At 37.7% G+C, this 144179-nt stretch overlaps 3 protein-coding genes and 1 pseudogene across 7 annotated transcripts; all 4 read left to right on the top strand.

Moving 5' to 3' along the window:
• Window positions 1–5430: 5430 nt before the first annotated feature.
• SLC17A2 (solute carrier family 17 member 2) lies at window positions 5431–23766 on the top strand. Of its 2 annotated transcripts, XM_025383565.1 has the most exons (12): window positions 5431–5882; window positions 10258–10368; window positions 12242–12453; window positions 15060–15293; window positions 15379–15466; window positions 17989–18075; window positions 19471–19589; window positions 19712–19873; window positions 20691–20823; window positions 20913–21060; window positions 21868–21958; window positions 23074–23766. In XM_025383565.1, the coding sequence occupies exons 2-12, from the start codon at window positions 10341–10343 to the stop codon at window positions 23206–23208; spliced, it is 1437 nt and encodes a 478-aa protein (XP_025239350.1). In that variant the 5' UTR covers window positions 5431–5882; window positions 10258–10340; the 3' UTR covers window positions 23209–23766. The 2 variants fall into 2 exon arrangements, with proteins under 2 accessions (XP_025239350.1, XP_025239351.1); XM_025383566.1 differs by lacking the exon at window positions 20913–21060.
• Window positions 23767–39536: 15770 nt separating this feature from the next.
• On the top strand, window positions 39537–41694 carry LOC112622534 (annotated as a pseudogene).
• A 7663-nt stretch (window positions 41695–49357) lies between these two features.
• SLC17A3 (solute carrier family 17 member 3) lies at window positions 49358–86991 on the top strand. 3 transcript variants are annotated; one of them, XM_025383165.1, is made up of 13 exons: window positions 49358–49433; window positions 53267–53390; window positions 59286–59497; window positions 59701–59934; window positions 60019–60106; window positions 65408–65494; window positions 69401–69519; window positions 69657–69818; window positions 70101–70230; window positions 70321–70468; window positions 70808–70898; window positions 74891–75027; window positions 86689–86991. In XM_025383165.1, exons 2-12 carry the CDS (start codon window positions 53300–53302, stop codon window positions 75023–75025), a joined length of 1497 nt encoding a protein of 498 aa, XP_025238950.1. In that variant the 5' UTR covers window positions 49358–49433; window positions 53267–53299; the 3' UTR covers window positions 75026–75027; window positions 86689–86991. The 3 variants fall into 3 exon arrangements, with proteins under 3 accessions (XP_025238950.1, XP_025238949.1, XP_025238951.1); XM_025383164.1 differs by lacking the exon at window positions 86689–86991 and adding an exon at window positions 75109–75303; XM_025383166.1 differs by lacking the exons at window positions 59701–59934; window positions 86689–86991 and adding an exon at window positions 75109–75303.
• A 1014-nt stretch (window positions 86992–88005) lies between these two features.
• On the top strand, window positions 88006–142607 carry SLC17A1 (solute carrier family 17 member 1). Of its 2 annotated transcripts, XM_025383177.1 has the most exons (13): window positions 88006–88070; window positions 89460–89543; window positions 93419–93591; window positions 99554–99787; window positions 99871–99958; window positions 100311–100397; window positions 106219–106337; window positions 106440–106601; window positions 107665–107797; window positions 107890–108037; window positions 112164–112254; window positions 118981–119117; window positions 142286–142607. In XM_025383177.1, the coding sequence occupies exons 2-12, from the start codon at window positions 89510–89512 to the stop codon at window positions 119113–119115; spliced, it is 1404 nt and encodes a 467-aa protein (XP_025238962.1). In that variant the 5' UTR covers window positions 88006–88070; window positions 89460–89509; the 3' UTR covers window positions 119116–119117; window positions 142286–142607. The 2 variants fall into 2 exon arrangements, with proteins under 2 accessions (XP_025238962.1, XP_025238961.1); XM_025383176.1 differs by lacking the exons at window positions 118981–119117; window positions 142286–142607 and having other exon boundaries at window positions 112164–112825.
• Window positions 142608–144179: the final 1572 nt, after the last annotated feature.

Below are 144179 nucleotides of genomic sequence, written 5' to 3'. Positions count from 1 at the left end.
TGTGCATTTCCATTTCTGCGTCCACACGCATTTGTTTTGAGGAAATATAGGAACCATGAGATAAAGTTCAAGCTCCTGGACATTGCATAAAAGGCCCTCATGACCTGCTCCTGTTGATTTCTTCCCCAGATTTCCCACTATTTCGTAAGTTGAGATTTTTGGTTTGGATTCTTTGTGTTTTCCTAAAATCAAAATAGGTTTTTGCCTTTTATGATTATACAGTAAATAAATGCTATTTGTGTGAAAGTTTAAAGCAATACAGGAAAAAAAAAAAAAACCTAAGGAAGAAAGTCAGATTCATCTAAAAATCCTTGTGGCCAGAAGTAACTACCTTAGTTATTATTTTCTCTATCTCTCTCTCTCAATGTATATTTGGTGTGGGTATAGGGGTGTGTGTAGTGTGTATGTCTATATATCTGTTTCTATTCCTGTATGTGGATGTGCACAACGCATCCTGCTTTGTACACTAGAGTACTAGCATTTTTCTAATGTAATTCAATATTGTTGAAAACAATTAAAATGGCTTGTATATATATATACACACACACACATACACATACATGCATGTATATATATATGCACATACAGACAAAAATGTATGTATATTCACACATGTGTACACACTCACACATACATATAGTTTTACATCCATAGTCTATAAATGTTGCTTTTTTGTGGTCACATTTTTGCTAAGTCTTACACTTTTTTTTTTTTTTTTTTTTTGAGACGGAGTTTTGCTCTCATTGCCCAGGCTTAGTGCAGTAGTGCGATCTCACTTCACTGCAACCTCCACCTCCCAGGTTCAAGCAGTTCTCCTGCCTCAGCCTCCCGAGTAGCTGGTACTACAGGCGTGCGCCACCAGGCCTGGCTAATTTTTGTAGTTTTTTAGAGAGACGAGGTTTCACCATGTTGGCCAGTGTCTCAAACTCCTGACCTCAAGTGATCTACCTGCCTCAGATTCCCAAAGTGCTGGGATTACAGATGTGAGCCACTGTGCCCGGCCAAGTCTTACACAGTTGTTTTTTTTTTTTTTTTTTTACCACTAAGCTGTTTACCCAAACCTGATAACCCAAGTCAACAGCTAGTATGGCTCATATAGTCTTATGTAAACAAAGATACAAATATATAGAATTTTCTTGATTAATATTCAGAAAAAAATGGAGTCCCTTTATATGTACTTAGTATCTGCTTTACTCATTTAAAAATGTATTATGTTATATAAAAGTATCCAGGTCAAATGTTATAGATGTGATTCATTCTTTTAACTGTGTTATTTTTCTGCAATGACTATGTATCACAATGTACCCAGTCTTCCACTGATGAAAATTTGGGCTATTTCCAGTTTGTCTTCCATTTTTCCTTCTTCCACTTGTATTTTTACTCAATGTGTTTATTAATTTAAGAAGAATCAATAGTTTTTATGGTATTACTTCTCCCATTCAAGAATATAGCATATGATATAGCATAGTAGAGTACTTAGTTCAGTTTAGCCAGATCTTGTTTTCTGCCCTTTAATAAAATTTTATCATTTTCTGCCTTTGAGTCACATTTTCCTTGTTCTTATAATTCCTAAAAAATGTATAGTTTTCATTCTTAAGGAACATAAAAAAAAAACTTCTTTGTATTTCTATTCCTGTCTAGTTAATTCTACTATTGGGAAAAGTAACTGTTAAAAAAAAATTCTCATCTTTCCAGTCAGTTCACCACATTTCCTTTATACCTTTGTACTTTAATCCCCAGTCATGTTGAACACTTCTTATTCCTCACACCAAGCCTCAATGGGTTTGCTCTTTCTGGAAGGTGCTTCCCCTATATTACTGACTTATTCGTACCACGCATGAAGACTGGCGCAGCCCTGTTCCACCTGGGAAGCCTTTCCCTGATACTCCTAGCTGGCAGGCGTCTTCATTTGTTCTTTTCTAGTTACCTGTGCAAGTTCGTATTGTTCATGTTTATCACCCTTCATCCTAGTTGTCTGTCTCTGAGTGTGGTCTCACTCAGTGAACTCTGAACTCCTGTGAAGTCATGTCATGGGTCAGATCTTAATAAACTAATATTCTCAGAAGCTAATGCCATGTCTAGAATACAGCAAATTTGTCAAAAAAAAAAAAAAATAGTACAGTGGCTGGGCGCAGTGGCTCAAGCCTGTAATCCTAGCACTCTGGGAGTGGAGGCAGGAGGATCACATGAGGTCAGAAATTCAAGACCAACCTGGCCAAAATGGTGAAACCCCATCTCTACTAAAAATACAAAAATTAGCCGGGCGTGGTGGTGCACACCTGTAATGCCAGCTACTCAGGAGACTGAAGTGAGAGGATCACTTGAACCCAGAAGGCAGAGATTGCAGTGAGCTGAGATTGTCCCACCCCACTCCAGCCTAGGTGACAGTGAGACTCTACCTCGAAATAATAATAATAATAATAGTATGGAATTCAACTGCTCTGATTGGGAATAGCTGTTTTTAAAAAAATCATTACTATTTTTTAAGTTCCTGGGTACATGTACAGGCTGTGCAGGTTTGTTACACAGGTAAACGTGTGCCATGGTGATTGGCTGTACCTATCAATCCATCACCTAGGTATTAAGTACAGCATGTATTAGCCCTTTTACCTAATGCTCTTCCCCACCCCCACCCCATCCTCCCCCAACAGGCCCCAGTGAGTGTTGTTCCCCGCCCTGTGTCCATGTGTTCTCATTGTTCAGCTCCCATTCCTAAGTGAGAACATGTGGTGTTTGGTTTTCGGTTCCTGCCTTAGCTGTTAATGTCAGGCCAGAGAGACTTAAATTTTTAAGGATCTCTGGACTTTTCTTCTCTGGACATTACTCTTGATGTTTATAAATGTTACAGATATAACTTCTTTAATTTCATTAAATGTATATACCTTATTGAGTTGATTTAACTGAGTTGACTTTGTTATATGAAAATCATGATTGGGAGTGAGGGATTTAAACCAGCTACCAAGATCTTGATTGTTGGTGGTGACCCAATGCAAGAATTCATTCATTCAGTAAACTAATGTTTATTAAGCGTATACTGTCTTAGTCTGTTCAGACTGCTATAACAAAATATCATAAACTGGGTGACTTATAAACAACAAAAAATTTATTTCTTACAGTTCTGGAGGTGGGAAGTCTAAGATTAGGCTCTGGCAAATTTAGTGTCTGGTGAGGACCTGCTTACTGGTTTACCGGTAGCCATCTTTTTGCTGAATCCTAACATGGCAGAAGGGTTGAATAAACTTCCTTGGGTTTCTTTTATAAGGACACTAATCCTAGTTATGAGGTTTCTGCCCTCATGGCATAACTACTGCCCAAAGGCCCCTCCTTCTAATATTATCACTTTGTGGGTTAGGATTTCAACATGAGTTTTGAGAGGATACATACATTTGGATCATAGCACATACCATAGGACAGACACTGTGCCAAGAATTGCGAATATAGTGATTCTCAAAATGGACAAGATCCCTTCAGAGAGCTTGCAAAATTCAACTATAAAATTATGCTTTTTAAACAAATTATGCAGTTTGAAGAATCTACTCTGAATCTTACTTGTGGCATTGAACACTTTCAGCCACTCTTTCCTGATTATATTAAATATTTACTCCTGTTTGGGGGATCCAGTCTCAGTTACTTTTTCTACCGGAACTGGTACCGGCTCATGCTCTGCCTTGATGCAAATTAAGAAAATATCATACCTTTTGGATAAATTAAGCCAAGAAAGTTCTCATTTCTTTTCTTTCTTTTCTTCTTTGTTCTTTTTTTTTTTTTTTTTTTTTTTTGACAGGGTCTTGCTCTGTTGCCTAGGCTGGAGTGCAGTGGCGCAATCTCAGCTCACTGCAACCTTGACCTCCAGGGCTCAAGCAATCCTCCTGCCTCAGCCTCCTGAGTAGCTAGGACTATAGGTGCATGCCACAACATCAAGCTAATTTTTGCATTTTTTGTGGAGACAGGCTCTGCCTATGTTGCTCAGGCTGGTCTTGAACTCCTGGGCTTATGCGATTCTCCTGCCTCAACCTCCGAAAGTACTGGGATTACAGGCATGAGCCACTGCCCCTGACCATTATGACTATTTTCACTGGCTTATCAGGCAAACGATAACTATAATAAATCAATCACCAGAATTTTTAATTAAAGAAAGGAAAGAATTGTTTCGACTCTTCCTGCTACCCCTCTGTCCCTCAAAAGGGTATGCTGAATGTTGTCCTCCAAAGACATCCATGTCCTAATCCCTGGAACCTGTAAATATGTTACCTTATATGACCAAAGGGACTTTACATGTTTAATAAGTTAAGAATTTTGAGATGGGCAGATTTTCCTGAATTTTGCAGATGGGACCTAGTGTAATCACAAGAATCACAAGGGTCCTTATAAGAGAGAGGCAGAAGAGTCAGAATAAGAGAAAAATACTTGAAGATGTTACACTGCTGGCTTTAAGGTGGAGGAAGGGCCAAGAGCCAAAAAATGCAGTGCTCACTACAAGCTGAAGAGAAAAAGAAATGGATTTTCCCCTAAAGCCTCTGGAGGGGGTATAACCTTGCCAATACCTTGAGTTTGGCTCACCGAAACCCATTTTGGACTTCTGACCTTTAGAACTGTAAATAAATAAATAATTGTGTGTTGTTTCAAGCCACCACAGTTGCGGTAATTTACTACAACAGCAATAAAATAGAATTAGATACAGAGATCTGAGGAGTTGAGTAGGATAAGCCTACTCCAGAAGGTTATGTGGGGAGTATGCTGAGACTCACTAGGATGGGGGAACTCAAGGAAGTTTGAAGTTGATAAAGCCAGAGAGGGAAGGCTCTCACCTCGTTTTATAAGGGTTGCGTCACACTAGGAAAATCCAATAGCAACCACAGTCTCAAAATTAATAATTACAAATACGACTCAATTCCAAGAGTCAGGAGCCAAGCAGGAACTGGATTAGGAAAGACATGCATGATATGAAACAGGAAGGAGGGCTACAATGCAGCTTCCTGGGAAGTTGCCAGGGTAGTCACGGTTCACATTCATTAGGCTGTGGGCACCAAATGCGTATGGAAAATCTAATTGACTTAACTGAACTCCTAAAGAGGAATGAACACCTCATTTATTGAAGAACTACTACCAATTAGCATATGTATTTCATTTGTTCAATAATCCCATGAGTAGAGTATCACAATCCTTGCTTTACTAAAGCGGAAGCCAATTCAAAGAGGTTCAGTGACTTGTCCAAACTCAGGGAAAACACTAGGAAGTGAATATGGGTCTGACTCCATCTCTGATTTCAGGAGCCCTGCCCTTTCTTCCATACCATGCCCCCTTGCTTTCAGAAAAAAAGGCTTGTTGACTGAATGGTTGTATGCACAGTTCAAAGCAGAAACACGCAATGACATCTTTTGAGATACTCTAACAGTGAGAACTTGAAAATGAAGTTAAAAATTAAGCGGCAAAGCCAAACCGAGGCTTTCTGAGAAAGTGGGGCCAAACCTGGTGCTGTCTGACTGCCAGGTGGCTCATTATTTATCCCTGTAAAACCCTGCAAAAGTATTTGAAAGGGAAGAAGGGACAGAAAACTCCCTCCTTTTCCAAGTTAGCCTTATAGTCTAGGGCTTAAAATACTGGTTTAATGGTGAAGGTAAGTGCTTTTCTTCTTTATGGGTAGAAGGATAATTACTAACTTACCAAAGGTCCATTAAGGGGAGGGAACAGTTTTAGGAGAAGTCAGAGAAAAGACATTAACAGCAACATAAGGATCTCCATCTGGTAATATTGCCTAATTCCAAAATGAAGAGACTTTCTGAAAAAGATAACTGATTCAATCAAGACCCTAGGGCAAGGCTTGAGAAGCCACTGGTTTACCAATGGACACTGTGGACAATGGTCATTTCTCCAAGGACGCTGTGAGTATTAACTGTGATGCTGTGATTAGTTGGACTGGGTTTGGCTGTGGATGAAATACTGATCATAACTGACAAGATTTGTGTTTGGGACTGTGGCTAACGAGTCTTTTCAGACTTCTATATGAATTTGAAATAGTCCCTCAGGAAAAAGAGAACATGGCCGGGTGCGGTGGCTCAAGCCTGTAATCCCAACACTTTGGGAGGTTGAGGCGGGCAGATCACTTGGGGTCAGCAGTTTGAGACCAGCCTGGCCAACACGGTGAAACCGTGTCTCCACTGAAAATACAAAAATAAGCTGGGCGTAATGGCGCATGCACCAGCTATTCAGGAGGCTGAGGCAGGAGAATTGCTTGAACCTGGGAGGTAGAGGTTGCAGTAGTTGAGATCATGCCACTGCACTTCAGCCTGGGTGACAGAGTAAGACTCTGTCTCTCAAAAAGGTAATAATAATAAAAGGAAAGAGAACATACCAAAGATGAATAAGACTGAAGGCAAGAAAATTGTATGCTTGGAGAGATCACCTAGCTTGTTACCTTCATTGTACAGCTAAGAAAAGGCACCCAGGGACATTGTGGTCAGCACCAATTTCTCAGAAAGACGGGCAGTTGATGAGAGGGCGCTCAGTTTTTCTAACACTGAAGCAATTGCTTCTTCCTATGTTTTCTGGTGAACCCCTCCCCACTCATCTTGTGGATTCCAGGCTAGAAGAATCCACTTTTGAAAAGTAGCATTTAAAACCAATTTAACAACCAATCGAAGGCACTTTTATAGAAATATATTTCATTTGCTGTAGGCCTGTACTTAGGGATCTGAGAGGGCCAGACTACCAATATTGTAACTGTTTATTATTATTGCTGTTGCTAGTATCTAGAATAGTATACAACGTTTAACACTTTGCAATTTACGAGGCATGTCTCATAGCTTTGTTTTCACTCCAAACTGCCCAGTGAAGTAACATTATCCCAATTCTTCCCATAAAACAGTGAAAGTCCTGAGAGTTTATGAAACTTTACCTGGTTTACTCAATCTGGGAATGGCAGAGCAGAATTCAGTCCTTGAATATCCTCCCAACTGCAGGTTCATGCTCTTTGATCTAGGTGTAACATTTATTCTGAGTAAACTAGGACTCTGGGCTAACAGAGATGATGCAAGACAGGCTGAATATTAGGAGAATCTAAGAGCCATCTAACAACCATTATAATAAAATCATGAGTTCTAGACTTAAAAAAAGGGGAAAACCTGTTTTTTCACTTATGCGTATACCATAATATGTACATTATTGATTTTTTTCTCAAATTCAATCTATACTGTGTCAAGTAATTTTTTTAATATAACATTTTCCTTTAACTTAATTTCAATTCATTTTTCTGTGTCTACTTACAACTTTGGCACTAGAAATCACAATTATTTTTTTAGAGGTATAGCTCCTTAAAGGGTAGGGTTCTGACACTGTTACATGTTCTCAATTGTTTGCAAATAGGCTAATAATTATTCCACTGTCTCTAACTACATATCAACCATGCCAGTGTTCAGGCTCCATAATTTTATTAGGTTCTGTGCTTATTCTGGAAAAATATTTCCCATTACTATGAAATACCTCAGTTTAGAATGGTTTGGCATGTTAGCCTGATTTCTGCATTTGTCTCATGCAAAGGAAAATAGGAAATGAAGAACTGAAATTACCTATTGATACAAAATCAAAGTAGCATTTGAAACCATAAAACTTAAGTAGGTCTTTTCATCCTTTCTCATTAGACAGCAGCAGAGAATGGGAAGAAAATCTGAAGTGATGGGTTTGTGATACAATTCCAGTAACATAAAGAGCAAGGAGAAGTAGTTTTGTTGTGTTTATGTTTAATATTCAAAGCTCAACTTAAACGGATTTTTCATCATCAAATTTCCTTCTAGAATAAATGATTGGAACTTGATTTAAAATGTACAAATTCTCCTGTATAATACCTCAAAATGGAGCTATCCCATTGAGTTTTAAGCTTGTGCTTAAAATATTATGAAAATAAAGGGGAAGTTGTATTAATAGGTAGAACAAACAGCAGTCTGGGCATTAGGGGATCTGGTGCTGGCTCTGTGCAACATGTGGTTTCAGGCAACTTTTTAAATTTTCTGTACACAAATTTTCTTATCAATAAAATGAACAGTTGGGCCAGAGGATCTCTGAGTCTCTTTCAGCTTTCAGTGTTTATAAGATTGGAGAAGTTGGTGGGAAAGCTTTAAGTGGAGTGTAAGTAATTGCAGCGGCATGTACATTTAAAGAGTTGCCTTCAGCCAAGCCATGGGATCTTGCATAAAAAGTGAAATCAAATAGAAAACGGTCCAAACTCTGGGTTTGACCACAGGTGACTTCAGCTAGGATCTGAGTGTAGAGCAATGAGCTGAACTCCTGATGTCCAGATGTTAGCAAGACTTGGAGGCTTTCTAAAGCAAAGCAACAACCAGTATCTATCCTGGTGCTGACCTGATCTTACTAGCAATTGGGTCTCCATTTGAGTCCATTGTACAAAACAATAACAACAACAACAAAAACCCAAACACTCAAAATTCAAAATTTAGATGGAGAGACATTATTCTCAGAATTCTAGAGATACTTGGAAAGCAGAAAACTATACTTGCCATGCTGATGAAGTCCAATTATTGTTCTTTTAAACACATTTAGCTACTTCTGAATATAAAATGAGTATCTACTAATTATTTACAAAATCACTTGGTAAATATAGAAAATCACAAAGAATGAAGTGACCATCCTGTTTTGTAACCCAGAAATAGTCATCACCGGCACTTGTGTGAATCAGTTTCTATTCCTGTATGTGGACATGCATAGCGCACCCTGCTTTGTACACTAGAGTACTAGCATTTTTCTAATGTAATTCAATATTGTTGAAAACATTTTAAAATAGCTTCCATCACAATAATCTATCTAATTGACTTGCCAGACTCTCATTATTAGGTTAATTTATCTCTAACATTATGCGGTCATGAGTAATACTACAAAGGATATTTTTGGACAAAATTTTTCATCTATGCCTTTCCTTATAATCCTTCAGCCTAAGGTCACAGATTATGAATATCTTTAAAGGTATGGACAAGTCTTTTAAGTTTTGTGTGCAAAAGCAGTGCAAAGCCTTGAATGATAAAATATAAGTTTGATACATGTGTTTTTTGTTTGTTTGTTTTGAGACAGAGTCCTGCTCTGTCCCTCAGGCTGTAGTGCAGTGGCACGATCTTGGCTCACTGCAACCTTTGCCTCTTGGGTTCAAGAAATTATGCTGCCTCAGCCTCCTTAGTAGCTGGGACTGCAGGCATGTGCCACCACACCCAGCTAATTTTAGTATTTTTAGTAGAGATAGGGTTTCACCATGTTGACCAGGCTGGTCTTGAACATCTCACCTCAAGTGATCCACCCACCTCAGTCTCCCAAAGTACTGGGATTACAGGTGTGAGCCACTGCACCCAGCCGATACATGTGTTTTTAAAGTCATAGAAGCTTCAGATGTCTTCAAGGATTTAAAAAAATTTAAAAAGTAAAGTCATAGAAGCTTCAATTTAGGAATGAATGGAAAATTGACGATATTTTTAGGATATGGATTTTTCCTAAAATAAACAAAATGTATGTATCCCCAAAGATAGTTTGATTAGTGTTCAAATATGAAATTAAACATGTCCATATTTAGAGCCGTGAATTCTCTTTGCCTGTCACAATAGCTGGATTTATTCACAATTATAGTAAGAAGTCCCTGTTCATTATAATTTTCTAGGTGACATGAAGACTGTCAGTCCAATCAAGTGTCCACATTGTGTGGAGCAAATATGAGAATAAACATTTTAAACCTTTAATTGTAATACATATTAGTGTTATGTAATGCCATCCTTCATGTTCGAAGGCGCATGGAACATTGTTCTGGTGGTACAGAGGGGAGAGAAACACCATCAGAATGAAAGAAAAGACCATTCTGGAACCTTACTCCTTCGCTCTTGAGCTTAGTTTAATTGTCCTGTCTTATGGTCTGCTACAAGCAATACTACTCCTCACCTTTGCATGCTTCTGTGTGGTTTAATAAAGTACATGCAATTTTTCATTTAATTCTTCCAGCTGCACTCAGAAAGGAGCCTTATCTTCATTGAACAGATGAGGAAATGAATGATTAGAGAATTTAAATGACTAACTCTAGGTCACACAGCTGGAACTTATAGCCAGATTTCCTTTTAACAATCCTGTAACCAAAAGCATACCAGTGGTGCCCTATAAAATGTAAGTTATGGAGCTGTGTTGGGTCAAAACTTTTACTGATGCTAAGAGGAGGCAACATTAACAAGGGGAAATTATTTGTGTATTATGTTTTGGATTATGTTCTCTCCATAGATAAAAGACTGTTGTAGTAAAAGAGATTCAGGGCACAGGGAAACTCCACCACAAAGCGTGGTACCATTTCCCACAGAAGCTAAATGGACGGGAAGCCTGCCACCAGGAAAGGTAAAGCCACTGCTCTTGTTTGCAGGCTATGTTAATAAGCTGAAGCTTATTCCAACCCATTTACACATCCCTGCATCACACTGCCCCTTGATAAAGATACTCCCAGTGTAACATTGGAGCCAGCTCCAGCCCCAATCCTATTGCTTTTTCCTTAGACCCACGAACTCATCTGTCAGAAATTAAGCCAAATAAGCAATACATCCTGGGATCTAGGGAGTGGAATAAGTTTTGGGAAAGTCTTTTTTTTTTCTTTTTTGACAGAGTCTTGCTCTGCCTCCCAGGCTGGAGTGCAGTGGTGCGATCTCAGCTCACTGCAACCTCTGCCTCTCGGGTTCAAGTGATTCTCATGCCTCAGCCTCCTGAGTAGCTTGGACTACAGGCATGCACCACCATGCCCAGCTGAGTTTTTGTTTTTTAGTACAGACGGGGTTTCACCGTGTTAGCCAGGATGGTCTCGATCTCCTGACCTCGTGATCCACCCGCCTCGGCCTCCCAAAGTGCTGGGATTACAGGCATGAGCCACCACGCCTGGCCCAGGAAACTCATTTTAAACCAACCTACGTATGAATTCCTACTATAATATTCTCGCCAAACGGCTAGCTCTTTCTCCTGAGCTTGGAAACCTCCAGTAAAATGGAAATAATTATTTCCCAGACCACCACTCTTATCTGTGAGCTTTTTTGGCCATTAAAAATTATTTCTTCCATTATATTCTTATCTGTGTCTTCATAGGTTTTCTCTTCGTTTCGCGTTAGTGTTTTCCTTCAAATAAGCAGGAAAAATCCAATCTATCATGCACATGGGAACCCTTTCAATATTTTTCAATATTGCTCTGTGGTTGTTCCACTTTATGGGGATGCTTTTAAAGAAAAAATTTGTCCTTTCAATACATTGAATATCTTCCAGCACCACATCACCTACAAGCTTTGTAAAAATAGTTCTACACATTAATTTCTTTTTTTTTTTTTTTTTTTTTTTTTTTTTTGAGACTGAGTCTTGTTCTGTCACCCAGGCTGGAGTGCAGTGACATGATCTTGGCTCATTGCGACCTCTGCCTCCTGGGTTCAAGTGATTATCCTTACTCAGCCTCTTGAGTAGCTGGGATTACAGGCATGCACCACCATGCCCGGGTAATTTTTGTATTTTTAGTAGAGATGGGGTTTTACCATGTTGGCCAGGCTGGTCTCGAACTCCTGACCTCAAGTGATCCTCCTGTCTTAGCCTCCCAAAATGCTGGGACTACAGCACCCCATGCAATTTTTATTTTTTTAAGTTGAGCATATGTGAAGGCAGGGCCTAGTGACACATAGCAAAAACATTTCCAAGTAGACATTACACTAGGGAATTAGTCGAAGTGTTCTTTTAAAGTACTATCTCTCAAATGTATTAAAAGAGAATCCTTGGATGTGCAATACCTTAATTCAAAGGCTGCTCATTATGTATAAACTCTCAAGCTTTGTGATAAACAAATGTGCATAACAGATGGGACTATTGACTTACAGCCCAGAGAATTTTACTGATGCTGAGACGGTTATGTGACTGGCTCTGCCACTGTCATCCCCATTCACTTCGTTTTGGAGCAATATGACATAAATGCCTTACATTTGGGTTTTCTCTATTTATCATCTGCTTCGTACCCCCTTGAAAGATAGCCATATTTGCTTTACTTGGTTATCAGATCCCATATTCAATGTCTTGAAGCCAACCAAATCATTTGACAAAGTGGGTTTGTAGTGCTGGCTATTTTGGTGAAAATAAGACAATGAGATTTCATGACATCATCCAAAGTTCTATCAGATCTAGCTGTGGGAGAAAGGAAAAGAAGGGGGTCTCGGTCAGGATGCTCATTGCATACATGTGTGTTGTTCTCTAGGTCCAGATTTCTGTTCATTACGCTATGGGCTGGCTCTTATCATGCACTTCTCAAACTTCACCATGATAACTCAGCGTGTGAGTCTGAGCATTGCAATCATTGCCATGGTGAACACCACTCAGCAGCATGCTCTATCTAATGCCTCCACTGAGGGGCCTGTTGCAGACGCCCTCAATAACTCCAGCATATCCATCAAGGAATCTGATACAAAGGTAAGTATGACAGAAAATAGGGCTCTTTGTTGAGAGGAAAAAACTTTGAAAGGAAGGCATAGATCTTGATTCTGTGGAGTATAGAAGTATACATTTCCAATGACAAACTAAAACTGACTGGAACTATTTTTCTTTGAGACATTGATTACTTCTATAATAAAAATAAGATTTCATTGAGGTTATTATGATTATAAGGTGGGTGAACTGTAGGATTAAATGTGAAAAATTTAAAAATGGAACAGTTTATGTGATGTCTTCAATGAAAAACTAGGTATTACCTGGGCACATTCTTTTTTTTTTTTTTTTTTTTTTTTTTTTTGAGAGGGAGTCTTGCTCTGTTACCCAGGCTGGAGTGCAGTGGCCGGATCTCAGCTCACTGCAAGCTCCTCCTCTCAGGTTCACGCCATTCTCCTGCCTCAGCCTCCCCAGTAGCTGGGACTACAGGCACCCGCCACTTCGCCCGGCTAGTTTTTTGTATTTTTTAGTAGAGACGGGGTTTCACTGTGTTAGCCAGGATGGTCTCGATCTCCTGACCTCATGATCCGCCCGTCTCGGCCTCCCAAAGTGCTGGGATTACAGGCTTGAGCCACCGCACCCGGCCCTGGGCACATTCTTATAGGTTACTCAATCCTATCCAGTTCTCTGCCTGCTTTACTGTTTCTAAGCAATTTTATAACCCTGTAAATTCTATATAACAAATAGAAATGCAAATAATTCTTGTCCATAGCTTTGCAAATAAATTTTGCCAAGAGAAAAATCAGTTAAAACTTTTCTCCACTCACCTCCTAGTGGAAATCAGCCAATTTTGCTGTTTGTTTGTTTATTTATTTTTTGAGATAGAGTCTTTCTCTGTCATTCAGGCTGGAGTGCAGTGGCATGATTTCAGCTCACTGCAGCCTCCGCCTCCTGGGTTCAAGTGATTTTCCTGTCTCAGCCTCCTGTGTAACTGGGACTAAGGGGGCGTGCCACGACTGCTGGCTAATTTTTGTATTTTTAGTAGAGACAGGGTTTCACTAGGCTGATCTCGAACTCCTGACCTCAGGTGATCCACCCGCCATGGCCTCCCAAAGTGTTGGGACTACAGATGTGAGCCACTGCACCGGGCTCTGCTGTATATTTAAAGTATATTTCAGCATTGCTTCCTGCTTGTGTTATGCGTGATTCTTTGAGTTTTCCTTTGAACCAGTTATAACATCTTATTTACTCCCTCCATTAATCAATGAGTTAAATAAAATCTTTGCTGTATGCTTATTTTACATTTATATGGAAACCATGAATTTACCCAATTAAAAAAATTATCCTTTAAATTATCTTGTACTGTACATTTCCAATGTCATCACTATAATTCATGATTAATGATTTTATTACATTGGACCCAGCTTATTTACAATGAGTACATAAATTTATTGTCTCCAGTCTTTCCTCCATTATCCCATCTACATATCCACACTGAGTAGATTCACTATTCAGGTATCTTGGATACCTTCAAGTTGTCAAACATACAGTGTTCACTGGACATGCTGTGTTCCTCCGGAATTTGGACCTACTTCTCAGCACACTCACATCTGCTATCAATGACCCATGGAAAGTTTTTGCTCTGAGCAAGCCAGAGTCCCTGTTAGTTTCTCCCAAATGCTACAAGTTCACTTTTGCAAATTTTTCCAATGAGATAAAATTTTCCTTTTTGACTTTCTATAAATCATAGTCATTTTTCAAGGGATAGTTCAAATATTGCTTCCTTTCTGGGACCTTCCTGAATTATTCTTTTTCCTCTCAAAGTTGCTGTTTTATTTATATTCATCCTCAAATCTTGATTCTCACATGATTCATATACCTTGTATTATTTATTGTTTTTTTGAGTGGGTAAAATATTTTATATCATATTTTATATCCTTTGGCTCTCTATAGCATGATGCCAGATATTTAGGGGCCTTATTGCATTTATTTTTTATTTTATTTTAAAATCTATTTTATTTATTTATTTATTTTATTTATTTTAAAATCTATTTATTTTTAGGTAAATATTCAGGTAATATAACTTATATAATTATTCAGGCATTTTAGGTAGTTATTTTAAAATAATTCAAATTATTTATTGAGTTGTATCAGAAGAATGTGATCTTATTCATTTGTAATATGTGTTTTAGAAACTCAGTTCAGCCAGGGCAGACCATAATTCCCAAACTTGATTTTTCTTTTTAATTAGGTACTGATTTTGGTTAAGAGTTCAGTAAAGCTTTGTGTGTGTGTTTTAAAAATTCTTTGATATAAGAGTCAACATGTTACTCAACTTTTACTAGAAGCAAAATAGAGGAAGCACTTTCACAGATGAAATATCTCTCATTGTTTTCTTCCATTTACTTCTTCCTATTATTCATCTATATAATCATTTCCTTTACCTCTTTTCTTCATTTTTTCTGTTTTTCTCTCCTTCTAAGAAAGCAAATTAGGGGTATAATTGGTTGTTTGGGAAGGTAGGAAGAATATAGAGAAAAACAAAAATAGATATTTTATAGTAGGGTCTCACCAACCTCAAGCAACTCTGACTGTAAAGTAGATTTTCATAATAGGACTTCTTGACAAAGAGTTTTCCTATTTTCCCCCAGGCCTCTGTGTATCAGTGGAGCCCAGAAACTCAGGGTATCATCTTTAGCTCCATCAACTATGGGATAATACTGACTCTGATCCCAAGTGGATATTTAGCAGGGATATTTGGAGCAAAAAAAATGCTTGGTGCTGGTTTGCTGATCTCTTCCCTTCTCACCCTCTTTACACCATTGGCTGCTGACTTCGGAGTGATTTTGGTCATTGTGGTTCGGACAGTCCAGGGCATGGCCCAGGTATCCAGATACTTTCTCATTCTGGGTGGGATCCAGATTCCTGAATTCTACAAAATATCAAAGGTCTTAATGATTTTCATTTCAGGGAATGGCATGGACAGGTCAGTTTACTATTTGGGCAAAGTGGGCTCCTCCACTTGAACGAAGCAAGCTCACCACCATTGCAGGATCAGGTAAGTGTGCACACATGGATCATAGCTTTGTCATCTGTTCCATCCTACTGTGTTGTATCATCTATGAATCAAATAGTTTAGGGAAGAGGGAGAAAAACTACTATGGAAAAATTCAACAATACAAGACAGTTGCATCACAAATAAGAAAGATACATCTGTACAGTAAACACATTGAGGCTTAGAAGTAGAAGAAACCACTGTGAGCTAGGATTCAGCTCAGAAAAGCCTTAGTAGTCAGAAAAGCCTTGTAGGAAAATGTTTAAACCTTTAAGAATTGCATAAATGGAAAAAAGATCAAGTAAACTATATATACACCGTCTTAGTAATGATTTTGCAGTGAGAATTAAGGCTACCACAGCTCCAAGTGGTAAGGAGAGAAATGAGGCTAGAAGAGTTTGGAGTTTCTGTATTATTCTAAGCTCTTGACTATTCTATTGTGAGCTAATTAATTCTCACAACAACCCTCTCATGTAAGTACCATTTTAAATTCTTATTTTACAGAGAAGGGAGTTAAGGAAGGTGGAGATTAAGAAAATTGCCCAAATACAAATAGCCAGCAGGCGGTAGGTCTGAGATTTAAGGCCACGCAAATTTTAGCCCCAGAGCAGACACCCTTAATCACTATGCTAGACTGCCTTTCCGTGGTATGTGATCCTGCTAAGGCCTCTACAACTTTATCAGTGCTGTTCTTCCCAGCCCGTCATGCTGAGAGTATATACTCGAAGAGCAGAACTAAGATTCCATCAAGCTTCTCACTCCTAGGTCCACTACACAGCTGCATCCTGCAGACTTTTACCTCAAGTAACCCTCCTGCTTTCTTGCTTCCTTCCATCATAGTTGTCCCCACCTCCTCTATTTGCAAATACTATCTGCTGATCTCTCTCTCTTCTAGACTGGTTTCTTTCAACCTTCCTTCCACCAAAACCAAGTTATCTTGCTAAAGTAAAGATGAGGGCCGGGCGCGGTGGCTCAAGCCTGTAATCCCTGCACTTTGGGAGGCCGAGACGGGCGGATCAGGAGGTCAGGAGATCGAGACCATCCTGGCTAACACGGTGAAACCCCGTCTCTACTAAAAAATACAAAAAACTAGCTGGGAGCGGTGGCGGGCGCCTGTAGTCCCAGCTACTTGGGAGGCTGAGGCAGGAGAATGGCGTAAACCCGGGAGGCGGAGCTTGCAGTGAGCTGAGATCTGGCCACTGCACTCCAGCCTGGGCGACAGAGCTAGACTCTGTCTCAAAAAAAAAGAAAAAAAGAAAAAAAATTAAAAAAAAAAGTAAAGATGGGGCATTTTTCCTCACCTGCTTGATAATTTTCAATGTGTTCCTTCATGTTTACAGACTAAAGACTGACCTCTTTATTGCATGGATACAAAAGTTCTCAGCCATCTGGCCCCAACCTTATTCCACTCAACTCCCCTGTGCAAGCATGGCTCTAGTGGCACCGGACATTGGCTGCTCCCCACATAGATCTGCACTGCACTTCCCTCTGGCTCTGCTCCCATTAGTTTATATGCCTGGAAAGTTCTTTGCCCCTGCTCCTTGTGCCAAAATTCTATCTATCCTATTGTGTAGCTTATGTAAAAACTTCCTAAATCTTATAATTATTGTCAATTATTATTATTACTTCCACGCACATTGTAGTTTTATTATCACACTTATATTTTACATCTTTTTTTTTTCAAATTACAGGTTGGAACCCATTAGTGAGTCATAAAATCCATTCAGTGGGTTAAAATCATTATTTTAAAAAATGAATAGAATAGAATAGAATAGAATAGAATAGAATAGAATAGAATAGAATAGAAATTGNGAATAGAATAGAATAGAATAGAATAGAATAGAATAGAATAGAATAGAAATTGTTGGAGTGCATTGGACATGGTAAAGTTAAATATTGATTCATGAAACCATTGAGGCATATGTGTGTGGTTGTGTGTACAAGTGTTTATGTATATTGGTGTGTGTGTTATGTTACCCTGTAAAATGCATTTCTTACTATGGGTCTCTGTGAATTATGTTTCTTGTTTTTTTTTTTTTTTTTTAATGTAGACTCCAAAGCCTACATGGCATTTCACTAGTGACAATCAATTTTATTCACATTTTTCTCTCCAATTGGACCAGAAGCTCTTTGAGGGCAGGGGCTGTGTCTTACTGAATTTTGTAAGTCTTTCATTTCCTGCCCCCAGCCTCATATTAGATCATACAAGAATGCAACTGTAATCACAAGAAAATACTAATGGGCTATGATAGCAGAGAGTTGCTGTGACAAACTAAGGGATTTAGATTTGGTCACATTGGTGTTGAGGAGTCATTGAGGAATCAGAGGGTTTGTTACTATTATTTATTAATTTTAATTATATCATATATATTACTTTATTGGGGAAAATCTGTGAGCAGAAATAATTACTCTCATTGCCCAATAATTCTAAGTCTGCCATCTCACTGTTGGGACAATGTTTAGAGAGGCCATGAAGTCTCAGCCTTTGCTATTTTCATAAGTGTTTTTCTCCCTCTTCCCCTTAGGATCAGCATTTGGATCCTTCATCATCCTCTGTGTGGGGGGACTAATCTCACAGGCCTTGGGCTGGCCTTTTATCTTCTACATCTTTGGTGAGTCACTTTCTCTTAAATCCTAATGCCTCCATTTCCTGAGCATCCGTTTTGGCACCTACATCACCCACATTCTTCCTATATGAAAGAAAATGTCCTTTATCAAATGGAAGATGATAACAAATGTCAACGGTTGGTATCATTTTTAATCTAGTCACACAACTTGATTAACACCTTCCTGGTGGTTCTGGGAAGCCACATGCACAGGATAGAGGAGTTGACTATTCACATGGCACTGACTTGTGATGCAGTCTTGTGCTTCCATATTAAGCATCTTCTGCAGAATCTCTACCACCACATCTAAAGTGCCTGTTACATGCAGTTAAGATGTCAGAGATAGTGAAGTACATCTTCAATGTGTCTTCATATTTTATTATAATTATTATTTTTGCCCAAGATGCCGTTCACCTATTCTCTACCAAGTTCATCTTGCAAAGCTCGATTCAACTGTGCCCTTCCCCATGGGCCCTTCCAGGGCTTACTCTATTAGATTCTGGCATTCTCTCATTTATGATATTTCCTCTCTAGGTTATGTTGGTGTGTAATTATTTATTTCTCCTTTTCTTTCCACTAAACTGTGAAATGCTTGAGGCAAGGAATCCATTCTACAATGTTTTCATCACTTGGGTATCATCATAGTGCCTGATTTTTAGCTTTAAAATAAAAGAATCAATGAATCCAGTAAATAGATGGAATTTAAAGAAAACTAGTCCTCAGAATCTTTTAACATAGAATGTTCTTCAAATAACAAATTCCAGTAATAAGACAATTTTCTACACTTGATTTTGTTGTTATAGCCAAATGGTATCATTAAATATAGTCCTGGCCTGAATGGCTTTCTCATTAATGGTGTTAATTATTTTGGTTTGTGCATGTTAACCAGGTATTGTACAGAAATATTTCTTTTGGGAATCCATAATGGATGTATGGCTTGAATACAAATAACACTGTCTCTTGTAAGTGCATTGGAAATTTTTTCCTGCCACATGATTTCATGGAAGGTTGTTTCGAGTATGTGTGACTGCAATCCTGACTATTCAGATCTTCCACAAGACAATTTATGTGTGCATTAAGAAGTTGCTGCTCAAAATACATAACACTATAATCATTGGAGGCTTTAAAGTAGTTAATCAGCTATACAATGCCATGCTCATGTTATCTCCAGAGGGCTCTGACATTGACAAAAGGTGGCTTTCTATTTGAGACATAGTATCTTAAAAGCTTTAACAGGTTTGTAGAAGGATTGAAAGAAAGAATGGGAATATTTAGGTCCTTATGGTAGAATAAGCATTAATTGATTAGTGTGTAGAAGGGAGAGGCATGCCACTTCAGAGGAAACTCCCTTCCCGTAGTAAACAAATCTACCTAAAAACTAATTTTATACCTTCTTCCCAGGTAGCACTGGCTGTGTCTGCTGTCTCCTATGGTTCACAGTGATTTATGATGACCCCATGCATCACCCATGCATAAGTGTTAGGGAAAAGGAGCACATCGTGTCCTCACTGGCTCAACAGGTACAGTGCACACCTTGTACCTGTGGCCCATGCAGTGGTCTCTAGGGCAGGGTGTGGATCTCCTCCGAGAGGCACCATCTTGGCTGTTCTAATACTCATGCTGATTAGATATTTCTTTTTAGCCCAGTTTTCCTAGACGTGCTGTCCCCATAAAGGCGATGGTCACATGCCTACCACTTTGGGCCATTTTCCTGGGTTTTTTCAGCCATTTCTGGTTGTGCACCATCATCCTAACATACCTACCAACGTACATCAGTACTCTGCTCCATGTTAACATCAGAGATGTGAGTTTACTTCCTATACTTCTATGAAAATGATAATGGTAATAAGGAGAAACAGTTCTGTGTTACCTGTTACATTCTGGCTTTACATATAACCATTAATTTAACCTTCACAATGACCTTGAGATAGGTGTTGTTATAATTCCCTTTTCACAGATGTGGAAACAGGACACTTAGAGGTGAGATAACTTGCCTCAGGTTGCACAATACTAAGTGGTAGAGCTGCTGCAGCATCTGTATTCTTAACCACTATGCTATACTAACACACCAACTGATTCCAAAGTTTCTTTTAGAAATTAATATTGTTGGGCTGGGCACAGTGGCTCATGCCTGTAATCCCAGCACCTTGGGAGGTTGAGGCAGACGGATTATGAGGTCAGGAGTTCAAGACCAGCCTGACCAATATGGTGAAACCCCATCTCTACTAAAAATACAAAAATTAGCCAGGCATGGTGGCAGGCGCCTGTAATCACAGCTATTCAGGAGGCTGAGACAGGAGAATCGCTTGAACCTGGTAGGTGGAGGTTGCAGTGAGCCAAGATCGTGCCATTGCACTTCAGCCTGGGCAACAAAGTGAGACTCCATCTCAAAAATAAAAAACAACCAAGAAATCAATATTGCTTTTCTCTGGAGCCCAGAGTGATGCAGCTTCTGGCCCTCTTATCTGAGACAGTGTTCATCTAGTGTAAAAAATGACGCTAATTTTCCCCCAAACAACCCACAATATCATGGGAGTAAGTTAATGGCTGGTCTGTGTAACTGATAAATTTTGGTGCTAACATATCTCTGTAACTACTCTGTATAAATTTCCTTCCTTCAGAGTGGAGTTCTGTCCTCTCTGCCTTTTATTGCTGCTGCAAGCTGTACAATTCTAGGAGGTCAGCTGGCAGATTTCCTTTTGTCCAGGAATCTTCTCAGATTGATCACTGTGCGAAAGCTCTTCTCATCTCTTGGTAAGGATAAGCGTGTGGGCTCATTTAACCAATTCCTTTTCTGCACATGGTCTCAGAGGGTTCCCTGACAGCATGTCCTCATTGCCCAGGGCTCCTCCTTCCATCAATATGTGCTGTGGCCCTGCCCTTTGTGGCATCCAGTTACGTGATAACCATTATTTTGCTGATACTTATTCCTGGGACCAGTAACCTATGTGACTCAGGGTTTATCATCAACACCTTAGATATCGCGCCCAGGTAAGAGCTCTACCTGTTTTTTCCCCTCCTCCAGACCCCTCCAGAGGTGTTAGACCTTAGTAGTCACCGTGAAACTCTTTAATGTTACTGACATGCACTAATGGCAGAGAGACAAATAACTACAAATGTTTGTCTATGGCCATTTTTAGAACAACAAATGTGGCATTTTTAGAACAACAATTTCCAGCCTTGGCCAGTAATCATTTTGATAAAAAGCTTCCCAAGGTTCCCTAACAGAGATTGAACTGTGTATGCTGGGAAAAGGCCCACACATGTGGTTTAGAAAAGTTTCCATGGTGTTGTTCATATTAGCTACCACATATATATACAGTCATAGTAAGCCAGCTCCTGTGCCAAGACTTGCCATGTATTAACACATCTAATCCTCACAGTTACATTAGGTAGGTCCTATTGTTATCCCCATTTTATAAGGGAGAAGGCTGAGGCACAAGGAGGTTAAATGGTGTGACTATGGTCACATAGAGGCAGAGCCAGGATTTGGACCCAGGGAGTTTGGCTTTGGAGTCTGTGTCCTGCCCGTTGCACAAACTGGCTTCTACACTGAGCTGCCAGGGTAAAGAAACTCGGTTCCCAAAGAGACTGCATTGCTCCCTGGTTATTGACTCAGTAGGTTGGTAATTTCAGGTTTGGCAAATAGACATTGCCCTGAATGTCTTTAGGTGAATGAAAAACTGCATTAAGCAAAATGACTTTGCCATAAGAGCTGAACTGTGTTAAAGTTGAGTTGCTGCAGAAGCTGTAGGTGGCTTTCTATATAAAATCATTTATAAAATCATCTTCCCACAGATATGCAAGTTTCCTCATGGGAATCTCAAGAGGATTTGGGCTCATCGCAGGAATCATCTCTTCCACTGCCACTGGATTCCTCATCAGTCAGGTTGGGCCAGTTTATTGAACATCTTCAAGTGGCAGGTATTGTTTTAGGTGTTGTAGATACACACAGTGCTCACAAGGTCTGGATGGCAACACAATTACTCTATTTACATGAGCCTCTAAATCAGACTCTGATAGGTCAGATTTCCCAGGGAAAGAAAAATATAAGCTTATTTTCTCAAGATGAATAGACATGAGATTGATTAAAATGAGCTGTTCTGGTGCAGAAGACAGCATGTATGGCTTCCTAGAGGTACATGAGCATGAAACAATTCTTAGTTATGAATAGAATGAATGACACATGTCAAGGAATAGCAAGAGATGAAAACAGAGGGGCATAAGAAGATCATGAAGAATATGTTCAGACTAATTCCAATTTTTAAAAAATCACAAAAGGGAAACAAAGTATCCCAAGGCCTGTTTAAAGACAATTTAATGGCTGAAAAGAGATTGGCTGTGAGACATTGCAAGGAGGATTTCTCAGTATTTGGAAATGCAGGCTCATGAGGAAGACAAAAAGACAGACCCAGTCAGGGATGGAAGGACTGACGAGAACCAACTTACAAAGAGAAGTTTTATTTTTACTGTATTTCTATGTGATCAAGTTGCCAGGTTAATATTTGACTAAACTGCTAGGAATCCACTGTGACTATAATGCTGGAAATTACTTAGTAGGGCTTTCTGAGGAGGGTCACACAGAAGACCAAATAGAACTCGTGTTGAATTGGGATGGGTTGTAGTGATAGATGTCAACAGCCGAAACCAAACCAAACCAAACCAAACCAAAATAAAAAAACAGAGAAGACACAAACACGATGCCATGGTGCCATTTTAGGCATAATTTTAAATCAGTAATATTATACATTGAAATCCAAATTGTCAGAAAAACATTAGTGTATTTTATTTTTATTTAAAGAAATAACCATCTCAGCTCAGGACCCGATGTGCATTTTGGCCATTTTGTCTCCAATAGTTTCATAAACTTTCTTAAGTAGCTACTGCACATTGTTCATTATATTCCTCATGATCAACATTGCAATACACAACTTGGAGGGCTTCTAGAACTGGTGTAGAAGGAGCTTGTGAGATTGATCATTTTTCTGTGTTTTTTACCTCTAGGATTTTGAGTCTGGTTGGAGGAATGTCTTTTTCCTGTCTGCTGCAGTCAACATGTTTGGCCTGGTCTTTTACGTCACATTTGGGCAAGCAGAACTTCAAGACTGGGCCAAAGAGAGGACCCTCACCCGCCTCTGAGGACATAAAGTTACAAACTTAAATGCAGTACTGAGCATGAACTTTTTAAACATTTTTTACTTATCTTCATATTCTTGACCATAGACTCAGCAGTTCTTAACTCTCGCTGTGTGTTAGTCTTCCCTGGGGAGCCTTTATAAGATACTGATGCCTGGGACTCACTCCAGAGATTCTGAATGAATTGGTCTGGGGTGGAACCCGGATACCACTAATTTTTAGATACTCCTTAGAGGTTTCTAGCATGTACCTGGGGTTGACAACAGCTGGACAAACTTGAAAATCCATGTGGCCTTTGAATTTTCCTCATTGGAAAGTACTAAATAAATAAAAATTCATGTGAAAATGATCACTGATAAATATCTTCATAGTGGGGCAGGTTATTGGATACAGAGAAGAGCTGCTCGGAATTGTAACCATATGTTACAGATCTCAGCACCCATCAGAACTGTAAAGCTATAATCCCCAGAATTAAAGTTTTTATTATTTTTTATACATTGTAAAACATGGACGTTTATTTATGCGGTTAAATTCTATTAAAATTTACATGCTAAAATAAAATAGACCATTTTCAAATTATTTAGATTCAGATATTTCCATCAGATTAAGCAGATATTTATCCTAGCCCAATTGCAAGAGATTAATGATGAGAAAACGATCAAGAAAAGATTAAATAAATGAGGTTAACTTATAAATCAAGGACAGAGAGGATAGAATTGGAAAGCTTGTATTGTGAGAAGAATGGATGTAAAGGAAGGCAATGTAGATACTTCCAGAAGGGATAGCAATATAGTTTAGACCATATGATGAAAATTGGAGGGAGATGACAGAGACACTTTCAAGTGAAATGACAATTTATATGGGGGAGAAAAATATTGAAGATATAACAAGATGAGAAAAGGCATAGAAATGTATCACATACAAGAGAAGTTCTTTTTGAGGGTAGAAAAAGATAATTTAACCTTCTTCATATTTTTCTTACTTTCCCAAGATACTCAGGCAGCATCAACTCTAACAGGAGATAATTTGGCTCCTAACACTTAAAACATATCCTTTAGGTTGTCTCCTCACACAGAGCTGAATCTGGTTTTGCCACATGTCTAGAGAGGAGGTTCTCACCATATTTTAAATCCTATTTAAAAACTGCTAGGACAAGAACCTTGGGCTAATTCAGCAGATGAAGAGAATCTCCTAATGCAAATCAACGTGTATTTTTGAGCAGATTTTTCAGAAAAACAGTGTCAGGCCCTGAGAATGATACTAAGATGAGAACATTGACTTTTGCCTTCATGGTATTGACAATATAAAGAGAAAGGGGGGTTTTCAGAAAGCTAAAAGAAGAAGTAGAAGCAAAAAGAGAGACAGAGTATAATAGGTAGTCAAATTATGTACAGAAAAAAGAGAAAAAAAGACCAAAGAAGGGTGGGGGGCAGACAACCCAACTAAAAAATGGGCCAATGACTTGAACAGGGACTTCGTAAAAGAGAAAATGCAAGTGGCTCCTTAATATATAAAAAGATGTTCAACTTCATTAGTCATTACAGAAATGAAAATCAAAACTACAATGAAATACCACTATAAAATTAACATAATGGATAAAATGAAAGATGATAGAAGACAAAATGTTGCCAAGCGTGTGGAGCAACTGGAACTTTCATATGCTACGAATGTGAACTTTGGAAAGCTGCTCAGAAATATCTCCTAAAGTTAAATGTACAATTCCAGTGACTCAGACGTTTTACTTAGAAATGCACATATACATCCATAAAACATGCACAACAATGTTCATAGGAGCACTATCTGTAATAGCCCAAACAGGAAGTTGTCTGTTAAGAGAAGAATGAGTAAATAAACCACGGTCTATTTATATAGCAATAAGAATTAACAGACCCTAATACATAAGAGACGAATGGGTCTCATAAACACGATATTGATTGAAGGAAGACAAAAGGTACATTCTTTTAAAGGTTTATAAAATAGTTTTTAAAAACAGCTACAACCAAACTGTCCAGTTAAAAATCAGTGAGTGATTTCCCTTGGGCAAGGATGGGGGTCGTGGCTGGATGGATGGTACTTAAGAAGTGCTCCTGGAGTACTAGAAATATTTTATTTCTTGACTTGGAGGTGTGTTTACTTGGTGAATATTGTACATTTACGATTTGTGCACTTTTATATATGTAGAAAATAAAACAGAAAGCAAATTCGAAGTATCATCCTTTTGAGAGCTTCTGCTCTGACTTCGTTTTGACCTGTGGAGCAGTTGGGAAGGGGTCTTGGTCCTCTGCTTTTTTTTTTTTTTTTGAGACGGAGTCTTGCTCTGTTGTCCATGCTGGAGTGCAGTGGCTCAATCTTGGCTCACTGCAAGCTTCGCCTCCCAGGTTCACGCCATTCTCCTGCCTCAGTCTCCCAAGTAGCTGCAACTACAGGCTCACGCCGCCACCCCCGGCTAATTTTTTGTATTTTTTAGTAGAGACGGGATTTCACCGTGTTAGCCAGGATGGTCTCGATCTCCTGACCTACTGATCCGCCTGCCTTGGCCTCCCAAAGTGCTGGGATTACAGGTGTGAGCCACCGCGTCCGGCCCCTGGTCCTCTGCTTTCATGTTCTTCTTGGTCCTCTTCCACCTCCTCTTTTCTTGGAACTTCCAGTATCAGAGCAGGAAGGAAGGCAATGGGATAATTGATGCTGTCAGCTTTTGGATCAAACTGCAAGTTCTCAAACAGCAAAATTAATGAGCTCAGGCTTCGAAGAAACCATGACCCTGAAAGCATCAGTTGCTTCCAATTGCATCCGTTGCCACGGGTGGTAAGAACAATGATGACTCATCATGCCTAGGTATTCCCAGCAGGTTCTCTGACTGATTCCTGACAGATGACTTTGGTGTGTCAGACTTTCAGCGTATTCTTTCCTCATGTGATGGTTTGAGGAAGAGTTACCATTCACATTCCTAATGGCTTCAGAATAGATGCAATTGTGGACTAGTAGGAAACATTTCTAACTCATCTCCCCTCCCCATCCCTAAAGGATTGTTTCTACCATTAATAGTCATGAAAATTAATTCACTTTTCTCAAATAACTTATTGTCATCTATCTAATGATGAGATGACCTGCTTTTTCTCCTTCACTGTTAAATATTGTGAATTATATTAATGTATTTCTTAATGTTGAGCTTTCCTTTGAATATTCTTTTGATGTACAACAGAATTTGATTCATTAATAGTTTATTTAGGACTTTGGCTGATGTACTGATGATATATGAGATTGGCTCTGTACGCACACATGTATTTTGTGTATCTTTTTTGTGTCTGGATATGCACCTTATGCTGATTTCAAAAATAAGAAAGGAGAACTTTCCTTTTTCCTCATTACTCTGAAAAAGATTGACTAGAATGGAATTTTTATAATTGCTATTGTTATTTGAAAGCTTGAAAGCATTGGTTTGTAAAAATTATGCAGGCTGAAAGCCATTTTGAGGAGACTTCTTTGATAACTTTCTCAATTTCCTTCAGTTATTGGTCTTTTAAGGGGTTCTGTGTTTTTCTTTGATCAATTTTGACCATTTATGTTATCTTGGAGGATCATCTATTTTACACACTATTTACAGTATATTTGCAAAATTTTCAACTGTTTTATCAGACTAACTTTTTAATAATATATTCATTTTATCTATATCTGAGGTTTTAGCTTCTTTGTACTTCTGACCCAATTGCATGTGTGCTTTCTTTCTCCTTCATTAGACTACTTAGTCATTTACTAATTTTAAGAATAGCTTGTCTTTTATTTATTTATTTATTTATTTATTTATTTATTTATTTATTTTTGAGACAGAGTCTTGCTCTGTCACCCAGGCTGGAGTGCAGTGGCTTGATCTCGGCTCACTGCAACCTCCGCCTCCCGGATTGAAGTGATTCTCCTGCCTCAGACTCCCGAGTAGCTGGGATTACAGTCATGTACCACCTTGCCTGGCTAAGTTTTGTATTTTTAGTAGAGACGGGGTTTCGCCATGTTGACCAGGCTGGTCTCAAACTCCTGACCTCAGATGATCCACCTGCCTTCGCCCGATCTCAGCTCACTGCAAGCTCCGCCTCCCTGGTTTATGCCATTCTCCTGCCTCAGCCTCCTGAGTAGCTAGGACTACAGGCGCCCGCCACCACGCCCGGCTAGTTTTTTGTATTTTTTAAGTAGAGACGGGGTTTCACCGTGTTAGCCAGGATGGTCTCGATCTCCTGACCTCATGATCCGCCCATCTCGGCCTCACAAAGTGCTGGGATTACAAGCTTGAGCCACCTCTCCTGGCCGTCTTTTTATTTTATAATCTATTAGCTTTATCTTTTATCAAGCTTGTGTCCTATTTCCCTTTGCTTTACTTCATATAAATTTTGTTTTGGATACTTACTTTATTTATTTTTCATTCATTTGTATTTAATTATGAAACAGGTTAAGGCTTAGAGGAAAATTTCTCCTCTAAGTCCACTTTTGTGGGCAGATTACATTTTGCTGTGTTGTGCTCCCAAATTCATTGTTCTTTTAATGCTTTATTTCTCAAGTTAATAACCTATATAGTAAAAAAAGCAGCTGTTGACTCTCAGCTCTCAGCTTTTTTTTTTTTTTTTTGTAGATACAGGGATCTTGCTGTGTTGTTCAGGTTAGTCTGAAACTCCTGGCTTCAAGGGATCCTCCTGCCTTGGCCTCTCAAAATGCTGGGATGACAGACATGAGCCACCATGCCCAGCCATGTCTCCCTCCTTACATATAATAAGAAAACAGATACACTGAGGCAACCTGTCACCTCACTCTTGGTTTCATTACCGTTCTCTGGAAATTTTGCTCTGACGTTTTGCAGTTAATGTATTAATTTTGCATTGAGTAGTTTCCATACAAGAGTTATAGCGTTTGCATTCTATTGGGTATTGTACTTGCCACTGTTATTTGAACATAATTTGAGGACTGAAACCAAGGTGAGGCAAGTGAAGTGCCCAGGGAGCAATATTTAAGGAGGCATCCTTTTTCAGGCTCATGAAGAATAGAATTAGCACATGAGAGTGAGTGCCTCCTTAATTTTGAGTACTGGACACTTCTTGCTCACTTAGCATAGCCCTGGACAATGAAGTGGTTTTTTTTTTGTTTTTTCATGTCCATCCTTTATCCTTCCTCATCTCAAAACATTTCAATGGAGTATTTTTTGGAGCAGTACTTGGATGAGACTCTGAGTCCCAGAATAGCAAAGAATTTCTTTCTTAGTACTCTACATGATCACTGTGGCGCCTTAATACATTGTAATATTAACTTAGCTGGCAACAGAAATTTTGTTTTGCAATTTGTCTTATTCAGAACAGTATTGACTTCCTGCTAGTCTCTTCTGATGTCCAATATGAGGAAGTCTAGTTGGTCAGCTAATTTTTGTAGGAGAGCCATGTTTAGGCTGGGTGCTATAGGATTCTCTTTACCCTGGAATTTCTTCACCAAGGTGTCCCAAGGTGTTAATCATTTTCCCTTGCTTTTTGGCTGGTGGTCTTAGAGTTTCCTTCGATTTTGTTTTTATTTAGTGATTGTTCTCAATTTGTTGTGTTTTCTTTACTAAGACTCTCTCATCTATTTATCTGTATGGTAAAACTTTGTTGCCCATCTTTCTAGTTTCTGCTGACTTTCATTTTTGGATCTTTTGCTTTTCTTTCTCCATGGACTTTTTGGTGGTAGAGGCAGGCAAACACTTTCCAAAGTCTTTCTCAATTTCCATCAATTTCAAGTTATTTCTTAAAATTGCCTGATAATGTGCCTATGTCCACAATATCCCTCCTTCCACTTTAGAAAAGAAAGGCATCCACACTTTATTTTGGTGCAATGCCTGAAGTGTAAACACTTTCTGGTTGTCAACAAAGGGGTACTTCCAAATATTGGTTTGGGGATAACCTGCTAATGATTAACACATTTGCCTTGGCTCTTAGTTTGCCTGCTCCCTCTTCTTTTGTCTGCTGTGTGTCTTTTTTTTTTTTTTTTTTAAATCACTGAGAATATTCAGAGTATTGTATGTTTTATTAAAGAGAGGACTGGCCAGAGTGGGAATGTTCTGAATTCAGAATAACTGAAGCAGTACAGGATAGGAACTGGTTCTTTCAAATGAAGCTGGCATATTTTCCCAGAGCACCAAGTTTCAATATATATTTTAAAAACTTGATATGAACTATACAATAAAGTGGTTAAAACTTTTATTAAAATAAACTTATGCCATGAAATACTTACTCTAATTATAGTCAGTCTTCATCTTATTTCATCTTATAACATGTTTAATGTTTCCTTTTATTTACAAAACAATTTATTTTTTGATGAAAAGTTTCAGAAATCAAGTTAATAATATTCAAAGGAATGCCTAAAGTTTTCAAAACTGTTTTACATATTGTACAATCAAAATAATCTGAAGACCATTTCTCTATCCAAATTGTTTATCTTTAAGCAGTATCCCTTCTAATATTTACTATTTAAAATCCTTAAAAATTTGCCTTAGCACAGGAGAATTGCTTGAACCCAGGAGATGGAGGTTGCAGTGAGCCGACACAGTGCCACTGCCCTCCAGCCTTGGCGACAGAGTGAGACTCTGTCTCAAAAAAAAAAAAAAACCCAAAAACCAAAAAACGAAAACAAATAAAAATTTTGCTTTAGCATTATTTGTTCATTAAATACTTGCTTTAATACTACTAGTTTCCCTTTCCTCTCAGCCCATTGTCATATTTTGATTTTTATCACTTGCTTTGTAGAATATATGAGGTTTCTTTTTTTTTTTTTTTTTTTTTTGAGACGGAGTCTCCCTCTGTTGCCCAGGCTAGAGTGCAATGGCGCGATCTCGGCTCAGTGCAACCTCTGCCTCCCGGGTTCAAGCAATTCTCGTGACTCAGCCTTCCAAGTAGCTGGGATTACAGGCACCCGCTAACACACCCGGCTGATTTTGTATTTCTGATAGAGGCGGGGTTTCACCATACTGGCCAGGCTGGTCTTGAACTCCTGACCTCAAGTGATCCGCCCTCCTTGGCCTCCCAAAGTGCGGTCATTACAGGCGTGAGCCACCTGCCCAGCCAGAATATGTGTTTATTTTGAGTCCTTTAACAAAGTCATAAGAATTTTGGGAATTCACCGTTACTTTATTGAGAAAATCTCTTTGAAAAGATGCCAATAATTTATAGCCAATTATATTGATTTCTCTTTTTCATATTGAGAATTGTTTTTTAAAAAGTTTGTATGTGTGAAGATTTTTGCACTGTAGTTAAAGAAACCACCTGTGTGTTGGTTAAACCATGAGTACATTTATTCAAAGAAATTGAGGTGGGGTTACTCGGAGGATCAAAGGAAAATCTGAAGAAACAGGCAGCCTCAAAAGGTCTTAGCTGTAGCAACTTGCTCCATTGTTTAAATAAATAGGTTTGAACTTGTATTTTCCCTCTATTCAATATTTAAGGTCTCAGAAGATAATAGAATTGGTGAAATTTAAGTAAAGTGCTCACTCTTTTGCTTTAACAGACCCTAGAGAGCTGGTAGGCAGAGCCTCAACAGACCCTTTTAGCTTCCAAAGGGAGTTCAGAACACCGTGATTCACAACCACAATACATCACATATATTGAGAAAAGATAGTTCCACCAAATAAAGTTGAAATGCTGACAAGAAGAGGCAAGAAATCTTGGAAATAGGTTTATAAAAAATTTATTGTTTCCTTTTTTATTATTATGGAAAAGGGTCAGTTCTACTTAAGCCAGACTTTGCCAAAATAAAGCGATAATCGTTTCTTTTGGGGACTCCTCTTTGTAGCTCCAAGTGCCACTAACAATTCTTAGGACCTGAGCTATAAGCCGGGTGATTTCACTTAATACGATCAATGACTTCATTTAAATGGCTCTAATGTGCAGAGGAAACGGAGCCCATCAGCATTCCCTGCAGGGGACTGCCATGGCTTTTGTCAACTTGAACAGCTAGCTTTCAAATGTTTTGAAACCACTTTCAGGGTGGTCATGTAGTTGCTTTTTGGAAATCAGAAGATGTTCCTGCCTCTTTTAATATGTGACTCCTCAGATTCAGAAAGCGCTCGCTAGTCTTAAGAGTGAATTACCCTCAGTGATCCCCCACTACGAACCCATATCTAACCCTATCCCCTGGAGGAACTATCAGAGAAATTGGTACCATGGACATAAGAGGAAGGCATAGTGAAGCAGAGAGGCCCGCATTATGAAAATCAGTGGACAGCAACATTATTTACAACTTTGTAATCACCCAGAAGCTTGAAAATCGAAGCCAATCTGGCACCATGAGCTCTAATTTTTGTTGGAGTTCTTGGAACTGACTCTGAGGGATGACTGTTTAGCCATTTTGGAGTGTGGCGTACTTGGCTGCTGGCATACAGAGGTTGGATGTAAAAGGGCCTTTGCCCTCTCTTAGGAACATAGAAAGGAACTAAACTGTGTCAAATAGGTTCCAAATGGTGGCCTAGAATACTATTTACAACTAAGGTACAATGAAATTGAGGAAGTCTTTTCCTCTTTTGCAGATACCATCATTATTCACATATTTCTTCAAAGTTAATTATTTGCATTGGGTAATTTTTAACAGAAATGTTATAATTGCTTCTCAAATTTAGTCTTTTTTTTTTTTTTTTTTTTGAGACGGAGTCTGGCTCTGTCGCCCATGCTGGAGTGCAGTGGCCGGATATCAGCTCACTGCAAGCTCTGCCTCCCAGGCTTACGCCATTCTCCTGCCTCAGCCTCCCGAGTAGCTGGGACTACAGGCACCCGCCATGTCGCCTGGCTAGTTTTTTGTATTTTTTTTTTTTTTTTTTTTTAGTAGAGACGGGGTTTCAACGTGTTAGCCAGGATGGTCTCAATCTTCTGACCTCGTGATCCGCCCATCTCGGCCTCCTAAAGTGTTGGGATTACAGGCTTGAACCACCGTGCCCGGCCTAGTCTTTAGTCTTAAGGTTGATGCTCTCCATGTCCTTCGAAAAACAGATATGTTGCTTTTATTATATCCTGGCCTTCAGATGGGATTATTCTGTTTGGTTGTTTGTTAATATATACTTTGAGCCACTTCTTTGTGGCTCTGGGTGAGATGCTCTAGGTACAATGACAAGTGATACCTGTGTTGTCCCTGTCACAAAAGTGGATAGCCTAAGTTGAGACTTTTACCTCCACTCCAAATATATATATCACACAACTGCCATATGCCAGGCACCACACTAGGTGCTAGGGATACAGCAGTAAACACACAAATGCAACCCCTGCCCATGTGAAAGAGAATAAGACAATAAATAAGTAAAGTGCATGTTGTATGGAGGTGGTGAATGCCAAAAGGAAAAATTAAGCAGGCAAGAGGGCTCATTGAAAAGATGACATTTGGGTAAAGGCTCATGTATATATGTTCTGTTGGTTTTATTTCTCTGGAGAGCCCTGACTAATACACAATGACTTTGAGAAGTTACTGCTTTTAATTTATCATACTATTCAGACTGCTGAGAGTCTTCTTAGTGTGTATTCAGTATGTTAAGATAACTTGTGGATGAATAATAAATAGGAGAAAATTTATCCAAACTTAAGCCTTGCTTTGGTTAAAAGGGCTCCTCTTACAAGGTAGAATGTTATTATTTGGCATTTAAACCCAAATGAAGGCTCATAAGACTAATTAATTAAAAGTTTTTAAATCACAACTGGGCACAAAATAAAGGGAACTGCCATGCTCGCCAAGTGTGCATGCATGGTGTGCATGGGAAACAGCACGAGGCTAATCCCACTCATCTTGCAGGTTGCTCCATTTTTCTCCTAAAATCAATAAGACAAAAGCTGGTCAGATTATCAAGAGCCCTAGTTAAACACAACAGTAGCATTTGGAAGGGGTTGCTCTCAGCAGGCAGTGCCTGACCACACCAGGAGATGAACAGGCTCTGTATCTGAAGCCGTCATGCCTAGTTATGGTCCCCCACTGTTCATGATGCCTGGAAGGGAGGCCCCCTGTACCCTAGAAAGCTGAGTGGGTTCTACTGTCTGCTTTACTGCTTAAAAATGCTCTTCTTTGGATCTGGACTTTACCTCTATCTGATTTTTTTTTTTTTTTTTTTTTCCTATTATATGATTTGGCACTGAGTCTGTCACTGCTGCTAACTCAGCAGTTCGAGGGTCATTGCCCCATTGCCTCACGGAAAGAATTTCATAGCTTCTGGTATCCTCTCTCCTTCATTATACTTTGATTTCAGCATTGTTATTTTTCCTCTTGGGTGTTGCAGCTCTCTCTCTCCTTCCCATATCTTGTTGGTTTTCTACTAACTCCTCCTTCTCCTCCTTTTTTTTGGATGGAGTCTCACTCTGTCACCCAGGCTGGAGTGCAGTGGCGCAATCTCAGCTCACTGCAACCCTTGCCTCCCAGGTTCAAGCTATTCTCCTGCCTCAGCCTCCCAAGTAGCTGGGACTACAGGTGCTCACCACCATTCCCTGCTAATTTTTGTATTTTTAGTATTGCTGTAATCAATCCACATGTCCAGAAGCACCTAGAAACTCTAATAGGTATCAAACCCTAGGACTCTTTCCCCTAGTCACAATATGTAATCCCTGATTTCCAAATGCAGTCTTTTCATATACATTTTCCACTGTACGTACTGTCTGACCTGGAAAACTCTTATACAAACACACTCTCCCCTAGGAAGCCTTTATAAATGTTCCCAGGAAGAGTCAGTCACCCAATAGTGTCCTTGTCACATCTTAAGTTCTACACCTTTATTTGTTCTATGTGAATGTAATCTCCCAGAGGGTGTAATCATCTTTTTTTTTTTTTTTTTTTTGAGATGGAGTCTTGCTCTGTTGCCCAGTCTAGAGTGCAGCGGCACGATCTCGGCTCACAGCAACCTCTGCCTCCTGGGTTCAAGCGATTCTCCTGCCTCAGTCTCCTGAGTAGCTGGGATTACAGACGTGTGTCACCACACCCAGCTAATTTTTGTATTTTTAGCAGAGACACAGTTTCACCATGTTGGTCAGGTTGGCCTCAAACTCCCAAACTCAGGTGATCCACCCGCCTCAGCCACCCAAAGTGCTGGGATTATAGGCGTGAGCCACCATGCCCAGACCCATCTTTTTCTTTTAGTTTAGTTCTTAACAAATAGTCTGACACAAAGTGGATATAACAATATTTTGAATGATGAATAACTAAGTGAATATTTCCAGATTCCCTGGTGCTCTCAAAATGTTATGTTACAAAAGAAAAGCAAGTCTAAAATACCTACCTCAAATTTTATCTTTACTATGATTTCAAACCAAATAAAAAACAAGTGGGGTAAAAACTGACATGGGAAATAATTGAAGAATTTTGGTGTGTTAGTATGATAATATTAGGTAATTTTTTTCTGTTTCAAGGGCTGCTATGAATCTATTTGAGGGCAGTAAGATGGATTCTTTCCCTTCAAGTCTTTTTTATTATTATTTTATAATTTTTCCAGAATTGGTCATGACTGCTACTTCCAAGGTCATCCTACACAATAGAAATAGAAGTAATTGACTATTATATTTCCTATCCTGAATTACATTCAGCTACATTGTCAAGTCAAAACCAACTCTTATTACACAATATCCATCGTGTATCAGCCTACTTTAAAAAACGTCATGCCAACAACTCAAGAGAATTAAACATATTTTTTTCTAGTTACATGTACCCATCTAATGTCCTTTATTTGACATTAAAATTAAAATTTCCTCAATGAATTTCTTTTCCCCCTTCTCACTCTGCATAAAGCCAAGATGCACAAAAGGCCATAGCTGCAGTGGCAGGTAAACTAGAAAACACATGTTTATTGGGACTGGGAGACAAGATGGGTTTTCTCTGTTAGCCCATGTTGAGAGTGCATAAATACCAGTTTGTACTTGTTTTGTTTTAGGATTCAAATGTACAATATGTACATGACCTGGAAAGCCATGAAACGAACATAAAAATAGTTAGTTTGGTGATACTCAGCAGAATCAAACAGAAATCATCTCAAAGGTGTTAATCGCTAAATTCCTAGCCATTATAGTTCCCTCAAACAAACTTCCACTTACTATGTTCTCACCATCAGAAATTATAAAGCATATGTGGAAACAATCTACCATGAGTTAAGGAAATTCAAATAGCCATCCTCAAATTTTCAGATAAATGAACATAAGAAGAAATAATGGAAATGATGACTATAATAGCAAAAAGAGTGAATAACAATTGACCAAACAGTTATGTATAAGAAATGTACAGAAATCAGATATTACCGTCATTGAAGAAAAGCAAAACCTTAACATGTGAGTTAAGTAGTAAATTAGAATAGCTGAATTCGTGAACTGGAAACACTGGTTTAGACAGCTCAAAAGTAAGGCAGTGATAAAATGATGACATCAGGGATCGAAGCTCACTCTACTTTTTGAGTCCACCAATGATTCGTACACAGATATTTTCTTCCCTTCTCTTGAGGATTATATTTCCCTTCTTCATTAATATCAAAATTGTTCACGTGGTTTAACTTGACTACTGTAATTTGAGCCAACATGATGTGTCATTTCCAGTCAAAAACTTTTTCAATGCTCTCTCTTTTCTGTCATGAGACTTATTACATTCTAGATGGAAGCTGTCCTATCAACCCAGTGCTATTGTGAAGATGATGTGGAACAGAGCAACAGCTGTCCATTGCATATGTAGAATGAAGGAGGTTCTTTTAAACTATTGAGATTTGGGGGATTATTTGCTACTGCAACATAACCTATCCTGTTCTGACTGATTTAAAAAAAAAAATAGTACTAGAAGTCAAATGCTACCATAAGAGAAACAAACAAATGAACAAACAAAAGTCCAAATGCGTGTAGTGTTGGCTTCAGGACTTACCAGGAGGCAAAGGAAAACACATTTTAGAGGTTAGAAGCATAACTTTGAAATACACTCAACTTTTGCCTAAAGCAACTTGGCAAGCTGATAATATATCTAATGAGCTTTTCGCTTTGGGTGAAGAGGTTGAGATATTGAATGTTAGTAGTGTGCCTTTGTTACTATTGGTTGCATTTGACAATGTTCTCCAAAAATATATGAGGCCCCAAAATAATTGGCCCGTTTCAGAATATCTAGAGTTTTAGGTTTGAAAGAAAAAAACTTCATCTCAGTTGAGAAATTACTTAAGAAACTAAAACCTTGTTAAAAGTCATTCTCATAAGAAGAACTAAAGTCAAAACAATGAGGGAACCATGTTCAACCATGTTCATGTTTGTTGTTCAAACCTCTGAATTAAGATAGTGTCTAGTAAATACTTTTGGTTCAACAAAATGGCTAAGAAAAATGAGACAAAGAACATGGATTTCTCATGGGAATCTGATAGGCTTGAAGTGCCCAAAATTAAATTGAGAGAAAGATTTGAAGAGAGTAGAGCACATCTTCAAATTAATTGGGAGGGGAGGGGTGGCAAGTAAAGTTAGCATGCAAAGTTGGCTGTAAGCAAGGCAATGAAAAGAGCCTTGAGAATTGTACAAATCAGCCTGGACTAAAGGAGACCGTAACTTCAGGACTCAAAAATATATTGGTATACCCTGGTATACGAATTTTTACATTTTATTTATTTTGCATTTTTTTGGCAGAAGATGGACTGTGAAAGATGCTCAGTTCCTAAGGAGGGGCATATCCAATGTCCGCTTCAAATGTGGCCAAAAGGAATAATGGAAAAGAAATATTTCCCAGAAGGTGGAGCCAAAGGCCATGGAAAACAACAAGCTGTTCTGAGGGTGTAGAATTACGGACTAAGCAAGGAATTAATCAGTACACCTCCAGTGTAGAAAAACTTTGCAATATCTGCCCTGAATGATGTCATAACTTCCTCCAACAAGTGAGTATTGTCTGTTTCCTACTTTTGTAGCTATCCTATTCCTGTTCCACTGTTGTACATGCGGTTGTGCGGTAGAGTAGAGGTGGGGCAGACTTGTCATTGTATTGGTTTCAGAACAAAAGGACCCCAGTCCAGACTTATGCAGAGATTATCATGAGATCCTGCACTTCAATGCTGATGCTGTGACTGGATAGGACTTTTGGGTTTTCTTTCTTGGAGTGGGAGAGGGGCACCCATTGAATATATTTTGTGTGTGGAAAGGAGCATGAACTGAATATTTGTGATCAGAAGTTTGGATTGTGATGAATTGTATTTTTAATTACAAATATCTCTGCTCTTCCTTTTGGGATGGTGATACTTTCCTATGCAACTGGCATCAGGCATATCTATATGACTTACTTTGGCCAATAAAATGTGAACATAATAAATAATTGTTAATAATAAATTATTAACACAACCAATAAATTATTAAAAAATAATAGTTAACACATTAACTAGAACTAACTAGAACTCTAATTTTAAAAATCAAGGTAGTTCTGAAACTCTCTTTGTGAAACACTGTTAGTCCATTAAACATCCTTCCTTTATAAATTACCCAGTCTCAAGTATGTGTTTATTAGCAGCATGAGAACAGACTAATACAGGGGCCTTCACTAAATCACGTGGTGAACTGAGATCATTTTTGGCCACATAGTAGGTTTTTTGAAACACAAACATACAAACATGTGCTATCCCTCATTAGGAAAAATCAGAAACAAAATAGACCTACTTTTTAATATTTAAGGTAGAAAGGAGAAAAGTTTTACTAAGTCAATTATATAGGATCCTGAACAATTCACAAAGAGGTAATACAAAGAGATATCCATCAGAAATATGAATACATTAAGAGGTAGCTATTAACAGAAAATGTTGATGGCTGTGAACAGAGCCTTTGTCTTATGCTTTTTGAATCCTCAACAGCAGCTTATTTGGATAGAGTTGGTAATGGCCTTGATGTCCTCAGATATAGCATGCCAAGTCAATTCCCTGGGTAGGAGCAGGTGCACAGATCATTAGCTCTCTCTGGAGGCGATAGTGCTGTAGCTGTTACAATGAGCCTAGAGGGAGTCTTGTCCTACTGTGTGATTGACGATATCCTTGATAAAATAGTTCTCAATACATGTTGCTTTGGACGAAACGCCCATGTTGGAGCACACTTGTTTCAAGATCTTGTTAAAGTAGATGGAGTAGTTCTCTGTAGGGCATCTCTCATGCTAATCTTCTGAGTTTTGGTAAAAGTTTCTTAGAGTTGCTTTTGGAGATAGCAAACAAATGTTCTTAAAGTCATTTATGGTGATAGCAAACTACTTAAAGGAAGAGCCAGGCATAGTAGATTCAGCCTCCCACTGCTTAGAGATAAAAAGACTGTCAGATGGTACCAAGTAGGAACTATTTATAGTTGCCATATTCAAAGAAAGCGTAGGGACAACCCAGTCTCTGATTGGACGAAAAATAAATAATGCATATAAATAAGTTGATCAAATTCCACTCTGATTTTATAGCGTTCATATTTGGCATGAACCACTCAGAAAGCAACACCAGACAGCCTAGTCCCCAAGTGTGGCCTGTACCAAGAGTACTTTGAAAAGATTCTTCCTACAGCACCTAAATTTTGTAGGTTTCAGCTTCAACTACTTGAGAGAAACTAACCTCCTTAACCTAAGTCTATAAGAAATGACACTGGTCAAGTTTGGGTCATAAATCCAGCCACCTACAATCAACTGCTGTCAGAAGCTGCCTTTTTGAGTCAACCCTCACTTGAGCAGGAATTATCTGACCTGGAAAAGAAGAGTGATCCTGGAAAACATAGCACTTAGATTGAGGGACCAATGTCTCCAGGACTGATTCAAAATCTTAGTAAATTGGAAAAATTATTTTAAAAATTATGGAGAAGGAGTTGGACTAGCAAATTAGGAAACAGATTAAACCAAGATACCATAAAAGGTTGAGAACATTATGAAGATAATACTTAAACTTCAGAGCACGAAATGATATTTAAAGACTTCAATGAAAAAGCAAAGCAACAGAGGCTGTCACTTCATAAGTGGTACATTAGAGCATATGCACAAAGTACTCTATAATCTTGAAAACAAACCGCTAAAGAAAACAAACCACATAAGAAAACATGTTAAAGCTGAGAGAAATTTAAAATGTCTCCCCCACCCCCTGCTGTGTTAATGTACTAGTGGATTGGGTGATTCACAATCCATGAATTATTAACACAACCAAAAAATTATTAGCAAGAATACATTAACTAGAACTCTAATTTTAAAAACCAAGGTAGTTCAGAAACTGTCTTTGGTATATGATGTTGAAGTCTGATAAAAGGAACTCACTGGCAGCTAGTGTACTTGGTGTTAGCCAAAAGTGTGCTTGGCCAGCTCCCCAGGCAGCAAGAAGCATTTGGCCTTTTGAACTGCCTGGAGGTAATGGTCAATCATCTGTTACAATGGGTCAGGTGGGAGGCCTTACCAGTGATCCACTCAAGGATGCCATTGCAAAAGGAATTTATGATTCACATGGCCTTGGATCAGATGTCAGTGTATCTGTTTCAACATCTTACAAGATTACTAGATTATTCACTTGGATTCTCCCTGCAACTGAACTTCTATTTCTCTCGTCTTTCTTGATCTTAACCCTGGTATCTTGTTGGAAAATATTCTGATGCGATGGAGCTTCCAAGTTTGCTATAAGGAGGCAGGTCATCTATGGAACAGAAAATCTCACAGGCCAAATAAAGATGATAGATATGCATGGTTGGTTAAACAAATTTAAAATCTGCTGCAAGAAGCAAGGGAAAAAGATAGTGTAATTTTACATACTTAGAATAGGGAGCAAGCAAGATGGGAGGACCATAGTGCTGACGCTGGGAGTACAGAATGTGCAAACATCCTGTCTTTCTCTGCCACATTAACTTTCCCAGCTAATGGTGTGATTACAAGGACTACCACTGAGATTCCAACAAGGGAGCCCACAGACAGAAAGTACCATAGGAGAGGATAATGACACATACTTGCTCTGTGAGAAAGACATGCTAAACAGCTATGAGTTTTATTTATTTCTTTTTTTAAATTGACAGATAAATCTTATATATATTTATAGTGTACAACATGATGTTTTGATATATGTACACACTGTAGAAGAGCTAAATCAAGATAATTATCCATTACCTCACATATGTATCTTTTTGTGGTGAGAACATTTAAAATCTACTCTCATAGCAATTTTCAAGTATACAATCGTTGTATTAATTACAGTCACCATGTTTTACAATAGATCTCCTGAACCAAACTTATTCCTCCTGTCTAACTAAAATTTTATATGCTTTGACCAACATTTCCCCAACCCGTAACGTTTGGTAATCTCTGTTCTCCTCTCTGCTTCTATAAGTTTGATACACTTAAATTCCATATACAAGTGAGATTATGCAGTGTTTGTATTGTTGTGCCTGCTTTTTTTTGCTTACCCTAATGTTCCTTAGGTTCACCCATGTTTTCACCAATAGCATGACTTCCTTGTTGTTAAAGGCTGAATAGTAGTGTCTTTCTTGAACAGAGAACACATGGTGGCAGAAGGGGTGTCCTCAGTAGGTGGCTGAATCAAGGCCTTGAAAATACTGGGTGCTCGTATAACCTTCGGTGTACCCTGGATATTTAGTGTTAGCTGTTAGCTGTATATTTAGTATAGCGTAAGTATCTTGTGCTCAGGTGTCTTGTTTATTTTAGGCCTCATGAATATAGGTATCTCTTTGTCCTCCCATTTCTTAACCTATGTATGACATACTTATTAATTTCCATGAATACATAACAAATGACTTTCATACATTCACGTCCAATTCATTTACTTGCCCTCTATAGAAGAAATAAATATTCTCAAATTATACAAAAAAATACATATTATACATGGCTTTCTTGGAGCCCTTTCTAGAGATTGTAGAACACTTCAAAACTTTAGGCATATCAAAATCTGTTTCTAGCTTCCTGGAAAAGAGAAAAAGTGTCTACAGGTGATAAGGAAAATCCTGCAGATACTTGCATTCAAAGAAAGTCTGGAAAAAGTCTGATTGCATACAAAATAGTGGAAAAAGGCATGTAAAAGTATCTGCAGTTCTGCTTTGCTTAAATGAGGCACCTTCCAGAGAAGTTAGCCATTAAGGGGTGTGTGTGTGTGTGTGTGTGTGTAAGGGATATAGTCCTTTTGGTTTGGCATTAGAGGGCACTACTTCGCAGGGGACACGTGGTTGTGGGAAGCAGGGCGGCGAGGCTCGCGCTGAAGTCCCAGATTTGGTCTTCCCTGGCCGAGGCTCCAGCGCCGTCTGCTCCGGAAGGGAAACTATGCCGAGCGGGTCGAGGCCAGAGCGCCGGTGTACCTGGCGGCCGTGCTGGAGTAGCTGACCGCCAAGATCCTGGAGCTGGCTGGCAACCCGGCCCGCGATAACAAGAATACCCGCATCATCCTGCGCCACTTGCATCTGGCCATTCGCAACGACGAGGAGCTTAACAAGCTGCTGGGCAGTCACCATCTCACAGGGACGTGTCCTGCCCAACATCCAGGGCGTGCTGCTGCCCCAGAAGACCAAGAGCCACCACAAGGCCAAGGGCAAGTAACGTCTCCAGATAATAAAGCCCAGCAAAGTAGATGACCTACTTTTCGAGGGGAAAGAAAAAGTAAAACCAAAAGGCAGGCACCAGGTTCAAGTAAAAGTATAGGCCGATAATGCCCAAGAGTATTTCAATGAAGTCTCTCCATTCTTTCATTCATTACCTTCATACTCTTGATACTCTCCACTTTGTTTTCTTTACCAACATTATGTCACACTGGTTTCCTGAAAGCTGAGTTTAGCACTGGATTTCCATGCAAGCTGTATTAGGTTGGTGCAAAAGTAATCGCATTAAAAGTAATGGCAAAAACCGCGATTACTTTTGCACCAACCTAATAATTTTGTGAAAGACATTTTTATGTGATATCCAGAAAAGCACTTATAAAGCAGTTTTGTTCATGTGGGCTGTTTTATTTGCCATCAAGTTATAATGAATTTGTCAACTGATGATTAATTTCTTCAAGCCTAAGGGACGTGCTTTAGTGCTTTTTATTTGGCATGTTCAGATTGTATTTGGCCTTTAGATATTTTAATATAGGGAGGTATGTATGTGCCAGTTGGTTTAAGGTTTCACTCTGTGGGCTGTCAACTTCCCCAAGAGGTCTCATTCCAGGGAGGTCAGCCAGGCTGATGTAAAAGAGGGTTACAGGCCAAAGGACGCTCCTGCAATGCCCTCTATCAGCCACATTTTTGCCAAAGCTGGACTCTGCAGAGTCCAGATCTGGAGAGTTCAGTAAGGTCTGTAACCTGTAGTTTTATGGAGGGTACCCTAGGCTTCATTTCTAGATAAGCCTGTGTCCAAAGCATTGGTTTAGATTGATTTCCTTTTGCCTGATACTAACTCTAAGGGTAACAAAATCCTGTCTCTGGAATGGTGTTGCATCCGCTAGGAATGAGCATTTGGCACAATGTGGTGGTTGGATGTTTTCATAAATATCTGTACATATGGCAGATTTTAGTCTAAAATTTACTTTTATTAAACCTAGCTATAGATCACCTTAAGCTTCTTTGATGGCTACCATCGTCTAACAACTAGAAGCTTACGTCAGTTCCCAGACTGGACTGTGGAATACAGTTTGACCTAGAGTAAAGAAAGAAGCATGCACACAAAACACAACCTTTGACTTTGGAGTCCAGAGGAGAAATAGATGTATCTGCCCAATACACCCACAGGGTAATGAAAAGCGAAGCAATTACGTGGTTGAACAATTATTTTCTAGACCGTCCTTTTTGAAAGGCCAAGCAAAAGCATTTATGTCTCAGAAGCAGAGGCGTTATTAATAGAAATAAAATACATAAAACGTGCAGTAAAGAGAGAATTTTAACCCTTTTGGAGTATGACAGACCTATAGTAAAAAATATACATTTTTAAAATGTGCTGCAATACTAATTTATAGGCTTAATATGTAAACATATGTGTTGCAGAATCAAAAGTTTCACAAAAAATCCTGACTCTTACTAAGTGGGATGCACTCTGATCTGTTCCATTCTATTTTAGCCTCATCCATTTTGTTTAAAAAACCATGCTGGCTAAATTGATAAGAGGTGCTAAATTGATAAGAGTAATGACTGTAGGCTGAAAAACATTGGGATGATGGGAGTGATCAATCAGACAACTTGGCACTGCACCCACAAGGCTGCAGCAATTGGTTAAAATGGTAATAAAGTACTCTGGGCCGGGCCAGTAAGAGCCTTTCCTAGGTTTTGAACACAGTTGCTTTCTCTTCTCTTTTATGGATGGGATGAATGAGACTCCAAAACTGCCAACAGACCTGTCTGTTGCCTCTTGGAGAAGATTTAAGAGAAGGGAGAAAGTGCAAAAGAACAACTGAAATAAGAGTTCGAAAGGTCTTCATTTATTTTGGGGCAGTGGTCCCTGGAACTGTGCTTGTTCCAGCTGCTCATTCTTATCTTCTGTGACCTACCTCAGTCTCCATCTTTTCTTTTTCTCTTTCTTTCTCTTCCAAAGCCATTTCAGTTGGACTTCTATCACTTGTAAGCACAGGTGTCTGACAAATAGAAGCCAAAACTGAGTACAATAAAATCTAAACCTTGCAATTCAAAGGCCAATAAATAGGTTTGGCCCTTAATCCTGTCTTGTAACAACATTGACATGATCTTGCTCCTCATTCTGATTTAGCACCAAGAGAAAAATAAGAATCTGAGTGGGAGAGGGAGGAATCAAAAGGAACTGAGCCAAATTAAGAGCTTTTGGTATAAATGTTGGAAGCTGAGAAAAGCCATGTCAAGCCGCAGCAAACTCCCCTTCATAAAGGTGGCAGAGGGAAAAAATAAAATAAAAAAGAAGAGAATAAGAGAGAAATTACCTTTTTCATTTTTCTCCAAGTTAATATTTGCAATCTAGCTACACTTTTAAGTGACTGACGTGGTTACTAGGAGCTAAGAAACAAAAATGTTTCAGATGAGAACATGGACCCCCTAGATTCAAAATGCCAGCACCTCACACACCTATCCTGGCAGCACAACCAACATTCACCCTCATCTGCTAAGACAATTTCTCAGAATCATAAAGTTCATTAACCTGCACTTCAGTAGTAAATAACATTTAAGTTTTGGAAATGTATTCTTCTATTCAGCAATTCAACACCATCACTTGTAACAAAAACCAATAGCCAAGTACAACTCAACAACCTCAAGACAGAGCACCAAAGTTAACAGAAAAGCTAGAACCCCTCTCCAAACTAGAGGAATGTTAGGTTAGTATAAATATTTAACATAAATAAATGAATAATATCAGAAATATATGCTGACATACTTTAAAAATTAGATGTGTGAAAAAGATTTTCTTAGAAATGACAAATATCCTTAGAATTAGGGAAGAAGGAAAGAAATAAGAAAGGAAGGGAAGAAGGAAGGAAAGAATAAGAAAAAAATGAAGTAGGGAAGAAGGAAGGAAAGGAGAGAAGAAGGGAAGGAAGGTAGGTAGGTGATCTCAGGAATTTGGAAGAAAATTGATACAGCTCAAATTCACAGTAATGCCAAGATACAAAAGGAAGAATAATGAGAGGGAAATTTTATAGGAAACTGATGTTGAAAGTTGGTTTCAATATTTGCCTAACAGACGGAATAGTCTGGAGGGTAAGAAAATGGACACAACAGCCAGACTTTCTGGGTGGTTGGATTCCTGACTCCATAGCTTATTAGCAAGTTACTTAACCTCTCTGTAAACTGGCATAATAATAGTACCTACCATAAAAGTTTGCTGTGAGAAGTGAAAGTGTTATTATATATAAAATGCTCAGAATAGTGCTCGGCACATATTTAGTGTTAAATAGGCCTTGTTACAAAGAGTCTCTGAAAAGGGGGTGAGGGGCAGAGTAGAAGAATGATTACAAAGAAAGGGATAACCACAATCTTTATTTGAGGATATATTTAGTAAATTAAATTATATGGAAATTTATGTTGGAATATTGGTTGGAATGGCATATGGATTAGTCTGGAGAGACGAGATTTTTACATTTTTGAATGTTCCTGTTCATAAAAATCTTATGTCTCTTTATTTAGTTCGACTTTAATACCTTACAAGAAAACTTTACAATTTTCTACATAACGATCTTCCACATTTTTTGTTAGATTTATTCCTAGGTTTTATATCCTTTTGTGGCTGTTACATTCTTTTATTGCCATTGTGAATTGTCTCTCTCTTTATAATATCATTTTTTTTTGTTTTGGGCTGGTAATTAAAATGCAATTGGTCTTTGAATATTACTTTTCATTCCGTCAAATTTGCTAAACTCACATTAATTACAGTAATTTATGTACAGATTTGTTTTTTTATGTAGACAATCATATCATCTGCTAATAATTATAGTTTTACTTCTTTTCTAATTGCTTCACATTTCTTTCTCATGTTATTGTGCTAGTTAGGCCTTCCAATGAATAGATGTAGCAAACACCTCTTTTATGTATCTGATTGTAACGAAGATTCACCTTTGGAATGTTTGTTGTAGGTTTTACGGATGCTGTTTATACATCATCTGTTTATTTTATTTAAATAAAATATAGGGAATTTTATTTTATTCATTGTTTGTGGGTAATGCTATCCCTTTACATTTCTTTTTGGAATGCATATAGTAACTCAATATTTTTTGACTGATGGCTGACTGCCTCTAACTTTTTAATTAAATTATATTTGATTATTTTGAATGAATTTGATTTTTAATTGCTTTATTTCAATCTTGAATATTAATCATGACATTTCAGAGGTGGTAATAGAAATAATAATGATAATGATAATTATGACAGACGATGACCTTCATTTATTGATTTTCTGTTATATGCAAAGTATGGTGGATGGTTTCATTTTGTTGCATGATTTATTCCTAATTTTTTTCAATGATCTCCAAGTGAGACTCAGCAAAGTAAAATACCTTTAGTCTAAGTCCCAAGTAGTAAGTGAAGTTATCTTGATATGAATTCAGCATGGTATAATTGTAATAACTTGTGCTGGTTACAGAATGCAACACTTTCTCACTTGATAATTATGACATCCTTTACGCACTACAGATATCAATTTTGTTTACTATTCTATCTGAAAGCATATAACACCTCAGCCCATAAGCACTCCTGATTTTATTTTGTGTATTCTCCTAAAGATTATATTTGTCACAATTGTTCTTTCTTCTTTTCCATAGCCATTGTCCTCAATATATGATTTTGCAGTTTTAGCTGGGCATTCCTGGTAAAATAGTTGCTGAAAGAAACAGCATTGAAAGTGGAAAGTAGACTAGACAGCAGACACGTCTAAGGAAAAAAGTAAGATGTGTTTTCAGTATGGAGATCTAGGACATAAGTGAATGCATTGTGTAGATAACAAAAAATGCACCATTTTGCTCAGCTGATAGAAGACAAAATAATAGAGATGGTTTTAGAAGACAAATAGAACACAAAATAATAGAGAACACCCATAAGTGTTCCAGATGGACTGCCAAGTCCATGACCAGATGATGTCAGACTGATAACTAGAGTAACCAGATTGACTCCATTTGTCATAGAGATGGTAAGGCAAAACAGAAGCCTAACTTGAACTTGGAGAAAAAAAGATTTGCCAGAACCATGAAGATGTAAGGTTCTGAGCAGATATAACATCACATATGGGTTCATTGTTTAGACCAGAGTGTGTGTGAAAAACCAGCCAAGCTCCAGAGAATGACCACTGCCATTTAGTCAAGTCTTCTGTTTTGAGACTTAGGCTCATTCAGTGTGTTTGCTTGACAGCTACCCCTGATTCATCAGAATCTCTGCTGGACATTGTGAGCTTTGAGGGAGGGTCTGACTCTGAAAGATGCTTCCTCTCCCTGGGCCCATTCTGGGCTTCCTCTACGAAGACTAGAGACATGTTTCCTATGATCACAACAGGATCATGCACTGGAGTCCTCTGAAATGTAAACCAGAATCAGAGCCTGCATCCTGCTGAGTTGTCATGTGACTGATTATTAACAACAGTGTTCACAGTCTTATGAAACAAGTCTGAGGATAACTTGTTTCTTTTTTTTTTTTTTTGGTGGTTGTTTTGTTTTAGAGAGAGTCTTGCTGTGTCATCTAGGCTGGAGTGCAGTGGCATGATCATAGCTCACTGTAACCTTGAACTCCTAGGCTCAAGGAGTCCTCCTCATCAGCCTCCTAAGTAGTTAGGACTACAAATGTGTGCCACCATCTCCAGCCAATTTTCTAAAAAAATTTTGTAGAGAAGAGGTCTCACTTCATTGCCCAGGCTTGTCTAAGCTCCTGGCCTCAAGTAATCCTCTGGCCTTGACCACCCAAAGCACTGGGATTATAGGCATGAAGCACCACGCCTGGCTAAAGATAACTATTAAAGGAGAAATGTGTACTCTGTCTTCTCTGATGATCCCCATGGCTAAAACAAAGCAATTTAAAAATAAATCTTATTCGAAAGGAAAGTGTAAATTTCTTTTTTTAAAAAAGATGGATATTACAACCTAAGTCAAGGAAACATCTCAATTCACATTCAAATGTTTAATTATAGAGGTGAAGAAAAGCTGAATTGTTATTCTTTCTACACAGAGACAAGTTGGGTCTATTTCTTCCAAGTCAAACCAGCTAGCATGTAAACAACTCTGGAGCACTTTAAATAAAGTTAAACATTAAATTGCAAAACCAAGTAACATTTTCTGACTTGGATAATTCAAGGTCAGAAACATTTCCTGTGATATGTGAATCCCAAAGTTGATCATTATTTATCCCAGGGTCCAGAGTCCTTCAGAAATGACTCAGGGAAAAATCTTTTACCTAGAAAGGTGAAATTGACACTACTCCACATGATAATGGGCTTAAATTTTCCATACTTAAATTCTTAAAGTGCAGATAGAAGAAATCTGGTTTTTTTTCTTTTATCTTATAACGAATATAATAAAACTTACCTGAAAGCATTGTGAGGATGACATGTAATAAATGTGCAGTAAATGGTAGCTCTGACTCCCCCTCCCCAGGACCCGGGTTCCTCCTTCTGAATTCTTGATCCGTGATATATCCTACCAGGATCCCACATCTCAGCCAGGGTGTTGAGAGGTAGTTTACGCACTCTCCTCTCACAATACAGTTCAAATAGATATAAAGAGTCAAACTCAGAATCTAAAGGAGATCTCCTCAGGGCCATAAAGTAAGAAGGGATTTAAAGTCAAAGTGAAGAGTATGAGCTAAGGCCAGGAAAGTCATTAAAACACAGAACAATGTTTAAATTTCCATGGCTGATTCTAATGCTCATATAAAGAAAGGAGTCTGGATTATGAACCCAGGGCATTCAGAGAGCTGGAAATAAACTACAGAAAGCTAGGATTCTGAAGACTTTGCCTCATCTATGAGACAAGGACAAGCGGACTATACACACGTTTGGAAAGCAGTGACAGTGCTTTTGACTTCCTGGGTGTTAGCGCAAGAGTTAACCACAAGAAATTGAGAGAGTTTGGCTTTCACTGTGCACATGTAGGTATGCCAAATTTATGTCACTTATTTTCCAAAGTGGTTATAGAATGGCCATAAATGCTACATGATAGCATGTGTGCAAATTTAGAAATAATACAAAGCATTATTGATTACAGTTTGTGAATACTCATACAAATAGCAAGAATAAACAGAAATGGAGAAATCATATTATATTTATGTCAGGCTTGTTTTGTTTGGTTTGGTTTGCTGAGAAGAGGACAAGGACCCAGGGAAAGAGAAAGCAACAGAATGAATGAACTTCAAGTTCATCCATAATATTACAATTCACATATTTCAAAGAAGAAAAAAATTAACAAAATTTCAAATAAGGGAGAAAAACAAAAATAGCAAAGGAAAAACCACAAAAAATACTGAACTCTTTAATTATAATTTTATCTCTTTTAACCTTTTCAAAAAAGACTAAAGACATTGAAGACACCACAAAGCAAAGCAAAATAACTATATGCAAGTGTCTGAACCAGAGGACACCTATGAGGTCCCGAGGAGACACTCTCAACGGGAAGGTGGAGAAGCTTACATCAGCCAAAAAGCAGGAAGAACTGCAGAGGAGGTTGGGCTGGATTTCTGAATGCTTCTTCAAAGCCTATTTGGCAAGAAACCCTTCTGAGTCAACTTTGTAGTTTGATGACTTTTATTAATGATTAGCAACTTAAGCCCTAGGGTGGCAAAGAATCCTCATCTCTCTACTCCAAAAAGTCCAAGGGAGCAAGCTTGGAGGAAATGCTGGGTTCAACTTGAAGCCCTTCCACAGACATTAAGTCGGTAAGTCACTTCTCTTGGTGTTGAGACGAAGACCTCCAAAACTCTTTTCTGTATAACAACTGACAATTTTTATATACTCCCCAACCCCAAGTTTCCTCATATGATAAAAATTAAATTGAAAAATGTAAAAATCCTTATTCACAAGACTGACAAAAGTGAGGGAGAAGAGGCAGGAAGTTGAAGCTTTGTATCTGATCATCCATATGCTTTGAAACTAGCTAGTGGAGACAGTAGCAGCTATGGAAGATAATTCCAAGAAACAGGCACTCTTGTGAGGTGTTTAAAAGCAAAATGTTGCAGGTCAGACTGGCTTGTGAACAAATATCATCTCTTTCATTTACCAACTGGGTGACCTGGAGGAAGAGGGTCAGTAATATATCCATCTGGGGTTGATGTAGACTTGGCTGGTGCAGTAGTTTATAAGAGTGACTATAATAATTATTTCTATTATACCAATGGCTAGGGTGGCTTTGGTCCAAGAAAGCATCTGGAGAAATGCTGCATCAAGATCCAGTGAGTTGGTGTGAAATTTAACCAAGCTAAAACAGCTAGGGATAGAAGAGGAAATGGAGAGATGAGGCAATGGGACAGTCATCAGGGTCGGCAGAAGATGGTAGGTGAGCTGAAGGCAGTGGGAAGGAGGGAATCGGGGAGTCCTCAAGGCCAGAATGGAGAAGGTACAACTTTTTGTGGCAGCTGCAACTTCACAGATGTGTGGGAGGATGCTATTAGAACATTCCCTGCCTTTAAACTAATCATCTCTACTGAAAGCTGATCTTTAGTGTGGTTCTCTATGAACACTGCTTTGGACCAGAAACTTCTCAGAGTGCAATATATAGTTTCTGACCCAGATAAGCAGCACAGTTTTTTAGTGGAAAATAAAGAGAACTGTTAAAACAAAAGGGATTTACTTGGAGTAAAGCCAAGGTGTAGAAAGGCTACGAGACTGATTGGAAGGGCATATTTAAGAGATCATGAGACTGCATTTTCTATGTTGTGCTACTTGAGCCTGTTCTTGGCTCACTAGTTCGTGCCTTGGAATTTCCCTATAGATTACTTCTCTTTCCTCTAGTTACAGCCCCAGGTTGTGGGAAGGGTCAGCAGGGCTTGAATCCAGCGTTTTAAGTCAGTGAAATGTTTTGAGGTTACCATGACAGTAGGTGTCTGTCATGGGGAGGTGGGTAGACCAGACCTGCTGGCAAGAGAAGATGTAACATCCTGGTTCGCTTGGAGATAGGGTGTACAAGCTGTGTGCAGGTGGTAGACTGTCATGTGAAGCCTTAGATAGCTTTAAAAAGTATTAATATTTTCAAAAGTCAGTAGACAAATGGGAATATCAGTATGGAATCAGGGGACCTTGACCTTTCTGTGGAGACTGGAGATCATACTGATGAATAGAGGCAGTGACAATGCAGATGCAGGGCTGGGTATGAAGGATGTCATCTTAGCAAGAGTAGCTATACTTTGCAGAGGAGGTCACATCATTGAAAAGGAAATCAGTGGGAAGTGAAGTCTGACTCATGTTTCAGGGTTTTCATGCCTGAAAAGCATTCATTGCTATATGTATATATACATATAGTAATGTATATATACTATATGTATATAGTAATGAATGTAGTATACATACTACATATCTATTTCTATATGTTTATGTAAGTTTGTGTCTTTGTGTCTTTGTGGATGTAGATATGTAGTGTGTATATGTACAAACAAGCCCCCCCCCCACCACATACACTTAGATGAACATTGTTTGATAAATTTCTTAAGTCCAGGAAGTTCATAAACAATAAATTAAGCCCAAATTTGTAGCTTAGACTTTTTTTTTTTTTTTTTTTTTTGGTGTTAAAGCTCCTATTACGGCCAATTCCAAGCTACCATCATGACATTACTGAATTCAGAATTGGAGAGAGTTGCACAAAAATTCAGAGTTGCACAAAACAATGAAGTTTGACCCATCTTTGTCATTTGGTAAAATATCTCCCAGACAATCTTTGAATATAGAATCAGGGCAATTTCCCTAGAAACAGAAGACCTGTTTTTAAAATGTCCTGGCCACACCATGGAATTAGAATGCCCAATGGCAATATCTGAAGAGACATTAATACTACACTTATCATATGATCCAGGTATTCCACTTCTAAGTGTTTATCTAAGAGAAACGAAAGCACATGTCTATACAAAGACCTGTACATGAATTTTCGCTGCAGCTTTATTTGTAATGGCAAAAAACTGCAAACAACGCAATTTTTAATCAAAAGGTAAATGAATGGATGAACAAATTGTGATACAGCTATGGAGTTGAATATTACTCAGTAATTAGAAGGATTGAACTGTTTTATATGTACGACAACATGGATAAATTTTAAAATAATTATACTGATTGAAATAAACCAGGAGAAAAGTGAGTACATATTTTATAATTCCTGATATGGTTTGGCTGTGTCCCCACCCAGATCTCACCTTGAATTGTGGTTCCCATAAAAGTCAAGTGTCAAAGGTGGGGCCAGGTGGGGCCAGGAATCATGGGGGCAGTTTCCCCTATACTGTTCTCATGGTAGTGAAGAAGTCTCATGAGATCTGAAGATTTTATAAATGGGAGTTCCCCTGCACAAGCTCTCTTGCTTGCTGCCATGTACGATGTAGCTTTGCTGCTTCTTTGCCTTTTGCCATGAGTATGAGACCTCCCCAGCCATGTGAAACTGTGAGTCCTTTAAACCTCTTTTTCTTTATAAATTACCCGGTCTTGGGAATATCCTTATGTCCCTCCTCTCTTGGTGAAAACATACCTCTGAATAATAAAACTTCTACTATAAAGAGATACTAAGAAGTTATTCCTTAGTTTGCAACAATGATATCAGGCCAGTTCTGGTTATGTAGTAGTGCTTAGATATTTAGGAAGATTTAATTTATTAAGCTGACAAGTTTGGTTTATTAGTGGTAGAAGCAGTTACATATTTTGAGATGTTTTCTTTAAGAGAGTCAAATTTAATAATATGAGCAGTAAACATAGCACAAATATTACAATTCTACATATAGTAACACATAAAAATCTCCTTGGGCATTGAAGATCCTAGTATTGTAATACAGTAATGGTTCTTTTTAGTTGTCTTATATGCGAAAAGGTCACAATCTCCATGTTAGTTATTTCTAGAAATCTGTAGACACATCATCAACCTATGGACAATAATAATATGAGATTTGAATGTTATCTTCTCATTATGCAAATTTGGTCCCCAATTATGAGTGACACACATCGATACAGTGAGTCAAATGAGGAAGCAGTATGGGTGTTGTCAAGGGCAGTAGAAGCCAGGTTCTCAGGTGCAGGTAGAAGATTCCAGAGGAGCATAGCTCTGAGGTGACCCACTGCTGTGGTAGCTCCACTGATGATGACAATGAACTACAGCTTTTACTTACTGGGTGTCTGGCAATGTTCTAGGTATATGCAATCTGTTTCAGCTAACAGCAATTTTTTGATGAAGATGTTATTGTTATTAACAACAGATGAGGAAACTGAAACACACAAATGTGCTCCTAGTGGCACTTGGCACAGTAAATCATGAACCTGAATTTGAACTTGGGAATACTTAACTTCAAAGTCATTGCTCATAAGCTGGCACACCGAGAGCACTCTAGATCCTAATAAATAAACAATTCTAAACCTTAGATGCAGTATGCCTGTTGTGTTGAGTCAAGAGGGGATAATGAACCTCCCTGTCCCCAACCAGTTGGAATGGGCCAGCTTTTGTTTCCTTGGTGCCCCTGTTTAAATATTTCAAAGGGGAGTCTCTTTCTCTCAACTGATGCATGTGAATTACATGTCTCCCTGATAGGGGAAAACCATTCACCTGGAGAGCAGAAACACAATGGCCACCAAGACAGAGTTGAGTCCCACAGCAAGGGAGAGTAAGAATGCACAAGATATGCAAGTGGATGAGGTACTGATCCCCAGGAAAGGTAAATTCGACCTCAAATGCTTGGTTTTAGGATTTTACAGTGAATTCTTTTTGTCAATGTATTACTATAAAAATGAATTTGTGATTTTTACGTTCTTTAATTCTTTTTACAAATCCAGTGAAATTAACATATTTTGCAAATATGAAAGAAATAAATATTACTATAAAGAAGCATTTTATTTTTGACAGTTACCTTTCAATCTTTATCTATCCAATCTTTACATTCTTGATAATTGCTACTGAATTGTCTACACATAGGATTGTGTGTCCTGCTTGTGATTGCGTGTAATATTTTAAATGTAACTGTATTGCTTAATTTAAAAAAGAAAAACCAATTATAGATACTTCAAAAAACAAGAAATAAAAAGGTTTTCATCAGCTTAATTCAACAACTATAATTTAATTTTATTGCCTTTATTTTGTATGCATATATTGCATAGTTCTACACTTCATGTATTGTGTTGTATATTTTTTAACTTGACAGCATATACTTTTCCATATTGATTTATTAGATTCATAAAGTGTGAATCTCTTCGTGAATCTTATAAAGCAATATGGATTCTTAAAGGATACATATTATATTCCAACATAGCCAATAGATGAAGTATTATTTAGCTGAAAAACCTTCTTGTGACTGGATATTTAATTTGTGGAATTTTCTTTTGTTACTCGGCTATTATATCTACATATGAACTACATATGTTACTTAGGTTATTAGATGTATATGAACTATGTATGTAAGTTATTATAGATATGATGATAAATGAACATTATTTAACACAACACTAGTCCACATTGGAATTATTTCTTCAGGGTTTATTCCCAAGAAATGAAAATTGTGAGGCAAAGAGTTTACATATTTCATTTCCTTTGTTCACTACAGAGACCTTAGTTTTTAATCCAAACAAAAATAAAATCACAGGGAGGATTTTTAGCAGAAGAGGAGGTGATTTTATTTATGGTATGATGAGGATACTCCAACTGCTGTATTGAGAATAGATTAGAAGCAAGGAACCAAGCTGAAGGTTACTGCAAAAATTCAGGCAGGAGATATTGATAGCTAGAACCACATGAAATTAGCTTTTAGCCAAAAAATAACAGTGGCCCTTGTGAGAAGTTGTTGGATTCTATACACATTTTGAATATGAAGACAATACTACATTCCAGATCAAGGACTGCAAAGTGTTTGAAAGAATAAGATTTCTATCAACGGAGCTGGGAAAGACTCTGGGTAGAAGTTTTGAGGTGGTAGGGCTCAAGAGTTTAGTTTCAGACCTATTCAGTTTGATCTGTTAATCAGTTGATCAATTGAGTTTTAGTGGAACAAAAATAATGATGTATCAATGGTGCCTTCAGTCTGACAAAATGCAGTATTATTGTATCATATCTATACTTTATTTTAATTTAAAACATGCTATTGCACCAATAGTATTTTCCACTTATGTAACCAATTATCTTAGCAGTACTAACTACATGATCTAGTTTTCTCCCATTAATTGCCACAACACTCTTTACACATTGTATGATTCTTTTGGATGTTTTTCTGTTGTTCCTTATATTTTTCTGAGTATTCTTATTCTTCAGTACAATAATGTCTTATCATTTTATTCTCATGATAAATTTTGTAATGCAAATATCTTTCAATACTTACCCCCAAAAATTCTTGTATAGTCATTCAACTAGGCTTTATTATTTTTTTGCCAACTGTACTCATTTTCTATTTCTGCATGCATATTACCATAAACATAGTAACCTGAAACAGCACACATTTATTATCTTACAGCTTCTGTGGCTCAGAGCTCCAGGCGTGGCTTGGCTTAAGTGGTTCTTCTTCTCTGGGTCTCACAAGGCTACAATTGAATGGTTAAGTTGCATTCTCATCTACAGAATAGACTAGGGAAGAACCCACTTCCAGGCTTATTCAGGTTGTTGGAAAAATTCATTTGCTTATAACTATATGACTGAAGGCTCTGGCTGTTTGCTGAATTTTTACTGAAGGCCATTCACAGGTCTTAGAGGATGTTCATGGTTCCTTATCATGTGAGGTTCTCCAACTTTCTGCTTATTTCATCAAGCCCACATGAAGAGTGTTTATCTTTAGTCTGCTAAGATGGAGTCTTATACAACATAATGTAATCATGGGAGTGACATCCCATCACCTTTGCCATATTCTCTTGGATACAAGCAAGTGAAAGTTCCTGGCCCCATACAAGGAAAGGGAATTATATAAAGGTGAGAATACCATGAGGTGGTAATCACTGGGGCCACCTTAAGGTCTGTCTGTCACATCAAATTAAGAAACAAGCTTCCTGGATTTTGAGTACAGTAGTACTGAATTCATTAATAAAACCTCTCACGTTCAAAAACCTATGATTTCATGGTGTCAGGGCCCTCTTCCAGTAGTTTAACAGAATATCCTCAGGTGCTTCTTAATTTACACTTTCTCACATTCATACAGACCCACACATTCTCATATAGCTAGGGGTGATCACAAAAAATTTAACAGACAGCACACCACTGGCACCAATCTATTAGAGTAGGCACAACTGATATAGTTCATTTGGAATCGACACAGGACAAAATAACTTTTAAGGATACAAATAGTGGCCTGCAGGAAACACTTAACATCTGGCAAGCACCAGACTAAACCTGTTAATACACCCTCTAGTTAATCTTTCAGCATTCTCATGAGGCAAATGTTCAACCTCCTCATTTGTAAGCCATTAGTCTCTTGGTTTGCTGATACCCTTTTTGGTAGCCTTTGGCACCTAGGATCCCAAAGGAACTTGGGAAAATCAGAGGCCACAAAAACTCACAAATTATTAGTTGATTTGATTGATAGAGGAAGTCATCACCAGCACTGAATCAGATTAAAAAAAAAAAAAAAAAAAAAAAACCCTTACAAAGATGTTATATTTGAGTTCATTCACTACAAAGACTTGTACTCCATCAATAGAAGATAGCATAGCCATAAGGGGAATCCTCCTTTGTTAATCTCACGGCACCTCTTTATCCCACATCACAGAGCCACATAAACCCTACAGCTGGGTGCACGTGGATTGTATTAATCACAGAGGTATTCTCATGGAGTCATCTTGGACAAAACAGAAGCCACCATACATATGTGCTACAGTGGTTAAGAGCATAGACACCTGAGCTACATTGTGAGCTGGTCTCTCTGTGCCTGTGTTTCTTCATCTGTACAACAGTAGCAATAGCTGCCTCATAGTGTTATTGTGAGGATTTGACATCATGTTACACGACCTATCAGGAATATCTGAAGTACCTACTGACTCCCTCTTCCCTGAAACTCTTGTCCCCTTGGCTTCCAGGACACCACACTCTTCTGGTTTTCTTCTTATCCCACCACCCATTCTTTTTCACTTTCCTTTGTTTGCTCCTCCCACATCTATCCAACCTCCAAATACTGGAGAGCCCCAGAGTTAGTCTTTGGTTTTCTTCTCTATTTATTTCCATTTCCCAAGTTTTATGGCTTTAAGTATCTTCTGTAGGTTATTAACTCCCAATGTTATGCCTCAACTGCTACTTCTCTTCTAAACTTAAGAACTGTATATCCAACATGCTCAACACCTTCTCTTTGGTGCCTAAGAGGCATCTCTGTTTTAACATGTCCAGTAATAAGCTCTTGACCACCCCACCTTACAAACCTGCTTCTTCCAAAGACCTTTCTTCCTAGGAAAGTAGAACTTCATTCTTCTTGTTGTTTAGAACAACAAGCTCTCCAATTCCCCTTCTCCTTGCCTTCCACCCACCTATAAAACTGAAACTCTCATTTGGTGTTTTTTCCATGCTGGGATTTATCTGGGGTCTGACCACATCTTAGCTACTGCCATGACCCTAATCCAAGATAGCTTCACTTCTCTTCTGAATTATTGCAATAGCTTCCTAACTGCACTTCCTTTCTATCATTTTGTTCTCATTTCTGCAGCCAAAGAGATCCTTTCAAAATGTAAGTCACATCATGTTCCACTTCTGCTGAAAACCCTCCAGTGGCCCCCATCCCACTCAAAGTAAAAGCCAAAGTACCTGCAATGGCCCACATATCTTGAACAATTCAGGCCCCATTATCTAGCTTTCCTAATATCTCTTCTTGTACTCCTGGCTCACTCCATTCTGTCATAGTCCCCTCTTTTTGATTCTTTGAACATACCAGGCACTCTCCAACCAGCCCCAGGGCTGTTCCCTCTACTTGGTATGTTCTTTCCCCAGATGTCTGCATGACCACCTCTCTGGTATGTCATTGGGACTTCCCTCCTTTCTTGCTTTATTTTCTTTATAGCAATTATCACCCTCTAACACATTATTTGATTTACTGTTTGTGTTTCATATTTTGTGCTTCTCTCTGGAATGTGAGGTCCCCAAACACAGGGCTATTTGTGTGCTACGTTTGCTGCTACACTTCTAGGGCCCAGTATTGGTGGTGATTGATAAGTGTTTTGTTCAATGATTGACTGAAGATGTCAAATCTGGACTGGAGGACATGGTCTAGAACAGTGATCAGTCCAGCTCCCTGCTATTTCTGTTGCATTGAATAGATTTATCCATGCAGGCATAGGGTGAACTGGACAATCCCAGGCTTGCACTGCTAAAGTAGTTGCATGGCAGGAGAGTAGACAGCTTCCAGGCAGGCTGGAGAAGATACAGAGCTACACATGCTCAATTTATTTACCCAGTCTCATTGATCGAAGTCCCTTTTCTTCCCACGCAGAAAAAAGTGAAAGGGTTGGAGAGAGTTTCAAAGAGCTACTCTGCCTGAATTCCTAGTGTAAAAAAATCTGAGCCCAGATAAATACGACTTCTTGGCTCATGCATTTTATTTGCCCTTCAAATTAGACTGTTTGCTGTATTCTGCCAGGATACCTTCTACTCACTTAATATAATGCTGCAAGACTTTTTAAGAAGTTGAGTAGAGACCTAACCTTTGAAACTTTTATACCATTCAATCTCATCTAACTGATTTTTTTCCCCAGATTTTAACTTCTGAAGAGTTCTTTAATTTCAACTACAAATGCTGATTTCCCTATGTTTTACATTTTTTGGACAATTTAGCCAGGATATGGAAAAGGGAGAATGAGATTTCTACATTTAAGTTGCCATCTTTCCTAGCTGTACACATACAGATTATCTGAATGCTGTACTCCTTTCTTTTTCCACTATTTTTCACTTTATTTTTTCATAGTTTGTGGGCATCAATTTCTCTAATGAGAGAATCTTCCTAGGAGTTTAATCTCAAAAATTAAATGAAAATATATCTTCAATGTTTTAAGATGTGAATGGAATACATCTATACCAATGGACAACTCTCTTCAAAGTGTAACTTACATTTCATTTACATACATAAAATTTATTCGTATTATACATAACATATAGTGCATAATGTATAACAATACATGTCATATATAAATTATATGCTTTATATTTATATATAATTATACATACAAATTATATGTAATATATTATAAATTATATGCAGCAATTTAAATATGTGCATATATTCATATGTATATATTTTCTTTTCATATATATGTGTCACATACACACACACACACACACACACATATGTATAAGCATTTACTTGTGAGTAAGTTCATCAACCGTAGAACACAATGACCTAGGAATGGGAGAGACAAAATTTTAGGATGAACAGAATCCCTGAGATCAAGTTAGGCTCTACAAAGCTGTGGTATAAAACGTCCTTTAGCTCAACTCAGTGATCTCCTCCTTTTGTATCTTCCTTTCCTAAAGCCAACAGAAGTGTCATTTAAGTAATGATTTAAATCTTTAGGTGATCAGGTACTTTTTAAATCGTATCTTTTGAAAAACTAATGTTAGCTCAATTTTAAAAAGCACTAATATGATGTCATAATATTTCCAGTTCCAAGTTTATGTTCTGCTCGTTATGGAATAGCCCTTGTCTTACATTTCTGCAACTTTACAACAATAGCACAAAATGTCATCATGAACATCACCATGGTAGCCATGGTCAACAGCACAAGCCCTCAATCCCAGTTCAATGGCTCCTCTGAGGGACTGCCTGTTGACTCATTTGGTGACCTAAATAAAGCCCCAAAGAGTCTTTCTGCAAAGGTAAGCAACACAAGATATAAATTTGTGCTTTTCTTTTTGCTGTTTGTTTGCTTGGATAATTATTTTTCTAGAGTATGTATGTTTAAAAACTTTAATGGAGAAAATAGTGATTTGAAAGCAAGTAAAAGGTCTAAAGAAGCTTTTTAGGGTATGTGAGAATCTTTTTGTGTAAGGTTTACTACAGCATTCTCTGTTTCTCTAAGGCTCCTGTGTATGACTGGTCTCCTCAAATCCAAGGCATCATCTTTGGTGCTGTTGGTTATGGTGGCATACTGACAATGGCTCCCAGTGGATACCTGGCTGGAAGAGTAGGAACAAAGCGAGTGGTTGGCATTTCTTTGTTTGCAACTTCATTTCTCACTCTATGCATCCCTCTGGCTGCTGACTTTGGAATAGTCTTCCTCATTGTAACTCGAATAGTCCAGGGCCTAAGCCAGGTACCCAATATTTTATAAATCTGAGATGGATATTAATTTTGACATGGCACCACACGTTAAGAACTCTAATCATTTTAATTTCAGTGCTCAGTAATTGGGGGTCAGTTTGCAATTTGGGAAAAGTGGGGCCCTCCACATGAACGAAGCAGACTCTGCAGCATTGCTTTATCAGGTAAGGTCATGTACTCCAAATGGAAACACTACAATCCAACATTCTACCACTGGGTTCCTTGACAGCTTTTCATTGCATGGTTCCTCATCATCTGCTCAATGTCAATGAAGTATTTTTAAATTAAAAAGACTGGTCCTTTGTCTATGACATGATTTTCAGTTATTTTCCCTAAGATGTCATTTGTGGCATGACTTTGCCTACATTATGACTTGGAGCATTTAAAAAATATTTTTATGTGGTCAAATTGATCATTTTTATGGCATCTGGATTTTGAATCATAGATGGAAAGGTTATAAAAAAAACTCCATGTTTTTTTTTTCTTCAGCTTGTATGGCTTTATCTTTATATATTAATTCCTGACATTTGGGAGTTTATACTATTATTTATTGGAAGGTAAAGATTTAAGTTAATCTTCTTTGGAGTTGCTCTCAATTGTCCTGATAACTTCTTTCTGATAATTATCTGCCTGGACACTGTGCTCTGAATGAATATTCTGGAGGAAGAAGTCTAAGTTATATGGGGGAAGTGTGGAAAATGGACAGTGTATGGTTAAGAAACAGGAGATTGCTAAAGTGGCTGCTAGGTGAGAAAAAAAGGGTAACTCTCCTGGTAATTTATGAGTACCAAGAAGACAGGGACCCTTCAAGTCCACAAAAAAAGCTATACACACACCCTGACTGACAACACACTCTAAAACCCTCACAATTCTGGAGGATTAGTCTCTGCCATTTGCAACTTGGACTAAGAAAATTCACTTTGTTTATCACACTGAGGGATTATCTCAGAATACAGCACAAGAAAATCAAGAGGTGGAAAGCATGAAAGAAAAGTTAAAAGACTTGGACTGAAGACAGTGATCTTATAGAAAGTAGCAACTCCCTTTCCTCTCACTTCTGAGTATATAGAGACCGAACAACCAGAACAGGTCAAATGACAGTACCTAGAAGAATCTCAGTAGCCTACAAAGGGTGCAGGTTCCAGAAGTTTTCTCATCTTTGGTGTTGAAGGACTGTTTCAGAGGCTCCAGGCAGGTGATCCTTTCCGGCCTCCCAACCTGGTTAGAGAGCATAGAGCCCATGGTTGTCTGAAGGCACCCAACAGAAAGCCACTGGAGAATCCCATCAGCAGGTGGAGTGAGCTGAACCTGCCTGCTTTCCTCAGTAGATCTTATAGAAACTGCCATTTCTGATTATCCCGGGGCTCCTCTGCAGGCTATACTGGTGGATGGAATTACTCAGCTCATAAGGTTGGCGTAGGACTACTGCAGAAGGCACCTGCCTTTAGTGGAAGGGCTCAAGTATTGCCAGCCTCTAGGACATGGTGTACTGTATCTTCTAAGGGAGCCTAAAAAGGTGCACCTATTATAGATAGGAAACTTTGCAGCCACTTAAGGAGTTTAGTAACTTAAGGGACTGAGCAGACCAAACAGAACTGATAGTTCATATCTAAGGCAGGTTTTAATAGGTGATAAGAAAAATTAACCCAAACACCTTTAAATCTAAAAATAATGCAATATCATACAGCAGTGAAAATGAAGAAACTGTAGCTGCATGAAACAACATAGATTAATCTCAGAAACACAAATGTTGTATGAATAAAGCACGTCTATCATGGAGGAAAATGCCTTGATACCTTGGTAGCCTAAGGTACACTACCAGACAAACTATCCCAGAGGTCATAGAACAGATAGGCTCACAGACCACATTAGGTGCTGTAATTGCAGTGTTACGTCAATTTAAAACACAGGGTAAAAAGTAAGGGGGAGGAGTGGAAATGGGATATGTTAACCCATGTAAGATAGAGTACAAGCAGGTAGAAGCATGACCTGAATCAAGTGTGCAGAATGTTCAAGTGTTCAAATATTCTTTCTCTGTCTTTCTGCTGTACCAGCCTTACCACTGATGGTGTGGTTCTGAGAACCAGAGTTGAGGTTCAAACAGGGGTGTCTAGAGGAAAGGCATCAGGGCCAATGACATGCATTTGCTGTATGGGAAAAACACAAGAATGAGTGCTGCTGGTCACAGGTCCATTCCCTAAAGAACTAAGTGCCATGGCTTTGTGTTTCTTGAGCACGTGGAGACAGCATGGGTATCTCCAGTGGGTGCTGAATTAGGCCCGGACAAATATTGAGTCAGCAATGCTGTGCTGTTAAACAGACTTTTTAGGGGGGAAAGTAAGCTCATTTATAGTATTTATCAGTTTCTGTGCTCTAAACACTCCCACCATAGCTGATTTCAAGATTCAGTCAAGTCACTGAATGAAGAGTTGGGAAGAGATGGCTACATTTGAATTTCACAAGCTTCAGTGCTTCCCTGATTGAGTGCCTCTAAACCTCCATGAATGTTCAGAGACTCATATTTAAAATCATTGCTTGACTAATATTATTTGTCTCTTAGTCTTCATATCCCTTTATATCTATGTTCAAAGATAAACATGGTATTCTTGTACCATGCATACTCTTAGGAGTCCAAGCCTGGGGTAGATTGGAGGAGACGGGGTCCAGAGGATAAGAAGGGACCTGGCTTTGGATGGATGCAATGCAGGAACCTGTTCCCCATTATAGTCAAAGCAAAGGCAGAGAGTTCAAGGAAAAGATACAAATTTGGTAGACTTAGTGGTAGAAAAAGGTGCTGTTTTCCATCTCCATGTATCTGTGGCCTGGGGTCAGGCAGTCTCATTTCCAACACCAACTTCCCATTATTAACAATGTGACCTTTGGCAAGTTATTTAAGTTTTCTCTCTATTTACTCAATTATAAATCTGACTACTAGTGCTTAAATGAGGCAACACAAGTAAATAAGAGACTTTTTTTCTTTTTCTTTTTTTTTTACGTTATGAGGTAGGAAAAGATCTTCTAAACTAAAGAGTAAATGTAGCGGTCATTATAGAGGAGAATCAGAGATCTGGCTTCATAAAAACTTACAGCTGAATTACAAAACACAACATTAAAAAGGTTAAAGATGGGAGGATAATTGCAGCCAGCATACAGACAAAGGATCATTCACAATACATAAAGATTCTGTAAATTAAGGGAAAATTAAACAAGCAAAAGAAACAAAGATAAGAAGATTATGAACAGACAGTTCACAGAAGAAATAAAAAATGATAGCTAAAGATAGAAAAAAATGTGCAACTTTACTATGAAAAAGGAAATTAAAATGGGGTACTCTTTATTATTTATTCTTTTTTTTTGAAGTAAGGTCTCCCTTTGCCACCCAGGCTAGAGTGCAGTGGCATGATCTCAGCTCACTGCAGCCTTGAACTCCTAGGCTCTAGTGATTCTCCTGCATCAGATTCCTGAAGAGCTAAAACTACAGTCAGACACCACCATGCTTGGATAATTTTTTACTTTTTGTTTTTTGTAGAGACAGGATATTACTTATTGCCCAGGCTGGACTTGAACTCCTGGCCTCAACTGATCTTCCCACCTCAGCCTCCCAAAGTGCTGGGATTACAGGCATCAGCCACCACTCCCAGCTCTCTTTTTCATTAATATTGGAAAAATAATTTTTTTTTTTTTTCTGAGACGGAGTCTCACTCTGTCGCCCAGGCTGGAGTGCAGTGGCGCGATCTCGGCTCACTGCAACCTCCGCCTCCTGGGTTCAAGCGATTCCCCTGCCTCAGCCTCCCGAGTACCTGGGATTACAGGCATCCCCCACAACACCCAGCTAAGTTTTTGTATTTTTAGTAGAGGCAGGATTTCACCATGTTGGCCAGGCTGGTCTTGAACTCCTGACCTCGTGATTCGCCTGCCTCGGCCTCCCAAAGTGCTGGGATTACAAGCGTGAGCCACTGCACCTGGCCAGAAAGGCAATTTTTAAAAACTTTGATATACCTAATGTAAATGACGAGTTAATGGATGCAGCACACCAACATGGCACATGTATACATATGTAACAAACCTGCACTTTGTGCACATATACCCTAGAACTTAAAGTATAATAAATAAAAAATAAAATGTAAAAATGAAAAAAAAAAAAAAAACCTTGAGGGGCTGGGCATGATGGCTCATGCCTATAATCCAGTGCTTTGGGAGGCCAAGATGGAAGGATTACTTGAGGTCAGGAGTTTGAGGCCAGCCTGAGTAACATAGCAAGATTCCCATCTCTATAAAGAATTTTTTTAAGTTAGCCAAGTGTGGTGACATGCACCTGTCTTTCCATTACTTGGAGGTTGAGGTGGAAGGATTGCTTGAGCGTGGGAGTTTGAGATTACAGTAATCTGTGATTGCACCATGTAATAAATCTCCAGCCTGAGTGACAGAGCAAGACCCTGTCTCAAACAACAAAAAAAACAAGAAACAACAACAAGGAAAAACCTTTGAGGATATTAAATGCTGTCAAAGAGACGAGAAAAAAAAAAAAAAAAAAAACAAGATTTTTGGCAATTTAATTTGGTACACCCTTCTAGTAAGGTATTTTGTCAGTATTTACCAAAATTTAAAATGCACATAGCCTTTGATCTAGACTTTGACCTAGCAAGTCCACTTCTGATATTCTATTGCACAGAAATAAATTATGCCTGTGTTCAGAGTAACTACGTAGAATCTACAATGACATAAAAATGCTTACAAGACTAATTGTTGAATAAAAAGTGAAGTCCCAAAACAATAGAAACATTATGATCCTGTTTTTTTAAAAATGATAATACCTATACACATATATAGTATTTGACAGCTTAATATTAATGTTCATCTGGAAAATAAAAAATACAATCACCTGGAAATGTTTGAAAAAGTGATAAAAAGGGAACATGCCCTACCATATTAGAACATTCTGAAAAGCTATACAAGTTAAAAGAGTTACTAGCACATTTATAGAAAAATCTATCTTTCTGCCTACATATTACATAAATGCATTTATCAGGAGGATGACTATGTGTAGATATATATTATTTATGTGTACAGAAAAGGTATGCAATTACGTATTATATAATACATTGTTACTAATGGTTAATTTTAGAGAGAAGAATGAGTGGCTGGGAAGGCAGATGAGAGTAACTTTGGCTCCTTATAGTAGTTTACTTTTACAATAAGCATATATAACTTGTGTAATTACAAGAACTTGAAAGGAAGTATGACAGTCATCTGCTATGTTATAGGGAACTGCCAGAAAAATGTGCTCTAAGGAGAACATATGAAATTATATGTTCTTAAATCATAAATTTGAAGTTTGTGCATTCTAATATGCTCGTCTCCTTATGGTTTAGTGCTACTGCTCTATAATATGTTATCTATCAATCTGTATGTGTTTGCCAGGAAGAAGTCTAGAGTCCCACAGCTTACTTTCTGTCTCTTTGCAGGAATGTTACTGGGATGCTTTTCTGCCATCCTCATAGGTGGCTTCATTAGTGAAACCCTTGGGTGGCCTTTTGTCTTCTATATCTTTGGTAAGCTACTATCTCCCAGTTCTCAGACTTTCATATGGAGAAAGATTCTCCTCAGTAAGTATATTTGTGTATAGTTTTCCAAACCAAATGAGTCAAGACAGATAAATCCTAGAAAACAAAATATCTTAATCTAAGGGAATAATTAGCCAATGCCATAAAAAAATTGGAAGTTCTCCTGCCTATTATAAAGTGCTATTAACCTACCATATTGTATTATTATCACACGGTAATCAGGCATACTCTGCTGCCATTGCAGGCAGTAGAGGATAGGCTTGCAGTTCAGTGGTAAGACACGGAAGGAAGAAATCCAGAGAGTTAGGTGCTGCTGTCGGTTTTGTCTCAGATTAAGCATAGGAGCAAAGCATCCTGAGTGAGGCTCAAGTTTCTTAGAGAGGAGAAAACATGAAACACCAAGAGGATGAATTTTGCCAACCTCAGCATTTGTCCCAAAGCCTTCCATTTAGTTATTAGAAATCAAGAAAGAACTGCTCCCTCCATAACTTCCACTTCAGTAGCTTTTACATTCTACTTTCAAAGCTTTCATTAGTTTGCATTTATTTGTTTATACATTTATCTCCCCTTCTGGGCAGTGAGCTCTTTGAGGGCAGGGATAGAGTCCTGTTGGTTCTTGGGACTGTACAGAGGGAACAAAGATGTTAGTTACCATGGAAACATTAATTATGAGAAAACTGGGGGGATATATTAATATCAGACAAGAATGGCTTCAGAACAAGGAATATTACCAATTCACAAGAAGACATAACAATCTGAAATGTATATACACCTAATGACAGAGCTTCACAATACATGAAGCAAAAACTGATCAAAGAGTAAGGAGAAATTGACAAATCCACAATTAAAGATGGAGGCCTCAATATTCTTCTCTCAATAATCAATAGAATAAGAACACAGATTAAGTACATTTTATTCAACAACAGTAGAGTACTTACTCTTTTCAAGTGTGCTTCAAACATTCACCAGGATAGACAATTTATGGCCTACAAAAATGAGATTGAACAAATTTAAATGAGTTAAAATGATAGAAAATATTTTCTTTGAACATAATAGAATTAAACTAGAAATAGTAACAGAAAGCCTCTGGAAATACCCCAAATATTTAAAAAGTTAGCAACATACTTCCAATGAGTTAAAGAAAAAGACACAAGGGAAAGTTTTTAATTGAATTGAATGAAAATGAAAAATCAATATATCAAATTTTGTAGGATGTAATTAAAACAACGCTTAGAGAGAAACTTTTAACATTAAATGTTTATATTAGAAAAGATGGTTCTCAAATTAATGATCTAAGCTTATGTCTTAAAATAACTAGAAAAAGAAGATTTAAGTAAACCTAAATCAAACTGAAGGAAGAAAATAACAAAAGTACATGTAGAAATTAATGGATTTAAACCAAAAAAGAGGTTGTGTTCAATCTAAAACTGGTTATTTGAAAAGACCAATAGCATTGACTAATCTTTAGCCAGATGGAGAGAGAGAGAGAACGAGAGAGAAACAGAGAGAGAGAGAGAAACAAAAGAAAAATAACCAATATCAAGAATGAAAAAGAGGACTTTAATGTAGGCAGGGGAAAATCATTGGTGAAGACTGAAGACGGTGCCTGCACTCACAGAGAATCAGAGATAGTACCCATTTTCATAAGACAGACTGAAAAAATCATAATTCATGGGTCATTGGATGGAATACTCATAAATGTTATTCCTCAGTAGTGAGAAATTATTAGCCTTAGAGGGAGTACTGCTGTGGATCTCTTTAACAAATGGTGATGGCAAGACCTAAAAGGGGCAAACTATTTCCACATAACTTAATCATATCCCAAAACAAAGCTTAAACAGATTTATAGGAATACAAAACTATCTGGCACCCAGCAGGATATAATTCATAATGTCTGGCCCCAACCATAGATTACCAGACGTGAAGAAAAGGAGAAAAATACAACTTATAAGGAAGAGAATAATGAACTGATCAAAACTAACCCAGAGCTGACAGAGATTTTAGAATTAGTAAACAAGGGCATTGAAATAGTTACTATAGCTATATTATAGCATAAGTCTGTATGTTCAGAAAGTTAAGTGGAGGCATAGTAAATATAAAGAAGACCCAAGAAAACTTATAGAGATGAAAAGTACAATATCTGAGATGAAAAATGCACTGAATGGAGTTAATGGCAGATTAGATATAATAAAATGAAAGATTAATGAACTTAAAAACAGCAATATAAATCATTCAAAATGCATGACACAGAGAAAATTATAATATTAAAATGAGAACATTAGTAAGTTGTGGAGTGCCCAAAATAGAGGAGTAGGATGGGAGAACAACAACAACATTTCTCAAAAATATTTGAAGAAACAATGACCAAAAATTTTCCAAATTGGATGAAAACTATAAATTCACAGATCCAAAAAGGTCAATGAACCTCAAGCACAAGAAACATGAAGAAAACTACATCAAGCTACATTCTAATCAAATGACTCAAAACCAGAAATAAAGAGAAAATCTTAGAGTAGCAAAAGCTAAAAGATATGTTATAGAGAGAGGAGCAAAGATAATGCTGAATGCAGCATTCCTTCCTGTTAGAAGCAGTGTAAGAGAGAAGGCAGTGGAACAACATCTTTAAAGTAGTGCAAGAAAAAAAACCAAAAAGAAAAAGAAAAGAAAAAAATCTGTCAACCTAGAATTCTAGACCCAATGAAAAAAACTGTTTCAAAAACAAATGCAAAATAGAGATATTTTCAGATGTAGAAAAACTGAAATAATTAGAAATGTCAATTAAAGAGAACAGTACCATTTTCAATGGCATAAAATATATTCAACATAGGGATAAAACCTGCCAAAAGAGATGTGAGGGCTGTGTACTGAAAACTACATTTTTATGGAAATGCAAAGATTCTAGAATAGCCAAACACCTTTGAAAATAAACTACAAAGTTGTAGGACTAACATTACCTGATGTCAAGACATATTATAAAGTTATAGTCTTTAAGACAGTGTGGTACTAGCATAAAGACTGGCAAATAGATCAGTGGAACAAAATAGAATCATAGACTCATGATTCTATTTACTTCATATAAAGTAAACTGAACTGATCTCTGAGAAAAGTTCAATATATAAAGGATAGTCTCTTTAACAGAAAGTGCTCAAAAATTGGATATCCACATGCCAAAAAAATGAACTTCCATCCATACCTTGGATCATATATAAAAACTAAACCAAAATGAATCCCAGACCTAAATATAAAACCTGAAATTATCCTTCTAGAAGAAAACATAGGAGATAATCTTTCTTATTTAAGCAATGATTTCCTAAATATGACACCAAAAGCATGATTCATAAAATTAATTGATAAATTGGATTTCATCAAAGTTAAAAATGTATCCTCATCAAAAGGCATTGTTAGGATAATAAAAAGACAAGCTGATCCCAGGAGAAAATAATTGCAAAACACATGTATAATAAGGACTTTTATTCAGAATGAGTAAATAATTCTCAAAACTCAATAATAAAAAAACCAAAAACAAATTGGGCAAAAACCCTTCACCAAAAAAAGATAGAGAGAGGGAAAATAGGCACATGAAAAGATGCTCAACTCATCCTCAGTTATTTAAGAAATACAAATAAAAACCATGAGGTATCTCTACATACCTATCAGAATGGCTAATATTAAAAATATTGAGATATCAAGTATAGTGCCACTTCTAGGCTCTGTAATTTCCACACACACAAATAAACAGGAAATGTAAAATGGGCGAATTGTTTAAGAAATGGAAAAGGGATATAATGAACATGAACTTTTCCTGGAACTTATGTCAGAAAATATCCCAACTAAAAGAAATTCACCCAAAAAGCAGAAAACAGCCCATTTACCAAATGTACCCTGTGCCTACAGGAGGTGTTGGCTGTGTCTGCTGCCTTCTCTGGTTTATTGTGATTTATGATGACCCCACTTCCTATCCATGGATAAGCACCTCAGAAAAAGAATACATCACATCCTCCTTGAAACAACAGGTACATATAAAGACACCAACACTTTCCTGAGACCTTGTATCTGAATTTTCTTGAGACCTTAAATCTGTATTTTTAAGGGTGACTAAGTGTGTGAGCATCTCTTGGATTTGCCATTCTGACAGTAAATTTGTTTTCAGGTCAGGTCTTCTCAGCAGCCTCTTCCCATCAAAGCTGTGCTCAGATCTCTACCCATTTGGTCCATATGTTTAGGCTGTTTCAGCCATCAATGGTTAGTTAGCACAATGATTGTATACATACCAACTTACATCAGCTCTGTGTACCATATTAACATCAGAGACGTGAGTATGTTTCCTTCCCTTCCTTTCTCCTGCTTGCATGGCTGACCAATTACTCTGCCCTCGCTAATCATTCCACTTAGAGAAATGTATTTCTTATTACCAAAAATAATCTAATATTTAATATTCATGCCAGTAGCTTTTCTGCGGTATGATTTAAGAGGTTACTGATTTTCCTAAGAAAGTATGATTTCAGAGCATCAGTATTATTAGTAGTAATTTATCAACAAAAGTTGTGGTCTCACTGCCTTTATTATGGTAATTTACTCAATCTTTTCTCTTTAGAATGGACTTCTATCTGCCCTTCCTTTTATTGTTGCCTGGGTGATAGGCATAGTGGGAGGCTATCTAGCAGATTTCCTTCTAACCAAAAATTTTAGACTCATCACTGTGAGGAAAATTGCCACAATTTTAGGTAAGAACAGAGCCTGAAGGTCAGATAATTCGCATAGCATACAGCAGCCAAAGAGTGCATCTCACTGTTTGTTTGTTCTTCATTCCCTAGGAAATCTTCCCGCTTCAGCACTCATTGTGTCTCTGCCCTACCTCAATTCCAGCTATATCACAGCAACTGCCTTGCTGACACTCTCATGTGCATTAAGCACATTGTGTCAGTCAGGGATTTACATCAATGTCTTAGATATTGCTCCAAGGTAGGACTCTGTTCCCCACTATCAGTTTCACATTTTCTTTAAAAGATTTAGCTTTCAGCTTTCTGGGATCCCCAAATTTAGGAAATGAATAAACCACAGGGAAGGACCACAGATAGACCTGTGGCCTTTTTTTTCAGGGATTTTGAGGGAGGGGTATTGATTTGTCTTCATCCCTCTCCTTGAATATACATAGTGCAAGTCCTTTTTGATATAATTGTCTAATTATAACTAAATATAATTGTAAAATATAATTGAGTTATAGATTCATTCATGGATCAGGGCTGAAGGATACTGTCAAACATCTCTGGATCTAGACTGGAACATTCCTGTCACCCACAGGCATTCCAGTTTTCTCATGGGAGCATCAAGGGGATTTTCGAGCATGGCACCTGTCATTGTACCCACTGTCAGTGGATTTCTTCTTAGTCAGGTACAATTTTTTTGTCATGAAGGACTCCAAAAATGCTAAATCCATTTATAAAGGTAATAGCATGTATTCAAATATTGAAAAATAAAGTTAAATTGTGGGTAATTTGTCATTAAGATGAACCTGGTAAAGAAAAATATAGAATCATTTCTTTGGTGACCTAAAACCCGGTTCATTCTCAAGAAAAGAACTAAATATCAATTGCTATCTTTGAAACTGAAAACACATTGTTGCATAGGTGTCTTGGGATAATGATTCCACACATAACTGCCAACCTGCTATGTTTCTGGCAATACTTTTAATTTGTATCCAGCATCTACAAGGAAGTTAAGTTTATGAAACACAAACAAACCCTTTAAAGAGTGATCAAAGAACATGAACAGATTCTTTTCAAAAGAAGACATATACGTTCTTTTTTTGAGAATTGTCTATTCATGTCTTTAGCCCACTTTTTGATGGGACTGTTTATTTTTGTCTTGCTAATTTATTTGAGCTCACTGTAAGTTCTGGATATTAGTCCTTTGTCAGATGTATAGATTGTGAAAATTTTCTCCCAGTCTGTGGGTTATCTGTTTATTCTGCTGTGCAAATAAACAGCACAGGAATATTCTGCTGTGCTTATTCCTTTTGCTGTGCAAAAGCTCTTTAGTTTAATTAAGTCCCAGCTATTTATTTTTGTTTTTATCACATTTGCTTTTGGGTTATTGGTCATGAAATCCTTGCCTAAGCCAACGTCTAGAAGGATTTTTCTGATGCTATCTTCTAGAATTTTTATAGTTTCAGGTCTTAGATTTAAGTCCTTGATCCATCTTGGGCTGATTTTTGTATAAGTTGAGAGATGAGAATCCAGTTTCATTCTCCTACATGTGGCTTGCCAATTATCCCAGCACCATTTGTTGAATAGGATGTCCCTTCCCCACCAGATGTCCAACAAAGATATGAAAAAATGCTCAACATCACTAATGAGCAGGGAAATGCAAATCAAAACCACAATGCGATATTACCTTACTCCCTTACTCCTGCAAGGTTGGCCATAATCAAAAAATCAAAAAATAATAGATGTTGGCCTGGATGTGGTGAACAGGGAACACTTCTACACTGTTGGTAGGAATGTAAACTAGTACAACCAGCATGGAAAACAGTGTGGATATTCCTTAAAGAACTAAAAGTAGAACTATTGTTTGATCCAGCCATCCCACTACTGGGTATCTACCCAGAGAAAAGAAGTCATTATACGAAAAAGATAGTTGCACACACATGTTTATGGCAGCACAATTCACAGTTGCAAAAATATGCAACCAACCCAAATGCCCATCAATCAATGAGTTGATAAAGAAACTGTGGTGTACATATAAATATATGATATATATATATGATGGAATACTACTCAGCCATAAAAAGGAATGGATTAATGGCATTCACAGCAATCTGATGGGATTGGAGATTATTATTCTAAGTGAAGTAACTCAGGAATGGAAAACCAAACATCATACATTCTCACTTATAAGTGGGAACTAAACTATGAGGATGCGAAGGCATAAGAGTGACACAATGGACTCTGAGGACTCAGGGTGAAGATGTGGGAAGGGGATAAGGGTTAAAAGACTACAAATCAGGTTCAGTGTATACTGATTGGGTGATGGGTGCACCAAAATCTCACATATCACCACTAAAGAACTTATTCATGTAACCAAATATCACCTGTTCCCCAAAAACCTATGGAAATAAAAAAATTAAAAAACAATAATAAAATAAAATAAAAATTTTAAAAAAGAAGACATATATGCAGCCAACAAAGATATGAGAAAAGCTAAATATCACTGATCATTAGAGACACGCAAATCAAAACCAAAATGAGATCATCTCACAGCAATCAGAATGTCTATTATTAAAAAGACAAAAAATAAAAAATGCTGGAGAGGTTACAGAGGAAAGGGAACACTTACACACTGTTGGTGGGAGTGTAAATCAGTTCAACCATTGCTGAAAGCAGTTTGGCGATTCCTCAAAGAGCTAAAAACAGATCTTCCATTCTACCCAGCAATTCCATTACTGGATATATACCCAAAAGAATGTAAATTATTTTACCATAAAGACACATGAACACTTACGTTCTTTGCAGCACTATTCACAATAGAAAAGACATGGAATCAACATAAATGGCCATCAATGACAGATTGGATAAAGAAAATATGGTACATATACACCATCAAATACTATGCAGAATGAGATCATATCTTTTGCAGGAAAATGGATGGTGCTGGAGGCCATTATCCTTAGCAAACTAACGCAGGAACAGAAAACCAAATACCACATGTTCTCATTTATAAGTAAAAGACAAAGTATGAGAATTCATGGACACAAGGAGGGGAACAACAGACACTGGATCTTACTTGAGAGTGAAGGGTGGGAGGAGGGAAAGAGTCAGAAAAAAAAAAAAAAAAAACTACTGGAGACTAGGCTTAGTACCTGGGTGATGAATTATCTGTACAACAACCCCCCATTACATGAGTTTACCTATATAACACACCTGCATATGTGCCTCTGAACGTAAAAGTTTTTCTTTTTTTTTTAGAAAAGAATATTTCCGGCCGGGCGCAGTGGCTCACGCTTGTAATCCTAGCACTTTGGGAGGCCGAGGCGGGTGGATCATGAGGTCAGGAGATCAAGACCATCCTGGCCAACACGATGAAACCCCGTCTCTACTAAAAATACAAAAAAATTATCCAGACATGGTGGTGCGCACCTGTAGTCCCAGCTACTCAGGAGGCTGAGGCAGGAGAATTGCTTGAACCCGGGAGGTGGAGACTGCAGTGAGCCCAGATCGCGCCACTGCACTCCAGCCGGGGCAACAAAGTGAGACTCTGTCTCAAAAAAAAAAAAAAAAAAAGAAAAGAAAAGAATATTTCCATTACCCAGATGGTTATTTTGTGCTCCTTTCCAGTCAGTACCCCTCCTAGTTGTAACTATTACCTTGACTTCCGTTTTCATAGATTATATTTTCCCATTCTTGCGTTTCATAGAAATGGAATCATATAGTACATACCCGAGCTTCTTTCGTCCATCATGTGTTTGAGATTCATCCGGTGGATGTTATAATAGTTTGTTCTTTTATATTGCTGTGTAGTGTCTCATTGTGTGGCTAATCCCAATTTATCTATTGTACTCTTATGAACATTTGACTTGTTTCCAGTTTTTGGCTATTATCAATAAGGCTGCTATGAACATTGTTTTCTTTTCACTAGAATAACAGTGTTTTGGTTTCATTGCATTCATTATGGTTGCTTTTTATTAAAGGCAAGTAATTCTGGTTATCTATGTCAAATAGTGATAAAATAGTTCCTTTTAAAATTTAATTGATTTAAAAAAACAAAATTTCTAGAAAATTATAATTATCATTTAAAATTTTTCATTTGTATAATCATGCCAAAAAGGCGATAATGAAAGCAAACATTAAGTGTGTGATGTATGTATAGGTATTTCATATGCAGTAAACTCATTTAACTATTGATTCTCACATAAATTGTGAAAATGAAATGTTATTATTTTCATTTCCTAACAATTAAGCTGAAAATCTGCTAGCATAAGTCTTTCCACATTGAGGATGAACAATCAGAATTCTTCAAACTTAAACATGTATAGTTCAAAAGCCCATAATCTTCTCACAATTCCAGCACAACATAAGAAGAATCTTGAAAGGATTCTCAGCATAGCTTACATAGTCAAGATTCATGCAAAAGAGAACATGTACGGCACTTGGATAAATAGTGACAAATGCATTTATCTAGGTTAACCACAAAGTTCCCCAAATACCCTTTATGAAGAACACTCTGAATGTATTTTGAAATCCTTTCCATTTAACTATCGAGTCACTTTCAGGAAATGAATTTCTACACGGAAACACAGCAGTGAATGTTGTCATCTGAACTATTAATATAATGTTTCATAGAAAAATATGAAAGGGGTAATACAGACTCGGGATTTTGTGTCTCCAGGACCCTGAGTTTGGGTGGAGGAATGTCTTCTTTTTGCTGTTTGCCATTAACCTGTCAGGACTAATCTTCTACCTCATATTTGGAGAAGCAGATGTCCAAGACTGGGCTAAAGAGAGAAAACTCACTCGTTTGTGAAGGTAAAGGATAATGATTTTATGTATGGTTATAGCCATAGAAGCAGCTGAAGTTTTAAATTCTATGTCATTTTCCTTTCTTAGTTATCCCACCTTGGATGGAAAAGTCATTAGGCACCGTGTGGCATAAAATAGAAGGCTTCCGTGATGAAAATGCCAGTGAAAAGAATTTTGTTTCCTGTGGCTCTTTTCAATTATAAGACCAGTTCGTTATTTTGTTCAGACCTTTTTTTGAGATGAATGTAAGATGAATAAAAATTCAAATAAAATCATAACTAAGAACGCAGTTGTCATCTTCATAGAATTAACAATAGATTAAGAGGGCTTGCTGTGTGGGACCCAGTATGTTAGATTCCAGTACTGGATACGAGAAACAATGTTTTAAAACTTTTAATCCAGGGTGACAACCTCACTAGGGCAATGATTTTTCCTGTTTGTGGAAATTAATACTACTTTCTATTTATTGGGTTGGGTATTGTCCATGTGCTCTTCCCTGTATGTCCTCCATTTATCTCCATGCTGCTCAGGCTCCAAGAGGCTGACCCATATGGATTGTATCCTGTACTCCCTTGTCCACTGGCTTCTGCTAGATTTTTGAGGGAGATAGGTAGAGTCAGTGGCTGTTTATCTCTGACAGTCTCTCTTTTGGGGTGTGCAGAAGGCTAAGCTTTCTATTGCAGTTCACGGCTCCAGGAAGGCAGCCGTTTCCATATGTTCTAATAACTTCCCTCTTCCTTGTCCAGTCTTTTTTATTTGCCTTTATTTGGCAAGCTCTGGGGTTCTCCAGAATCCCTTGTGGTTTCCCTACCACCTGCCTAATCCTGTGTAAATTCTCGTTTTCAACAATGCTCATAAATTACCCAGTGTAAGTCTGTCATTTTTCTTCTTCTGGGATCCAAATAAGTCAGTGGTTCAATTACTTATAAATCTCAAATATGAATGAATTTGTATTTTTGTAAAATGATAATGTGTAGGTGTTGGTGGGGGACCATGGTCTGGATTGACCCCTGTTTTGATTTCTACCATGTAGAATAAAGATTAGAGGCATCGAGTCATTTCATATAGAGGCAATGTGATAGACAATAGTTCTGAGTGAAAAATCAAGGGAAAGATTTAGAGGGCCAAGCTTGAATAAACACAGCACTTACTGAGATCTTGTTATGTTCCAGAATCTGGAATCTTGGGAAACTGGAGTAAAGGAGGCAGTCATTCTCCATCCTAATGTGGAGGACAGACACAATAATTGATAGCACTACACTGTTTTAGGTACAATAGCAGAGGAACATGTAGGGCATCATGAAAGACCAGATGAGGAGTTCTGATTCCAAGTGGCAGTAAAATCTTATCAAGTGGTAAGATATTTTACACTGGATGGTGGTAAAATCTTATCAAGTGGTAAGATACTTTACACTGGAGCCCAACTTGCACAAAAGAATAAAATCAAGAAGCAGGATGGATTCTGAAGGGAATCACTTGCCTGCATAATCAGTTAGGAAAGGAAAGAAAGTGGATTTAGGGAAGTGGGAGTGGTCAGAGTAAGGAGGTCTTGTTTGCTGTGTTAGGGAGTTCAAGGTATAACCTATAAGCAGTATGATAGGAATCATAGCAAAACTGACATGGGCAGATTTTTCTCTCTAGATAGAACACTCTGACTTAATTTCAGAATCAAGAAGACTAGTTAAATGACCATCTGTGCAGTGGCCTACACAGCAGTGTTGAGGACTGAACTCACCTCAGCAGTGGTGAGGGCAGAAAAAGCTGAGATGAAGACAAGAAGAATGTTTATAAGATAGAACTGAAAGATCATGGTATTTGACTAGAAGGATGCAGGAGAAGAAAGGTGTCAAGGAGTCCTGGGTCTCTAACCTGAGAGACTGAATAGAGAGTGGTCTGAACAACTAAACCAGGGAATGTAGCAAGATGAGACCTTTTCAAGGGGGAAGATCATGATTTGACTTTGGGACATGTTGAGTTAATGGTAATAGTGGGATAATCATGTGGACATGTGTATTAGCTTCCTAGGGCTGCTCTAACAAAGTGCCACCAACTAAGTTTCTCAAAGTAATTTATTGTCTTACAGCTCTAGAAGTCCAAAATCAAGGTGCTGGCAGGGCTGGTTCCTTTTAAAGGCTATAAGGAAGAATGTGTTCTGTGCCTTTTTTATTCTTTTAGCTTCTAGTAGTCTCAGGCATTTTTTGGCTTGTAGATGACCTTCTCCCTGAGTCCTGATGTCATCTCTTCTTGGTACACATCTGTCTTTGTGTCCAAATGTTCTGTTTTTATAAGGACATCAGTCATATTGCATCAGGGCCTACTCTAATGACATCATCTTAACTNTTATAAGGACATCAGTCATATTGCATCAGGGCCTACTCTAATGACATCATCTTAACTTGACCATCTGCAAAGGCCCTATTTTCAAATGCAGTCACATTCACAGATACTGAGTATTATGACTTCAACATCTTTTGGGGGAACATAATTCAAGTCATAACAGCAAGCTCAACAAGGGGCCAGATCATTAATCTGAAACTTATAGAAACTATGAGAGTGAAATGGAGAAGAAGATAAAAGAGAAAAATGCAGATGTTCAGTACTGAAGACCTGAGTTTAGACCAAATGGCTCAACAAGAGCCTGTTGATGGAAAATCACAAGCCAAGACAGAATGCCAACATCTAAGGAGGGCCAAAAAAACAAATGCCCACACATAACAGAATAACAGGAGAGTAGAACTCTCACTGAAAACTCATGGGCATGGCCTTTTAAGAAAGACTGCTGATGAGCAGTAACAAGTGTAGTGAAGAAGCTCAAGCAGATGAGGTCAGAAAAGGAACTTAGTCACCTTGTGATTGGAATTCTTAGTAGCTTTTTCAGGGTACATTTAGCAGAGAGATGACAGGTCAGTTTGCAGTTTGTTGGTGAGTGAGGGTAGAGAAAGTAAGAGAACTATTTTCACAAAATTTGATAAAGGGAGATAGACATATAGCAGAGAGGGATATTTCATTAGTTGGTATTTCACCATCAGAATGTAGAATCCTGAAGGAAGGAGGGCACTTAAGGGTCAGCCATCAAGGTCTGAGTCAACATCGTGAGAAAGTTCTCCTCTCGAAGTGTGGGTCTCACCTCATTGTTGTTTTAACAAAGGGCAAAGGACTGTTCCTCTTTTGCTCTTCATATGTGCTCACCTTCATCACATTTCAAATTCTGCATTTTGAGTTGTTTGTCCAGAAGTGACCAGTTTCTTCTACTAAAGATCCAGTTACCTGGCCTTCCTGCTTGAGCACACATATGGCCAGAGATGCACCAACTTAGGATGGATTTCTGCTTGGTATTCTTTTCCGTATTCTTGCTTTTATCCATACACTCCAATCTCCCTTGTGACCTCATGTTAAAAAATTCATTACTAGGCATATACACAGCCTCTAGTACTATGTCTTTCGTTTTTAGTGTGAATTTTTAAGTAGGTATAATTCACATGATACTGAGAGTAAACTGTTTAAAGGTAAAATTAGTGAGCTATTTTATTAAGATAGGAAATTTTTAGGTGATATTCAAAGACAACGACATGAATTGTGAAACCTTTGTTTCCCCAGGCAACATCAACCTCGGACAGGAATGGGGTAATGATTCACATTTATAGGGGGAAGAATTGTCTTTGTGTGACTTCAGTCACAGTTTGCTTCTATCAAATCTTCAGTCTCCAATGAAGCTCAAATATTTCTGGGAATCCTAACGAAGGACTTGTTTTTATGAGTTTTGTGCTGTCGTTGCAATGTCGAGATTGTGTGTCAAGTCAACATGAAGTTTCAAACCACTACCAATATGTTCACGTGACTTACTCTTTCCATTATTTGGATATCCCATTACACAGGCACAGTGGATGATTTAAGTATTCCAGGAAGCTGTTTCTATACCAAGGTAGCTAGCAATAATGTGACTATGCCCATTATCAACCCAAGCCACATAAATGTATCCCAAATTTTAGTCCAGCAAAATACATTCCCACTGCAGCCTTCCCTTCACCATATCAAAAAATGCCAAGAGCAATTTTATGAACGTAGTAACAATAGGATGGAGATAGTAATTTTAAACAATTGTGGTTAAAATAGCTTACTTCTAGAAATTTTCAATGAGACTATATGAACATGTTACTAGTGCCCTCTTCCCCGCCAGGACTTTAGAAATGGTCCATGCAAATGAAAGATCTTTAACCTTGTCAATGAGCTGAAACTCGTGATGTTTCAAGGCTGAGCCATGCTTTTTTGAGCCCTCAGTGTCAGTACTTAATAAATATCTGGTGAACTAAATTGAAGCACTGGCATCTTCCAAATGTCTCACTCCAATTCACTGCATGAGTTTCCAAGCAGAACTGCTTTGTCTACAATGTCTTGGAGAGGTTTTTGGTAAAGCCAATCCTTTAGTTCTTACCCACCAGCCACTCTCTTCCGTGAGATTCTAGAGTCTGAACGTACACTCACTTTTACTCTTCCATTAATTGCATCTCTTTTCTATTTACCAAACCATTGTTACCAGATCGCTAATACTGACATTGTGTGCCTGACTCCATTATTGCTTTGGATAAGTTTCTTAGGGATTTTCCTCATTCCCAGGGACTCTCTAGTCACTAATGAAGAAGTTCCTAGTGACTCCAACTCTACTAGACTTCTCTATACGCCAGGCATGTATAGATGTTATTGAATATTAGCAATGAAAACAGCTTAGGTTCAGTCTGAGACAATGCCCACATTAACTATATGTTGAGCATATGTGCAGAAGTGCAGAAATAAATCAATCTAGAGGTTCTTTTCCATCAAAAATTAAAAATAGTTGCATTCAGTCATTATAGCAAACACTCAATATTCCACCCATATCCCGTAAGTTCTCTTTACCATTTTGCTGCATACCAGCTCCTGATGGGTTTTCATTCCCAACACCTGGAACCTGTTTTTTCTGTTAGAGGGCTCCCTTAGGCTGCAGGAGCCGGTTTTGCCTGCCAACCTGGATGTGCCTGGGAATTTGTGCCTGCCTGGGAATAGTTCTTAGTCAAAGCATCACTACACAGATATAAATGCTCCATCTCCCTTTGCTTCTGCTTGGCAAGCGAGGTCCACACTATCTCCCAAATCCCCTATGAATTGAACTGGACCTTACTTTACATCCTTTCCAGATCTACTTATGCTCTCCTTAGTCAGGTTTTCCTGGAAATATATCCTAATAAATCATTTTTACAGGAATCCTCATCTCAGGGTCTGCTTCTAAAGAATCTGACCTAAACCAGTTGTTTCCACAAGAAGACCTAGGATGCAGATTCTTATAATAACTTCCAGAGTTGTATCACTGACAAGTCAGGTGGCCCAGGGACCCCCTTGATGTTTGTAAAAGCATTGGTGATAATCTGGGCCTGCTGTAGCATTACAATTGCTGATTCTGTCCTGTTGTGCATTGGAATGAAAGATGGGATACAGGTGTAAGGGAAGGTACTGGCTTGGTCAATACCTCTAGTGTTTGAGAAATGTGTGGAAATGGCAATTAGAACAACTTTGAAGTTGGCTGTTTGATGGTGGTCATGATCACCGATGTACTTAAGATGGCCAGTTACATCAGAGTATGGTGTGAAAGTCAGAAAATCTCCCTGGCAGCATTTAAAGATATCCTGATCTCCAGTAGCAGAGGGAGCAATGTTCCAATAGCAATGTTCTTAAGATGGGACTCAGGATTCGATTGTCAGAGTAGCAGAAAACGCAAAGACAAACACTCGACTTTACGCTAAAGTCAAGTCCTGGGAAGTCTCATGCTAAAGTCAAGGCCTGAAATTTACTCTGAAATTTATTGGTATCTTTATCCCAGTACCCCATGCTGGGGGATGGCAACATCCCTTTTCCTGAAGATCCCCATGCAGAAAACACAGCTGATACAAATACCTTGCAAGACAATACTTGCTTAGTCAAATTCTATCCTCACGTTTTCTAATACCTTAACAAATAGTAAACCTGAATACTTGACAAATAGCTAGGTCAGGTCTTAGGATGATCCAAATAGTGTAGTACTGGCCCTGCTAAAGTGGAAGGGACAAGAAGAGCATGCCTAGAATATGAGACCAGGGTATTGGGGGCAGAAGGTAAGTCCAGAAAAGGAGATCTTGTTAATATGAGGGCACAGTGCTGTGACTCAGGATTTAATATCATTGAAGCTTACATGAAAATGCTCAAAAACAGTTCACTCCTGCTGAATTAGTAATTCAGATGCATACCACATCCCAGGTGGAATAGCAGACAGTAATGCCATTTGTAAAGACGTAGAAGATGCTAGAGTAATGATCTCTGTTGTATTCCCATTCAACTCACCAATGTAGCCCCAGAATAAATAGATTGTGGCAGATAGTGGAGGACCACCACAGATGGGATCCAGTAGTAGTCTTAATTGCATATGGTGTGCCAGATGGAATGCATCAACAGAGGCTCTGTTACTTCCTATACAGGTATTGATATGGTGAGTGTGTTCTTTGGAAGTGCCATTGGAAAGGAGGATTATAAGTAGTTTGCATTAACCTGGGATAGACAATAGTACTTCTTTCACAGTTTTGTCAAGGAATATGTTAACTCGCCAGCTTCTTTGACAACATAATCTGAAAGGATCTTGATTATCTGCAACATCACATTGTTTCACTATAAGCATGCAATTATGTTAACTAGAGCTGAATAGCAAGAAGGAACAAGGACTCTGGATGCCCTGTAAAAATATATACACTCCCAAGGGAGGGGAGAGAAAATCTACAAAGTGTCAGGGACTAGTCACGTAAGTGAAGTTTTCAGGGATCCAGTAATCTTGAATATGCCAGAGTATCATCTCTAAGGTAAAGGACAAGTTATATCTTGAAACTGCTACCACTAAGAAAGAATCACAAAACTTGGCAAAACAAAAAAAAAAAAAGGTGTAAACCTCATCAAGTTTTAGAGGGAATATATATCACACATCTAATAAGACAGTACACTAACGCTTACTTGCCCCAGCCTGAAAGTCCATCCTCAAAACACTCTTCCCTGTCCTTACAACCAGGGGACTGGGTCTGGATGGCAGACTCCTCCGCCCCTCTCCAACCTAAGTGGTTGGGCCCTCACCAGGTTATCCAAGCTCCTCCCACAGAGGTAAAGCTAACATCCTTTCCACACTGGACACACCATTCCCAACTAAAAAGAGCACTAGATCCACATTCAGAAATTTCCTTGCCCCCAAAATATTCCTCCTCCCTCACAGGACCAACCTCACTGCACTTAACAAAAATTCCCGAAGTTGCCAATCCAGAAGGCCCTAGTCCATTATACCCTCCACCTCCAATTGTAAATCTTTTTATCTCACATCTTGTTTCAGATCCTTCCTGATATTTCCTCCCCAGGTCCCTGAATAGTCAACTCCAATTTCTCACATTAATCCGGGGACCTTCGGAATATTCACTCCTTCTCAAATCTCCTTTTTCTCCTTTTGTCTTCTTTGTCTGTGGGGTACTCTTAAGTCCCCACCCCCAACCTCTGGCAGTCGGGCCCCTGTCGTCAACCTCACACATTGCCTCTTAAATCAGTCACACACCCCTCTTTCTTCCAACTGTTAAATTTGTTAGTCCACAAAAATCCAGCAGTTCACTACCCTTTCTGTTAACCTAACTACATAACCCTGGTCCAAAATAAACCTGCATCTTACCTACTCAGCCAAACCATTCCTGAAACCTGTTTATACTCTTTCTCAGCTAAATACCTTTCCCTCCAAACTATCAAATCCACCCACATCATCACACACAGGGTTGTCACCGTCCCTCACCTCATAACCTCTAAACTAAACATGTTACAAGCCCGATTCCATAAAACACCTCTTACCAACCCCTCCCCTCTCTGCTGGCCCAGCTTTTCATGTATCCAACCCAAGGGTGCTCCCTGGAAAAAAATGCACACACAATTCCCTCAACTGCAATCTATATATTTCTGTCCCATCGGGGCCACAATGGCTATGAATTAACTAAAACCCATTTCTCTCTCTCTCTCCAAAACCAAACAGCCTTCACCTCCTCCCCCACCAACATTCCCTATCAGACCCTCACAGGGGCTTCCCTTGCTAATAGCTATTCAGCCTGGAGAAACAAAATGTTGGAACAAAAAGTTTGTCCAGGATTCAACCCCCATCTACTTGTAGCTCGCTACATTCACTTACAACTTTTGCCTCTCAACCCCCGGTCTTTTCTTTCCGTATGGCACAAATTCTTATCTTTGCTTGCCAGCAATTTGGTCAAGAACGTACACCCTGCTTACAATCTCCAAACATTAGCATTTTGCCAAACAACCAGACCATCCAGGTTCCTTCGGTAGCTTCCGTCTCATCTTCCTCTACACTCACTAAGTGGACTCTACATCTCATTCCTCTGGTAACAGGATTAAGCATCTCTGATGCACTTGGCACTGGAATAGCAAGTATATCAACCTCAACTTCCCTATATTTAAAAAAAAACAAACCTCTATAATACCTTAGAGGACATGCATACTTCCATTACAAGCCTCCAAAGGCAGATAAACTCTCTTGTGGGAGTCATTCTCCAAAGCCAAAGGGTCCTAGACCTGCTAACCACTGAAAAGGTGGGCACATGTGTATATCTCCAAGAGGAATGCTTTTTAATGTTAATGAATCTGGCATTGTTCACGACGAAGCCCATGGGCTCCATAACAGGGCTACAGAAATCCAACATCAAGCCACTAACTCTTGGTAGCACAGGTCATCCTTCCTAAAGTGTATGCCTTGGGTAACCCCTTTCTTAGGGCCCCTAATCTTCCTCCTCCAAATACTAACAATTGGTCCATGTGTACTCACCTCCATATCCTGCTTTATCTCCCGAAGGCTGAACTCCCTTGTCCAGGCAACCACCCAGACACCCACTGATGCCATCCTTCTCCTCCACCAATTTCGGTATCAGTGCCTCCAGGAAAACAACTCCGAAGTCGGACACCCACTACTGCAAAACCCCAACCTGATAACAGAGCCCCTATTCAGCAAGAAGCAGCCAGATAGTCAACAACACCCCTTTTCCTTTTACATTAAAGTAGAAGGCAAGAATGTTAGTCCACACTATAGCACTTTGTAAGCCTCCCCCACCGCCATTTCTCAGAGCTTGGAAAGTGAAACATTCCACAGGGGTTTCGGCCATAAGAAACAGCCTGCCTCTTATATTCTGCTGGGAGAAAGTGCAAAAGTGCAAGGAACACTACATTCAGCCGAACAAGGGCTAGAACGGCCTCATCCTGGGAACAAGTAATCAACATTTTCCCAGGCAGCAGGCCATGCCCCCCCCCAGATCCCTCCTGCCCTGACCGATAAATTGCCCCAGCCTTTAAGCAGCAGTGGGCCCTGGCATTAAGCTGGTCTCCCGCCTCTGTAAGTCTAATGCTGGACATAAAGCCTGCATTTGCTGTTAAGCCACTCTCTCTTTCTCTCTCTCTCTCTCTCTCTCTCTCTCTGTCTTTCTTTAACCCTTGCCTTCCCTTCAAAACCTGACACCCTGGAGCCAACCACTGATGGGTACTGGCATATAAATACTCTAACTTCTGTACCTTTGGTTAGGACAAATCTGAGGTGCAGAATACACTGTTCCCACCGTGCTCTTGTAGCATTAGTCCAAAATTACCTTCCTTCAGACTTGGCTTGTTTTCGTACCCTTGTTTGGTCTCCTTTCTTTCCCTGCCCACTTCCCAACCTCCTTACTATTTTTGTTGTTGGTTTTTTTCCCTGAAAATATGATTATATCACTTTAACATTAATCTTCATCTCAGGATCTGTTTCTGGGGAAGGCAGCAGTTTATTTTGGCAATACTATTAGTATTATTTTCATGTTAACGTAGGCATGCTACAATAAAGCAAAAAAGTGTATTCATTGGGAACAAAGATAGCCAACAAAAGAGAAATATGTGAGACTATAAAATCAAAGGAATTTTGAGAATAACCCTAATCCTAAATTTGAATTAGAAAATGAGGAAAATATTATAATTTCTTTAAAAAAATACCCTTTTCAAGTTCTTCCACTGAAAACTTCGAAAAGCAGCGAAACCCAGGAACAATGAGCACTTAGTGTTCAGAGTGTGGTCTCTAAACGTTACTTCCTGCTGAAAGGACCCCGCACTTCCTGAGAAAGCCCAGATCTGAGAATAGAAAATATATAAGAGGAAGCTGGAAAGTTTTTTGTGTGTTGGAAGACAAGGAAGCTATTCAAGACCACAAGAGTCATATCATAATGACATGGAAACCAGCTTGAAGGGACTCCCACTGGCCAAAGAAGGAAGAACTGTAGCATCAAAAAGGAATAAGAACTGCAATAGATTGCAAAACATCAAATAAAATCCATGAGGTCATAATAGTACTTGGTCATTTTTGCTAAGACACTAAGTTATTCTAGAACTTTATCAAGTGACTATGGTAACTTTCCTATTAAATCTGTATTCCCAGCTTACCAAATGTTTGATAAAGTAAATTTCCTTTTTTATAAAAATATTCTAGCTCATAAATGAAGGAGACATGATAGAATTAGAAAATCACCATTTTATAACTTCTAAGCAAATGATGGAGCTAGGCAACATTTACTAACTGTAGTTAAAAGCCATAGGTGAAAGGTTGATGAAAACTTTATTAATGAGTAAGTCAGGCTAAGAATATCTGAAACTACTGATTAATCTTACCACCCCTAAAAGTGAGACAACCTGCTATTATGTGCCTCCCAACAGGGTGCGATAGTACCCTGTATCATCCCATATCCCAGTGAAGTGTTTTTGTGCTGAATCTAACCAAGCCTCTGTATATACCTCACAGTTTGCGGAATGTAAGGAAATACAAAAATACATCAAATGATCCTAAAAGGGAACTATTAGCCAAACCAATTATGAGAGACATTCTGCAAGGGATCCTGTTTTATTGTTGTTGTTTTTAAGTAATGGCAAATGTAAACTGGGAGAGGGGATTATTATAAAATAAGAGACATAAGAGCCTTAACAATTAAGCACCATTATGTGGATCCTATTCAAATCCTTTCTTAAATCAAGCAAATATAAAGGACACAACTTTGAAGTAATTGGGAAAATTGTCATAATGGGTGGATATTAGGTGATGTTAAGGGATTATTGTTTATTTACTAGATGTGCTGATAGCATGTTAGTTATATTTTTTAAAGTTCTAATGAATTAGATAGCCATGCTGAATGTTTTACAGAAGAAATGACATAATGCCTGAGATTTGCTTTAAAATGCTACAAAAAAACAACCATTGAATGTTGTTGATAACATTCAAATGACCAAATGAAAACTCAAATGGCCAAATATTGATAATTATTGAAGTGGGTGAATATGTACACAGTTATCTTAAACTGATCTACTTTTTTGTATGCTTAAACATTTCCATAATAAGATGATAAATTTTAAAACTTAATACATAAAACACAGAATCCAAAAGAAACAATTTCAAAGAATCTCACAGATCAGCAGAAAGCTTTGGGGCCAGCAAACAGAAAGATGGTTCTCCTTCAGGTAATCAGTACCAGAACTGCCATATTGATGGCAGATGGGAGTGTTATTATTTAACACATGGACATTGAACAACTGCTGACCTAGGGGTTTCAATCACTAAAAGGGCTCCTCTTTCAGAAAATGCCAGAAATTGCCAAGCATGAAACAGAACAGACAGTACAAAAATTCTGCAACATACAGAAGAGGACCAGCAGAATCTGGACTTCTGAAAAAGAAAAAATCCAACTCAATAACAACATCAAAGTCTCCTGGGCAAAGGGGTTAAAGATTTACAACATTTCTTTAGAGGAAAAAAATAACTGGTTCAATTTACAGAGCATCCGCTATGTGCCAAACATTTAATGAGCACTTTAAAAACATGATTAAAAAAAATTAAAAATATTTGTTAAGCATGAAATAAATTATCTATAATGCAAAATCCCTGATTTTAGTGCTTGGATATGTTTAAGTCATTAGTAGATTACCTTCGAAGAGTTCTACATTAAAAGTATTAGGGGACAGGCATGGTGGCTCACACCTGTCATTCCAACACTCGGGAGGCCAAGGCACGAGGATTGCTTGATGCAAGAAGTTTGAAATCAGTCTGGGCAACACAGCAAGACCTTGTCTCTACCAATTAGCTGGGTACAGTGTTGCATACCTGTAATCCCAGCTACTCGGGGCTGAAGTGGAAGGATCCCTTGAGCTCAGGAGTTCAAGTCTGCACTGAGCTATAATTGCACCATAGCACTCCAGCCTGGGTGACAGAGTGAGATCCTGTCTCTCTATTTTTTTTTTTTTTAATGTTTCTGGATATTACTATAACCAAGTGGCTGAACCAGAACCTACAGCAATTGCAGGAAGAGCCATGAGAGAAGCCACACCTTCCAGAGGACATGCCTCAGTAAAATGTACCTCTTTCTGAGTATGCTGAATGTCAGACAGATGGACCGTTTAGAGAAGAGTGTGGAGGAGACAGGGTGAGGGAAGGAGGGGAAGGAAGGAAGGAAGGAGGGAGAAGGAAGAAGGGAAAGAGAAGGAAGAAAGAAAAAAGGGAGAAAAGGAAGAAGAAAGGAAGGGAATTAAGAGTAAAAATTTAATAGGGCATTTATGGGGCATTTAGAAAGCCACAACATTCCTGTGAGAACAGCATTGAATACCCAGAGCCATCTTTAATAGAGAAATCTTGAGAGCACTTATGACAGCCAAGCTTTATCTCCTGGGCAGGGAGAGAGACTAAGGGTGTCCGCTTATTATGCCATGAACTTACTGGCAGATTCCCAGATTTCTGGTCCACTGGATGATTTTGACCCACACACCTTCCAACCTTCCATGAAGCTTTAAGGAAAAGGTAAAAGTAAAGTTAAAAATTAAGCTTTTAACTTTGACACAGCGATGTCAAAAGATTTGGTGAATGATTTATGGGGCTAAACTTGGTAATCCCAGAAAGTCAATATTGTGTAAAGTTGAGAGAAAAGTCTTCACAGAGGAAGAAGAAATCACTTTTTGTTCCGAATCAGGTTAGTCTCACTCTTATAAGGGGCTCATTAAATGAAATGAACAATCAGTTGATTCCCCAGAGGGCCATAAGGGGGCATTCCCTGGCAAAGATATTATTGAAAGTACTTAGCAATAGGGGAAAATTTGGGGAGGGGTGGAATATGCCCTATCTTCTGAGGCTTTTCACAAGAGAAAAAAGAACATATTTTTAGCAATCAGTGTGAGGTTCACAGGGACACAAGAAAACAGAAGTGTGTGTTGTACAGTGTACGATGCTTGTATAGCTGTGGTGTGCTGTGTCTGTAATGTGTGTGGCACACTGTGTGTGCCTGGTGCCTATGTGCCTATGGTTTGTGTGTGCATGTGGTTATGTGTGTGGTGTTTTTAGTTTGTACTTCCATTTTGCGGATGCAGTATTGTAACGTGTTTATAAGTTTGGTTTGCTATGTGTCTGGAGTGTATGTGTGCAGAACATAAAGGGAGTTTGTACCATGTGTTTATGTTGTATGTATGTATGTGATGCATACGTATGGGTGGTTTGTGTGTGCGCTTGGTGTGTATGTATATATGTATTGAAATAAACAGCAGGCCCAGAAGAGGTTCCAGTGTGTGATAATGATGGTTGGCAAATTGCTTATTCAAAAATACTTTGCAAATCCAATCTCAGGACTTAGGTATCTTTGGGGCACTAGGTATCATATAATCTGATATGGTAAAATCCTGAGGTCTAAGCTGCCCAGCACATATTGGTGCTGAATTCTGATGGTAAGGGGTTGCCTGATAGGAGACCGCTCCACTCTGATTCATCCACAGTACTTCCTGCCATAAAACTTTGCAGCAGTGGCTGCTCTATCCACGGAAATTGAAGATATGGACAGTGGAAGTATTACGAATGATTAGCCTCTGCTTGAGTTGGTGGTATCAGTAAGCAGATAGTATCTTTCAGCTCTATTAAGATACAAGGGGAAAAAAGGAATTTGTTTTACCTTTGCTTACTCCTTTTCTGATATTCTTCCTTTCTTTTTGTACTGCCAAGTTTCTGACCTATAGCAATCTCCTTCTGCCTGAAAGGCTTCTTTTAATGTTCCTTGTAGAGCAGGTCTACTGGCAATGAATTCTTTCCATTTCTCACTTTGGAGGAATATTACCATGGATTTAGAATTCTGGATTGGCAGGGTTATTTGTTTGTTCTCTGCAGTTTTCAGGTCTTCCATATATTTTTAATCAACCAAAGCAATCACAAAAGTAAAATAAATATCAAGGGAAGCACATAATGGAGGTGAATGGGCACTGCTGTGATGGAGTAAGTTATCCTTGGAAGCAGTTTTAAATCAGAGAGGAGAACTGGGTAGTGTTTGGTCAGTTGCCTCTCTACATTATGCTGACATCAACGTGTTTTGCGCTCACAGTGGGTGGAGGCCAAACCCTTTAGCAAGAAGAGAAGCAACTTCAGTCGTGTATGCAAATGGATAACCAGTTGCCTCGCAAAAAAGGTAGCACTTTATTCTGTTCCATTAAATAGGCTTTCTGCTTCTTAAATATTACATCACAGATTCCATGTGGAGGAATATTTTTGTGAAATACATATGGGGTCTTAAAAATGTTCAGGAAAGAAGGTAGAAGAAACCAGTCCTACTATGGTTTCCCACCAGAAAAGCCCTAAATAAAAAGATTCTATATACTCTGGTGGCTCACACTGTATTTTCATTTTTGTACACTTGTCAGTTTATCATTTAGTGGAAAATATCAGAAAAATCTGGGCTATTTTGGTTCCATCTCCAAGAGAAGGAGAGATACATCTGTAAGAGGAAGTAAGGCAGGATGAATGTTCTTGAGTCCCTGCATTCTTGGACATCAACAGCTGAGTGACAACAATAGAGGATTACTGCTATTGGCTTAATGTTGTGTCAATGTCATAGGGGACAAAATCTCAGAAAAGGAGATGAACAATAGATTGTATACTTTTTCAACTTATGTAAAAGTTACTGTATATTAAATTTTATATTTCTTCTTGTATCAACTTTTATACTTAATTATTTTGATTGTTTAAGTTGTCCATTTAATTTGCATTCAAAGTTCATATATATATATATATATATATATATATATGTATGTATATACTTTTTTTTTCTAATGTCATTCATTTCTGCCCTTATGCATTTAATTCCTTTTAGACTCTTTGGGTTTGTTCCTTTGTTCAGTTCCAATTTTTTAAATTCTTTCTTTTTTGATAAATATATTAACAGATTCACATTTTGCTCTCTCCATGAGTTTGATATGCAGTATTCTTACTATTACTCAATCCCAAACACTTTAGAAAAAGAAATGGTCTTCTTTTTAACTTAAAACTTGTTTAGATATAATTCATGGACTTTCTGGAGCAATGTGGAGGAGAGAAATGAGTAAAACTCAAAAGGGTACCCCTAAATGACCAAGACAATGAGCCCTTCTCTGACGTGGTGACAGTGACTTCGCCTTTACCATGTTGAGACTTTTTTCTCTCCTGCAGGGGTGTTTACAAAGTTTCTGATGGCTTTCTAGATCCATTCACTTCCCAAAGATAATGAGTTTAGGCTGCAAATCAAAGGAAGGGTTGACTGATTATTAAATTTCTCAGGAGTATTCTTTTACCCCCTTCTATTCAGCTCTTAAGTTCATATGGCACAAATTTTTTTGGCAGTCCACTGACAAGGTAAAGGGACAATGTGTTCATCCTCTATTGACCATGTAAGTCTTTGATATCTAAGTATTTTAGGAGAGGGTCTCCTAGTATATACTATCACATTGCTAGGACCTTGGTATTTGATTCCTGTTGTCCCCATATCATGGAAGGCCCCAAATTCCAAGATCAAAAGTCCACAGTGAAACATCTGACTTCAATGCTCAACTTATGTTTTGAGGCCCCCATCTTCACTAAGCCGTTGGCCTGAATATTTCATCTTTCCTCTTGGATCACCCATGCTTTTAATAAAATGTTTTATTTTAAGCATATTTTTATCTAATATTCTTATCTTTTAACAATGGAAGCTCAGGCTAGTCCAGAAAACTAGCCAACTATTTGTTGGGTACTAATGCTTTTTTTCATTTAACAGTTTACCTAAAGGGTATTCCACAATTTTCGGCAGAGATTTTTCCTCAGCAGTTTTATAGCTGCAAATGACTTTGGTACGGATGGATATATTATAATTTATTTAAATGGTCACTGATTTATAAACATCTAATTTGTTTACGGTCTTTTACTAGTTCAAATGATTCTATAAGAATGTTGCAAAATGATATAAAATTCAATTCGATAGGATGATATAAAATATTTATACATCTAATAAAATAGCTTCCAACATATAAAGCAAAATAGTCCTATGAAAATTATAAAGATACCAAATCCTAAATAAAATATTAACAGAACAAAACAAGTCTAAGAATTTATAAAACCATTAAAAAAGCAACCACCACACTAAGTCAGGTTTATCCTCAAAATGAAAGAGTAACTTAATGTTAGAAAACGTATACATGTCACTCCACACAAATTAATTGAAAGAGGAAAACTGTATGATTATCTCAATAGATATAAAAAATCTATTTATTTATGACGTTAATATTTATTTGTAATAAAAAACTCTTAGTTAACTATGAATGTGCAGTAGACAGAATTCCAAGATGGCCCCCAAGCTCCCTGGCCCCTGTTGTATTCTTGGGTGGAACAATGATCACAGAGGATACAGCCCAGAGCCCAGAGCCCAGCCAAGAGCCACAAGAATTATCTCCAGGCCTCATAAAAAATCCAACATGGGCCTGGCTGAACTTCAGAACCTTTATGGATCGATGACTCCTTTTCGCTTCTATTTTCCCACCTTGGAACTGGAATGTCTATAGCTTTATCCCACGCCTGTTCCACCATTACGTGGTAAAAGTGTTGGGGCATATAACTCGTCTCTTTAGTTTCACAAGCCCACAGAGAGAAATTGTGCCCAAGGAGGGATTAATCATAGGCGCCTTTTCCACACCTGATTTAGATGATGAGAATTTGGACTGTGCTATGAGATTTTGATGAGGTTTTGAACTTGAGCTAATAATGTAATAAAACGAAGACTTTGGGAAGCTTGAAACGGGTGAATATGTTTTGCATGTGAAATGAACATGAGTCTTTAAGAGCCAGATGGTGGACTGCAGTAGGCAGAATTCTACGTTTACTTTCAAGATTCCCAGCCCCTGGTGTATACACACTTTCTCCCAGTTATTTAAGCAAACATTAAGCTAGGTGCTGCTTCAAGGGGTTTTGCAGATGTCATTATGGTCCCAAATCAGTTAATCTTAAATAGGAAAATTATGCAGTTAGGAGAGATCTAATCACATGAGCCCTTTAAATCTGGTTGTACGGGTCAAAGACAGAGTAGTTAGATTCAAAGAACGAGAGAGATTCAACATAAAGTAGATTCCCATTGCTGATTTTGGAGATGGAGGGGGCCATACTGATTAATTTTGCTGTTTCTGAACTTCGTAAAACTAGATTCCTATAATATATACTGTCTGGTGTCTAGCTTCTTTAACTGAACGTGTTTTTGTTGAAATTCATCCAGATTTATCCAAATTGTTGTGTATAAGTAGTTCCTTCCTTTTATTTCTGAGTAATATGCATTGTATTAAAATATCATGATATGTCCATTCTTTCCAAACATTCTGCTATTTTGAATAAAGCTGCTATAAACATTTCTGTACATGTTGTTTTGTAGACATATGCCTATATTTCTCTTGAAAAAAAATGCCATTTGTTGAAAAAGACTTTACTTTCCTCCAATGAATTGCATTAGTACATTTATTTTTTAAAAGTTAACCATATATACGTATCTGTTTCCAGACTCCCTACTTTCTTCCATCAATGAACTTGTTTGGCTGTATACCAACTGATTACTCTAGCTTATATCAATAAGTAATTACATTTTTTTAAATGCCATTTTTCTCCACATTGGGCATATATGAGTCTTTCAACCAGTGTATTTTTAAAATGTTGGAAAAGGAATAGTTTTCTTGACAGAAAATGTCTTTGTTGTTATGAAGGGGACTTATATCCAAGAGTAACACAGGCTGTTTATAAAAGGTCTTTTAAAAAATAGATATGAGCCAAAGAACTTTAAAGATTGGCTTAATTTTCTTGGAATTTCTAGTTGGCGTTATAATTTTAAGGAGAATATGGTACTATTATATCAGTCTCACATCTTCCTATTATATAATACTTATCAAAGGTCATTAAGTACAATAAAATTTTAAATTAATATCTAGGGGTCCAAATTTCTGAATGTCCCTCCTATACTTAAAGTATGCTTTTATCTCAGCTGTGTCAACAATTGAGACTTTCTGTTTTACTTTGTAGTTCCAGGTTTCTGTTCCTTTCGCTATGGACTGTCTTTCCTTGTGCACTGTTGTAATGTTATAACAACAGCACAGCGCGCATGCCTGAACCTCACAATGGTAGTCATGGTGAATAGCACAGATCCACATGGTTTGCCCAACACCTCCACAAAGAAGCTCCTGGATAATATAAAGGTATATCAATAATTTTCTCCACAGTCAAATGTTTAAAAGCCTGTCTTGCTAACTAATTTGTGTAGAGATGGAATTGTATTGATATGATAATATAACTGAAAAAGAAGCTCAAGTCTTCATCTACCTTGCCAGGAGTGACCTAAATAAAATGCTCCATGATTAAAGTATGCCTCAATACTTCTGAAGGGCTCGTTGTGTAAATCCTTCTATGTGAGGGAGAATAAAACCCTAGAGTTAGAGTTTCTTTACAATCTAGAAATTTGGACAAGAGAAAAAAAAGGAAAGCATTTTAAACCAGAAGTGGAAAGTGAAGACACATTACATTTTTTAAGTTTTTGACTTGCAGGATGTTTAAATGTTTCATTAATTTCATTTCTGGAAGATAATCAGTTGTTATCTGCCAGAAGATGTAGATGCAGGAAAAAATAAAAACAAGATAGGTAATGTCAGCAAAAAGATGGAAACTATAAAAAGAGTTAAGAAAGAAAAACTAGAAATCAAGGAAACTATATCAAAGAATGCTTTTGAGGGGCTCGTCAGTAGACTCCACACCACTGAGGACAGAATTAGTGAACATGAACATAGATCAACAGAAACTTCTGAAGTTGAAATGCAAAGAGAAAGAGAATGAAAAAAAAATTAGCAGGTCATTCCCAAATTGTAGACAGTATCAAATGGTGTAACATGTACATGACCAGAATGCTAGAGAGAATAGGAAACAAGAAATATTTTTTTTAAAAAATGGCCGAGAACTTTCCATAATTAACGACAGACATCAAACCACAGATCCAAGAAGCTCAGAGAACACCTAACAAGATAAATAGCAAAAAGAAAAACAAAGAAAAGCCACCTAGGCATACCATATTTAAATTTCAGAAGACCAAGACAAAAAGAACATTTCAATAAAACCAGAGGAAGAAAATACCTACAGAGGAACAAGTATAAGAATTACAGCAGACTTCTCATCAGAAACCATGCAAACAAGGAGAGAAAAGTGAACTTTTCAATGTGTTGAAAGAAAGAAAACCCCTGCCAACCTAGAATTCTGTATTCAATAAAATTATTGACATTGAAAGGCTATAAAATTTCAAGCTGTAGCTGTAACTTGAAAAAGCCTTTATTGTCTTTCAATTTTTGTCCTTCAATTTTCCCTCCATATATATGAATTTACTGTCAGCAGGCTTATCACAAAAGAAATGTTAAAAGATGGTAGATTTTAATCCAACTATATTGATGATCACTTTAAATGTGAATGTTCTAAACACACCAGTTAAAAGACAGAAATTGTTAGAATTGATAACAAATAAAGATCCTCAAATATTCTAACTACAAGAAATCCTGTTAAAATATAAATACTCAGATAGGTTAGAAGTAAAGGGATGAAGAAAGATGTAAACTATGCAACCATGAGAACACAAATAAAAAGAAAACTGAAGTAGCTATATTAATTTTAGACAAAGCAGAGTTTATAGCAATGAAGATAACCAGAGATAAAGAGGGCATTACCCAATGATAAAAAGAGCGAATTCTCCAAAAACAAATGATTCTAAACATGATCCCTAACAACAAATGATCCCTAACAACAGAGCAGCAAAATATAGGAGGCAAAAACTGAGAACTGAAAGGAAGAATAGGAAAATACACACTTGGTAACTGTTTTCTATTTGTTAAATCTGTTCTTTGCTAATTTTTTTTTTGTTCACATTTTGCCTTCTCTGGGTTTAACTGAGCATTTTATATGATTGAATTTTATCTCCCCTCTTGATATATCATTTATACTTGAAAAAAAACTGTTTTAATAGCTTTCATAGGTTTTATAATATACATTTGTAACAATATAAATCTACCCCCAAATAACACTACACTATTTCACGTATCATGAAGGCATCTTGTAACAGAATACTTCCAATTCCTCTCTCCCATCTCCGTGACTACTGTTATTCATTTTATGTATCTATATGTTATAAACACTCAAAACATTCCTTCAACAAAAGTTATCTTTTAGATCAATTCAAAATAAAATATTTTCCACTTTCATTTATTCTTTTCTAATGGTCTTACTTCTTAAATGTAAATCCACATTTTTTAGCTATATCACTTTTCTTCTGCCTGAAGAATTTCTTTTAACATTTTTATGTGTTGTGCTTTTGTTGTTGCATATAAGAAATCTTCACATAACCCAAGATCAAAAAATTTTCTATGTTTTAGAAGTTTTATAATTTTTCATTTTACAGTTAAATCTGTGATTTATTTTGAATTACTTTTTGTATATGTTGCATTAAAGATTTTTTTTTTTACATATGGATATACAATTTTTTTCCAGCCCAATTTGTTGAGAAATCTTTTCTTTCTCCATTGAATTACCTCTGAATGTTCATTGAAAATTAGTAGTTGGAGGTGTAACACTACTTACTGGAATTTTAAGACTTATACAGTTATAGTAATAAAGACAGCATAGAATTAGTGTAAAGACAGAAAATAAATCAATGAAATATAACAGAGAGACTGACACACATATGAACAACTGATTTTTTAAGATATGCAAAAGAACAAACATAAAACTGGACTTCATCAGAATTTAAAATACTGTTAAGATAATTATAAAACAAGCCAATGACAGGGGCACATGTTTGCAAATCATATCTTATAAAGAACTTCTATCAACACCCAATTAAAAAACACAACCCAATACAAAAAATGGGAAAAAGATGTGAACAGCTATCTCACCAATGGGGATACACAGAGGAAAAATACTCACATGAAAAGATGCTCTATATCATTTGACATTGGAGACAAACATCAACTACAAAGATAAATTACTGTACACTGATTCAAATGGTTAAAATTGTAATGATTGCAAATACAAAATGTGTGCAACAATGTGGAGGAACTAGAATTCTCCTACAGTCCTGGTGGGAATGAAATGTGGTGCAACCACTTTGGAATACATTTTGTCATTTCATAAAAAAATTAAGCATACACCTACCATATGAGACAGCCATTCCACTGTTAGTTATTTACTGAAGAGAAATAAAAACATATGTCCAATCAGAGACTTATACATAAATGTTCTATAAACATTTTTGTCTAGCTTTATTTCAATAGCCAAAAAACTGGAAATAACCTAAATGTCCATTAGTAGGTGAATGAATGAACAAACTATGGCACATCCATAAAATATAGTACTACTTAGCAGTATAAATAGAATGAACTACTGACACAAAGAACAACATAGATAAAACTTAAGATAATTATGCCAAGTGAAATTAGCTAGACAATAAAAAAGAGTACATACGACAGGACTCCCTTAATATAAAACTTCTAGGTGGTGATAGCTTCACAAGTATATATATAGATACAGTTTATTATGTCAATTATCTATTTTATATAAAATCTATTTTATATAAAGTCTATTTTATATAAAAGTGTTTTGAGTTGTATTCTTAAATTTTTATGGTATTCCAATGCTTTGGTTTAAATACTGAGAACCTCATATTCTAGAGAAATGGCTACTCATGGGAGTTGTATTTTAGAGCCTTCACTATGACTTTAAAAGAGGAGGGAGCTCTTGAGCTATGGAGCTTGAAAGATTTCTCTAGCACATGCATCAGCCTGCCACCCCATGAAACCTTTTGCCATCCCATGAAATCTCCTGTCACAATTCAGTTTACTGCTACATAAGGTACTACATTTAAAAATGAAGAAATAGAATAAATAATTATTCTAAATAGAAAAACACACCAGAAAATTATTCCACAAAGTAGATCTAAATTGTAGTCTAACATTACAAAATAACCTAAAAATTAGTAAAGCAATTATAGCTATGGAAGATACTGCACCATAGTGCAGTATCTACAAGAACTCAAAGTAGACATGGCCAGACCACAAGAGGCTATGCTTGAAGAGCAGATGAATGAAAAAAGGAAACTGACAGGAAAGGATTATGAAAAAGTCAGAAAGAACATTTTAGAAAAAAAGATGAAATAACAAGAAAAACAAGGAAGAACAGACACACACAGATATTTTACCACAGTAAGAAACACTGATTATAGAAAAGAAGATGAAAAAGAAGGTAGATGAGGAATATTCTGTAGTCAGTCTTCCCTCTTCCATCAAAGTCAAGGAGAATGTGTCATTATTCTTTTTAAAGTGTACTAACCTGACAGAAATTCTACCATAACTTTAAAGTATATATTCTTTTATTACTAATAGTATTACACATTTGTATATTTCTGTGACCTATGGTTATTGATCATTTCCATTTTGTTCTCTTATAAATTATCTAGTGATACCCTTGATACATTTTCCTTACTTAGGTATTATATATCTCTTATTCATTTATATGACCCATACAAATGTGTATATATATTTATTTCTAAGATTTACATAGAGTCATTTATACGTTTATATGTGGAGTACTTTGTTCAATGGCAACTAGTTAATGCATTGAATAGAAAAATATAAACTGAGGATTTATCTTTCTGGTGTGGGTAGTTTCAGTCTGAGCTCAAGGGATTTAAACCAATTCTGGTGAACTTTTTTTATTTTCTACATTCTGCTGTGGAGAGTGATGGCTTTAAGCCATAAGAAAAACTATCCAAGATTTTGAGTGATCTGTTCACATGCACAGGGAGAGTTGAACAAATGCCTGCTGGCCCACCTGATATGGGTAAGGGTGAGTATTGACTTCCTTGGTGCTTCCTGTGATTAAAAACAAGAAAAACAAAACAAAACCTGAGTGAGCATTCTGCTTCATCTTCTGTATAGCCTTCTTCCCCTCAGTGGAAAAGATCTGAAACTTCGCTGGCACCCAGGCTACTATACAGATGTGACTCACTCGTTATTATTTGGTATTCTCAGAGAGTCACTCCTACCAGATTTCTCCATGGAAGTCCTTTTCCATCCAAGAGAAATATACACTCTAGAGACCACAGCTATAGGGTGACAGGGACTTGAAAAGGAGAGAAAAAAAGAGGAATGGAGGGATAAGATAATAGTGATGACAACAAACATATGGATTCCTACCTATTTTATTTAATATTGAACCAAAAATAACACCCAGCACATTCACCGTTTATTCAGGAAACTCTTTGTTGCTTAATATGTTCCTCCTAATTATGCAACTAACAGAGAAAGTTTAGAAAATGCCACTATCTTAGACACTTCCAAATAAACTTTATCCTGTCCTCCCCTACTACCATTAAGATTTCTTCCTCTTCAGTGGGTCCAAAACATGTGCAACCTCCTTCTTCATAGTCTCAACAATAAATTGAATATTAAGATTTTCTTTTATCATTCTTTAATAATGTAAAAAGAAACTATAGAAGGACCTCTAACCTAGGAATGGACCAACAAATGCATTCTGGAAAAAATATGCCACATCAGAACCAAGTGAAAGAAGAGAAATGGCCTTTTTGTTTTCACTGTTCCATGCAGTTGTTTTTATAGCTCAGATAGAACTCTTCATGGTTTTATCTTCTCTCTATCACAACTTTTCTCTCTGGGAGCAATATGTATGTGGGGAAAAGTGGTTTTGTGAATGAGCTTAAATTAATGGAGGAGTTAGAGAAAGTGAACAGGCAAGAGGAAATTCACAACTGCAGTATACTATGAAGTACAAGAAATTAACTATTTAAATGTATGTATGCTGTGCAGGAGGAGTTTACATGCAGTTTAGCAACGTTCAAGAAACAAGCATTAAATGTCTATGCTGTGAGAGGTACTGGAGGGAGGTACAGATGGTGTCCTTGACTGTGAGGACTTTACTCCAACAATAAAATGTAAATATGTACAGAAAATGGTGTGATTAAAGAATAAAGAAGGTCATGTGATAAAGAATACTAATAAAAAGGGAGCTACTTTACATGAGGTGAGCCAGAAGAACAGTTTCCCTGAATCCCTAAATGTCACAGTAAATTTCTGATATGCAGAGTGATTCGATGTGTCCCCGCTTGTCTTTTAGAACCCTGTGTATAACTGGAGCCCAGATATCCAGGGAATCATCTTGAGTTCCACCTTCTATGGTTTCGTCATCATCCAAGTTCCTGTTGGATACTTCTCTGGAATATACTCTACAAAGAAAATGATTGGCTTTGCATTATGCCTCAGCTCTGTGTTAAGCCTACTCATCCCACCAGCAGCTGGAATTGGAGTAGCTTGGGTTATTGTATGTCGAGCAGTACAGGGAGCAGCCCAGGTATTAAAATAATGCTAAAACCAAACAGAGTTTAAATTCACAGGAAGTATTAGAGATTAAATGTCAAAACTTTCTCATTTCAGGGGATAGTTGGAACAGCCCAGTTTGAAATATATGTCAAATGGGCTCCTCCCTTGGAACGAGGCCGACTTACTTCTATGAGTACATCAGGTAAAGAGTTAGAGACTAGAACGTTTGAATCCTATTTTCACCTCATTGTATTATGTTCTTCCCTAGAGCCATAAAAAACATGTGTTTTGAATGGTCAAGGGCTTTGGAAATCATCTATTTCAGCATTCTTGCTGTGAAGATGAGAGAATTGTATAGAATGGAGAAGAGGCATCCTTATCTCAACAGAGAAAAAGAGAGAAAAGAAAATATTTTTATTATTTTCTTCTGATATTTGTGTTATGATACACAAATTTGTTTCACAGGAAATTGTTCATTGCTACAGCGAGACTACATTATCTGTACTTTCAGATGCCTGCATTAATTAGGGATGTTCTTTGTACCTACTGATTAGGGTTTTTGCTGGGACCCTTTATTGTCCTACTTGTGACTGGAGTTATCTGTGAATCTCTGGGCTGGCCCATGGTCTTCTATATTTTTGGTGAGTCTCCTTCTGTAAAATCCTAGTTATTATTCAGAATCTAAGAAAAATTTAAACATTAAAACCCAATATAAAGTAATAATTCATATAAAGTTAAAATTAAAAATCATGAACTCCACTGAGTGAAAGAGAGAAGTCAACATTCATTAAGTTCCTACCACAAGCAAGGTATTATGATGCTTAAAACTATACATGTATTTTTGTCCATAACTTTTGTAATTCTATAATGTAGGTGCTATAGATGCATATGCTTTTATATGAAACTCTCCAGGAAAAGGATGATCAGAATAAATAAGTTTACAGATTTCAGAAATATATTACTTTTTATACTTAACATTCAAAGCATGATCAAACACATTAATTTCTACAGTAAAAAACGAAATCTGTGCAAACTAGAACACACAAAAACTATAAAGAAATAAGGTTTACAAATAAGTGATAAAATCACTTTTGGCTCTCTGATCTTGATTTCAGGTTTGTGAATAAGAAAATGTGGATAGGTTCTATTATGCCCATTTGATATGTGAGGAAATTTCAAAAGGCTTAGGTAACTTGATCAAAGTCATATACTTAAGGCAAAATTAGAAGAATTTATTTACAAAATGATCACTTAAAAAGGTAAGTATGAGATGTGGTGGAATCCCAGGAATAGTCCAGTTACCTGGGGCTAGTGATACAGGAGCTTGTAACATCTAGCATCCCCAGGTCCAAAGGCATCAAGCAAGGAAGTAGTTATCAGAATCCATTAGGAGAGCTCTATAGAGCAGGATGCCTCCTGATTTTTCATCAAAGGACACATAGATTGAGACAATCACAGGACAGAGGTAACCAGGGTTTGAAAAAGCACCTTGATTTCACTCAATTCTCTCCCTCTCATCTCTGCCTGGAATTTCTGTTGGCCAAATCCAGGTAGAAGCAGAGGACATGGGGGCCTACTGATGTTCATTCAAATCAGCCATCTGTAGCCAAAGCAAGGTGAAGAAGGATGAGGAGTACATCTAGGGAGACAAACAGAAGATATCCAATACATACAGTGAGCAGATGGCAGAGGCCTAATCTGAAAACACAACTTCTATCCTCAAAATTCCATTGCTGTTAATGACTGTGTAAGTCTTCAGTAGTAGACAATGGTCAGTATAGTGATGGAACATCAGCCCCTTATCAGGAAAGGGGCTGAAAAAACTGAGAATGTCTAGCCTGAGGAAGAGAAAACTTGAGAAAACATACCTTGTAGGACTTTCATATAAATAAAATGCAGATCTGTTTTGAATTACAAAACTAACCCAAATATGCAGAAATTATAGGGAAGCGGGGGAGCAGGGGAGAGGTTTCAGCTCCATATAAGGAAAACTTTGGAATAACTAATGCTGCCCAACATTGCTGATCAAGGGTTGAATGACATCTAATATTTATGTTGTATTTCTGTGATAAGATCATGTACAGCAATGTATGCCACTTACAGTTATCATGGGTGGCTTCATGAAACTCAAACGAAGCTGTTACACAACTACACATTGTACTATGATAATAGCTTTACTGTGAAGTCCCTCACATGTTTCTACCTCATCAGTAAGAATTGAGGAAAAGAGATTAGATGACAGCTGTTTAGGAATTTAGGTGTCTGCCTCCCACAACCCTTTTACTGGAAATTACATGATGTCCACATATGTCAAATGACCTGTTCATTAGTGGCAGAGGGAAAACTAAAACCAAGATTGTTTTAAAATTCCATTTGAATATTCTTGCCAATAAAGTTGAACAAATCTGAATAGATACTGTTTTAAAGAATAAGACAATAACTGTATTTAAGCAGCTGATAATTGCTGGAGATTACCAAATAGAGTAAATTGAGTCACAGACTTACATTTGCACTTAAAATGGCCTGGCCAGTTGGGTGCAGTGGATCATGCCTGTAATCCCAGCACTTTGGGATGCTGAGGTGGGTGGATCACCTACGGTCAGGAGTTTGAGACCAGTCTGGCCAACATGGTGAAACCCCGTCTCTACTAAAAATAGAAAAAGTTAGCTGGGTGTGGTGGCGGCCGCCTGTAATATCATCTACAGGGGAGGCTGAGGCAGGAGAATCACTTGAATCCAGGAGGCGGAGGTTGCAGTGAGCCGAGATCATGCCATTGCACTCCAGCCTGGGCAACAAGAGTGAAACTCTTGTCTCAAAAAAAAAAAAACAAAAAAAAACAAAAACAAAAAAAATTGCCTGTCTATCCTGCTATATTTGTCTCCTAAAGACTATTTCAAACTTCTTAACTCTTCTCAAATCTCTAAAATGATTCCCTTTCCCTGTCTTCTATCTCAAGTAACTTCCCTTTGACCATTGAAATCATTGCATAATCTGTCTGTACCCATTGCCTACATTTCCTAGCATCTCACACTCTCCTTAACTCACATCTGACTAGTGTCTGTGCCATCAGACACAGCTGTTGCCAAGATCACTTATGGCTTCTGTCACAGCTGCCCTGAGGCCAGGCCAGAGGGCCTTTGCCCTGGATTCCACACTGTGGAGAGCCCATTCTAGCCCCTCTCTAGCTAGGCTGTCTTCATAGGGCAGGTGCCAAGACAGTAGGCTCTGTAGAGCTCATGACTCTGCTTCTAATCATTATACCTGGAATGTGTTGCTTAAATAGAACTAAGGCTATTGGTTATATTGGAAAAGACCAGCAGGGTTCTTCCCAATAGCCATTGGATTGGGGAGTGACCAAGGGAGGTAGGAGGCACTATTTGCACAAGATATGAATGGTACACCACTGGGGAAGGCAAGGGTTTCCACATATATCCATTCAAAGTACCTAGGAAGGTGGGAATGGATCTGGGTAGGAATGGGTCAAGCTTCAGACTAGTCGCCAGAGATTTGTGTTCAGAATTCTAAATTTAAACATGACTCTCCAGGTCATTTTTTTCCCTTTGGCTTCTTTCAAAATTGTCTTTGATTTATTGAAGTTGAATATTATATTGTAACTGAAAATCAAGTTAGTTGCTTACCACATGTACAGTCCAATTAACAAGAGTGGGGTCTGGTACAAGAAAAGTGGATTTATTCCAAAGCTAACTTGGGGAAGGGACACACAATTTCTTGCTTTTAAATGTGCCATTTCACCTTTGGAGCTGAAGTGGCAAAAAAAAAAAAAGTGAGCATTTTCATAAGGTAGGAGAGGAAATGAGCCAGGGCAGGGGTCCCCTTGCTACCAGGCAGTTATCTACTGCACAGTTGAGGTGGCACTTTCATGGACAGAAGTAGGTTGAAAAAGTGGCCAAAAAGGGCATGTTTTCCATATGCTCTCCTGGTGGAAGAAAGTTCCAAGGCCACTCCTGGAGAGTGGAAGTTCTGAGGCCATGCCCTAGAGATGAAAGTTCCCTGGCAATTTGGTCTGCAGATTGACTGTCAGCTCTGGAAGAGAGCTATGACTTGAAGCACATAGTTAGGAGAATTTTTCCTATAGCGAATGTCTGGTGAGGGGAGGAGGTGAAACGTTGTATTTGCATTTCTGAAGGGCTAAATTGGAAATGAGAAGCAAGAGGAAAAGGGGAAAGGGGAAAAAAAGAGAAAATTTTTTAAAAAATAGTAATTCATTCCCTTTTTCTTAAAAAACTGGGGGCATTTGGTTACAACATGTCAGGTTTTAACTTTTTTTTTTAATTTATTCTTCTTGGCATTCTCTGGGCTTCTTATATCTGTGGTTTGAAGTTTATTATTAATTTTAAGAAATTCTCAGTAATTATTGCTTTAAATATTTTTTCTCATTTTTTTCTTTCCCCTCCCTCCCTTCTTCCCTCCCTCCTTCCCTTCCTTCCTTCCTCCCTCCCTCCCTCCCTTCCTTGCTTTTTCTTTCTTTCTTCCTTTCTTTCTCTTTCTTCCTTTTTTTCTCTTTCTCTCTTTCTCTATTTCTTTCTTTCTTCCGGTATGTTTCTTTACATGTATATTATACCTTGTGGTATTTTTTTGTTACATGTATATTACAGCTTTTATAATTGTCCTACAATTCTTAGGTATTCCATTTTTTTTTTTTTTTTTTTTTTTTTTGTGAGATGGAGTCTTGCTTTTGTCACCCAGCCTGGAGTGCAATGGCACTATCTCAGCTCAGCGCAACCTCAGCCTCCTGGATTTAAGTGATTTAAGTGATTCTCCTGCCTCAAGCCCCTGAGTAGCTGGGATTACAGGGGCACATCACTACGCCCAGCTAATTCTTTTGTATTTTTAGAAGCAACAGGGTTTCACCATGTCGACCAGGCTGGCCATGAACTCCTGACCTCAGGTGATCTGCCCGCCTAGGCCTTCCAAAGTGTTGGGATTACAGGCGTGAGCCACCACGCCCAGACCATTCTGTCTTTTTAGTTCTTTTTTCTGTCTTTGCAATTCAGTTTTAGAAATTTCTGTAGCCATTTTATCAAGCTCACTGATTTTTTCTTGGTCATGTCTAGTCTACTGATGTATCAAAGGCATTCTTTATTTCTATTATAGTATTTTTATTTCCAGCACCCCAGCCTCCCCATCTAGGGGTGTAGTTTCTCCCTGAACAATATAATTCATGCTTCCAGGTAAACTACCACTCACTAACATTTATGTCCCACAAATAATTTGATCTTTCCAAGTCTCAGTTTGCTCATTTTGAAAAAGAGATAATAAACAGTATTATATGAATTTTCGGGGAGTTGATTGAATAAAATAATTTTTTTTCTTTTTTATCCACTACAAAGTCAACTCCATAAAGGCAGGGATTTTTGTCTGTTTTATTCATTGCTGTATCCCCAGTACTTAAAATAGGTGCATGGTAAATAATCAGCACTTAATATTTGTTAAATGAATGCAAGTCTTCTGGAAGACTGACTGGTGAGCACTATATACTTCCTGTCCCAACAGAGAATTCCTCACAGTCAAGTTATTCATATAAAAACTCATATAAATAACTTGTCAAACTCTTATAGAACTCCAACAATCCCTGAAGTCTGGGCTATATCTCAGGAACATGGCTGAGGCTAAGCTGTCAAAACTGGGTCATAATAGCAAAGACATGGAGTCAACCTAAATGCCCATTAATGATAGACTGGATAAACAAAATGTGGTACATATATACTATTGAATACTATGCAGCCATAAAAAGAATGAGATCATGTCCTTTGCAGGGAAATGGATGGAGCTGGGGGGGCATTCTCCTTAGCAAACTAACACAGTAATAGAAAACTAAATAGTGCATGTTCTCATTTATAAGTGGGAGCTAAATGATGAGAACACGTGAACACATAGAGGGGAACAACACACACTGAGGGGAACAACCTCTACCACTGGGTAGAGGGTGGGAAGAGGGAGAGGATCAGGAAAAATAACTAATGGATACTAGGCTTAATGCCTGGCTGATGAAATAATCTGTACAATAAACCCCTATGACACAAGTTTACCTATATAACTAACCTGCACATGTATCCCTGAACTTAAACATTATAAACACAAAAACAAAACAACTGGGCAATTGTCAAGCCCTGAGCAGGCTCAGCTGTGCCATATTCTTATGATGGAACACATAAGGAATTTGAAAAGATGAGGGCCTGAGGGCAGGCAGGCCCAGATGTCATGAGTGGAGGGAGCAGAGGATAGGAGATCAGGAAAGGGCATAGGCCTTACCCTATTTCTAGCAGGGAGAGGTCCCTGTGGATAAAAGGAGGGCTATGAAAAACGTAAGACCTGTTGCAAAGTTTCAAAAAAGAAACAGGAGGTCCAGGTTCTCAGACTAATACATTGAAAAATGCGAATTTGGGAAAGAGATCCACTACAAACAGAAACTTCCAATTCTAACTTATCCTGCTTTGATAGGTGCTTGTGGCTGTGCTCTATGTCTTCTCTGGTTCATTCTGTTTTATGATGACCCCAAGGACCACCCATGTATAAGCATCAGTGAAAAGGAATACATCACATCCTCCCTGGTCCAGCAGGTAGAGCACAGTTCTCCGTATTGGCATCTCTAAGATTCTACTCCAAACTAAACATGTTCCAGTTTGTTCTAATGTGCTAATTATTAATGAATTTCTTTCCAGGTCAGTTCAAGTAGACAATCTCTGCCTATCAAGGCTATGCTTAAATCGCTTCCAGTCTGGGCTATTTCCATTGGTAGTTTTACTTTTTTCTGGTCACATATCATCATGACACTATACACGCCACTGTTTATCAACTCCACGCTTCATGTTAATATAAAAGAGGTAAGTATACTATTTGTTCTGTTTTTAACTTCATGAAAGATTCTGTGTACATTTTTCTGTCTCTAATGACCCTAGTCTCAGCTCTTGCCAACTCCTCACACTGTCTGGCTACTGCTCCTCACCTGGAAATTAACTGTTTCTGCTCTTTATATGAACATTGTCCAAAACAGAAGGCATTAATGCAGACACAAGTGTCTGGCACTCCAGCAGCAGCATACATGCATCTGTGTTTCCACACATTCCCCATCTCCCATTTACTGTGTGACTCCCTTTGTATATTACTTAAGGCTCAACACCACCATTCCCTACAGAGACTGGGGGCCTCCTATGAAAGTCATTTAGCCAGGCCCTGTCACTCTGCCAAGCTTTTACCAATCCTCTCCAAGGTAAAGCAATGAGTCTGGGCTATGAAGCCAAGACTCAAGTCTTGCTTTGGAAGGACTGGCATACCCATTGCTCATCTGGCTTGGAGAATCACTGATATGGGCAAACTCCTATTATTCGAAACCATAATAACCAGACAAGACAAGACTCCTTTAGAAATGGAGTCTGTCTGGGCTTACCACTTGCCGCGTTCTGTAATGAACTTCTAGTAAACCAGCCTAGGGCCCAGCATAACAGTAAGGTCTTATAAACTCTCTCTGACTCAATTTTATACTTCATGAAACCCTGAAGTTGTTGTGAGGATTAGTAGCAGCTGGTCCAGTGTAAGCACCATACGCATGTCCGTAATTGTCATCTTTATCCTCTCTTATTATTTTCCCCAAGGTCAGTATTTCCCATTCCCGATGTAGTCTTCCTTCTCTATTATCCAGTGCTTTTATGTTTCATGATACTGAAATTGGAAGATTTGACAGGTTATGATAAATATTACTGACCTCAAAGCTATTTTTCTCTTTCTTTTGGGTAATGTGATCCCAGCAGTAATTCTGGTATTGTATATTGATGGTTTCCTATACGAAAGTACTCATTTTAGATAATAAATTTTAGCATAGGGATTACTCTGTGTGTCAGTACTGCTTTACCCATCAAACTCACTCCAAGAATAATGTTTCCTCTTCAGAATGGGTTTCTGTCTTCCCTTCCCTATTTGTTTGCTTGGATCTGTGGTAACCTAGTAGGTCAGTTATCAGACTTCTTCCTGACCAGGAATATTCTCAGCGTAATTGCTGTCCGGAAACTCTTCACAGCAGCAGGTAAGCAACAGCCAGAACATTTAAGCACTTGGGAGATACTTCTCCCCTGTCTTTAGGATGCACCTAACTATGTTGTCTGAATCACTCCCCAGGATTTCTCCTTCCTGCAATCTTTGGTGTATGCCTGCCTTACCTGAGTTCCAGCTTCTACGGCATTGTCATTTTCCTAATACTTGTTAGTGCAACAGGCAGCTTTTGCTTGGGTGGAGTACTTATAAATGGCTTGGATATCGCTCCCAGGTAAGATTTGTTTATACACTTTTTTTAAACCTTTAACAAATAAATGTTGTACATATTTATTGTGTATAACATGATGATTTAAAATACGGATACTTTGTGGAATGGCTAAAATCGAGCAAAGTAACATATGCATTACCTCACACACTTAGCATTTGTGTGTGTGTGTGGGAACACAAAATTTACTCTTAGGAATTTTCAAGAATATAATCTGTTGTTTTATACTATAGTCACTTTGTTATGCAATAGATCTCTTAAGCTTATTCCTCATATATAAATAAAATTTGGTATCTTTTGGCTAACATCTCACTCCCAGTGCCTAGTAATCACTATTCTACTCTACTTCTGAGTCCAATTTTGTAAGATTCCACATGTAACTAAGATCATGCAGTGTTTGCCTTTCTGTGTCTGACTTATTTCACTTAAATTAATGTCCTCCAAGTTCATTCAAGTTGTCACAAATGACTTGATATCCTTCATTTTTAGGATGAATAGTATCCCATTGTGTATATTATCACATGTTTGTTATCCCGTTCATCTGCTGATGGACACTTAGGTTAATCCTATATCTTGGCTATTGTGAATAATGCTGCAATGAACATGGTAGTGCAGTTATCTCTTTAGACATTCTCACTTCATTTCCTTTGGATAGACACTCAGGAGTGAAATTGCTGGATCATATAGTGGTTCTACTTTTAATTTTTTGAGGAACATCCATACTGTTTTCCATAACTGCTGTACTAATTTATATACCCACCAATGGTATGCAAATTTCCCCTTTTTTCCACATCCCCACCAACTCTTATCTTTTGTATTTTTTATAACAGACACTCAAATGGGTGTAGAGGGATATCTCATTGTGGTTTTAATTTGAATTTCCCTGATGATTAATGGTGTTGGGCATTCTTTTCATACACCTGTTGATAGTATATCTTTGTTTTTTGAGAAATGACTATTCAGGTCCTTTGCCCATTTTTTAATTGGGTTGTTTTCTTGTTATAGAGTTTGAGTTCCTAGTATTCTTTGGATATTAACCACTTATTATACGTATAGTCTGCAAATATTTTCTCCTATTCTTCAGGTTGTCTCTTCACTCTGTTGATTGTTTCTTTTCCTGTGCAGAAGCTGTTTAGTTTGATATAATCCCATTTGTCTGTCTTTGCTTTCAGTGCTTGTGCTTTTGTGATCCTAACCAAAAAATCATTGCCCAGGTCAAAGTCATAGAGCTTGTCCCCTGTGTTTTCTTCTAGTAGTTTTACAGTTTCAGGTCTTATGTTTAAGTCTTTAATCCATTTTGAGTTGATTTTTATATGTGGCATGAGATGAGTCTAATTCCATTCTTCTGCATGTGGATACCCGGTTGTTCTAACAGCATTTATTGAAGAGATCATCCTTCTTCCATGGTGTGTTCTTGGCACCTCTGTCAAAAATCAATTCATCCTAAATGTTGGATTTATTTCTGGACTCTCTATTCTGCTCCATTGGTCTATGTATCTATTTTCATTCTAGTATCATGTGATTTTGATTATTAAAACTTTGAAGTATATTTTGAAGTCAGATAGTGTGATGCCTCCAGTTTTGTTATTTTGGCTCAAGATTACTTTGGTTATTTAGGACCTTTTGTACTTCCATAGAAATTGTAAGATTGTTTTTCTATTTCTGCGAAAAATGTTATTGGAATTTTGATAAGGATTGCATTGAATCTTTAGATTGCTTTGAATTGCACAGACATTTTAACAACATTAATTCTTCCTATCCATAAGCACAGGATAGCTTTACATTTGTTTGTGTCTTCTTCAATATCTTCCACTAATGTTTTAGTTTTCATTGTGGTCTTTCACCTATTCAGTTAAACTTATTTTAAGAATTTTTTTCTTGTAACTATTATATATGGGATTGTTTCATTGATTTTGTGTGTGTGTGTGTGGATAGGTCACTGTAACTGGGAGAGTTTTTAAAAATCTTTTTCTTTCTTAAATCCAAGCTCTCAAAAGCATTTAAGGTGTGCAAATACAATTTTGTTAAGTGGGTATATTATGTAGTGGTGAAGTCTGGGTTTTTAGGGTAACCATTACCTGAATAATGTACATCATACATATTAAGTAATTTTTTAACCCTCACCCTCCTCCCACTCTTCCAAGTCTCTAATGTCTGTTATTCTACACTCTGTCCATGTGTATAAGTTATTTCGTTCTTACTTTAGAACTGAGAACTTGCAGTATTTGGTTTTCTGTTTCTGAGTTGTTTTACTTAAGACAAGGGCCTCTATTTCCATCGATGTTGCTGAAAAAGACATTATTTCATTCTTTTTTATGGCAGAGTAGTATTCCATTGTGCATATGTACCACATTTTCCTCATCCAATCATCTGTTGATGGACACTTAGGTTGGTATCTTTGCTATTGTGAATAGTATTGCAATAAACACATGAGTGCAGATATCTTTTTGATACAATAATATCTTTTCCTTTGAGTAGACACCCAGTAGCAGAATTGCAGGATCTAATGGTAGTTCTATTTGCAGTTCTTTGAGAAATCTCCATACTGTTTTCCATAGAGGTTGTACTAATTTACGTTTCCACTAACAGTGTATAAGCATTGCTTTTTCTGTGCATCCTCATCAACATCTGTTTTTTTTTTGACTTGAATAATAATAATTCTGACTGGCATAAGATGCTATCTCATCATGGTTTTAGTTTGCACTACTCTGAGCATTAGTGATGTTGAAAGTTTTTTTATATGCTTATTGTCCATTTGTATGTCTTCTTTTGAAAATGGCTACTTATGTCCTTTTTCCACTTTTTTAATGTGGTTATTTATATTTTGTTTTTGTTAAGTTGGAGTTCCTTGTTAATTCTGAATTTTTTTAAAAAATATTCTTTTTATTTCAATGGCTTTTGGGATACAAGTGGTTTTTGGTTTCATGGATGAATTGACAGTGGTGATGTCTAAGATTTTAGTGTATCCATCATAGGAATAGTGTACATTGTACCCAATATGTGGTTTTTTATCCCTTGCCCCTCCTCCCATTTTCCCCCCTCTGAGTCTCCACAGTTCATTATATCACTCTGTATGCCTCTGTATACCCATAGCTTAGCTCCCACTTATAAGTGAAAACATATGGCATTTGGTGGCAAACATATGAAAAAATGCTCCACATCACTAATTATCAGGGAAATGCATATCATAACCACAATGTGATACCACCTTACTCCTACAAGAATGGCCATAATTAAGAAACAAAATAATAATAGATGTTGGCGTGGGTGTGGTGAAAAGGTAACATCTTTACACTGTTGGTGGGAATGTAAACTAGTACAACCACTATGGAAGACAGTGTGGAGATTCCTTAAAGAACTAGAAGTAGAAATACCATTTGATCCAGCAATCCCACTACTGGGTATCTACCCAAAGGAAAAGAAGTCATTATATGGAAAAGACACTTATAGCAGCACAATTTGCAACTGCAGAAATATGGAACCAGCCTAAATCCCCATCAAACAATAAGTAGATAATGAAAATGTGGTTATATATATATATTATGGAATACTACTCAGCCATAAAAACAAACAAAATAATGCCATTCGCAGTAACCTGGATTCATTTGCTGCAGTTTCACTGCTTTTATAGCGCATTTCATGCCGGAATTGGTTTGAGCTTCCAGGATTGGCCAATCATAGTTGCTTGTAAACTAGGCTTCTGGTTTCCTTGCCTGAGTACTGGAAACAATTTTGGAGGTCAGTAGCTCTGGGCCTATGAGAGTAAACCAGGTGAACAAAGCCCTTCAATTTTTTATTAACCCCAAACCAGTTCCCATTACCAAAACATATCGCCTTCTGAATTTCTCAATGGAACTTACATATTTTCTAATTCTACTGGGTTTCACTCTAAATATAATCCCATTTTATTAATATCATCGTATCCTTTACTCCTAATGCCAGCCTTTCTGACTCTGTGGTGACACTGGAAAGTTGCCTATATTCATGTACTTTTTCTAACATCTTAATGGAATTTGAGAAGTAGGAATTTGCAAAATGAGCAATCATCTCTCTTAAATTTCATTTGATTAGGTTGGCATTTCCTGCAGTATTTGTACTACTTTACATTTGTGTATTATTCTTTTATGTATAGATATTTTGGATTTATTAAAGCATGTTCAACTTTAAGTGGAATGCTAGGAGGACTAATTGCTTCCACTTTGACTGGATTGATCCTTAGGCAGGTAAGAAACATACAGACATGTAGTTACTTTTCCGATATTAATTGTACAGAGAAAGATTATGCACAGGAAAGATTGCAGAGAAGATGCCAGAAGGAGATGACTTATGAGTTTTTGCATCATATGAAAATAAACTTGGTCAAATCAGGCATCTCTCCAAATCTACAAATAATACAATTTCTATCTCATTATTTGTCAATTAGATATGTAGAGAACTCTTTAGTAATTGGCCATTGGTACAGAAGTGGACTTCTTTTATTTTTAATAATGAATATGTGGATTGATCAGCACAGGTATTTGACTGGCTGAGTGGTAATATAAGTAACAAGATACAGTTTGCTCAAAGAAAGAATGAAAAATCACAAGTAAATATAGTTAAAGATTGACCAAAGTTTGATGATGAAGGCAGACTTCTGTTTTTGCAAGTGTCATGGACAAAGTTAGCTGAAATTTTCCTGTTAAGGACACTTAAAATGGCCTATCAAATTGTAACAGTTATTTTAAATGCATGCCTCATCTGCAAAAAAAGTAAAGCAAAAGAACACTTCAGAGATTAAAAATGAAAGAATAGTTTGATTCCAGAGAGGTAAATGACCACTGAAGCCACTGGCTGCATTGGGTCTTTGCCTATCCTGGGTAATCTATGTCTTCAGTTATAATGAACAAGCAGAAGATAAGAGATAATATCCTAAAGCCACTCAAATAAGAAGAGTCAGAATGGAAATGCTGGCATAAATCTGTACTTACAAAGGACTACACCTTCCTACCACTAGCACCATGTGGATCACATATAAACTTTATTTGGAGGAATGCTTTCAACAAAAGGAATAGTAGTGTGTAGATAGTTCCTCCAAATGCTCCTTATCCCAAAGTTGGGACAGGGAGAGATGGTCTGCATCCACCATGGCCACATTTCCCATAAAGAGGAATCTTCCACCACCACAATGTCTCTATTTATGGTATTAGAAAAGAAGAAAACATCACTAGAACGATAGAAGCTCCCTGGTCAGAGAAGTGGCCTTATTAGAAATGGGGAGCACGAGGTGGCCATGGTCTGTTTCCTCCCTCTGAGCATAGTGCCTTTATTCTTCCATTGAGTTCACTCAGGTGTGCAGAGCTGACTTCCAAAAGTTGTTAGTGGAGCTAATTTCTCTGCAAACATCCAAGATGTGGAAGGAAATGTGACTCTAGAACTGTTCAAAGTTGTCTCTGCCTAGTAAGTTAACTTAGACAGTTCTCATCTGCCCCTGCCTCAGCTTTAAAAGGAGAGAAAAACTGAATACTCTTCTAAGCATTTGAAATTTGAGTGAATCAAATATTTGGTGACCAGAAGGCAAGCCTGGGAAGTCAATTATTGCAGCTGCAATAACTTTTCTGGTTCTCTTCTTGGGCATTTCCCCACTTCTTTGAAGTTAGATGTATTCTTGTAAGTTATTTTGGTCAATGAAATATGAGAGGAAGTGATACATGTGAATTCTGAGAAGAAGCATTAGAAACCAAGAGGCCATTCTTTCCCTTTGATGCAACAACTAGTATTATTCAGAAGGATGACTGCAAGGCTACTAACCAGGATCCAGAAATCCAGGTGATATGGAGCATAACTCCTAGCCAACCCATTATGTACCTTTTGTGTAAACAAAAAACCAAATTTCTGTCATTAAAAGCCATTGAGACTTGAGGGTATTGGTTACTATACTATAACCTACTCTATTCTTGACCTGTCAGGATCTATCTAGAATGAATCCCAGGAAGAAAAAATGGTAAAAATACAGAATATATGGCATGAGATGGGGTAATCCAGTCAGAAAAACCAACATACAACTAACTGGAGTCCCAGAAGATGAAGAGAGAAAATAGGGCAGAGGCTATGTATGAAGAGAAAATGATTGTTTTCTAGTTTTCCAGAAATACACAAATTCACATCTTTAAGAAGCCTAGTAATCACAAGTAGGATAAAAAGAAACCAGAAATTGCAGAAAAGCAAAGACAAAAAGAATGTCATACAAGCAATCAGAGGAATCAGAAAGATTGCCTCCAAATGAGCAACAGATAGACTGGTCTCTGACTTCTCAAACTCAAGAAAGGAAGACAGAACACAATAAAATTACATCTTCAGTCTGCTTAGTGAAAATAACTACCAACTTAAATTTGTAAACAGTGAAAATATTTTCCAAAAGAAAGACAACATGTTTCAAGCCAACAAAAACAGGGAATTCAATTCACTAATGGACGTTTAAGTGTTTTTAGGTTTAAAGAAAGAAAATTAGAGATGCAGGGAAAAAAAATGAAGATCAGCAAAAGTGGTAAATAAGCGGACAAATCCACTTACCTATTTGTTTTATTGGGTAAACAAAAGTAATGCCCTGTGGAGTTTAAAAAACACTATATACAAAGTATAAAATAAGCAATAATAAGAGTAAATAAGTCAAGAGAAGATAAATGGAGCAAAGTATTTGAAAGACTTCATGCTGTCTTACCAGAGGATAAAAGTACTAAGAGTTTGATACATGAAGAAAACGTGTTGTAATTTCTAATCTAATAATTAAAAAAATAGAAAAAGTACATCAATTTCAAAGTAATAAAGACAAAAATGAAATGATAAAAATACCTTATCTAAAAGAAGGCAAAAAAAGGAAAGAAAAAGCAACATAGAACAAGAGGTGCAAATATAAAACAATCAAAATAATTTGGTAAACTAGACGTGCCAGCAGCTACTTTAAATAAGCTAAAAGCTCTACCTAAAAGCAAAAGGCGGCCATATTGGATTAAGAAATGAAGCTTAACTCTGTGCTGCTTTCATACAAATATATAATAAAATATAAAGCAACAGAAAAGTTGAAATTAACAGAGAAAACATTCTACGCAATTTTTAGCTAAAAAGCTGCTGAGGCTATGTTGATCTCAGAGGACACCTTAAGGCAAAAAGTATTACTAGAAATGACGACAATCACTTCATAAAGATATATGATTCAATTCACTGAGAAATATGTATACACCTATTTCTATGTGTATGTATATATACATACATATATATGTATATTTGCTGTGGGAATTTTGTGTGTATAAATATGTATACACACAAACACACATATATATATACACACACATATATACACATACACACACACACAACATGGAACATTTCTCTCTCAGATTGGAGTATGAAAAAAATGCCTGCTGTCACTATTTATTAATACTAAACTTTTTACTATGTCCTAATGAATGAAATAAGACACAGAAATATGAAAAAAAGAAGAGATATCATTAACATTTTTATAGGTGGCATTCAAAAAAAATCAGAAGACTAACACTACTTATAAGTTATTAGAATTAATAAGTAGGTTTTGGAATTTATAGAGTAAATCTATAAATATACATTGTTTTCTAAATACCTGAATAAAGAGTGTGAAAATAAAAATTTTAAAAAGGATACTATTTTCAACACCATAATAAAAATCGTATATCTAAGAATAAATTTAATGAATTACTTATATGATCTCCACAAAGAAAACCATAAGAGAGAGACTTGAAAGAAATTTTTTAAAAACTCAGCAAATGGAGGGAGATGCCATTTTTATATACTAAAAGACTCAAAATTATAAAATATCTTCTCATTCCCCTGAATGAGCTGTAGATTCAATGAAATCCCAATCAAAACCCTAAGTTACTTTGTGGAAACTGAAAAGACTTTTACATAATTGACATGTGTTCACAAAGGGCCAAGAATAACTAAGAGAATCTTGAAGAAGACAAACTGGAATATTTGTTCTACCTAATATTAAGATACATTACAAAGCTATGAAAATAAATACCTTATGGTATTGGCACGAGTAGACCAATAGAACTGAAGAAAGAGTGTAGAAAGATCCCACATATATGGACATTTAATTTATGACAGAACAGTGTCACCTTTGTCATAAAGAAAGGGCTTATAAAATGGTACTGGGCTAAAAGAATATCATTATGAAGAAAAATAAAATTTAACTTATCTCAACATACAAAAATATGAAGTAGAGGTGGATTGCACATCTCAAAATTGAAGGCAAAATATAAAGTTTCTAGAATATAATTCAGAGGAATATTTTCATGATCTCATAGACAGAATTATTTCTTAAAAAGGGCACTAAAAGTACTAACATAAAGAACAAGACAATAAATTTGACTGTATTAAAATTAAGAACTTCTGTTCCTCAAAATATACCAACAATAGAATAAGTAACCATCAAGTTTGAAAAGATATTTGCAACGCATACAACTAACCAAGGGCTTTTAATAAAAATACATAGTTACTACAAATCAATAAGAAAATGAGAAAAAAAAAAGATGTAGGCACTTTACAAGGTGAAATCCAAATAGCTAATACATATAGTAAAAGACAAATTAAAAACCACAACTTGCTCACACTACACGCCCACGAGATTGGTGGTCTATAATACCAAGGGTAAGTAATGATGTGCTGAAAAGCAAAATTAATAACAAATGCTGGAATTGTAAATTAGTACAACACTTCTGAGCACAGATATTACCTAGTAAAGCTTAGGTTATGCAATCTTTATGATTCAGTAATTTCACTCCAAGATAAATGAATCTATACACATTGAGGAACATATACAAAAAAAAAAAAAAGTTTATACTATGAGGTTGCCAGATTTTGAAAAAAAAAGAAAAAACCCAAGAAGATGAAGACTGCCCAGTTAGATCTGACTTTCAGATGAACAAGAAATAATACAGGACTTTGCTTCATTACCAAAACTCATGGGACATACTTGTACTACCAAGTTACTCATTATTTATCTGAAATTCAAATTTAATCAAACATCCTATTTTTCTCACAATCCTCTCATAGCAGCATTGTTTAAAATAGTCCCAAAGTTCTTCAAAAATGATGAGAACAGGCCAGGTGCGGTGGCTCACACCTGTAATCCCAGCACTTCGGGAGGCTGAGGCGGGTGGATCATCTAAGGTCAGGAGTTTGAGACCAGCCTGGACAACATGGTGAAACCCCATCTCTACTAAAAATACAAAAAATTAGCCAGATCTGGTGGCACATGCCTGTAATCCCAGCTACCTGGGAGGCTGAGGCAGGAGAATTGCTTGAACCTGGGAGGCAGAGGTTGCAGTGAGCTGAGATTGAGCCACTGCACTCCAGCCTGGGCTACAGAGTGAGACTCTGTCTCAAATAAATTAAATTAAATTAAATTAAATTAAATTAAATTAAATTAAATTTAAATTTAAATAAATAAAAATAGTCCCATTGAGGCACAGTCAAAAATTGGCAGCAACACAGGATGCAAGAGGACAATGGCATAAGAAAACTATTTTTAAGGATACAAGACCATACAATGCCTCACACTTTAGGGGAAATAAATAAACTATTTAGAGAATTTAAAAAAAAAAAAAAACAGGAGATGTAATCAGAAAATGAGTGGAAAATAATAGTATCAATTATCTTGATTATATTTTCGTTATCTTAAAATTAAGGATAAAAGAAAAGAAAAAAAAAAAGAAAGACTATCCATAATAATCAATAATAAAAAGTTTTTAAGAAATGCCAAAACAGGGCCAGGTGCAGTGGGTCATGCCTGTAATCCCAACACTTTGGGAGGACGAGGTTGGGCGGATTGCTTGAGCCCAGGAGTTCAAGACCATCCTGGACAACATGGCAAAACCTCATCTCTACAAAAAAAAAACAAAAATAAAACATTAACTGCACATGGTGGCACGTGCCTGTAGTCCCAGCTAGGAGGCTGAGGTGCGAAGATGACCTGAGTCTGGGAGTTCGAGGCTGCAGTGAACCATGATTGTGCCATTGAGCTCTAGGCTACAATACAGAGTGAGACCCTGTTTCAAAAAAAAAAAAAGAAGAAGAAGAAGAAGAAGAAAGAAAAGAAAAAAAAATGCCAAAATACAAACTGTTTGTTTGCATAGGGATGGGTATGGAGACGGAAGATAGGACCAAAATGAAATGAGAGCCTGCCAAATATTAGCCCTATTATGAAAAAGATAAATGTTGATAAAATGTATGCATCTCTTTCAATTTATATAGTTCAATATGTATCTACTATAAATAGATACATTTAGCTATGTATTCTTAAATCTCTCTAGCTATATCTTTTGATCTACCTATCAAGATAGCTATTTCAACTTGAGCATGCATCGGAAGAATAATGTTTAAAGAGTAATACAGATAACTTTTATAAACCAGTAGAATAAAACTCATTCTCTTCAAAATGAATCCAAAACTTAAAAAAAATAAAGCATTGCAATAGAAAATACGAAATAATATGGGAGCAATAAATCTTAACAAAATAATAGTGACGATAGATGAAAGTATGTTAAATTTGCCAATTAAAATACGAAGACATTCTTTATTTATATAGGCTTATATGATACAATAATATGTCGGTTACATAAGATACCTTGAAAAGATGCAGAAAACTTTGAAATAATAGATCAGATTGAAAAAAATCAGTTAATTTTGAACTATAAGAAACTAGTAAACTTAATATCTGATGAAAATAGAATTTTAAACAACATGTATACGGTAGAAAGATAAAACTGATTATTTTTATAGAGTAAAATGATTACTTTTTTGGCTATGTATAAGTGTGTTTTTCCATATTTGTTAAGTGATTGAGTCTACGTTATTTTTAACATTACATTTTAAATGTTACAAAACAAAAAAACAAGAGCAATAATTTACAATTACTTTGAATTTTAATTCCTTAGGATCCAGAATCCGCCTGGTTTAAAACCTTCATCCTGATGGCAGCCATTAATGTGACTGGCCTAATTTTCTACCTTATAGTTGCTAAAGCAGAAATTCAGGACTGGGCTAAAGAAAGACAACACACACGTCTCTGAAGGTGAGAAGTGATCAGATTAAGGACAATTTTTGAAACTGGGAATTCAGGAGAGAGAGGAATTAAGGATGACTCCTCAGATGGGGAGGAATAAGGGGCAGGTTTAGAGAAGAGGAGACCATGTTAAGCCTGAGAATATTAGACATCCTGATGGAAATGGCTGTGGGACTCTGTGGGATGCTAAGGCTGGAGATATAAATTTGGGAGGCTGGGACTCTTTAACATCAAAAGATGAGGATGAAAAAGAGAAGTTTGCAAAAAAGACTGGGAAGGGCCTTCAACGAAGTAGGAAGAACAGTTGTAAAATGGAGACTCGAAGTGAAAAAGATTGGGAGCAAGGACCTTTGGCAAGTGCTATAATATCAAAACATTAAATTATATAAGGTCTAAGAATTTACAAATGGGTTAGGCAAGAGGAACTTTAAAGGTAACCCTGACTAAAATGATTTTCAAATGAATGATGGAGACAAACAGTCCATTAAGGTGTGTTCAAGGTATGATACTGTGCTTTGCTTATGTCAACTCTATCAGTGGTAAATAAATGGTAGGAGAAATGTCTCTTTGTAGAATAATTTTGGCTAATGCATAAATAAGAATTGATAGATGTAGAATATCCTTATTTTGCAACCCTCAATAAATTAAGAGATCCAGGTGTTGAATTTCAATGATCATTAGTATCACAAAAAGACAGGCATGAAGACATTGTACACCTTCTGATGAAAGAACACACCACCACTAATGTCTTGCTAAGAAAATCAAGCTGAATCTCATCAAACCTTGGATACAGCTACCATTTTGGAAGAAGTACAGAAAATAGAGAATATGTTCGACAAAATCCGAGTGTATCATTAGCAAATCTAAACTGTAGGAGATTTTATAGGTCAAAAGGCTCAGGTTCTTTAATAAATAAATTACATATAAAGAAAAATAGGGAAGCCGAGGCGGGTGGATCATGAGGTCAGGAGTTCAAGACCAGCCTGGCCAAGATGGTGAAACCCCGTCTCTACTAAAAATACAAAAATTAGCCAGGTGCAGTGGCAGGCACCTGTAATCTCAGCTATTCGGGAGGCTGAGGCAGGAGAATCTCTTGCACTTGGGAGGCAGAGGTTGCAGTGAGCTGAGATCACTGCACTTTAGCCTAGGCGACAAAGCAAGACTCCATCTGAAAAAAACAAAAATGGGGGTAGAAATGGATGCTCTAGATTAGAAAGAACTTAAATGACAAAACAAATATTTAAATATTGGCAAAATGAAACACTTTAAAAGTATACATGTGAGTGATAAGCCTATAAAGAACTACAGACAAATAGATTATTATAAATGTCAAAGAAGTTGTTACTTTTAGGGAGGGAGCATTTGAAGAACTTCAGGAATCCTGGCAATATTCTATTTTTCATGTCCAGGCTAGTGATTACAAACACTTATCCTATAATAATTCATTGAGCCAAATATTTGTGCAATTTTCTGTGTCTCTGTGTTTTATTTTATAGCATGAAAAGAGAGATCAAGAGAGAGAGAATATGGGCTGAGGAAACTGAGACAGTCAGGATAGGCATTCCTATAAATGAAATCAGAGAAGAGGTGTGGTAGCTGTAGAGGGATGGAGAACCAAGGAGCGTTTTGTTTGTTTTTTGTTTGTTTCCGAGAAGATAGATGCAATAGCATATAAGGTGATGGTATAATTCAGTAATGAGGTTCCACAATATAGGAGATAAGGCACAATGACAGAATTAAAAAGTACTTGACTCATCCGGAAAGGATGTAATTCAAGCACCACAACTTGGGTTGGCCTTGGGCAGAAACCTAGAGCTTATCCACAGTGGCAGAGAGAACGCAGTGTTGTGTATGTGATGAGTTAGTATGTAGGTTGGCATCTCATCTGTGCAATAAGCAATGAGGTTCTCAGTTAAGAGAGAGGGGCTGAGAGACAAGGAAATGAGGAAAACACATATTGGTAAAGAAGGTAAAATTATCATTATGAGCAGCTGATATGGTTATCTACTTAGAAAATCCAAGTGGGTTGACTGGAAAACTATATAAACAATAATGAATTCAGTAAGTATCCTGGAAAATTTATTGATAAATATTATATTAATATTAATAAATAAATTTTTCACCTTAAACAAAAATAGCCAGTTAACAAATTTATTGGAAGAAATGATCCAAATGATGTTTGAAGAAATTTTTTTTTTAAAAAATAGGATCTCACTGTGTTGCCCAGGCTGGAGTACAGTGGCACAATCATAATTTACTGTAGCTTCAATCCCATGGGTTCAAGTAATCCTCGTGCCTCAGCCTCCCTGGTAGCTGGGACTATAGGCATGCAACACTACACCCAGCTAAAGGAGGAAAATTGATAGTGTCACTCAAAAATGAAATTTAGTCAGTATTAAATTGATCCAGTATTGCAAGTACTAAAAATTTCCATAATAGTGTACTCACAAAAATTTACCAAGATGCAAGCATAACTCAAGATTGTTGATTTAGAAATGGCAAAAATCTGGATATGGAATTAAGCATGTTTGTCAATGCAGCCTTAGTTAATACATTTTGTTTAAGTGAATGGAATATAACCAGTAATTTAAAAATACAAAAGCTTATCTGAATATTTTAATGTAGAAATATCTGAGATTGTCCTTACAAATAAGCATATAACAGCACTAGAAAATATCCCATAGACATTAGCAAAGGTTTATCCTCTATTTCCAAGGCACAGAGTGTGGCACAGCTATGAGAACAATCACTTTACTTTATTCAGAATCCATAAATCTTATTTGTTTTTTATATATTTGACCTATTAAATTTGAAAGTTATACCAAAGTTTTCCATTATTATTTCTATCCATTTTTCTTTTTATATCTGCTTTGGCAGTTACTATTGACTACTGTATTCTGATGTTACAATTTCAAAAAGATTTTGATAAGTATATCTTAATTTGAAATTTAGTTTTGACTTTATAAATTTATGAATCCTTCCCATTTCATAATTTTTACTTTTAATTTACTTTCTGATATTGATATGACAACCTTAAATTGTGGGTGTGGGTGTGTGCTTATTTTAGATTCCCTGGAATACTTTTGCATTGCCTTTAAATTCCACCTTCCTGAGTCATTTTATTTAACGTTTTTCTTACAGAAGGTATATAGCTGGGTTCAATTATTTCACCCACTTTGAGAGCCGTCTCCTTTGTATAGATGACTTCAGTCCAACTGCATTTATTGTCATTACAAATATACTTCATTTTCTAGCATCTTATTTTCTATTCCCTTGAAAAAATCCTCCTTATCTTTTTGGTCCTTCTCCTCCTCCTGCCTCCTTGCCGGCCTCTAGTAATTTAGATTTGTAGAATATTCTAAATTTTGATTGTGCTTATGCTCTCTAACTCTTCTTTGAAAATGTGTTCATTTTTTCCATTTACATGCTATATTCTTTTTCTGCTTTTTTTCTCCTTCCAAAATATCAAACACATTCAATATTTCTAATTATTTTTCTTTGGTTCAGGCTAATTCTACGTAAGCCTGTAATTCCCCAAAGATGATGTGGGTAGAATTTCCTCCATTCTCCTTTCTGTTTATCTGGTTGCCCTTGGCATCTTTCCATCAGGCTGGCAGTGGAGGTTTTAAATTCTCATTTTAGATATTAGGCTAAATGACAGAGGGGCTCTGGGAACACCAGTATGAATAGTGCCATAGTGCAGGAGGTATTCTGGGCCTTGCTGTTTGTGTTGCTGTGCTGATGGTTGTTTCTTCAACAACCTGTATCCTCAGGGCTGTCAGTCATTCAGCAGCACACAGACATTTTGTTTGTGGAATCAGCAGTATTTTACCTGTCATTCTCAAACTGACACATTGCTGCAAAGCTGGTTACCTTACAACTTTGCCTTGTAATTTTAGAGGTTGGAAGAAAATAAGAAAAGGCAGAATCATGGCCTTGCGTTTCTCCTGTAGCCTAGAAGCCATTGCCAATGTGCCTGGCGCACCAGGATTGCAAAGGTCCATTGATTCCCAGATGCCCTGCCTCCTACCCAGCCTTACCCAGGAGGAAGTCGCTTCACAGTCCTGGAACTGCTGTTTCCACCTCTGTCTTCCCTCTGAATGTACCGAGATCGTGAGTTTAGTAGACAGCTGTGAGCTGATTTCCAATGTCACCCTTTATTTTGGCCCTCAGTATTCTGAATTTATTATAGCTAATAGTCCTTGTTGATTTGGGTATGAGGTAGTTCTCTAGGTTTTGTAATGTTCTATTTTTGTTTCTTTAAATTTATTTCAGTGGATCCCAGGGACAATAGATGAATAAGGGGCATGCATTTTGCTTGTGGTAGTTCCTTTACAGCAGGGCTTCTCAATCTCTTTTGTGTAATAAACCACAACTCAGAATATAATGTGGAGGATTCTAAAGGAGACTAATTATGTTGAAATAGTTATCAAGATACTAAAAAGCATGTTTATGATAACATGATTATTATTAGTGCTTTAGTTTTAAAATAATATTGAACGAAACAAAGTATTTTGAGATATTAGTAATCATTGTCTGAATAAAAGTTCTCTGAAAAGAAATTTAGAGGAAAGAGGCTATCCCAGTGAACAGTTTGTGAACTAGGGAGAGACAGATTTAAGGTGCAGTCTAAAGAACAAAAAGAGAGTTTATTGTTTATAGAGAAAGTTGCCTCCCAGGTTCCCACTCAGGTCCACTTAGGCACATGCATGATTCAGATTTGCTTGGTTCTGAGAGGTTGACACTTGCTGAATTCTGATTTGTCAACTCAGGCCACAGTCTATTTGTTGGTTCAGGCATATAAACAGGAACAAGCAGCTATGAACTAAGCTATTAACTTAGAAGGTGTGTGGGTCTTATGAAAACTCAAAGTGCATGTGTGACCTCTAGCCAGCAAATGACTGCTGGGCTCTATTTTGATTTTAAGCCCATTTAGCCAATCAGCATCCAACTTGAAGGATTTGTTCTTTCACGGTTCACAATTGTATTGTCATAGGAAAATACCTGTGATTTTTATTGATATTTAAGTCCTCAGTATGACCACTGTTGTGATGTATTGCCTACATTCATAATGGAAGGAAATGTTAAATTTTAGTCAAATGTTAAGGAAATAAAAATGTAATTTTTCTCTATGTAAATTCATAGACCCTAGATTAAGAATCCCTGCTATCTAGTATTCATTCAGACAGTAAATAAACATATTTAAGCACTTTTGTAGGTGCTGGGATAGAGCAGTGAGCAACATCGTCAGGACTTCAGTGCCTAAAAGAGCTTCACGTTTTGATAGGGGGAAACAAATAGCTATATTTAAACAGGATAATTCCACGCACTGATATACTAAAAAGAACATGAAATAGGGTAACACGATAGAGCATGTTCAGGAGGGCCGTTTTTGCTGGAGGTCAGTGAGTATTCCAAGGATGAACAATAATGTGCCTCTTTCACGTCACTGAAGTCTCAACACAAATGTCATCTACTGGGCAAAATTTGTTCTCACTTGAACCCAGCTCTCACTGTTCTATCCCAGCACCTGTAAAAGTGCTTAAATGTATTTCTTTACTGTCTGAATGAGTATCAGAAAGCAGGGATTCTTAATCTAGGGTCTGTGAATTTACATACTCTGGGAAAGAGTATTCCAAGCATAAAAAATAACCAAGAAAAGTAATCTGGGATGGGAGTGAGCTCAGTATTCCTAAGAGGGAGAACGAAGGGCAGCGTGGTTGGAATCTTGTGAATAAAGAGAGATAAACTGTGTAAGTGGTTGAGGTTAAGTGGTAAATGTAGTGCTTCCAGGTCATGGCAAAAGCTTGGTTTGCATCCAGTTCTGTCTATAATCAAATCCATTGGATACTTTTGAGACGAGTGACTTTCCTGATCAATGATTTATAAAGATCATTTTCGCCACCTTCTAGAGAAAGGACTTTAGGAAAACAAGAGTAGATGCATGGAGACCAGGACAGAGGCTGTTTCAGAGGTTCAAGTGAGAGATGTTGGCCACGCAGACTATGATGTAGGCAGGGGATATGGTGAGAAGCAGCCAGATTCAGATGAGTTCTGGAGGAAGAGCAGGCCAGACAAGGCAGGGAGATTGTGAACTATGCAGGAAGAGAAGAAACAAAGATAGGACCTAGATTTTTGGCTTTAGCAACTAAAGAGTGTTTATTACTGAGATTGGAAGTGTTGACAGCGAGGAGGATGGGGTAGGATTTTGTCCACATTAAATTGAAATGTTTCAGAGATCAAAAGGAAGGCTCTGGTTTTATAGCAAAGGTTCATGCTCAGGTTCTCATCCAGTTCCTTTATGCAACTGAAGGATGCTGGGTCAGCATGATCCTGATGGGGGTCTTTTGCAGACAGTTGTTAAAACAGGCTAGAACAATTTTAAAGGGGAGTCAAATGTATACCCCAAATATGTGGAAGATCATTAAGACTTGTAAATAGAGCACAGTAAATAGATCCTATCCTGAGGGAAGCTGGCTAGAAAGATCTAGAAATTGGAAATTTCACCCAGTCATTCCAGCCAGTAGGCTTTATGAAGATGTGCTTTTCAAAGATTTGAGGATCTTGGATGTTTCGAATTCAGCCTGACTGGAAGTATTTGCCCAGGTACAGATGAAAGTGTTAGTGACAGCCCAAACACCATCTTGTGCAGTGAGAAGATAGTCTAAAGTAATGTGATTGTCTAGGACCACACGAGCAAGGGAGTCTCGGGATCTGTTATGCCCTTATTGCTCAGGCACTGGAGTGGGCAATTCTGTAAACAGTGCAAGAAAAGTTTCTCTTCATATATTCATTCCAAGCAGAACCTAGTCCAAACCAGGATCCCAAAAACCTTCCTAATCTAGCTCCTTTATTAGGGTTAGCCTTCCCAGGTAAAATACATCCTTGAGAGTGTCCACACTGTCATTTTTCTAATCTGAGGGCTTGTCATCAGGGTAGTCATCAATTACTGATAGAGCTCTTTTACACTTGGGATGCAACAATGATGCTTCTAGGGGTTTTAATAATTGTGTTGGGAGCAATGATTTGATCCAGAAAGCAAATGCCTGCATTTGTTCATGTCCTGAGACAGGGATAGGAAAATTCTTGACTATGGTAACTGGAGGCAAAAACATAGCCTTTGTGGGAACACAATTTCCTGAGAGGTTATGAAAATTCAAAGACCCATTTACAGGCGAGAGAGAGGAGAGAATGTGGTCAAACCAAGTGCTAGTCTTAGGTAATAACAGAGTGGATGATCAAACTGACAGACTTGGAAACCCGTGGGAAAGGTACTGGCTATCAGGATGTACCAGTATACTGAAGAAGGCACTACAAAGGTCAATAGCTGAAAAGTATTGGCTTAGTCAGGAATTACTGGGTGTTGAGGAATGACTATGTTATAGCCCTAAGATACTGGAAAGATTGCTGTCCTCTACTGTTGGGTTTACAGATGGAGACAATAGGAGTATTGTAAAGCCTGGTGCAAAGGACAAGTTTCTTTCATATAAGGTTGTCCATTATGGTCTATATACGAGCCTGGGCCTCAGATTCAGGGTGTATAGCTTAACACTGGGGAGGGGCTTATTATGGTTTACCTGAATCTTGATCAGAGGTGCTGAATGTGTGTGACCAACATCAGTATTGGATTGTGGCCTAAGACTCTCAGGCAGCTCCTGGAGAGCAGGATGGATAGCATTGTGAGGTTAACTACACAGATGGTAATTGGAGTAAAAGCTTTTTCTGTGGCAAAGTCTCCTGGTGAGGATGGCTCAAACATTATTTCCTCTCTTTGAGAGAAAGAAATACGGGTCTAGTAGGTTTCTAAGCCTCTTCCTAGGAGGTATAGAGAGGCCAATGGGACAATTGAAAAACAATGACTGCCAGTAAAGGGTCTTAGTTGGAAGGGGATAGGCAAAGATTTAGGGACCATGATAGGCTCAGCCCAGCCATCTGAATGAGTTCAGAACTACAGAAAGGGGACATTGAGAGCATGCCAAGGCTAAGGATAGATGGAGCAGCCCCAGTGTTGGCCAGTGCTCTAACTAGTTTGTCCCCAATTCTGATATATAATTCCTCTAGCCAGTTAATTTTAAGAAGGAGAAATCCCCTGAATGTCCCAGAGCATTCCTTGATTGGAGGAAGAGTGCCAGGGGACTTTATTGGGATTTAGTTTTAGCCAAATATTGGAGGAAATTAGGGTAAAATATCTACTGTATTCTACAGGCAGACAGCAAGAACTTGAAAACAATACACAGGGCTAATAACAGGTATACTTTAGTTTTACTTAGAAGCATAACATTTTCTCTCCACATTAATCATACAGAAAACCTCAGATTTTAGAACCTCTTGAGGCTAGGAAGTCAAACCAAGCTAGGATTTAGATTTTACTTACAATCTTAGAGTTCTTGGGCCTGCCAGGAACATTTACTCATTCACTGTAAGGCTGGTAACTCTTGAAGCCAAGCATTTATGTACATTCTTAAATATGGCATTTCAGTTAAAACTTTGGTAATAAAACTAATGTTTCCAATTGTATACTATTTATAAAGAGGGAGAAAATTTTATTAAACTCAGGTAAATGAAACCAGAATACTCACAGTTTCTGAGTTTTGAAAGAATCAAGTAGAGAGTAAAAGCAAATGCTTCCTCTTTTGTTCAAAAAAGAATATTTTACCAAATTAATGAAAACTATAGATAGCTGATGAAAGAAAATTTCCTTGAATATGAAAAACAAAACATATAAGTAAAGAACCAACAATGTTTTAAGTAAAAGTCATTAAAAATTATCCTTATCAGTTATTTAATTTCAGGTAATTTGTTTTGCTTGATCTTGATTAACAGTTTCACGAAAAGCAATTCTGAACTAAAGCCAACTGAAAATGCTACCAAAGAATAATTTATTTTTATTATTTGTTTTTGTTTTTTTTTTTTTTAGTTTTGAGACAGGGTCTCCCTCTGTTACCCAGGTTGCAGTGCAGTGGCGAGATCATGGCTCACTGCAGCTTTGACCTCCCAGGGCTCACGCAATCCTCCCAGCCCAACCTCCCAAGTAGCTGGGACAACAGGCCTGCACCAACGTGCCCAGTTAATTTTTTGTATTTTTTGTAGAGACAGGGTCTCACTTTGTTGCCCAGGCTGGTCTCAAACACCTGGGCTCAAGTGATCCTCCAGCCTCAGCTTGTGTTGGGATTACAGGTGTGAGCCACTGTGCCGAGCTCCAAAGAATTTAAAACATTAACTGTGAATGACAAAATCCCCAAACAGCCATGGTCAAAGATCTGATGGGAGTTTACAATTGACAAAGGAATCTGGGTATTTCTGTGGCATACTACCATTTAGCATAATAATCATAATCGTGAATGATAACACATACCATGACAAACCAGAATTTTAGGAATCTCATACAGTTTTGGAACATATTTTAATAACACATTTACACAACTATAAGTTAAAGAAAGTTGAACATTTCTTTTTTTGACAATGTTTCTCTATGATTTACAAGCCTAATCATTTACTATGTCTACAAGATCAAAAAGACTTAATTTAGGATTTTGATGCTGAGGAAACCCACCAAAGATATCAAAAGTTTCAAGGTACTTGATGAAACAGAATCATAGGTCATGATGAGATAATATTTATTCATCTAACTGGAGTGATAATCAATAGACTTCAAAAGCAACAGAGAAAGTTCCATGGATGTAAAAACCTTAATCATTTTAAAGCTCAATTTTCCTAAGTAATCAAAAATCTAGTAAGGACAACATGAAGCATTGGAACTTATTTCGGTAAAACCCACAATTTTTGTTTCCTTGGTCAGTTACCTAAAAGGCAAAGAAAAAAACCTGCTGTAACATGATTGCTTCTCCTTACAGAAAACCTATTTAGATAACTTGGGTGTTAAACCTGACTTTAAAAAAGGTCACTTAAATTTAATCGGGCACAAGAAGAATGTTTCCAGGACTATGAGAGTATACTATATTATAGAGGAATGTAAACAAGAAAACTAGTACTTTGAGCAGAGGAATGCGTTGCTCTTAGAAACAGCATGGGATATCCCGGTTACATGAAATAATTCAGGCATATCAAGAAAAGCCAAGCCAAAATAAGTTGTACAAGGGTAAAACACTGCTATTCTAGACCTTCAAAATAAACTCTTTAGCATCAGTCCATAACAGCAGGATTGGAACCAGAAGAAGTTACAGGAACTGATGAAAAGGTTGGAGAGTCATGACAACAGCCAAACAAAGAGATATACATTTTTCAGGGTCAAAAGAAGGAAGAACCTGAAATTAGAGAAACTAGACAGTTATCAGGAAGAAATGTGACAGGAATAGAAACTATTTGTAGTTTAGAGGATGGCTGTTAAACAGATTTCATAATTAAAATCAAACCTTCTTGCAATTTTACTGAGAGCAAATTAATATTTTCAGAAAGCCTTGTTCTAACACAGGGGACCAAGTTTTTAAGTTCTGTGTCAGTGTGTTTTTAACATCAAAGTTCAATCCCTAGAAAAACCCATAAAAGATTTGCTTCCAATCATAGGCAATCTGATCACAGAGAAAATTCCTTTTATAAACTGTGTTTTCCTAAACCTTAAGACTTACTTAGACTATTTATGAAATGCTTGAAATTTCTGCTTTGTTCTATACTTCTTCTTTCTTAAATAACTACTCATTTTACTCTAAGACAAAAATTTACCAAACAAAATTCTTTCCTATATAAAGTTATTTTTTTCCTTTAAACTTCCTCACCAAAAATACATTGTATTCTCCTCATACAATTGGAGACAGAATTGTCTTTCTCATCATTAGTAGTTTAATCACACACATTAATTACAATGTTAACTCTTAGCAACTCTAATTTCAGTGAAAACCTAGGAAGTAAGCAACTTTTAACTATCAATCACATACCAGTAATCCATGAATACACATTTTACCATGTCCAGATCATGGGTTTTCTAACAGAGCAACTCTTTAAACCAAATAATTTTATTCCTCTGAAATAAGAAGCCAAAAGCATCTGAGCCTCAACTCAGATTCAGCAGCCAGAGTCTCAGCATGGTATTTTATCTGGAAATGATCCAGACATTCAATGAACATCCGTCATTTAATTTGGCTTAGCAAAACTCTAAGGGTATAGTTACCAAACAGATTTGAGAAACCTTCCCAAGGAAACATATTATAAAACATAACCATTATCAAAAGTTCATTTACAAACTTTTATCCGATGCACATCTACCCTAACCATTCATTCTTAATAATTATGCCTGGAAAATATCACGAGATATCAGACAAATCTAGCCATCATCTCAAGCTAAATTTTCTATCAACCAATTTTACATTACTGCCTGCCATCCAAGTGTCATAAAAGTAAGAATCTCAAAGTTAAATACATGCCTATTTTGTTGATAACTCAGAAAACACAGCCATGTCCATCAAACCAACCATTTTAGATTAGCCCCATTCATCAGAAGATTACTAAGTCACATGAACTTGGAAAATATTTGGCCTTATTTGCTTAATTTATGAGTACTCATTTAGTTATAAGGCAATTTGGTACTGTAGACAACATACAAACAGACACATACAAACATATGCACAAAAATACAGGCAAACACAAAGACTGTATAGCTTTAATTTTAAAACTCTAGCCATGAATGAGGTAAAACTCATTAGTTTAAACGGACAGTTGGATTCAAATTGCATCTCTGTAAGTGGAACAGGTTGAAATTTATCTGTTCCACATAGCTGAAGCCCTTATCAAAATTTAGAGAAAATAGGGTAGGAAATGTACATCTCAAGCAAAGAGAAAACTCAAGCTTCTCCAAGAAGTTGTCTGGTTGTGTTACAGGCATACAAAAAATGAATGCTTAAGCAACACAAAATCACAGGAACACATGACAAGATTTGACAAGAAAACATGCAATGAAAACACGTAATGAGTCCAAGAGAAAATTTAGAAACTTTTCCAAATAACCAGGTGAACAAGTAAAAGAGGAAGGAAGGAATGAAAGATAAAGCAGAGGTGTTTAAAAAAAAAAAAAGAAAAGGTGCAGAAGACAGGCAGACCAACAGGAAAGGGGGCCCAGTGGAATAAAGTTTTTCCAGAGGATTTTTTGCAGCTTTAGTTTCAGTCTCGGAAGTGCTAATCTCACTTTACATTTAATTAAGGCACTCACTCAATTTGAAATTATTTTCTGTAAGAAAGGCAATGGTAGCCTCTTGATTCTGTTTACAACTTTTAAAGTGCCAATTGATAAAGGCTTCCCATTCTCTCTGAGAGGTTCGCTTTTTCTTTGTGTGCACAGATAGGCACGTTTCAGAATTTCAAAAGAGTCCTATTTTGGCCAACAAAATTAGAGCTTATCGTGGGTAATTTTTGTTCAGAGACCTAGCCAATTACAACTCATTGTACCATAATTTTTGCTTATAAAACCAGCTGGAGTCCCAAGAAGTGGCTGATCAGCCGGGAAAAACTTACAACACGGGCTACCCATTGCACCGACGTGATGAAGTCATCCCTTCCAGTACCCATAGTGCCAGCATCCCCACAAAACCTTACAGACAGGCCAAATCCTAACAAAACCCAGGGCCAGTTGGGAAAGTCTCCTCTAGAGTTGGATGGTCAGAGCCAGGCAACTTGAAAAGCCCCCAGCAAACCTGGAGCCAACAGGGAATGTCCTGTTAGGGGTCTGGATGGAAGAAACTGGTTGAAATTGGAAAGATCCCCCACTAAACCTGGGGCCAAAGGGAATGTCCCCTCTGGGGTCTGGATGGAGGGAATTACTAAGGCTAGGAAACTGTCCCCCTCCTCCGAACTGGGGCCACAGGTAATAAGTCCTCTCTGGAGTCCAGATGGAGGGGCCTACAGGGAAAGAACAGTCTCCAAGACTTCAACCAAAGCGTGGGAGGTCTGAATTTGAGAGGACTTACCCAACCCTTCTCTCCCCTCTGGCAACACTGAGAAGACAACTGAGTTCAAGGGGCTCTTGCAGGCACATACCACCGATGGTTTGGTTCAGGACAGGACTTGAAATCTCACTTTTGATGCCAAGAATGTGAACAAAAGTTTTCTGAATAGGAATTTGGAGGAAAGAGACTTTATTCTGGTGAACAGTTTGCAAACTGAGGAGAGGAAAGCCAGGGTACAAAATGAAGGCAGATTCCAGAGAACAAAGGGAAGGCTCAGTTTTCTGTTTTGTTTTGTTTTTGAGACAATCTTGCTCTGTTACCCAGGCTGGAGTGCAGTGATACCATCACAGTTCATTGCAGCCTTTAATTTCCGGGCTCAAGTGATCCTCCCACCTCAACCTCCTGAGTAGTTGGGACTATAGGCAAATGCCATCACGCCCTGCTATTTTTTTTTTTTTTAAATATTATTTAGATAGAAATGGGATCTTGTATGTTTCCCAGGCTGGTCACAAACTTTCAGCCTCAAGCAGTCCCCTATCTTGGTCTCTCAAAGTTTTGAGATTTAAGACTGAGCTACCACGCCAAGCCAGTCTGTTTTTATAGCAAAGATTCCCTCCTGCCCAGGTTTTGTTTTTTTGGAGACAGAGTCTTGATCTGTTGCTCAAGCTGGAGTGCAGTGGCAGGATCTCAGCTCACTGCAACCTTCACCTGTTTCGCGAGTAGCTGGCATTACAGGTGCCTGCCACCACGCCTGGCTAGTTTTTGTATTTTTAGTAGAGACGGGGATTTCACCATGTTGGCCAGACTGGTCTCGAACTCCTCACCTCAAGTGATTCACCTGCCTTGGCCTACCAAAGTGCTGGGATTACAGGCGTGAGTCATCGTGTCAGGCCCCACCTAGGTTTTTAATCAGGTTCATTTCTGTATACAAAAGATTGAAACACGTTTAGTTGTGATTGGTGAGTGTAGATGGTTTCTGATTGGTTGACAAAAGTGAGTTCTGGTTGGTCAATACAGATGAACCCTGACTAATTGACTGAGGCTGCTGAGCTCTGATTGGTTGGTTCAGGTGAATGCTGGAAGTCCCAAATATAAAAAGATGCAGGTTTTCAGGGAACTGAGAGTATTTGTGTGACTCCTACCTGGTCAGAAAATCGCTTCTTGGCTGTATTTTAAACTTAGACCCAGTTAGCCATCTGGGATCCATCTTGAAGAATTGGCTTGAAGGATTCACAATTGTTCACTATGTAAATAGATTTTTAACAGTAGATTTAGGTGAATGTGTTTGGTCTGTAAAGAGAAATGGACTGTACAGTTCTATTCCTTGAAGGCAGAGACAGAGAATGAAGCCATGTGAGTAGCAGGAAGTGTTCCCTCCACCTTTGCACCTGCAAGTGGACTCAGTCACTTCACAGGCCTATTTCTCCTTCAGACATCATCACAGCCACATGGGCAATGGGCAGGAAAGAATTTCAGGACTGTGATAGTATTTTAACTTCCTGCAGGCCTTTAAAATTTTCTGTGTTTTACATTTTAAAGTGCCAATTGATAAAGGCTTCCCATTGTCTCTGAGAGGTTCGCTTTTTCTTTAAAGTATTCAGTGGCTTTGGAGTCATCCAGAAGGTGTGAGCTCACACAGAGCCAAAAAGGAGAGAAAGAAGAGTGAATGTTTCCTTCTAGACAATTCATAGTCTTTAGTTCATTTGTAGACTTTTATTGCATGGCTTAAGTGAAGATTTGGGTTTGTTTTTCAAGTGTTTGAATTTTACCAACGTTGTTTTTTAAAAAATAATTTGCATTTTCCTCTCTGACTTAAAATATCAACTTTTAGTAAAAGAAATCTCTCTATATTTATGTCTATTTCTGGGCTTAATATTTAGTTTAATATCTGTTACTAGACCTATTATACAATATATTCAGTGGTCTAAATTTTAATATATGTAAATATCAGGCAGGTCAAAAAACACATCATTTTCACTTTTGAAAGTATTACTTTCTAGTATCAGCTGTTTATTCTTCCAGAAAAGTTTATAATCAGTGGACCATATTTAAAAATACCTATAGCAGTGTTTTCAGAGTTGCACTGAATTGCAATAAATTAACTGGGGAGAAGTTGGTAGTTATAATAGTACTCAATATCAATATTCAATATCAATAGTACTCAATAATATTGATATGAGTATAATAAGACTACCACTGCTGAACTTGGCTTAAGGTTTTCCTTAGTCGAGTATTAGTTTGCTTCCTGCATTCCCTATGCATTTCTTACAAAACTTAAAGTTGTTTTCTTATATTTTCTGATGTATTTTCAGGAATATTGGAAAGATATCATTTGAATATATTTAATTTTTTAACTGAAAAAACTATTGCTAAGCTATCTTGTTACTATAGTTTTGAATAATAGATTCTTGTGTTTTGGAGTAGATGATCCTCTTCATCTGCAAATAATAATAATAATGGGCTGATATTGGGATTCCTTTATTCTTTATGGCTTTAATTGCACAGCCTCTAGGCATATTCTTAAATAATAAATTGGCTGCCAATTTAAAATAGGCATTTAATTATGTTAATGAATTGTCTTTTTGTTCTTTTTTAGATTGAAAATCAAAAACCAAGAATAGAAATTGAGTTTTGTTAAATGTGTTTGTAACTTCTATTCAGATGATTGCATATTTTTCTTTGTTGTGATTTATTAGTAAAATATACTTTTAATATTAAAACCAGACTTCCATTCCTGATATTAAAACTTTTTAGATCAAAGAAAGTTAGTATTACAAGGAACTTGGGATTAGTTTGATGGGGCAATGGAGCATTATATTTAGTTCTGAACTTCTTAGTATCAAAAATAAAATGGAAAATGCAATTAAAAAATAAAATACAAGTTCTTTGTCTAATAAAAATATATCAACAACATTGCTTTGAGGGAAGCAAAGCTTTCCTTGGACTGAATTCTTTGAGTGAATAATGTTGTGGACGGAACATAAATAGGAGTAAGAGCTTCTCCACCATCTTCCAGACCCATGGATCTGGGCTTTATTAATCTATTGGGGTATTAAATCAGATGTTTACCAAATACCCTGATGAAGTATTGTTAACATTATAACCATTGAGTTGAACAAAGATGACTTAAGGGATGTGATCAAAATGCAATTCTATTTTCTATCTCCTACCTTCACTATTTGTTTAACTTGAAAAAATCTCAAGGTACAGTAAAGTTTTTAAGAGTAGCACAAAGAGCTTTTTTTCCTTAACCATTTGAGGGTAAGTTGCTAGCATGATGCCCTTACCATCATCTCCACACCACTCACACAGTTTAGGGTATCCTACAAACAAGGACATTTTTCTACTTCACAAAACAACCGTTAACATCATGTAACTAATGCTGATACATTTCTACCATGTAATTCTGAGACCTCATTCACATTTCATCAGTTGTATCAGTGATATTCTTTTTGGCCAAAAGATTCACTTCAGAATCTCATGTTGCATTTAGTTGCCATGTCTCTTTAGTTTCTTTAACTCTAGAATTGTTCTTAGTCTTTCGTTGACTTTGATGACATGATTGAAGAGTACAGGCTATCTTGTAGAAGTTCCTCAGTGTAGGTTTCTTTGATGTTTTCACATGATTAAATTCAGGTTAGGGATACCACAAAGATGTACCTGTGTCCTTCTCAGGTCATTATACCAGAAGTCATATGATGCTGATATGTACCATTTCTGGCTCTTCATTTAATTAAGGTGGGGCCTATCAGGTTTTGCCTCTGCAAAGTTACTCCTTCTCACATTGAAATTAACAAATAGTTTGTTAATTTGGAAATATGTAAATATTTACATACTCTGGAACTACGTAAATATTTCATCCTACATCAGACTTTCAATTTATTCACATTTATTTTAGTAAAGCTCATAATTATCTGCTTTATTTAATGATGTATAATATATTACTATTTTTGTTTACTTTGATGCTCAATTTATCTCAATTTTGGCCAGTTGGAGGTTCTTCATCATTCTTTGAGCACTTTCTTACTTTGTGGCATGAAACAATATTCCAGAGTCATCTTGAGTTTTTCCCTGACCACGCCCTGAAATCAGCCCTCACTCTAAGAAGCTCTAGTTCCTCTTAATGTTTGAGAATCGTATTTAGAAACCAAGATCTCAGTGGTAGATGTGTTCATGGCTTCTGGGGCCTCTGCTCTCAGGTCCGCTAGGTAGACAGTTAGGGACTATATGTGTATACATACATATCTACCTACCTACCTACCTACTTACTTATCTTTCTATGGATACCTATGAATTTACACCAGTACTTCCATTCCAATCCAACACAGAGTTTCTTCGAGTTTTCTACTTTTACATATTTTTAACTTTCTTTTCCAGCAGTGAGCTCCTATTAGTCTTAATGTTTGTATTTACTCTGTCAATCCTCTGGTATGCCACCATCATCCCATTTCCAGACATCCTTCTCATTCCTTTCCCAGGCCTACACCTCTCACTCTGATGCCCCCTTGTGGATGCCCTCCTTTCCTGCCCGTGCTCTGATTCCCTGCCACAGGCCACACCTCCCGGACCAAGGCAACCTTCCTCATCTCTGTTGGACACTGACATCTTTGCTGAGTTGCACAACTTTGCTTAGAAGCTTTCCTCAACCCACTTCAGTGGGCCAGGCTGTCACCCAGCTCAGACACCCTCTGCACTTGGTCAGGCTTCAGCATTCTATGCCAGGCTGTCCTCCTGCATCAACACAATCCTCACCCTGCACAGGCTCTGACACCTCTCACTGGGCCACTGTGGCTCCCCACACTGTGTCCTGCTGGAGTATCCCCAGGCTAGCCATTAAGCAAAATAAGCTTGTGTTTAGGGCACCAAGAGAAGAGGGCACCACAGAACTTTCCCCCAGCTGTCATGCCCTTAAGTCTTTCACTGGTCATATGATGTTAGTAACATGGTTTAAATTGTCTTTATTTGCCGTTTAGATTTAATCTAAAATTTTTTCAAATGTGCTCTTTGGCATGGTGAGTGACTAAAGTTTAAAAGTTTGATTTGAAGGTGGTATCAGATATAGCATTTGTTTCTGTCTCATGCTCTGAGGGTTTTGCCTTCCTGAAAGCTGACTGGGTCTGGCTAGCATTTAACTCATCAGCTGATTTGTTTAAGGAACACTTAAGCTCTTTATTTTAAGAAATGGAAGGGCCAAGGGTGTTACAGAACCACCAGATTCATATTTCCACTACTCAGTAACAAACTAATGCACTCAGCAGGTAGGTTTTGCAGTAGAGAAAGAATTTAATGAATACAGAGTGACCAAGCAAGGAGATTGGGAAAATCCTCAGAGGGATCTCCATTTCCAGAGGAAACTCCTTTTCCCCCAAGGAATCTTGTGCTGGGATTTTTAAGGGAGTCTTGGAGGGCAAGGGCTAGAAAACTGAGGTTACTGAGTGGTCAGGGTAAGGTGGATGAAGTCATCAGGATGTATTCTTTGGTGAGCCAGCACCCTGTGGGGTCCTGTAGACCAGCTGACACAGTAGTTTCACTGATAGGCAGGACCTGAAAGAATAACTCAGATAGAAAACTTAACGTTTCACAATGCTTAAGTTGTTATCTCCAGAGCAGTTAAGGGAAACTATAATCTTTTTTTTTTTTTTTTTTTTTTTTTTGAGACGGAGTCTCGCTCTGTCACCCAGGCTGGAGTGCAGTGGCCGGATCTCAGCTCACTGCAAGCTCCGCCTCCCGGGTTTACGCCATTCTCCGGCCTCAGCCTCCCGAGTAGCTGGAACTACAGGCGCCCGCCACCTCGCCCGGCTAGTTTTTTGTATTTCTTAATAGAGACGGGGTTTCACCGTGTTAGCCAGGATGGTCTCGATCTCCTGACCTCGTGATCCGCCCGTCTCGGCCTCCCAAAGTGCTGGGATTACAGGCTTGAGCCACCGCGCCCGGCCGAAACTATAATCTTTTGACAAGGTCTACGTGGTTTTGAGGCAGTAGGCAACAAACAACTATGAGAAAGCATGAGAGAATAAGCTGACCTCGTGATTAATGCTGGATGTGCTGCAAGCTTGGTTATTTTCATTTCTCCCCCTCCTTCTTCTCTGATTAATTTTGTAAAGTTCATAGGGATGGTTTCGAGGGGGGCAACATGGTTTGTCTGTATTTAGGGCATCATTGTTCTTAATCTGACCCTGCAGCGAGGCAGCCTACCTTGCTTATTGTTTCCCTACCCTATCCCAATAACTGTTTTTGTTTTTTAAAGCAGAGACGGGGTTTTGCTATGTTTCCCAGGCTGGTCTTGAACTCCTGGGCTCAAGCAATGCATCCACCTTGGCCTCCTAAAGTGCTGGAATTTCAGGTGTGAGCCACTGCACCTGGCCTCCAATAACTTTTAAACAAATTCAGAAAATTAAGTGAGGATGCAAAGGGTTTACCTTTTCCCTTTAAACCTGCTCAGTGAAGAAAGAATTTTAAAACTCTAGGTTATCCCACCCCCACTATACCCCACACTCTTATTTATTTATTTATTTCCTTGTTAAGCCCTCTTAGGTAATAAAAAGTACTGTGGTCACTTTAAATAGCAAGCACACATTCCCAGTTAGATAACTGAAAATACTTATTTCAATATAGAATTTAGCTAGTCAATTGTCATACACATACGAGACTCCTTCCCTGTGTCTCCAGCTGGGACAAAGCTGCAGGCAGACCTTTTCCTTCAGGGAGAGGGGTGTGAGCAATTTCTTTCGTCTGGCTTTTCTCCTCATCCGCTAAGATGCTGACTCCACCTCTGACCCCTCCTGAGGTGTAACCAGGAGAGAAAGGAGGGGAAGCAGGCATGGAAATTTCTGGTTTGTTTGGCCCCATTGTCAGTTGCCCTCATGCTCCCTGGGCTGGTAGGTGTTGAAAGCAGACCCTTTTCTTCATGCATAAGAGGCTGACAAGGCAGGAAATGCACTTGGTTTTTCCAGCTGCCCATCTCCCTTGGCGTCCCAGATCCACTCCACACAAATCTCCCTTTGTGGATATCACTTCTCCCTTCTAGGTGGTCCCTGGGGGCTGGCTATCACTCCTCTGTGACCTGCATCTAATCCACAGGAAATGCGTTCTAAATCCACAGGAACGCATGTAGCCTCTGGTCCAACAAAATGGCGAGGTCCCGTCCACTCCAAATGCAGTGGTCACTGTCTTTCTGCCCTGTTCCTCCAGTGGAAAGTCAGAGCCCCTCACGCCCAGATTCCTCAGGAAAGCCAACAGCTGACCCATGGGCCCACCCGAACACGGACTAGGCTCTAAGCAACCATTGATACAATTTGTCTATATTGATTTACCTAATTCTGTACTTTCCATATAAATGAAATTATGTAATATGTCTGTGACTGGCCTGTTTCACTTGACATGTTTTCAAAGTTCACTCACGTCATAGCATGTAGCAATACTTCATTCTTTTTTGTGGCCCAGTAGTATTCGACTGTATGGCTATGCTACATTTTGTTTATACACTAATCCACTGAGGAGCATTTGAGCTGTTTACACCTTTTGGCTGTTGTGAATAGACTACTATGTGCTTTTGTGTGTACAAGTTATTATGTGAAGGTATGTTTCGATTTTGTGGGGTATATACCAAGAAGTGGAGTTGCTGGTCATATGGCAATTCTATGTTTAACGTTTTGAGGGACTGCCAAACTCTTCTCCACAGCATCAGACTATTTTACATTCTCACCAGCAATGTAGAAGAATTCCAATTCTCCACATCCTCATCAACACGTATTTCTTTTTTTTTCAGTAGCCATCTCAGTGAATGTGAAGTGATATCTCATTATGGTTTTGATTTGCTTTTCTCTAATAAGTAATTATGTTGAACATCTTTTCATGTGCTTATTGGCCATTCTTCTATTTTTTTACAGAAATATATATATTCAGTGTATTTGCCCACATTTTAATTATTTGTCTTTTGATGTTGGGTTATAAGAGTGTATTGGATATTCTAAATACTAGACCCTTATCAGATTGTGATTTGCAAATTGTTTCCCCCATTTTATAGGTTGTCTTTTTACTTTCTTGTTAATGTGCTTTGATGCAAAGTTTGAAGCAAAGTTTTTAATTTTTATGAAGTCTAATTTATTTATTTTTTCTTTTATTGCTTGTGGCTTTGTCGTCATATAGAAGTAATCAATGCCAACTCAAAGGTCATGAAGATGTTCCCTAAATTTTCTTCCAAGGGTTGTATTGTTTTAGCTCTTACATTTAGGTCTTTGATTCATTTTGAGATGGTTTTTTCATTCTTCTTTAATTTCTTCCTACAATATTTTGAAGTTTTCAAATATAAGTTTTGTACTTTTTTTGTTAAACTTATTTATAAGTATTTTATTATTTTTTATGCTACTTGAAATGGAATTGTTGTCTTAGTTTCATTTTTGAATGGCTCATTGCAAGTGTATAGAAATATAATTGACTTTTGTATATTGATCTTGTGTCCTGCAGCTTTGCTAAACTCATTAGTTCTAATATGTTTAGTAGATTTCTTAGGATTTCTTAAGCAAGATTATATCATTTGTGAAACATAGTTTTACTTCTGTTTTTCCAATCTAGATTCCTTTTATTTCTTTCTCTTGCCTAATTGCCCTGTATAGAACCTCTAGCATAATGTTGAGAAGTGGCTAGAGTAGACATCTTTGTCTTGTTCCTGATCTTAGAGAGAAAACACGCATCTTAAAATTCTTACAAAGCCTTTCTTCATCTACACTCTCTTGAGACTTTAACTTTTATGTAACCTGAACTGTTTTAGAGCCATATGACTGGTTTTTTATGACATCCTGAACAATATCTGTAAGGTATGGTTTGGATGTTTGTCTTCTCCAAATCTCATGTTGAAATGTAATTCCTAATTTTGAAAGTGGGGCATAGTATGAGGTGTTCAGGTCATGGGTGCAGATCCCTCATGATAGCTTGGTGCTGTCCTTTGGATAATGAGTGAGTTCTCACTCCGAGTTCAGGAGAGAATATGGTTGTATAACAGTGTGTGGTACCTCCCATCTCTCTCTCTATTGCCCCAGCTCTCACCATGTGATGCACTGACTCCCCTTTCACCTTCTGCCATGATTGGAAGATTCCTGAAGCCCTCACCAGAAGCAGACGCTGGCATCATGCTTCTTGTACAGACTGCAGAACCATGAGCCAAAATAAACCTCTTTTCTTTATAAATTACCCTGACTCAAGTATTCCTTTATAGCAACACATATTGTCTCCCTAGGATAAGATGCATTGTGATTGCCTATGTGAAGGGAATACATATATTCAGCTAACATGTGGAAACATCTGCAGCATGTTTAGACAGTTATTAGGCAATGTAAGCAGCTGTTTCCACTGGAAAACCCAGAAAATGTCTATTTGTATGGATGCCATGTTTTAATAACTAATAAAACTTCAAATACAAAATGGAGGAAAAAATTTTCAATACAAAGGAAAGATCGTGTGTGCCTTTCTCACTGTTACTCCAGATAGGCCCCTGGATTGACACCTCAGTTTAGAACCTTGGCCACTCCCTCTTTTCAGGTTTTGGAGAATATGACTTCGGAGGAGTTAATCTGGACACCTACTAACCAGGTAAAGCCCAGTTTCAGCCCAACTTGCCAGAGGTCACTATCCCAGTTAACACAGAAGACAGCAATTGTTCTTTGAAAGGACTAGTGACACTTTTGGGTAGGGTTCATAAAAAAAGAGTATGTGGTGGGTGCAGGACCACAAAGGGGGGCTTTATTTTCATTTTCTTAATAACGAGTTGGTTTACAAAGAATGAGAATTTGGTAACAGTACAAAAGGTATGCCTTATTATTGCTGTGGATAAAATACATTCTTATTAGGGAGAGAGGCAGTATCAAACTACTTGAGTGTCAAACCCCACTGGTATGCCCTGTGTTTTTTTGCTTCGTTTGGATTTGTTTTGTTTTCAGGATACAACATAGATACAGAACGACTGATGGATGGTTTCATACTGTGTGCCTGGACCTAGCAAAATTTTGGAGTTGTTTGGATCTTTTACATAAAGATTTTTGAGAATAGGGAAGAGGAAGGATGATAAACTTGCACAGACAGCCATATTTATTTTTATGTCCAGAGGAGAGAAGTGTGAAAAAATGCTTAGGATAACCTATCACTGAGGCAAGGAAGACAACTTGAGAAAAATATAATACACGAGACCATCTTTTTGAAATGTTTAAAAGCTTTCTTATGTCCTCTGGGTACAAGGACTCACCAATGATATTTGTGTGCACTATTTTTTTCTTTGTTTACAAAACTTAGTGTGAAATAGAGCACTTGCAGAGCCTGGGACAACTTCCTTATTGAAGGGAAGAAGGACCAGCACACAAGGCTAAGGCTGAGGGGCAGTCACTAGCACCAGGAAGAAGGTGGTAGGAAGAGTCCTAGGGGCTGGTTTTACCCTCCCACATACCCTGTGTGCATCGTTTTTTAACATGTATTGTTTGTAACATGTAATATATCTGAATTTTAAATGGGGGTGGTGATTTATCTCAGTCTTCCTCTCTGCATCAGTTGCTTTATAAATGATTGTTAAACCAATAAACACACACAAGATAAAATTTTATTCTAAGGCTTCATGAAAGACTTTTCCACAGTTTTCAACTTTTATTCTTTCTCATTGTAGATGTGTGAGCTAGTGCAAAATTTTAGGAGATTTCCATAATTTAAGGATGGCCCATTTTAGAGGAAACAGCACAAGTCACCTCCCTCGTTGGTGGGCCCAGGGAGAAATGTAACTCATTTTCAGAAATAACTGAAAGTGACAGATAAGAAAGAAAGAATAGGATCCGGGGAAGGAAAAGAGATGAATAAATGCAGACATTGGGTGGCTCAGAAACAAGCAAGTGATCTTGTTGTGCCCTGGTGGGCAGCATTTTAATTGTCACTGATGAGAGCCTGGGGTTGGCTTGGTGACTGCTGGAGAAATGATATGGAGCAGACCCAGACTCTGACATCTTAATTCCAAATGAAGAAAGATAATCCATAGGTTTAGATGACTCGATGCTCAGAAAACAAATAGAATTAAAGAAAAATCTGGTCCTTTTTCTTCCTATCCATTTCTCCCCTAACTGTTCTCCCACCACTCTAGAACTGTTCATTCGTTGATTCATACTGTGATTCAATAGCATTTACTGGCACTTACTGTATATGATACTGTTGTTCTTTGTGTTAACGATGTTACAAAATAATGAATGTCATGGTTCCTGAACTTTAGGAGTTTGTATTCAGACTATGTAGAAGAAACTGTCATAAATGAAACAGCTGAGGAACAGCGTGGCTACAGCCCTGCCAGGAAATCTGCAGGGCCTCTCTCCTCTGGTCTGACAAGAGCACTTCAGACATTTTTCTTTCTCCACTTACTGCCTCTCTTCCAACTAAGAAGAAAGATATAAAAATAAGACCCTCCCTGGATCTTGCACTAGCAGATAAAGACACCATCTTGGGCCATCGGGTGAAAAGGCAGGAGCTGTCCTCACACCATTTATCATCATTCTCCTAACTGGGCTTCAGGTCACAAAATTCCTCCCTTGTCACAACCTTCTCAGGAACTTTCCAGTAGTCTGTTGTGTTTTTTGCATATGCAACTTTTCTGTCAGCTAGCAGCTTCTCACAATCTTAAACATGTTTATTTTTAACTCCTTATTTGAGCCCATATGCTTTTGCAGCTACTTTCTTGCCTCTTTCCTTCTGCTATGGTTTAGATGTCTGTTCCCTCCAAATCTAATATTGAAATTTGATCCCAATGTTGGGTCCACTTGCAGGAGGTGCTTGTGTCGTAAGGGTGAATCCCTAGTGAAATTAAAGCTCTTCCTCAGGAGTGAGTGAGTTCATTCCTACAAGAACTACTTGTTTTAAAAAACCTGGCACCTCCTCTCCCCCTCCCAGCTTCCTGTCTCACCATGTGCTTTCTGTACAGGCCTGCACTCCTTCACCTTCCACTATGAGCAGAAGCTGCCTGAGGCCCTCACCAGATGCAGATGCCCAATCTTGAACTTTCCAGCCATCAGAATCACAATCCAAATAAACCTGTTTTTCTTCATAAGTTACCCAGCCTCAGGCATTCCTTTATAGCAACACAAAATCAAAAGACACCTCCCTTTCATACCCAAACTTCTCAGCAGTGGTCTCCTTTCTGTACCTTCTGCTCACTTCT

Source organism: Theropithecus gelada, chromosome 4 (genome assembly GCF_003255815.1).
Source record: "Theropithecus gelada isolate Dixy chromosome 4, Tgel_1.0, whole genome shotgun sequence".
Lineage (NCBI taxonomy): Eukaryota > Metazoa > Chordata > Mammalia > Primates > Cercopithecidae > Theropithecus > Theropithecus gelada.
This window is presented reverse-complemented; position numbering and strand designations above follow the sequence as displayed.

Coding starts and splice junctions, on each gene's coding strand:
- SLC17A2 (XM_025383565.1), top strand. CDS start 10,341: ATGGACGGGAAGCCTGCCACCAGGAAAG. Junction 19,590..19,711: donor TGTCCTCACTGGCTCAACAG/GTACAGTGCACA, acceptor ATTTCTTTTTAG/CCCAGTTTTCCTAGACGTGC. Junction 21,959..23,073: donor CTGGATTCCTCATCAGTCAG/GTTGGGCCAGTT, acceptor TTTTACCTCTAG/GATTTTGAGTCTGGTTGGAG.
- SLC17A3 (XM_025383165.1), top strand. CDS start 53,300: ATGGCCACCAAGACAGAGTTGAGTCCCACAGCAAGGGAGAGTAAGAAT. Junction 59,935..60,018: donor TAGTCCAGGGCCTAAGCCAG/GTACCCAATATT, acceptor TTTTAATTTCAG/TGCTCAGTAATTGGGGGTCA. Junction 69,520..69,656: donor CATCCTCCTTGAAACAACAG/GTACATATAAAG, acceptor ATTTGTTTTCAG/GTCAGGTCTTCTCAGCAGCC.
- SLC17A1 (XM_025383176.1), top strand. CDS start 89,510: ATGCAAATGGATAACCAGTTGCCTCGCAAAAAAG. Junction 93,592..99,553: donor AGCTCCTGGATAATATAAAG/GTATATCAATAA, acceptor CTTGTCTTTTAG/AACCCTGTGTATAACTGGAG. Junction 99,959..100,310: donor TACTTCTATGAGTACATCAG/GTAAAGAGTTAG, acceptor CCTACTGATTAG/GGTTTTTGCTGGGACCCTTT.